This window comes from Choloepus didactylus, chromosome 5, assembly GCF_015220235.1.
Source record: "Choloepus didactylus isolate mChoDid1 chromosome 5, mChoDid1.pri, whole genome shotgun sequence".
NCBI classification, from domain to species: domain Eukaryota; kingdom Metazoa; phylum Chordata; class Mammalia; order Pilosa; family Megalonychidae; genus Choloepus; species Choloepus didactylus.
The window spans coordinates 145477173-145621351 of NC_051311.1; the positions used below are offsets into that span (position 1 = coordinate 145477173).

A 144179-nucleotide genomic window follows, 5' to 3' on the forward strand; every position below is an offset into this window, starting at 1 on the left:
GCCCACCTTACGTAACTTCCTGTACCAGCTGACTAGCCCTGTGGAGGTTCTCAGCTGAACCAGCATATCCCCCAAGTACTATTATCCCTATCTGGGTTATGAATGAATTTTTGACACTAAATTGGTCTCAAGCTCTTGACATTAAAGAAGAAAGGGCACAAAAGCACTTTTTTTTTCTTTTTTAAAAAAATGAAAGGTTGAGTTATCTTATCTTTGTCACATAGCATAATGGGAATTTGGAGCCAAACAGACCCAGATTCAAACAATGGCTTTGCTGCTTACTGGCTTTATAATGTTGAGTAACTTTCCACTTTCAGCTTCAATTTTCTCATGCGATTGTTGTAAGGATTCAATGAAAAAAAACTTTGGTAGACATATGAACTTTACATATGTAAAAGCCGTGACGTATAAATGGTAGAGGATAAGATTATTGTAAGAGAGAGAGTTCTTTTAAAATTAAATCCTGAGCCTGGAGTAGGTACTCTATAAATGTAAGTCTTCTTAAAAAATCAATAAGCATGAAGTATTCTGAAGTCGATGCCTTGGATGTATGTGTATAGACTGTTAGTTTTTTACCTTTATCAGGCTGGCATTATCTTCCCATTCCACAGTATATGGTGAGGTTATTAGGAGAGTTGTCTGAAATAAAAAGTAATCCAAATGATGCCTAATGTTCAGGCAGAGCAAAATCATCTCACCCTGCACTTGGCCTTTTACAAAGGAGGAATCTGAGACCTAAAGGGGTGAAGTGAGAATACAACTGAATGCCCTCGGGCTTATCCCCAGAAGCAGGGGATTGGGGGTGGGGCAGGAGTGGGCATGTGCCTGCTCCCAACTTTTGCAGCAGTGTGAGATCAGGCTCCCATCCTGTCTCAGCTTCTAGAACAGTCATCATGGGCCTCTGGAGGCTTCAGAAAAATCTCCCCGTATTTCCCCAGTTTCCTTTCTCACCGAGGTTAGGCCTCCACTGAAGTGCTCAGCCTAAGAGTTTTGCTGGAAACATGGGGTGGGTCTGGAAACGAAGCCCCACAGCCTCTGACTTGCCTAGGGTGGGCGGACACTGGCTGCCTGTGACCCTGGTAGTGGACCTCGAGCTCTGGCTGGTGAACTGGGCAACAGTCATGCTGCCATGTTTGCCCCATGAGTGTGCCTAGGGAAAGTTTCCTTGGAGCCCGGTTGCTGGAGGTTCAGAAGGTGAGGGGTCAGGGTCACCTCCATTACTAATGGTGGCCAAAGGAGGCTGTGCAGGTCTCTGACCCCACAGTGCAGGGGAGAGGAGCAGAACAGGCCCTGAGCTAGTCTACCTCACTTTGTCTCTCCATCCAGCCTGGTCTCTTAACCCTGGGTAGCCATGGGTAATCACGGCCCTCCCTCTGGATCTCTGTTTCCCCTCTGGGTGAGAAGGAATGACTACGAGAGCCTCTTTCAGCTTCAGTATCGTGGGATTCCCCAAAGGCTGGCAGATTCACCAACCTCCTGTTTCTCAGGCCTCTGCACCAGACCTCTCTGAGCAGCAGCACTTCAACTAGAGCAGAAAACACAGGGCCCCCCTCTCCCTGCTCCACCCACCGCACCTCCTGCTGCTCAGTTAAGAATGTCTTTCCGAAGAGAGGAGGACACCCTGCAGAGCTTCATTTTCAGTCACCTGACCACAGGCTGCACGACTCTGCTGTCACAGGAACTCATCAGAGAATGAACTAAGTGAACTTCTATTTCCATATCTCATTCCCTTGAAGAGCACACAGCCATAACTCCACAGAGAATAAACATACACAGTCTAATCTTTCTCCTCGCTGGGACAGTTTGTTGAAATTGGTGAAATGATGCAGACCCTGCAGAAATGGTTTGATAAGAGTTATAAGCCCAGCTTTGTTATTATTAAACAGAGGGAGTTATAACTGCTGATTCTGATAATTTTTAAAGAACCCTCTCTCTTACACTAATCTTACTCCCACCCATACATACCTTGCGGCTCATACATATGCAGAGCTCATATGTCTAGGAAGGTATGTGCATACATGTGCATTCTATTTCTTGTTTCTTATGGGAGGTGTCTGTGTGCCTCTAGAGAGAAAACCCTACCCCAATTTTATGATCGCTCACTGGGTTCTTAGTGATATCATGAAAGAAAAACCAAAGTTTGAGTGAGTCATACTTCACAAGAGTTGGGCTGAAAAAAAAAAAAAAAGTTCATACATTCTTGGACCACGTAAAGGCATTTTTCCTTAGAGTGAGGTCGGCAAACTATAGACCACAGCCCAAATCCTGCCTGTGGTCTGGTTTTACACAGACTGTGAGCTATATGTTTACGCTTACATTTTTAAAAGGTTGGGGAAAATCAAAAGAAGAAAATTTCATGGCATAGGAATTATATGAAGTTCAAATTTCAGTGCCCACAAATAAAGTTTTATTGGAACACAGCTGCACCTATTCATTTACATATTATTATCTATGGCTGCTTTTACGACGGCAGAGTAGTTTGGCCCACAAAGCCGAAAATATTTACTAACTTTGCTGACCCTTGTACTAGAGGATTTTTAGAAGCCTCTCTCATATATGTTTTCAAACCTTTTCACAGATGAATGAATTGGGGATCTGACAGAGAAAAGGACTTTAAAGAATGTTTTCAAAGTTTTGGAGCCCAAAGAGTAGCAGATTTCTCACCATCACAAGGTACAGTTCCCTTCTAATCCCTCTAACACGCATCGTCCTTCAAAAGATATTCCCCCCACAGAAGAGCTGTTGAAATGCCCATTAAGAAAAATTGATTCTGAAGAGTGACATCATGTCCTTGAAGCTACATGATATCATGACAGGACATGATATAATGTCCTATGCAAAAATAAATTGCATTGACAGAGACCCCGTTGCTTCAGGATGAAAGATCTGGCTGTGAAAATGAAATCATAATTTACAGAACTGATGCTTGCAGTAGGAATGCTGGGTGTTGAAAACTCTTCTCTCTAGGCAAACACCAAATTCCGAGTTAGAACCTCCATGATCAGTTGCTCACTTCCTTTGTTCTTTTATTGGCAACATCTTACAAGAACTGAGTTTTGCACGGTTATTTTATTCTTGGGCTTTTGCCTTCACGCAACAGTATTTCTCAAGAACATCACTTTCAAATACAACTTCTTTCCTATCATTGAAGCAATGCTGGTTGAGAATTCTTAGAACTTCTGTTCAAAAAATATTCCATTTATAATGAAAACACTGTAGAATTATGAAATGATCTAATTCATTTGAGGGCTGCAGCAAGTTTCAGAGTAAAAAATGTGCAGCTGAAACCGACATGTCAGAGTACAGGTGACCTAAGAAAAGGCAGGGACAGAAATTGTTTGCCCCTTCCTGAGGTGAAATGTAGAAATTTCATTATGGTTCATAAATGGCATTTGTCCCATACCTAAAATATGTGTGCTGTTTCCACAGCAACAGCACCCTGACATCGACCTCAAGTGTCTTTTCCCAGCTCAGAGAAAATGGAAGAAAATGGAAGGAAGAAATCCAGGGGACCGGCAGAGGCACGGGGTTGCATTCTCTCCTGATGACTTTGGGCAGCAACACCAGAGGCTGATGACAGGGTGTCTTCGTTTGCTGGGGCTGCTGTACCGCAAATGAGGTGGCTCAAAACAACAGACGTGTATTGTCCCCCAGTTCTGTAGGGTAAATGCCCAAAATCAAGGCGTTAAGCCATGCTCCCTCCTTCCTTGCCCCTTCTGGCTTCTGCTGTTTGCCGGCCATCCTCGGTGTTCCTTGGCTGGTAGAGGCACTGACCTCGGCCTTCACATGGCCTTCTCTCCTGTGTCTGTCTTCTCTGTGTCCAAACTTTTCTTCTTACACGGACACCAGTGATATCGGGCGAGGCCCCACCCCACTCCAGTTTGACCTCGTATTAACTAATCACGTCCTCAAAGATTCTATTTCCAAATAAGGTCGCATCTATGGGACTGGGAATTAGGACTTGAATGTCTTCTTTTTGGGGGACACAATTCAACCCATAACACAGGGAAACTCATAAAGGTGGGGACCCGGGATCCAAGTAGTTCTGGATCTCTTTGAGTTGTGAGTGGGCTATGGAGGGCGGATTGGCCAGGCACCAAGAGTTGTGCTCTGAGTCTCTTACCCCAAACCCAAGAAAAAGCCCTTCCAACCTCCTACCATCCAGCATATCTCATATTTAATTTCATATGTATTCATGTTGAAGATTCAAAAAAAGTTTCCAATTTTAATTGCTATGTATTGAGTGCTTTCTCTGTGGTCAGGCCCATAGCAATTCCCTTGGATTTTATCTTATTTAATTTTCATAATAATTCTGCATGACAGTTATTGTTATCCACATTTTTACAGATGAGAAAACTAAGGCTCAGAGAGGTAAACTGTTTTGTCCCCAATTGCACTGCTGCAATTCTGAGGAATTCATATCTGTCCAACTCCACTGCTCCTTCTCACCACCTCTCACTATGTCTCTAATAAAATGAATCAGAGTGAAACTGCCATTTGGGTCATTCAGGTTTCAGATAAGGAAGAAATTCTCAAGAGCCAATGACGCTAAACATTGGAACATAAGGAGCGGCCTTGAGGAATGGCCTCAGGCAGACTCCAAAATGATCTTTCCTGCTTTTCCAAGGTGGACAACAATTTTTGAACTTTTCTCCAACCCCTTCTTGAACTTAATATTTTAAAACTCCTTAAAATTCTGAAACTATTCACCAAGTTATGCCCAAATTAAGTCAGTTTATTTTCTGGGCTTCTCTATCTCATTAGCCATTATATGAAAGCAACTTAATGTCCCCCAAAGCTCAGAGGGCAGCCCCAGTGGATCTCACTTGTGTGGGCCCCAAGGCTATGTAAGAGAACTGTCAGCGAGGGCTGAACCACTAAACCCTGCTTAGCTGTAACACTTCACACTTGCTCTCTCTCCCCACCTCTCTGATGTTAATGGCTAATTTCCCCAAGGTTCTCTTTTCACCTTTTCACCAAGTGTCAGTCACCTCGGCTTGGTAATGGCTTTGGGACATCCCGTGGCCTAGCACATCGCTAGGCCTTTCCGCAGAGACTCTTTTCTCCTTGGTTAGGTGTTTCTCACAACTTGTAAATCAGAATATTAGTCTCAACTAAATGTTTACTGAAGAACTTTCCAACAGCCTGAGTGCATGGGTCAGGATGCTTCCAGGACAGAAGAAGGAACCAGCTTGGGGTCAGAGAGTTGGCTCCAATCCCACTGGTAGCGTGGCAGGATGCTATCCAGCATGGCCAGGCCACTTAGTACTCAGAGCACTAGAAGTGGGCACATTTATCCAGAAGAAAACAGAGGGAAAACAGAGACATTGCTTCTGCCAGAACTTTCCCTCAGAATCCTGGTTGAACATGAACTCTATATATGGGAGCCTCAAATACCAGTTTAGTTGGAAACTTTCTATTCTAGCTTTGGATTTATCCCCAGTGCTTTTTTGTTGTTGTTGAGAACACGGGAGACTGTACCATCAGACCTTCCCTCTTCACAGAAGAGAAGATCCCTGTACCCACTTGGTCAGTGTGGGCCTGACCTGGGGCTGGGGGTGCATTCTGAGCTCCTCAGGCCATCCTGGGGAACTGCAGGCTGGTTTCTGCAGTTTTTTGCAAGGTAACTTTCCCAGACTTTGGCCCTAACCCCGAGCATTATTGAGCCCAATAATTAGAGATGCTCAAGAATGGACTGAGCTGCCTCATGAGGTAGTGAGCTTCTTGTCACTGGGAGGGGGTGAAGGTGACAGACAGGGTAACTTCCTGCCAGAGAGTCTAAAGAGGGAATTTCTGCACTGGGTGAGCAATCCAATTCCACAAATGTTTACTGAGGGTCCACTGAGGGGAGCAGGAGGGTGACACGGTTGTCACAGCCCTCTTGCTCCCAGTCATTTGGCTGGCCTGTGCTAACACATAAACACCATCCCCTGGGATTGGACTAGATGTAATTTCCACATACTGTGCTCCTACGATTGGGCTACAATTACATTACTGCCTCACTCCACACACTACGGACTTAGTAATTTGGGAAACAATAAAAATATCGGGGGACTGCTAAAAAGAACTTTCAGTAAGACAGGAAAGGTGTGTTCAAAAATGTGCTGGGAAGAGAACAATCAGACAACACTGAGTGGCCTCCTCATCAACTCCTTGGGAACTAAGGAAACTTCTATCCAGTTGGTTTTTAATAAAACAAATTCCCTGTTTCATCCTGTCAACTTCTATTTGTAAACAGCCCCCAGGCCAAGGAGATTGAGTTATATTTTCACTTTGGATGGCAAAAATCAAGAGCTAATCCATAAAACTCCCGCTGACCAGTAGCAGGGAATTTCTACTGAGATATACATCAACACGGGTCAGTGCTTAATAGATGTTCAGTAAACATTGTCGAGTGAATGACACAGATTTCTCTGTCAGCTGTAGAGCAGACACACCAGATTCCAGAGCTCTGAAGTAGGAGTAAATCAGAGGGTTTTTAATTTACCAGAAGAGTGAGGCCCAGAAACATGCTGCTATGGAAAGTTCACTGCCCTAGATGGCAGCTTCAGCAGTTCTGCCAATACTCTAGGAAGAAATTTGAGTCCCTCTGCTAAATATTGGTTTACTTATAATGACAGTCCAAACTGGGGTACATGTGCAAGTGAAATGGAATGCTATTAATAATGACACTAGGATGACAGGAGTAAACCAGCACTGTCCCAGATCAACTAAAACAAAAGGCATTCTCATAGCCTCTTAACCTATGACAATCATACTTTTATCTTAGGGAAGCTGAAAGCCACCTGAAAGGTCATTGTTTTCAACGCTCTACCTCTACAGAAGAAGACATTTGGGCCAGAGTGCTTAAAAGACTTTGCCCAAAGTCTTGGTAGTGCCAAAGTCAGGTTAGACTCTGGGACTGTTCATTTGCAGTCCAGGGCTCACAAGCTGTTAGCCATTCATTCCTCTGTGCATAAATCAACATACTTGCTTGGAGCAACATGGCAAAAGGAGGATCGATTAACACAAGTTCTTATTTTGTGTCACACCAAGCATAAAACGAGTGCTCTTAGCCTGAGCCTTAACTTTCCCCACGTGACTTTAGATAAAGTACATAATCTCTTTGCAGGCTGTACCCTGAGTCGGAAAACCAGGAGAAATAACTGCCCACACACACCACCTCGGGGTACCGTCGGGGGGAATGAAACTTAAATATAAACAAGGGAAGCATGTTGACTCCTTGGGGTCAGGAACCCACATACAAAGTATCACTGCACTGTTCAATACACCCAATATACTGATGGACCAACTCGTTAACAGCACTCTTGTGTCCTGAAAGAGTAAAGTGATCCAAAATACCTAACTTGTGAAGCAATAGTAATTTATTGGAGGAAAGGGAGTGAGGGACGTTGGACGAGGGCAAAAGACGGAGTAGGGAGAAGACAAGTATTCAATGTAGCTGTGATTTCCCTAACTGAACAGTAGAAAATTGATGAAGAAATAAGACAAGATTGCCCATTTCTAAAAATTCACAGTGAAATCTAACATATTCTTACTATTCATTCAAATGGCAGTAAGTCTCTTTCACCCTAATGGGAAAAAGTCAATGAACTAAAATCCCTAAGATGCTGTTGGTATTGTAGGTACTAATGAAAATTGTTGCACAATCACTTCAGCTTAATTCCCTTGCCATCCGCATGCCAATCTGGCAGTCAGCCACTAGCAGCGTAAAAGAGATGGGACATTATGCAAATGCAGATGGAATTTGCTTCCCAAGGTGGGGCTTTGCTAAGTGCTTTACAAATTCATTGCTTCCCATGAAGACAAGTTCCCTGTAAACTTTCCAGGTATTACTGCATGTGAAATCTGCACAGCTTTCAGAATAAAACTTTAATTTGGATAGTCTCCTGGTTCCTGGTATTCCAAAGGCAGGGTGTTTAAACAAAGTGACCACATCCCAAGGAAGCCAAGTGTTGGACGCATGCATATCAGATTGGTGTGTGGGCTTCAGTTGCCCAGTGTCTGTATCATTTTATAGGCATCTCATGTGACCATATGGTGGTGAGGAGCGGTGAGTGAGAAGGTAACAGTGAGAGGGAGGGAGATCATGGGCAAGCAGCTCATTTTAGTATCAAGGACAGAAACTGATGATGAATTATGAAATTGCAAGTTTGCACCTAGCTGGAACTGTTTCAGTTGGTGCTTGCCTTGCTTTTCTCTGTCAAAGAAGAAGGGTATCTGTTTAAAACAAGTCTTCCTTATCAAAATATGAAAGTCTAACATGCAGGAGCATTATCTCTTGTGACTTTAAGGAATAAAATTTTAAAATTTGGGAAATGATGCTGTGTATTTCCTAAAATCCAAATGTCTGGCCCCCATATGTGAGAGGTTTGATCCAAACAGAAAGCAAGCAGCTTTCCATTCCTAGTTCCTTAAAAGGAAGCAAAGGTGAGGCTGTTGCTCAAGCCTGTGAACAAGGAAAGGTGAAGGCTTTTGTTTCTTCTTTTCTGGGACTTTTATGCAGGGAGGAGGGGCTTGGGCAGCAAGACTATAAAAGGCAGTTATGGTGCCTTGGAACCAGCACAGCCAACTGGTCAGGGTCAGAGCTGTAGGAAAAAAGGGGAAGGTGGTCAAAATAAGAAAATTGATTTTAAGAAAGAGGATTTCAATAGGCTTAAGGGATTCATTGAAAAACCTCCACAGAAAGGAGATCAAGGGTCAAACACCAGGTGTTCCTGCAGGGAAAAAAAGTTTCCATGAAGCTATTGCATTGTTGCCACTGACAAAAAAAAAAAGGATGAAAGGAGGTCTAGTGAGCAAACCCTGAGTTTTACAGGAACAGAAACACAAGCCAAAGTTGCAGAAAAACTCTAAAATTGACTCATTCCCAGGGAAGAGGACAAAAAAAAAAAAAAAATCAGAAAAATATGCTCCAAGGAAGTCAAGAAATCTGAAGCAGGAGATGAGAGCTAAACTGTCAAGGGACCCATGAGGAGAGTACAAGGGGAATGCTGTCCCTTTATCGGATGGGAAGAGAAAAGGAAGAGGAGATGGCCACCACCCTTGCCAAGGTGCCAGAATTATGGGATGCTGTGAACATAAACAGAAAATGGGAAACAAGACAATACTTTTCAAAGTATTTACATGTCATCTTATTTGTGCCACCCTGCAAGTCAACAGAAAGATTTGGAAGGTGGGTAAACCAGTAGAAGGTATTAATAGGCTGGATTTGCCTGATACCTGCTTAAGTTCATGAATGCAGAGTTTGCCTTGCAAAGTCTGAGGACTTGTGTTCTAAGCCACCAAGATTGGTGCCCAGGAACCTGCCAGGAAGGAAACATAGCAAACCTCAGCAGACTGGGGAGTGATTTGAGGTAAACTTCTTTAAACTTAGATCCTATGCCAGAAAACTCCTGGCAAGGCAAAAACTGTGTTAAGTTGATTTGCAAGCACTTAGAGGTGAACAGGGAACTGACTGATATTTATTCACTTACTTACCATTCATTTGACAAATATTTATTGAGGGCCCTACTATGTGCAAGACACACTCCTAAACGCAATGAAAACCAACATAGTGTCATAAAAACAAGCTTCCTATCCTACCAAACTAGGCTTCTTAAGGCAGGATTGGTAGTTTGATTAGACTTCATCTCTGCAATATGCCTTGGCTTTGGAAGTTTTCCAGTTGGGCCTCACATACCACTGCTCCCAATAAATGGAGAAATATCATGCGTGCTCATGCCTGGAGGACACCCATGTACAATCAGTGCATAACATGGAGGACATCTGGGGCACCGTGCACAGTCATCTCACCTGCTCCTCAAACAACTGTGTTCAATAGACAGGTAGGGCAGGTGTTCACAGATGAAGAGACGGAGATTCAGGGAGGTTAGGTGCCCTGCCGAAGGTCCCACAGCTGGGGAAGGAGTGAAGAAGACAGATTTGGCGCCACAAGATGCCACGTTATGAAATTCTCCCAGAATGGATTTTTATTGGTGTCATGTAGGATGGAGCAGAAGTCAAACATGCCAAGGTGCAGACCACGGAAGGCCAAACAAATATGGGCATATAAGAGCACCTGGGATTAGGGGCACCAGATTAAATCCAAGATGCTGAGTTAAATTTGAATTTCAGAAAAACAATGAGTAACTTTACAGTGTAAGTATGCCCCAAGTATTGTCCTGTATGTTTTATTTGCTAAATTTGGCATCTTGTCCTGGCATCTACTGGGAAATTATAAACAGATTGCCTGGGGCCCTTGTCACACTCTCCTTTGGAGCTCAAGCATCACTCTCTCCTGAGAAGGAAGATGACATTAGGAGCTGCCTTTTTGTATATAACCTTGGATTTGTTGCCTTTTTTAAAGGGGTGCTTTGATCTGATAAAACAGACAGAAAACCCAATATGCAGAGGACCAGGGAAATCAATAAGACTGAGAGTTGCCATGCGCAAAACCCCTTAGGGTCATCTATGATTCTCTCCATTTTACAGTCCAGGAAACTGAGGCCCAAATGGATGAAGTGTGTGAAGAGCTAGGATTTAAACCCCCACTCCATCTGCGCTCATTCCATGATGCGCCATAATGAAATAATGTTCATTTTCCAGCAATTACACCTGAGCTGCTTCTACAATATTTAACAACTTCCAGCAATGAGCCTTCCACCAGAGGCGACGGAACCTTGAAGTGGGAGGAAATGTGAAGAGGCCCAAGGGGGCCATTAGGATGTCACAAGCAATGAGGAGGTGTCAAGATGACAAATGCTATCTTGCCCTAGGAATGAACATTTCCCTTTGGGGACCAATCTAATGAAATAAAACTTCCACCTCCTGGGCTGGGTCGTGGCTGTTAACCCAACATCTGCCCATGGAGATCCGTCCTCCCACACTTCCAGAGGGCCTGTCACCCCGTGGGCTACTCAACTCAGGGACTTGACTCATCTGCCCAACTGCTTCTTCTCCAGTTTCCACCAGAGCCCCCAGCAGACACAAGGAAATGAAGACAGACTTGCCTAAACCATGGACAGTTGGTGAGGGAGCAATGTATGGAAGCAAAGTGAAATGATTTTCTTGAGTATGTGTGTTGGGGGGTGGGGAGAAGGGAGAGGTATAGAGGCTCCTGGTTCCATTATCTGTTCTATAAATAACCAAAAGTGAGAGGTTCTGTCCTTTAGATTCTTTGACTTAATTTAAGTCCTTGGTTATCCATCTTGCTTCTTGAAATCTCTATTACAGAGAGAATCCACTTTCATTTTACCTCCAGCATACATGGAATGGGGCGAACAGAAGGGAAAAAGAGTTAAGAGAATGAGGGAGTATATGCGAAGCAGACTCATCATAGGCAAAACCTCCCATCCACCCCCACGAGTCTGCCCAGCACTCTCTCTGAAAGGCTTTTTGCATGCGCAATCCATACAAATTCAATTTGGAACTCTCAAAAGAATGGCCATGTAGAAACAATGGAGAGGCCGGATTAAAAAACTACATATATGGATCATCATCAGGAAGGGAACTTTGGTTGATGACATTACTCTCGGAGCTAAGGGTAGAAGGTGGCCCCATGTGTTTCAAAGGAGTTCTGGCCACACCTGAAAACAGTAGGTACTTTCTGGAAGAACTAGGTAGGCAAAGTCATCAGCAGCCCAGAGATGAGAAGGATATCGTGACAGTGTACCAACTATACAGATATTGAAACATGTCATCAGAGGAAGAAGTAATAATTAGAAAAATTAGTCTGTGTTTCATTCCACTTTAATGGACACAGCAGATAAGTTTTTATTCAAAACTATACCATCATTACATATTAGTATAGACTTCCAGTTTAGTCACTCTCTTGTGCATAGAGCTTATTACATGTTGAGCTTTGTGGATGCAATCTTGTTTAATCTTCACAGCAATTAGAACTTGCTCTGTGCTTTGCCTGGCCACTCTCCCCCAGATAAGCACATGGCTGACTCCTTCACGTTCAAGGCTCTGCTCAAAGGCACCTCTTCACAAGGGCCCTTCCTGATCACCCTACCTGAGCAAGTATCCCCATCACCCTCTGTCCCCTTATCCTGCTTTCTTTTCCTTCATGGCACTAATTTTATGTATGTTTTTCCTTCCCCCAGCATTCCATGGGAGCAAGATCAGACTTAAATAAGCATCAAGGTTGATTTCGAAAGAAAGACAAGTTCAACTCAAAAGCAAAACATTCAGCTCGGTGTGTTTGTGTGTGCATGTGCAAAGAGAAAGGTCAATCCTTTCCAGTTTTCCTTGGTGCAAGAGCTGGTTCATGGAAGAATGTTCGTTTTTCTTGAGCACACATAGAGGCTCAAGAGCACACAAAGTACAGAGCAATTCTGTGTATCTCATCTCCTTTTGAGTTTGGATAGATTGGGGGGAGCTTGTAAAAAGTTCCTGAGGCATGTAATAGGAGAAAAGGTGCTCAAGGATTCACCCCGGGGCAGGAGACCCTAGGAACAGCTCAACCATAGGAAGTCATATTCACAAGCTGGTAGTGAAATTAATGAGGACCAAAATGAAAACTGATCCAGACCATCTTCTTCTCAGCACACCCCAAGCCAGGAGAAGTGTGGGCTCCAGACACAGGGGCTGGAGGATGGGATTGGAGTGGGGAGGTGGGGAGGTGGGGAGAGCTTGACTCCCAAATCCACAGCTAAACTGCCATGGGGTCCTGGGCTTCTCGCTTTGTCCCTATGAGCCTCAGTCTACTGACCTGCAAATGGGGGTAGTAATAGCTCTATTTTAGGGGTTGCTGCAAATATTAGAAATGATATATATGGAGCACCTAGCACAATGCCTGACCCTTGGTGCTCAAGAAAAACATCACAAATCCAGAGTCCATTGCTTGCCAACATACCTAAGGCAAGATATAATCTTGCGTGAGTTTTCAGGTAAGTATTTCAAATTTCTAGTTACAGTATTCTTAGTTTCTAAGACTTAAAGGAAATTCCATTACTAGTGAGCATCTCCCGCAGGGTCCCCACCTCATGAGTCTTTGTATCATGTAGTTCAGCACCAAGTGAGGTTGTACTTTTCATCTGGTCCAGTGCAATTGCTTCCTCCTGGCTGGTGGTCCCGTCCATCCTTGCTGCCCATCAGTGCTCAGCCTATCTTCCTAAAGCACTGCCCCTCCCACCTGGGTCCATTCCTCCCCCTTTATCAGAATCCTTCTCTCTCAATTAATCCCATATCTCCTGGGCTTTAAGCGCTGCTTCTAATGGACAGCTTCCCTCAGAGATAAGGAAAGATCTCTCCCCCAAACCCTCTGCTCCACCTTACTTCTTTTCCATGCCATTGTCTGAGTTTGTCCTGTCCTTTCAAACTCCATGGGCCTCTGCCATTACAGCTCTGGCAGGGGCAGCCCCACTGTACATTTCAGCCTCCCTCCTGCTGTTTACCTTAGTGTCCCCCAACTGCCACAACAGTCTCTTTCAGTCCTCTGTGACTTTGCATAGTCAAGTACTTCTTCCTGGAATTCCACCCTACCCTCATTTTGCATTTGGTGAACTCCTACTCATACGCTGAGGCCCAATTCAAATACTGTCTCCTCTCTGACTCACCCAGGAGGAGTCAGCCCTCTTGGGTGTACCTCTTATAGATTTTTGTGCAGATATCCTTCTCACTGTCCTGGTGGGAACTGCCTTGAGGACTCCATTTCCTCCTGCCCTCAGGTGGAGGCTGGGCTGGCTTTCTGGTCAGATTCTCCCCAATTCCACAGGCTGATGTCCGGGTGATACGCCCTGGCCCCTCCCTGCGGCCACCCCCACCTTCTGTAACATTCTGTAGCATGGGTAATAACAGGCACTCAATTAATATGTATTAAGTTAGGGAAGGAAGAAAGGAAGAGGGGGAGGGAGGAAGGAAACATGTTTTCTCATTTCTTCTCTCCCCAGGGTTCTCCCTTTAGGAAAAAAATGCAATCCAAAAAAGCATCCCAAGCACGCCCATCCTTCTCTGTTAATAACTTCCCTCTTCTCTGATGCTGACTTCTTGTCCCTGGACCAAGTGAGTGTTTCCTATACTTTGATAGCTTCTTTCCCACAAGGCTCTCAGTTCCTCAGGCAAACAGTCCCCTCATGTTTCTCCAGCCCTCGATAAATTCCTGGGCCTGTCCAAGCTGCAAGGCGAGCACATCCAGGCCTCTGCTGGAACCCCTCCCACAACGAGAACAAGGCAGGCTTTCCTCACTGCGAAGTCCAGCACTTCCTGTATCCACTTTCCCCAAAAAGCAAGAATGTATCCATGTCCAAGGTGATGCTGGGATGGAATTGTACATGCTTTCTATAACTTGGGGTGGGAACTCCTTTATTTATGTATTTCTAATGCCGTTTGTAAACATTTAAAGTGTCATCATGGGATTTAACAATTCGGTGTACAGTCGGTTCTTCTGTAATGTATTACTAAAATTCACCACACTAGGCAGCACTGCACAATAAAAACAGGGCTGATGGGATAAACAAGGTTAGGGGCACAGCACTCCAAAAATACCCTGGGGACGCATGGAAAAAAAAAAAAAAGAGATAGGAACCTCCTAAAAATGGTAGCACAGTTTTACAAGTTAAGTGCTCAAAAACATAGAGAAGCACCACAGTAAATATGCACGTCACTTTGAAAGGGACTTGCAGTTTTCTTGTAGAAGTGGGCATCAGAAGGGTGCAGTTTGCAAATGAATGGGAAATGGTTGAAGGAGAGTGGTCTAGACCTGGGTGGAAGTTGTAATACCACCCATGGATGTGTGTGTCTCATCACACCCAGGATGAGACATGTGTGCATGTGTGCATTTTGTGTATTCCCACACAGCTTGTTTCAGCTGCATGCAGCTTTGTGCATTCACTTAGTGTTTCTCAGGGACAAAATTGTACATAAGCAAGCATTCATACTGTTCCCTAATACATCCATAGCTTTGGAAAATTTTTGGTTTTTCAAAACAAGGGTTGTAACAGGATTGACCACACCATGAAAAACAGGCCATGACCAAGGAGCTTGCTATATCCTTTTATATGGTGACATTTTCCTTCCTACTACATTTGCACTGTTGGGTATAAGTGGGGTAAGATTTATAATGGGATAAGATTTTGAAAAATCATGTAAAAACTGGAAGAATCTGGTTTTAAAAAGGTTTTCCTTATTTTAGTGGAACTTCTATATTGCTGTTGACATCATTTCAAATGGGACAATAAAGGACAGCTGGCTCACAGTCCATCTCTTTGAGGTCCATTACTTCTTCCCCTATTATACTCTCTACTTGATTTTCTCTAGAGCAGCTCTCCTTTTGTTCAGGTCCAGGGTTTGTCTTGCCATGTGCACTCACCTTCTGCCAAAAAGAACATGCTATGAACTTGAAAAAATAAGACAAATTCTATATAATCTGGAAGCTGGCAGTTTCTTTGCAACAGGGTATCCTCTGCCTCCTTAATTAGAACAGGTGCCCCCTCTTGGTGGACACAACATCCTAGCAGGGTGCACTGTGGCCACATTTCTGCCCCCACACTGTGGCCCTGGGCTCTGTACCCTAGTACCCTCTATACCCTCAACCTTATAGGGCCACCCTGGTAATAGATGCTTTGTTTCCACAGTGTAGTGTTGGACCTCAGGACTCCAGTGTTATGAGAGAGGAGAGGAAGAGGAGGAGGAGTGTGAGCCTGGCTGGAGCTCTGGAAGTATGTGAGCAGGTGAGTCCTCTGCACCGACTGCTCCAGGGTCACCCCAGATGGAGGGTCCTCCTGGTGTCACAGGCTGAGTCACGGTCCAGAAAGGGAGGTGAGGACTGGTGCCAGGGCCGGCTGCCAGGCTGAAGGAGAAGAGCTGGCAAAAGCCAAGTTTGAAGCAACACCAGTGCCTGGGGTCAGGGCAGGACGGCTACATCAACAGGCAGTATGGTACCAGGTAACTGCAGTGTCCTCCAGCCTTTGGCTCCTGGGCCTGGGAGGGTGACTATTCTAAGCCCCCCGGTCAGGGGCCTGAGGCTGGGATGGGCTTTCAGGCTTTGCCAGAACTTATCAGGCCCGGGAAGGGGACCAAGGGGCTCCACCCTACACCTACTCAATCAGAATCTCTGGGGAAGAGGCCTCGGAATCTGTATGTTTACCAAGAAGCCCCTCCACCGTCCCCCAAGAAGATTTTTATTTCTAGGCAAGTTTGACAAATCTTGATCTAGGCCAGTGTTTTCAGAATTCTTTTTAGCAGCAGAACATTTTTGCAAAGGAATCATTTGCGCAACCTGGGGCTGCACCAGGTGAAGCAGGGGCGGGGCCTACTGCCCCCCCCCCCCCCAGGCTCTTCCTCCTCTCCTGGAGGTTGGGACCCTTGAGGCCACAGAAGAGAATGTGAAAACCAGTGATGGAGTCCAATGTCCCTGTTTTACAGATGGGAAAGCAGCGGCTCAGAGGGGTTAGAGCACCTTGCTACTGAGCACATAGCTAGAGAGGCAGAGCCAGTTTGTGAATGGGGGACACTCGGCACTTGCTTTGTCGTCTAAAGCCTGGAACCCTTTTATAAAGCTAGAGAACCAGGTGCGGGCTTGGAGCCAGGCACCCAGATTTGAAGCTCAAGGTTTTAAGAGCAATATCTACCCTCTCTAAACCTCACTAGTTTTATAGCACAACAGCCATATAAAAGCAGAGAGCAGCATCAGTATTAGAACAAAGCCTACAAGAGGCTTAAAACACCGGGAACTTCCCTCACTGAGAAAAGCATCAATTCCCTGTTAAAGCAATCAGTGGATGTGATGAATGTGGAGAGGGCACAGCTGCAGGTGTCTAACTTTGAACTGAAAGTGGCCTGTTGAGATGTGGAATAAGTGTATGGGGTGGGGGGAAGAGGCAGACTATGACTGGGATTCGATTCTGTTTGCCTACCCACAACACTCCCAGGGAAAAGCCACTCAGAGCTTGGTTTACTTGTGCACACTTGCTAACCCAGGGATGCCCTATCTGTGTTAAAATCTCTCAGGCCTCTTCAAAAGTCGTGGGCCCACTGATGCAGGTGGATCAAGGTTAAGTACTTGAGGATTACGCTCAGTTTTCTCCCAAACATGGAGGCCGGATCAAGGCTCTGGGAGTGTGGGTGGTTGACGCTCAGGGAGGGGCCACATTCTTTTCCCAGCCCCCAAAGTTAATTTGGTTTTCTTTAAGAGGAGAGAAATAAGATGAGAAAATCAATCTCTTAAACAGGAGAGGAGTTAGAGAAAGAGAGGGAGAGAAAGAAAAAGCAAGCAAGCAAGAAAGAAAAGAAGTTATTTCTTTTTCCATGCCAAAAAGGAAGACAGAAGATCATGAACTGGATGAGAGATAATTGGTGTTTAACTAAAGAGTGTTTGTCACTGCAATCTCAGGGATAACAAATATATATTCTGAATGGAAAACCCCAACAGCCCTGAGCTCCCAAACCCATCCTCTGCGTCCTGCCCTCCCCTCCCCTTCTGTGATTATTCCTCACACGATCAGACCAAGAGCATCTGGAGGCTCTGGATGGCCACGCACAAATCAAGATCTCCTGGGAACTGCTGAGCCCCCCAGGTCTGGGCCCATTCTTCGGGGCAAATCTTTGAGCTTCCCAAGGAGGAGGGGACAGGATCCCAACCAGTAAGTGACTCTGCAAGCTCCGCCTTGAGTTTTTAAGCTAGGTGGTCATCTCTGGGTGGATTCTGCGGCTCACAGTTCCTTCCAGCAACACCTACCCTGGCAATCACTCTCAATGAAGAGATCTAAAATGGGTAAAGGGCGCTAGAAAGAGTTTGAGGGGTACAATGGCATCTGGCTAGTGCAATCTGATACAATCTCTCCCAGCCTCCCAGGAAAACACACCAGAAACCAAAGAGGACTGAAAATGCTTTTCAACATCAACAACCAAGAGAGTCAAGTAGGACCAGTTTCAGAAAATTTGCACAGATTCAACAAAAACTCACCCAGGTTTAACCTAATGAAAATGAGATTAAAAAAAAAAGAGAGAGAAAGAAATAGCATGCCATCTCCACTGTCTATTCCTAAACTCAGTAAAGCCAGATATAGAAACCTAAAAATCCCACAACATCCTTTACCCGCCTCCCACAAATCTGGCAGGCAACCAGAGTCTGACATCTCTCTCAGCCCTGCCTTCCCCTACTCATCATATTTCTACAAATCCGGCAGCACCAGCCCTCAAATGAGGGAGGAAAGAACCGGAAGTGATATTCCACCATGCAAATATGACCACAGTACCCTTGTGTGAAGCTTTGCAAGTCATCCCCTATCTTATTTCCTAAACAGTCCCCTTCATTAGAGGTGGGAACCTTCTCATTTGAAATCACTAAGCAAACCTGCATGAATATCAAGATCAAATGCATGATTTCCATTTGTGGTTTTGAAGAGCACGGGCCCCCATGATTACTTTCAGGGATTTTTAAAGGAACAGGATCCACAAACCTGGGACCCAGTCCTACAGGACCCAGGGAATCCCAGAGGAGGCTCTCCGCATGTGACCCTGAGGCTTGCTGCCTGCCACACCTGCAGGGTAACAACAGCTGTCATTTTTTTCCCTATATTTATTAGATGCCAGGGCCTTCACAGACATTACCACTCATCCTCATTTCAAAACAACCGAGTAAATGCAAGCAGTTTACAGACACACAGACTGGAGAGGCTCAAGGCCCCCATATCTCAACCCCGTGCCCCCATCCATTTGGCCTCTACCCCCTCAAAGCTGGTGCACAGGCTGGACAAACTGCTCATAGTTTCAAAAACTCCACGTTCTTTCAAGTCTGTTTCTTATTCCTGGAGTGGGTTCCCCATGTTAGCCAAACGCCTACACTTTCTACAATATTCCATTCTGTGTTTCTAGGTGATGCTTCCAGGCCCCTTCTGCCTAGCTCCTCCCTACCATTTCCCACCATCTACTTCTCCACTGCCTCTGAACACCTTGGCAGGAAGGAATCAGATGCTTTAACTCCTCCTCTGGGGCATGTTCATATCTGTACTCAAGATTTTTTTCAGTTGAGGGTCAGTGAAAACCCATTTCAAATGGCCTTAAGCAAGGCAAACAAAAAGTGAGAGGAGGTGTGGGGAGAGTTTTCTTTCAAGCTGCTGAGTTTGGGGGCAGTTTGTTACACAGTAATAGATAACAAGAACAAAGCATAATGCAGAGGGCTGTAGTGAGGATCAAATGAAGTCTATGTGTAAAGTGCTTGGTGATGAGCTGGACATAGTAACAGCTCAAATAATGGTAGCTGTAAGAATTCACGTCTTCCAAACATGGCTGTTTCCTTAGTAACCTCTAACCAGAGAAGGTGTCATTTTCCAAGTGTTTGAAGGTATGCCATTTAGCATGTAGATCATGAAGCCATCAAATTAAATCAGATGAGCTTCCTGCCATCTCCAGTCTCTTTTTGGAAGGATGACAACAAGTCTCTTAATGTATGCTATTCAGAATCAGAGGGAAGTGCTCACAATGCAATCTACATGTGTAATGCCAGTAAAATCTGAGTTTTTGATGAAGAGTAATCATCACTTGGCCACTTCTGTCTTAAAAAAAAAAAAAAAAAAGTATAAAGGGAAGACACAGGGCCAGAACTTAACAGAAAGGACTATCAACACCATCACATTTTAAAAATGTGTTTGAGGTCAAACATTTCATATTCTTCCCATCAGTTCTGTCCACACCACCCAATCCTCCAGTCTGCACAAGTCATGAAATCATAGGCTTTTCTAGGATAATAGAACACAGGCAATTTGATCAAAGTCACAATCTACTGATACACCAAAGACAAGCCTTGTTAGGCAAACTGCTCCCCAACCCCATAATATTAATTGGAAATTAAACATGGTTTTTTAAAAACATTTACTCGAAGTTCAGAAATGATTAATGCATGCTGTTTTCAGGCCTGTGCATAAAAATGTATACCCACTGTAAGTGATGGATACATAGGATGCACTAAAAAAGTACAACTATGGAGATTTCTTATTATTCAATAAGACAATTTAACACATTTATTGAATACCTAATATGTGCTAGATGTCAGTAATGTAACAGTAACAAAACATTACCCATGAGAACAACCAGCAAAAACTGGCAGAAACATCTTTCTCAAAGCTCCAGAAAACAATGAAAAGACTGCAGTAACAGGACAAGCAGTTGAATCTTGCCTGGCAACTTAAAAACAGTAGGATCCTTTGGTGCCCTACTCCACCCCATCTGGCTTGGCACAGAGCCAGCCCATGTTCCAGAGTGGACCCCTAGTCCCTGTTGCAGAGGGAGAAGGGTAACCCTTGTGCACATACTGGGAGCATGTATGTCTGGTCCAATCTGTCTGGTAGTGACTGAGGGACTGAACTGGGCACTCATCACAAGCTTGTAATCCCAGAACTTGCCCTGCATGTAGAAGACAACTCATAGAGCTCTCCTACAGAACGCTTGGGAGAGCAGTCAAGTTATGACTGCCTGGGGCTATGGATTACTGGCTGTGGGACATATAGTGCAGTGCCCAGGACTGTGAGGACACAGTTTCCTAGGGAAGAAACTGTATCTGTGTAAACAGGGGAATTCCTAGGGCAATATATGCATGACCAAAGCAAGAAGCAGGTGCAGAAAGGATCGGGGAGACCCCTATGTTTTGGCTTCAAGCCATTTTCTTAACTTAATGTTTGATAAGCTCTGAAGAAGAGCCCTAAGACCGGGAAAGGTTTTTTGTGTTTTTTTGTTTGTTTGTTTGTTTGTTTGTTTGTTTTTGTTAGCTCCTGGCATTTAAAGAAAGCTCTGTCATAACACAAGCTGGATACAAGTTTAAGGAACAGACATCTCAGAGTTTAAATTCCAGCAATAGCATATTAAATTTCAACAAAAGATTACGAAACATGCAAAGAAACAGGAAGTGATAGCCCAAGCAAAAGAGAAGATTAAAGTATTATAAACCATCAATGAGGAGGGCCAGACCTAGGACATACCAGACAAAGACTTTTAAAATATGACCCTAAATATGCTCAAAGAGCTAAAGGAAAACATGGACAAAGAACTAAAGGAAATCAGGAAAATGACAGATGAACACAAAGAGAACATCAGTAGAGAGAATGAAATTCTGAAAAAGAACCAAACAGAGCTGAAGACCACAGTAACAGAAATTTTTAATTCCTAGAGGAGCAGAAAGAGGAAAGAATGAAGGAAAGGGAACATAACCTGAGGAGCCTGTGAGATACCATCAAACATACCAATATATGCATTGTGGATCTCAGAATGAGAAAAAAAAGAGAAAGGGACAGAGAGACTGTTCAAAGAAATAATGGCTGAAAGCATCCCAAATTTAACAAAAGACATGAACATAAACATCCAAGATGCTCAATGAACTCCAAACAGGATAAACCCAAGTAGATCCACACCATGACATAATATAAAACAACTGTCAAATACCAAAGATAAAGAGGGACTTCTGAAAGCTCCAAGAGAGAAGCAATGTGTCAATTAGAAGGGAGCCTAAATAAGATTAAATGTCAACTTCTCATTGGAAACCGTGAAGCAAGAAGGCAGTGAAACGACATATTTAAAGTGTGGAAAGCAAAAAATTGCCAAGAATTCTATATCTGGCAAAACTCTTTCAAAATGAGGGAGAGATTAAGACATTCCAAGATAAAGAAAAGGTGAGGGAGTCTGTCACCACTAAACTGGCCCTACAAGAGATGCCAAAGAAAGTACTGCTGGGTGAAAGAAAAGGACAGTAGGCAACAGATCAAAGTTGCATGAAGAAATAAAGATCTCTGGTAAGGGTAACAATATGGTATATATAAATGCCAGGACTACTGTATTTTTGGTTTGTAACCTCATTTTTTTTTTTTTTTTACCTCCTACAGGATCTAAAAGGCAAATGTATAAAAAATAATGATAGATCACTGGTTATGGATTCAATGTATAAACATGTAAATTTGTGACAAGAACTATATAAAGATAGGGGGCAGGGGCTTCGGAACATAGTTTTTATATACTCTCACCTTTTCTTTATCTTGGAAGTTAAGTTGGTATTAAAGCAAATGAGATTATTATATATTTAGGATGTTAAATTGAAGCCCCATAGTAACTACAAAGAAAATATCGGAGAATATGCAAGCTTACAGAGAAATTAGAGAACAGGTTTCCAGGGGGAATGGGGGAGGAAGGGGAATAGGGAGTTAATCCATAACAGGCATAGAGTTTCTGTTTGGGGCTATGGGAAAGTTTTAGTAATAGAAGGTGGTGAGGGTACTGCAACAATATGAATGTGATTAACCCCACTGAATGGTGTGCTTGGGAGTGGTTGAGATGGGAAAGTTTATGTTGTATATATATTCCCAGAATTTAAAAAAAGAAGAAAGAAAGAAAGAAAGAAAGAAAGAGCAACTAAAGGGACAATGACAACTAAATGCAATATGTGATCCTAGATGGGATCTAATAAGGGAGAAGAAAAGACTCAAAAGAACACTATTGGGAAATTTGAAAAAGCTGGAATACAGACTTTATAGACTATATATCAATGTTAAATTTCTTAAACTTGATAACTGCACTTAACGTGGTTATATAAGGGAATATCCTTGTTCTTAGGAAATGTACATGGCAGTATTAAGTGTTCAAGAAGCATGATGTATACAGCTTATACTCAAGAGTTCAGAAAGTGGATTGATAAATAGGCAGACAGAGAGATAGACGTATGGATAGACAGATGGATTGATAGATCCATGGATAGATAGAATGACATGGCAAATGTGGAAAATACTATGTTGGTGGATCAGAGTATCAGGAGGGGGGAGAAGGGTGTGTTGGAGTTTTATGTATGGGGTTTGTATTATTTTTGTAACTGTCCTGTAAATTTGAAAGTATTTCAAAATAAAAAGTTAAAAAAAGAAACATTACTCATGAACTTATTCCAATTTTTGAACAAATTGAAATCTATTTAAAATTCAAAACAATGTGTGCTAGTTCTCAATGCTTATATCATTTGAGAATTTTTCATTTTTTATTTTTAAAATATTATATAGATACATGTTCAATGAATGTTGCAGCTAATATTCATTGGTTAACTAAAGTTGTTTGTGTTTTTATTGATAACCTTTGTTGAGTTTACTTTTGATGTGGATAGTACTTCAAAATTACATTTGCTGATAAAACTTTTTCCTGGGACTCACTGATGGATTCTTCTTAACACTATTTTATTTTGCTAAGAACCCTGAATAAACCAGCTCAGTAACTCAATCATTATTTTGAGAGCAAAAGTATCAACACTTCTCTAAGCCATTAGCTTCTTGGTCATGATGGACACACAATGCCACTGGTCATTTCAATCATTCTATAAATAGACTCCAGTGAAAAATACACATAATTCAAAATGTAAAACAGAGATTGCCATGTGAAAAAGAGATCATCTAAACCTAACTAGTTGCTAAAACTGATGTAATAGGCTTTTTAAAATATGAGAGTGAGAAATTTGCCTGGAAATTCTGGACTTTGAGATGTTCTGTTCTGTGCTGCCAACTGATGGGTAGCTTGGAGCTCCCCTTGTCCCAGAAGCTGCTCTGGGCCCTGTGCTGCATGGCTCCATTTGCAGCTCAAGCAGGGGGCTGTTTGCCTACATCCTTTTCCATGTCACCACACAGCCACATGCTCCTTGACTGAGCAGCTCAGACCCTAAGGAATGACTGTAGCCTGTCCTCTGTCCCCTGGTTTCTTCCTTTCGCTATTTGTGAGTAAAGAATAATGAAAACCTAGTGGAGAAGAATGTCCTTTCTCCTTTTTGCAGAGCCATGATATTCCAAGCAACATCTTGAGGGCCTCTGACTTTAAATGAATGGAATTGAAGAATGAACAAATACACCCCTCTGGCAGGTATTGGTACAGCCTGAGGCTTCCTAAATCTGAGCCTATCTGTCCCAGCCTCTCCTTTTACCTGTCAGGAATCCTCCTAGTTTCCCCAGGCTTCTCAGCTCCTTGGTGGTCTGCTTTGACATCTGCTTACCCTTATCTCTAATCATTTTAGCTGACAGACATTTCCCTTGGAAAAATTGTCTAACAGATTTTTTTTTTTTTTACTTCTCTAACAACTACCAAGTACTCAGGAAATTATCTTGTTGGCCTGTGAGAGTGAGAGAGACAGCCCCAAGACTTCCAGAAAGTGGACAGCCATGTACGTTCCCATGCTTGACTGTCTTCTGCATTGAACAGCACATAATTTTTAAATCTTTTCTTTCAGCTACAATGAGTCCATGATATAAGAATACAGAGCCTGTAGTCCCAAAGAGCTATGTTTGAACCCATTTCTGCCCCTTATTAATAGTATAATTTTGAAAAGTCACAACTTGGCCATCTGTGAAACTGGTATAGCATCGTTGACCTCACAGGATTGAAGAGGACGACCGAGTTGAGGAACATGCCCACCCAGCCCCTGGCACACAGCTGACTCTCAATCCCTTCCCCAGCCCCTTTCTCCTGGGAATGAGAGGTGAGTGGAGGGAGTCGGGAAAGGCCAGGAACACTCAGTCACACACCTATTAGTGCTGATCAATGGCTCTACCTTTAAGAGACTCTCCTGATTGTTTTCTTTCATCTTCCTCCATTCATCCTCTGGCAACACAGCACAGTGTCTCTGTGTCTTTACTCCACACCTCACCTCGACACACAAATGTCCACAACCGTGACTTTGTCCCATTGATGTCTCTATAAGGCACCCTACAGGAAAAATCCAAATCTGCCAATCAGACCTTCTTAACTGTCCAGTGAAGAGCCAAATTCAAACAAATGTCAAAGCTCCTACAATGTGTGGAAGAATTCAGTCTATGTTTGAAGATACCGTTTTAGTTTCCTGGGCAGCTCAAACAAATACAATGCAGTGGGTCAGTTTAAACAATAGGAATTTATTTGCTCTTGGTTTTGAGGCTAAAAGAAAGCCCAACTCAAGGCATCATCAAGGTGATTCTTTTTTCCCAAATACTGGCATCCTGGGGATGGATGCTGGCGATCCTTGGCTCCTCTGTCACATGGAGAGGCACAAGGCAGCCTCTCCTGGTCTCTTCCTTCTCTTTGGGTCCCCTCGATGTTCAGTTTCTTGTTTCCTGTGACTTCCTCTGTCTGAATGTCATTCCACTTATAAAGGACTCCAGTAAGAGGATTAAGATGCATCCTGATTGGGTTGGGCCACAACTTAACTGAAGTAACCTCATCAGAAGGTCCTACTTAGAGTGGGTTCCCACCCACAGGAACGGATTAAATTTAAGAACATGTTTTGTGTGTGTGTGTGTGTGTGTTTTGGGGGGGGGGGGGGCTACATACAGCTTCAAAACACCACAGATTCAAACTTAAGTCAAGAAATAATCTAGCATAGGAAAGGTAAGGGAAGATCTTGAAATTCAGATAAGCCTGTAGAAATCTGGGAAAGTGACTTTTTAAAACAGAAATATCTGAAGCAGGAGATACTACCCACAAAATTAGATAAGAAAAATGAAAGAGTAGATAAAGTGTCCTCTGTAAAATATTGAATTAAGTCAACTGATTTTTTTTCATCTTGATAACTTTTCTGAAAATGCACATCTTAAATCTGAGCAGGATCAAGTGCAGAATGATAATCCTAGCTGATGTCCTTTCAAAAAAGTAAAAATTATATTCTGGGATAGCAATAATAGCCGATGTTTGGCAAATGTGTATGTTAGAATGTGAATGACTCTGTTCTAAGTACTTTATATGCATCATCTTATTTTATTCTCACAACAACCCTATGAGGACGCTTATATGATTAGTCCTATTTTACATTTTATATATGAAGACTCTGAGGGACAGAGAGTCTGAGTAACTTACTCAGTGTCACATGAGTTGTAAATAATAGAGCTAAAACTTGACATGAGGCAGTCAGGCTCCAGAACCCACACTCTGAACCAGGCTGCCATGAACAGCAATTCAAGGGGTGCACTCTTCCACTCTCCCGGGGACTCCCCTTCCCACTATGCCACCTGGCCTCCCACACCACCATGCTGCTGCAAAGAAGCAAGAGTTGGTGACATTACAGGAGAGCAAAGGAGCCAAAAATCTTTCTGCAGGGACCCAGTTATTTAGAGAAGGGAAAGAAAATATCAGGCCATGGAGATCTTGCTCTTTGGGTTGAATGCTTGACTGAAAAGAGGGGTTTTTATTGTGGAATGCTCTCTGAGGTTACAGGATTGAGATAACACTTTGAAAGAAAACAATAAAAGCTCCTGACTGAAAAACATGTAGCTTATGTCTTCATTCCTGTTGAGATCTACGGAGGAGAACTGATAATAGTTGAAAACCAGCTGAATAAAGACTGGGGAAGAGAGGTTAACAACTGCATTAAATAGATGACTAAATCCAAAAATTCTGAAGGTAAGTAGGAGACTGAAATCAGATTTAAAACAGTCACTATATTACACAGAATTTGACAGATTTCCCAAAGCTGGCCAAATAATTTTGAAAATACCAGTTCAGTTCAACAACATTTCTGGATTGCTGTGCATCAGCTTGCTGGATGATGCTATGAAGACAAAGACAAAGAAGTTATTCTTTGTTTCCTCAACCACAGTAGGGAAGAAAGACCAGTAACCAAGCCAAAAATACAAGGCACAGTGTATTTAGTTACATTATGAAAAAACAAAACAAAACAACAACAACAACAACAACAACAAAACCCACAGAAGTAAATCAAAAGATGAAATCAGGAGAGGAAATTGTTCTGTCTATAGTCAGGAAAGGCCTTCTAGGATCCTGGCTAGATTTCTAAGGATGACCAGGTGTTTGCTAGATGGGCAAAACGGTAGGGATTGCGGTGGGAGAAGAGCATGATGGGGAAATAAAGCAGGGTGTGCAACACCTCAGGGGCATGAAATAGCATGATGCAGAAGTAAACAATTAATGGTTTGGATTCTCTGGAGGGAAGAGTGTGAAAAGGAAATGGTTGTGGGAGAGATGGGACATGAGAATGGATTTGAAGGGTTGAAACTGAAAGCAGAGAAGTTGGTTGGGGGGCCACTAAAATAGTTCAAATAAAAGATAAGTTTGCCAGTTTGAATGTATTATGTCCACCGAAATGCCATTATCTTTGATGTAATCTTGTGTGGGCAGATCTATCAGTGTTAATTGGATTGTAATTCTTTGAGTGTTTCCATGGAGATGCACCCCACCCAACTGTGGCTGATGACTCTGATTGGATAATTTCCATGAAGGTGTTGGCCCGCCCATTCAGGGTGGGTCTGAATTAAATTACTGGGGCACTATATAAGATCAGACAGAAGGAGCAAGCTGCTACAGCCAAGAGGGACACTTTGAAGAAAGCACAGGAGCTGCAGATGAGAGACATTTTGAAGACGGCCATTGAAAGCAGACTCTTGCTCCAGAGAAGCTAAGAGAGGACAAGTACCCCAAGTGCAACTAAGAGTAACGTTTTTGAGGAACTGCAGCCTAGAGAGGAACATCCTGGGAGAAAGCCATTTTGAAACCAGAACTGTGGAGCAGACGCCAGCCACGTGCCTTCCCAGCTAACAGAGGTTTTCTGGACACCATTGGCCATCCTTCCAGCGAAGGTACCTGACTGCTGATGTGTTACCTTAGACACTATATGGCCTTAAGACTGTAACTGTGTAACCAAATAAACCCCCTTTTATAAAAGCCAATCCATCTCTGGTGTTTTGCATTCTGGCAGCATTCGCAAACTACAACAATAAGGAAAGATTAGACTAGGCTAGTCTCAGTGAGGATGAAGAGTAGAGAAAACAAGTAGGAGCTAAAATCGATAGGACTTGGAAGTGAATTGCAAGAGTGAGGGAGAAAGGGAAAGACTTAAGGTGATGGCCTGATGTCCTGTCTGCATGGTGAGCAGATAGAGGACGGTGCCGGAAGGGTGGCTGAGACCGACCACGGAGGACGCAACATGAGAGGTGAGGCTGGGACCAGTTTCCGCAGAAGGGAGGTTGGAAGAGATGAGGAGTCTTTCTACAAGAGTCTTGGTTTAAGGCAGAGGTTCTGAGGGGGGAGCTTACAACTGTTCTTTGCCACTAGAATACCTGTAAAAAAGTGAAAAATATGGAAGTCACTCTACTGAACAGACTTTAAGGTGTCCCCATGCCACCCCTGGTGTTCACACCTGCATAAGCCCCTCCCTTTGAGTGTGAGAGGGACCTGTGACTAGTTTTTAACCAATAGAATATGGCAAAGGTGATGGATAGTTACTCCCATGATTACATTACTCTATTAAAGACTCCGTCTTACTAGCAGACTCACACTAGAAATTCTGTTTCCTGGCTTGATGAAATAAGTGGCCATGCTGAAGCAGCCCACCTGGCAGGGAGCTGTGGGCAGCCGCTAGGAGCTCCAGATGAAACCAGCAAGGAACCGAGTCATTCAGCCATACAGCCACAAGAAAATGAATTCATCAACAACCTAAGTGAGCTTGGAAGCAGATTCTTCCCCAGTCGAGCCTCCAGATGAGAACATCGCCTGGCTTAACCTTGATCACAGCTTGTGAGACCCTGAGCAGACAGTCCAGCTAAACCATGCCCAGACTCTTGACCCATGCAAACTATGAGATAATAAATGTGTGTTGTTTTATGCCACTTAGTTTGTGGTAATTTGTTACAGTAGCAATAGGAGACTAATACAGTCCCATGTGGGGAGAACCCAGAGTAAAACTACAACTGCCAGAGGCTTTGAGGGCTGTGAGGAAAGGAAGAAAGAAAAGAAGTCAATCTGGGAGCTGCTTCTGGGTGCTAGAGGAGGGCTGGATCTGATGCCCCTGATGGCTGCAGTTCTGGACCAGAAGGGAGCCACATGCAGACTCCTTTTCTGGCCCCCTTATCTCTGGGGGATTGGGGCTTCTCACAGAATGACAGACCAACTCACATTCTCCCTAGAAATTGTCCAGGTGGGGAGTGTGCTACAGTGCTGACACCTGCCATGTGGGGTTGAGGGTCTGCCCCTCAGAGAAAAGCTGCCCCCTGCTCAATGAACTAGGGCCCTGGGGTGGCAAAAACAGCTCCGCCCACGGGAGCCCACACTTGAGCCTTTTCTGCTTAGTGGGCCCCTGTCATTTGATCTCTGACCCCAGCAACCCCTCTTCCAAAGCTGTGCACTTCTTTCAGAAAGAAAACCCTTCTCTGCTTCCCTCTTTCCCTCCCTTGTACTCAGAAATGCCACTACTTTCAACTATTCAGGTAAAATTCAGTGGTATTTTTGGTAAAATTTTTGGGATAACCTAGCCATATTTATGTTTCAGGAACACACATCCACCCACACATACACAAGCACAAAGATACACACATGCACACACATTCACAGAAACACACACACACGCACACACGCAGACAAGGACAGAATGCTAATGTCCATTACAGAGTAACTGGGGTCCTGTCAGTTATTACATGAAGGATAACCATTACTTTGCTTAAGACCATGCCTTGATTGTTTGTTATTATGTGAAAGCATTGTGAAGAACTCAAAACTTGCTAAGAAATATATAATGCATGACATCCCAATCTTAGTTACGACAGCCACTAACAACCCTCATGGAAGCAGGAGAGCTCTGATCTCACCCACTTTTATGTTTAATAAGAATAAGGGTTCCTGTTTCCTGAGGATTTGTGATATGGCAGGTCCTGTGCTAAGTACTCGGCACACTTTCTCGCATTCATTCCTCACAACAATAACACAGAAGAGTGAATATTATTATACACAACTTTGAGAAAGAGAAACTAAGATTTGGGGAAGTCAGAGTAAGTGCAACTGAATGGTTACAAACCAGTGCCTTTACTTACACAATGAAAATCAGAAGGGTCAATGAGACTCCAACCACATTAATTATTCTTTTAGCTTTTCCTCCCAACTTAGATATAAAAGCCCTAATGATAGAGCCTAAAGTTCCATGGCTGCAAGAAAATTTTCCTCAATTTTTAAAAGGTCAGAAACTTTAAGGAGCTCCCGATGCATGCCCATGCCGTATCAGCCTGTCTACAGTTCCCTGGGTTCCTAAACCAAGAAAATCAGTTGTGCCTGCAACTTAGCACCCTCAAGAGGGCCTCCACCAATACAGATCCTCCAAAACATCTGCCCCCTCCAGCTGTGAGCTTGCAAAAGTGGAGATCAGGTCTGTCTTACTCACTATGCGAACCTCAGTACAGGCACTGAAGCAGCACTCAAGATGTATCTATTAAATAGTTGTATTAGTGAATACATGGATGGAGAGATGGAGGGATGGGCAAACAGATGGCAGAATGATGGGTGGATGGATGGAAGGATGAATGCTACAAGACCTAACTCAAGAGAGGGATGAAGACAACTTGAGCTGTTAATCCTATTCCTCATTTCTGGTCAAGGACTCTTCAGCATCTTAGGACTAATGAGATGCAAAAACATCAGTAAAGAATACTGAACTCTTCCCTTTATTCATTCTGGTCAAATGCTTCCAAGATGTATTTTAAAGTGACAGTGACCCAACGTTGTTTATTATGTTTACAGTTCAGTCAAGGAGCTTTCAAAAAAGCAGCAAATCAAATGCCATACATCTTTCCTGCCATGTTGTATCTCCAGGTGGGGGCCTTGCATGAACGGGCACATGGGTGCTTGAGGCAAGGCACATTTAAAGAGGTAAGGAAAGAGTCCTATCAACTCCCTGCCTGAACAAAATAAGTTAGTAAATTAAGCCAAGCCAGGCCTGCAAATGCCTAACTAGACACTCAAATGTCATGGTTCCAAGCCTCTCAGCCTTATCTGCATTCTTGAAGTTCAACCAGAGCCACTGGCAAGCTGGCTTCCAAGAACTGATCTCTTGATATCGAGACAGCATATGTGGAAATAACCTCAGTTCTGCTCTGTGGACAAAGGGTGTGTTGCCCCATGTGCTGAAGGCATAGTTTTCTCACCCGCTTGCATGGAGCCATGACCTCATCTTCCTTAGCCTCATGTCTCCAAAATGCATCCCTCAGAGGCCAAAGAAGCAGGCAGGCAGGGAGGCAGAGGAGGTCATTGGCGAGAAAGGTTGCTTTGTTGTGAAGTCCCTTTGGGTGGGGACATCTGCCAAACTGGCCGTATGGATCTGAGGACATGGCCTTGATGATCCTGAGGGAGGCAAACAAAGATACCCAAACTTCTTTTCACTAGACTTAATCATCAGAAAAAGCTGTTTCTTGATGAGAACTTTCATCAACCCTCTTTGGAGAGACCTCAAGGCGCCTAAATTGCTTGGGATTCTGTACCATATGGATCATCTAACACAATCAGTTTCTAAGGCCAGGAGCTATTAACTTAGGGTGCGGGTTTGCCAGAACCTCAGCCCTCCACACCTGGCTGAGTTGGTACCACCCTCCAGCTCCTCCACCACAGGAGGCCTGTGCAAGTCTCTCAGTCTAGCTGCCTTACTGTTGGCATTTGTAGGATTCTAGAAAGTTGGCATCTGGCAGACCTTACCTATTGTCCATTTCAATCTTTTCATTTTTCAGATGAGAAAATCAAATTACAAACGAGAGAAGGTCCAAAATGGACCGTGAATATTATATAAATCTTAGGATTCCCAGTGTCTGTTCAAAAATGCTTAGTTCCAGCTTAAGACAAGATTTGGATTAAGAAAGGTCAAATCAGTAACTGGGAAGTTTAGGATTCCTACCTTCTTCATTCATCTACTCTTCTCTCAGTATCTCCCCATTTCCTATATATCAACTCTAAAGTTGTTGGCCTGGGATGGGAATAGAAAATAGATTTCATCTCAAAGCCAAATCACATGCATTGGCCGAAGGTGCCTGGAGAAGCATGACTGATCAGCAATGTTCTTCCTGGACAAAGGAATGGAGAACTGCCCACTGCCACTCCTGGCCTGGACTTGAAGATCCACCCTTATCTAGCCTTGCCCTACCCATCTCGCCTCACTTTTTCTTTCTCCCAAATAAAGACACTCTGCTGGAGTCAGAGTCTGACTCTGGCTTCCCACAGAACCATAACTGTGCTTTTTTAATTTCTGCTTCTGGACTTTCTTCTTTTAAGTAGTTTCCAGCTCCCTGTGACTCTCCCCATCCATCAAATCAAATCACAAGGCCTATTTCTCTGACTACAACAGCCCACACAAATACCACTGAGTTGTGACTGGACCATACAACTTAGCATTTAATTTCAGTCTTGCCTGGTGCATGGAGTGGTTCCTTTGTGCCAGTCTCTTCTCCCCACCTAGGGAGGTGTTCGTGGTGTCCTCAAGAATAGAATGGACACAATAAGTCAACGTGAACAGTGAATATTAGTTTTAATTTTTAAATAAGAGATGTATATTGCATCATAGAGGAGAATGGGGACCCACAGATTCCCTCCCCTTTGCCTCTTCCCTTCTCATTCATTCAACCAAGACTTCCTTCTAAGTTCATTCATCGCTAGCTTCAGAGGAAAGCAGCATTTTCTAAAAACCAAACCCAAGTGTATGCCTAAGAAAATTAATTTAATATAAATGTTTGGCGCCTAAGTCAGTCAAAGAGATTGTTAAAGCCTTCCAAGTACAGCCTTAACTTCTCCCAGCTTAAGCTAAGCAGATGTTAACTGTCATTTATTCCAGGATTTGGTCCTCAGAATTCAGGAAGGAAGTCAGATATAGATAATATCCCTGAAGATTTTTGCTTTAGCTCTCTATTTAGAAAAACCTTCATCCAACAATGTGCATAATTTATTCCACTTAGCAAAAACCCACACACAATTTTTCTCATGAAAAATCCACACACAATTATCACAAATATTATTATAAGTATAAATACTAAATATTGTACTATTTATACAGTGGCCCTCTTTAAGAAAGTCAGAAATTTGGGTTGTGGGGTAAGGGAAAGGGGAATCAAAATTCAAGGTCTTTTACTATTATTAAAGCCTACTCATATTTTTTCGTTTCGTTTTTGTCAGGATTCTCGGTGCCTGTTGGCCAATGGAACTGGCTGGTAGACTTTTTCAGCTCTCTTCTCTCCTTCATCCGCCTCCCTCTCTCCAACAGCATCCTTTGTTTTCCACCGTGAGTGCCAGTAATACCAATAACAGCAGAACCTTCGAGCAGCTTCCCAGGGTGTCGCCTCATGCTCCCTTAGACACTTAGGTTGGCCCCCTCCAGTCATCTCCACAGTCTGGAAGGTTCGCTTCATGTACCCTCTGCTTTCCGTCATTCGAAAACTTTTTTTTAAATGATTGGCCAATCCAGCCTCGCACATCAAGAAGAACCAGAAGAGGAAAGGAGTTACTCTCCCCTAGGCCAGAGCTGATGGAGGCTGACAGAAGCTCTGTTGTCAGGAAACAGAAGGCTGTCCCGGGCCAGTTGTGTTCAGACTGTGTGTTTCTAAGAACCCAGCCAAGCTCCCTAGGAGGTGAGGGGGCAGGTATTTGAGGCAGCGGCCTGGTAGGCAGGCAGGCTCTGAGTGTCCCTCAATACCCTCACCCCAAATGAGAGCTCCTCTGCTATCACCCACTGTGGTACAGACTGAGGTTCTGAGTCAAATGATTGCATCAAAAGGCCCTTTTGCTTTTAAGAAGAAAAAAGGAAACTGATCTAATGAATACCTCATCACCTTAGAATTCCATGGCACTCAAAATGGTTTTTAAAAAAGCATTTGCTCAAAATATCTTTGGAATGGAAAGATGTGGAGGATATATATAGAAACTAGGTACAAAATTTGGGTCAACTGTTCTATAAGAAAAGGGAACCTGTGACGGTAAAACTAAAAAACATTTGCTGAAAAGTCTGTTTGACAATACTGTCTCATAGATTTTTGTTTTTCAAAGTCTGACAATTTCAAAAATAAATAATTTTGGAATCAATGAAAGCTTCTTACTGCACCAGGTAAGAGCATCACAAACAAAGCAAAGGAAGAGAACCCAAATTAAAAAACCCTCCTAGCTACTATCACCATCATCTAACTTTTATAATGAGGATATTTACCACCCAAAACATGAGAAGGACATGAACTCAGAAGAGAGGATAGTCCTTTAAATGAAAGAAGTTTAGTTTCATGAAAAATTCATCATCTGGCCTGATTTTTCTCACTTTTCTGCAGACAAGTGAAAAATTCCATCAGGGCCCGGTCACTGGGACCTAACATCCCAGCGGATGGTGGGAATACACAGAGGGGGAAGGGATGTGGGTCAGACAGGCCCACTTGTGTGCTTCCCAGGGCCTCCTTTTTCTCCAGTAACTGGCTGGAGGGCCTCTGAGGGTCTGGAGTCTTGCTCCCTCCGTCAAGTCTGGTCAGAGTCTGGGAGCCTACACGGCAGTGTTTGTGGAGCCAAAGTGGAGATTAAGTCATGTTTTAGAGGTGACCTCTGTCCACCCCTTTCTGCAGACATCCCCTCCCCACCTAGAAGCTTTTTTTGTTCTAGATGAGCCTCTCCCTGCCAACACAGCCCCCCACCCACCCCTGCACATCCACCATCACCTCCTGACCCCCCCCACACCCGCCACTGGTGCATTCTCCTCAAATGGACCTGGTCTTTGTTGTTCTAATTAGATTATCTCGGCCTTAGGGACCTAAAGGACAGCCCCCAGTAGCCCTGGCTGGAAAGGCAGGTCGCATAATCCCTGTTATCAAGAGCCTTGTCATTTAGCATGTAGATCAACTAATTCTTTCAATACCAGGGGAGCAATTGTGCATCTTAATATTGATTTTTTGGAGATATAATCTCCTACATTCCTGAGTCAGACTCACTTACTGAAGCTAAAAGGTTCCACTTACTATATTATGAAACCACTCTCCCACCCCCGTCAGACGCTGCATCCCAATTTAATGTTACAAAGCCGGACAAATCTGAAGGACTTTGTGTTTTTCCACTTGGTCAGATTTCAAAGTGCATATCCAGTTGAGGAGAAACAGGAAAAAACAAACAAACAAACAACAACAACAAAAACAAATCCTGGCTATTTTAAGATAGGGGGCTTGTTTTGGGAGTGAAGTGGCATATTGCTGCCTTCCGCCATCCCCCCCCTCCGCCCCCGCCCACACTTCCTCCACTCCCTCAGTTTTAGGGTACAGTGAACCTGGGCTGGTAATTCAATAAAGCCAGCTTATCAGGGCTCTACATTTCATAATGAATTAGGAAGCTGGGCTTTCAAATGAAGCTGGGGGTGTTCTCTTAATCCATGCCAAAGAAGACAGGGATATGAGGCAAAGAAAGAAAATTTTGGACTACAGCAGTAAGAAAGAATGCTACCTTCTCAAAGGGTCAAAACGCACTGTGATTTGGGGCAGGTGTTGGTGTTGATTCTATATTTATGAAAGGGTGTGAGGCAAAGGCAAAGAGCAGCTAAGGGCTGAATGTACAATTTGCTGTACCCAGAAAGCTCAGTGCCCCTATAAAATGATAGGGTGCCTGCTGTCTGAGTGTGCAATAAAGTACATCATCATTCACTGTAATAACAATCATCATAACTCTTTCCACTCTTCATTGAGAACTTGCCATGAGCTTGGCACTGTGCAGCACAGTGTGTACTGAGTACCTTACACTATCCCACTTAATCCTCACAACAAGCTTGGGAGGCATGTTCTATTAATTATTCACACATTACAGATAAGACTACTGAGGCCCAGAGAGATTAGATGATTTGCTCAAGGTTCCAAGGCCAATAAATGGCACAGCTCGATTCCAACCCCAGGTTGTCTGTCTAACTCCTAAAGTTGTAGTCCTAACTAGAAACCTGCTCTTCATGCTTCTGCTGGCTGATAGGGGCTCCATTCATTTATTCTGCTATTTGTTCTTTCATTCTAAGGTGATTGCTCATCTTCCAGACCCTCAGTGCCAGGGACAACAAGCAAAGCACAGTGAAGGTGCAGGGTGGGAAAGAGACAGCAAAATAAATACTAATAAATACAAATAAGGTGACTCCTACTCCCATAGAGAGATGGAGTAAATGCAGCAGGAATGCTGGGCAGGGTCTTTCTTTCCATGGGATTCAGGCAGATTTCACAGGTTTGGGGGTATAAGTTGTTTTGTTTTGAAGAAATCCTGGTAATTAGATGCCTAAGCAAGAATGGGGAAAGGACAGAGCTAAAAGAAATTCTCTTTAGAAATGTGTTCTGTATAAAACTAACAAAATTGTGCCGCTTCCCTTTTTAGGTGCCCTTTGTATTCATGTGGAATCTTCTACCAGTGAATATCCAAGAACATGTATATATATTCTTCTACATGTGAACACCGTTTGCACATTTTACTGCCTGCAAACTCTTCAACCGAAGTATTCAAGCAGATGAGCAGATGCAGGGGGCTTCAAATCACTCTTAATGGAGATCTGCCATGCACTGGGGACCAGATACTAAGATAATAACTTTTTTTTTTTTTTGGGTAATTACTCTCCATGTGTTTAAGAAGGGAAGAGTTATAGTCCCCTTTGTCGTGCAAGTATAATGCAGTTTGTGGTCAAAAAGACTTCTATACCAGGACCTATAACTTTTACCGCATGGTTTCTTTGACATGTCTGTCTTGTGATGCTGGACTGCACAGTCTTTGCAGGAGATAACGTAAGGGCTTAATGCAGTGAGTTCAGTAGCTTGGCACATAGTAAGTGCTCGAGAAATATTTGTTAAAAATTTTAAAAAGAATGCACAAATGAATGAATTAATCTCTTTGAAGCAAATGATACACCTATTGTGCCATGGCCACATATTTTTCTAGAATAGCCCTGACTTTAAATATTCTGTTCTCCTGTCCCCACCAATCATCAAAACAGACTGGCCATTTTAATATTTGAGCCTCCCTATATCAGTCCGTTTTCATGCTCCAAAAGCGATTGCAAACACGCTTTGTCAGAACCATGGGTCCCACTTTTCCTGCTGGGAAGTATGGTCACCCCTTCAACAACAGAGAAGCAGGTTCTTGGATGTGAAGGCAGACACCATCAATGGCCCAGCAACAAGGGGCAAGAAGTACAACCTAACAATTTGGTTTTTAGTAGTCTTTTGTACTTTCCTTAAGGAAAAAGAACACTTTAAATACATGACAGCATTTATTCACTCATCAGCAAACACTTATTGAATGGTCTGAATATTACGAACAGGATCCACCATAGAAAATCATAAATAAAACATATGAGGGAATTTCACTGAAAATATCTGACTTGTTAGCCTTGCTCACCATCCAGTTCATATTTGGCCAACATCATTTTTAGCAATTCGGAGACTTAGACATTGAAGAAGTCACAACAGAGTAGCGGTCATGGAGAATTCCAGGCCTTTAGTGGACATCTGTCATATTCTTGCCTGCCCATCAACTTTTAAATAACGTTCCTATATTAATTGACATATCCGAGTCACCTCAGAGTAGAAGTTTGAAATGAAATTTGTCCCTTCCTTGCAGCTAAGATTCAGCATGTGACCTAGGCGTCCACCAGTTAGGTGCTCCTGGGCAAGACTTCCACATGGAAGAGAACCACAGAAGGAACCAGGCTGCATTTGGATGTTCCATCTTTGCCAGCTCAAGTGGTGGCAGAGGCAATTTTCACTGGGTGAAAGATCAAGATCTTGTTGCAGAAATGGCATCAACATGGGCAGTAGGAGCAGTGCAGTAAAGTTGGATCTTGGATACTTTGCACCCGGCAGCGGCAAAGATGGTGGTTTCCTCATCAGGCCACGTTCTCCACAGGGCTTGGGGCACTGCTCCCAGGATCTGAGCTTCAAGTCCCTTTCCCCAGCCCTTCTCGCAGTTCTGCAAATTCCCTCATATCCTTTAATAAATCCCTCGCCTGTTTAAACTAGTCAGAGGGGATCCTGGTTATTCTGTAAAAAGGAACATGAACTGTTACAAAGGGTAACATCCAAAAGTAAAAATAATCTTAACTTGGCACCCATATAGAGCACATTATCAGAAAGCCCAGTGTGATCTTTGTGTCTTCATGTGCTGAAACAATGGGGTGAGAAGTCAAAATGGTTCAATCATACAAAAGTCCTAACACATGTTTGTTGTAACATAGGTAGGGTTTTTTGGTTGGCCATATGACTGGATTTAAGCACTGTTTTGAAGATAATCTTGAGCTTCCTGTTATTTAAGTAAACACTGATTTGAAATAAGCAAACGGTTGTTTCCCGGGACTGAACTATGGTTCCCCAGCTTTAATGCAGGGTTAAGTTACAGTGTTTTATAAATTGTTAATACCTGGGTTTATCTAAATTGTTTAAATCTAAGGCTGATTTGGAGAAGCTAATTTTAAAGGCAACCAGTATTTCTGTTTAGCTTGACATAAATCTTTATAGTGAAAGAATCAATTGGTTATTACATGAAAACTCTATTTATGAAAGCAAGATCAGGCCTCTGCTCCCCCCACACTCCATCCTGCAAAATTTTCTTTATAAGGAATTGAAGTTAAAATGTCCAAACAGCTTTCAAAGTCTGATCTTACCCCTACACAGTCCTCTGTGTTCTTTGAGCCCCCACTAAAACTCCTCCTGATCCCCAGCTGGAAGAGCTTTCTCCTCTTCTGGGCTCTGAAAGTACCTTATCCACGGCTCCCTGACAACACCTCCTTCTACCCTGGATTAGAGTTATCTATCCACACGTCTGATTTCCCTTTCTAGATGGGAAGTTCCTGAAGGACACTTCTGATCTATCATCGGTGCCCACGGGACCCAGCAACAAAATAGAAAAGTGTTCCTGTGGCTTAATAAGAAGACCCCCTTTCCAAAACTATTTTCCAACTATCCTTTCTCCAGTGCTGATGGCCAGGCCTCTGGACTTGTGCTCTCCTTCATGTTAGCCTCAAATATCTGCAGCAAGACCTTCACCAAATTTCCTTCATACTACCCCTCATCAACAATAATCAAAATGTGAAAACACAGGGAACTAGAGAACCACTTTGCCGGAAAGCCTTGGAAGAAATGGACTTCAGATGCCAGCTGGCTCACTCATAAGGGCCACGCAGTACAGACCCCAGCCATGGCTTCTGGTGGCCGTAGCTGAGGCCTGGACTGATCTCTGCCATGTTCTGAGCAAAGGCACAAGCTCTTCTGCAGGCTGGAGGGAGAAAAAGGTAATCATTGTTTGCTTTTGTTCAGTTCCAGTTTGTTTCATTTAAAAACTCTGCTTTTGCTGAAGTGCAATTTTTTCTTAAATACCAACACCAGCCATTAAAACTACTTGCTTCTCCTTCCAACTTTGCTAAAAATGGGGGGAAGTTAAAGTTCATTTGGATATGGTACAGATTCTAATAACCGACATCAACACACTAAACTAATGTGCTCTATTGCCTTTCTTTAAAAAGTCTTCAGTATTTATGCTTTTAGGAGCAAAAAGGAAAAGGGAGCACTCAAATTTATCTGCATCTTGTCCTTTGAGAAGAAAACCCATAAATACTACCCAAGAGACACGTATTATTCCCTTTAAAATAAAGAAATGGAGCAAAATAATTTGTAGGCATCCAAGAAATTCTAACATATTCCATAGGTTAGAATATCTACTCTACCTCCAGCTGCATCAGTTGGTCAAGAAGTAAATGAGATGCCTTCAAAAGCCCTCAGAATTACTTAATTAGTTTACAAATGTGCCTAGCACTGTAGTGGTAAATTCCTTATAAGTGGATTCAATTGAAATAAATCAAAAACTGTTAGAGAAGAAATAAGGAAGTCTTCTTGCCATAAAAAAAAGATATGCCTCTTAGCCCTGGCTGCTAACAACTTTTATCCAGAGAAATCATTTAGGCATGATAATGGAAATTCAGTAGATTACCCAGGAAGTGCTGAGGTTTGCAAAAGCTAACTTGGTTGCAAGAGGACAAGGTGGGGTTGATCTTCTAAGGCTGACATGTAACTTTGTCCTGGATAGTGATGATGGATGAACCCCAAGGACCAACGTGAATAAACAGTGCTGGTGTCGCACGGTGGTCTGAGGACAGAGCAGGGTATGGGCAGTGACTGAGAAGATATTTCCAAGGTATTCCTAACTCTCACAGCAAGGCTCTGAAAGTGACCCTTAAATGAAGCCACAGAAGAGTTTAGGGCTTTGACCTGAGACAAATATAGATGGCCAAGCATCTGAAATCTAGGACTCCAAATCCTTTAGTCAGATTTGGAAATCTTCCTGGAGCAGGGAACTTTAACAGCATAATATTAAGAGCTAGGATGTTGGAATCAGACATCCCCATTTCAGATCCCAATTTGGTTCTGTCACTAAATAGCTGTGCAGCTTTATAAAAGAAGTTTAACTTCTCTGAGTCTCAGTTTCCTCACCTACCAAGTGGACATAATAATAATACCTATCTGAATTAATTAGGATTAGGTTTCTATGCAAGTGACAGAATATGTATGTTAGAAGTTTTAACAAGACAGAAGTTTATGTCTCTTTCCATGTAAACATAGCAGTCCATAGCTGGTATGGAGATACCACATCATAAAAATCTCAGTCTTCTCCAATTCATGACTTTCACCTCCTGGCCCAAAATGGCTGCTCCAGCTCCAGTCCTCACATCTGTATTCTGCACAGATGAAGGAGGAAAAGGGATAAGAAGGGAATGACCTTTCCCTTTATGGAAATTTTCTGCAAACTGCATACCACTCCAACTTACTTTCCTTTGGTCTGAACTTTGTCACATGGCCATATATCACTGCATGAGAGGATGGTAAATACAATATGGTCTTTATTCTGGAGGGCCATGTGCACAGCTGAAATCTGGAAAGCCTGTTACTCAGAAGAAGGCTATGTGAAGATGAAGAACAATCATGCTGGTAAAGAGCTTTGTACAGCACCTTGGCCACAGGAAGTGCTCATGGTGGACCACGGCTGCTTGCTTCACCCAACGCAACAGCAATGTTTGGCTCTACGCTGCCAGAAGGCAGATACAGGATGGGTAGAGAAGTTATCTGTGGAGTGTGGATGCTCCACAGGGCTGCTAGGGAGCAGGGATGAGACCAGGGTGAAGTGAGTGAGGCAAATGCCTCAAAGGTAAAATGTAAGGGGAGGGGGACCAAAAAATTCAGTATTCAAGAAGAGTGATATTATAAAAAATCAAAATTAATGCAAAAAATCCACAACGAAAAAAATATATCAAAAATTTAAATAAAAGACTGGATCCAGCTCTGCACTTAAACAACTCCCTTCAGTTGCTTCCCACTAATTCTGGCCCTGTCAGATCCTGTTGTTCCTGGCAGCCTTTCCTCAGACCTGGGAGAATTAATGCAGTATTTAAAGAGGATTAATTTAAAATCTGGGAAATATATCTGCAATAATTAAATAGGGCCCAACAAAATGTAAAATCTCCAGGGCATATGGATAGCTTTAATCTAAAATTTGCTTTAAAGAAAAACACTACTCTTTTTGAAATTACAAAATCCATACTACCTAAATCACAAGAAAGAAAATCTAAAACGGTATCACTAAGATATAACCCTAATTAATATTGTAGAATCTATCTTTGCAGCTTTTAAAAGCAGTCTATATATTTTCATTTTAAATTGAGTCATTCAGTATATATTGTAACCTGCATTTTCATTTTACCACTATTTCTGTACCATTAAATATTTTTCTAGAATAAATTTCTCATCTATTACTCCACTGTGTGTATATAACAAATTCAGATTGTTCTAATTTATTTGTTCTGCAATAAATATCCTTATAATTAAATAGTTTTTGCAATTATTTGCTTATTTACTTGGTATAAATTCCAAGAAGGGGAATTGCTAGTCAACTTTCTTAAGGTTGCCAAATCACCTTTTTGAAGTTTCTACCAATTTTTACATTCTACCCAGAAGCATGTAAGACTACCTGTTTCCCATATCCCTGATAACGTCAAGTACAATCAATTGCTAAGAGAAATCAAAGGACACCTAAATAAATGGAAGGACATTCTGTGTTAACAGATGGGAAGACCAAATACTGTTAAGATGTCAATTTTACCCAAATCAATTTAAAGATTCAACACAATCCGAATCAAAATTACAATAGTCTTCTTTGCAGAAATGGAAAAGCCAATCATCAAATTTATACAGAAGGGTAAGAGGCCCTGAATAGCTAAAGCCATCTTGAAAAAGAAGAATGAAGTTGGAGGACTCACTTGCCAATCTTACAACATATTACAAAGCCACAGTAATCAAAACAGCATGGTACTGGTTCAAGGAGAGACATAGAGACCAACAGAGTTGAAAGAAGAGCTCAGAAATCAACCCTCTTTGTACAGGTTGGCATGAAACCCTGATACACCCAGAGTAATTTGGGGAGAGAATAAAAAGTATTTGCAAAGCCCCCTTGAGGGACTGGGGGGAAATGTGGAAATATTAAACTTCCCCAGCTGGGGAATTACTGATATTCTCACAAGCACTGGGGACTACAATTGTAGTAGGCCAAGCCCTCAATCTTGGGGCTTCCCCTTATGAAGCTTGTTACTGCAAAGGAGAGGCTAAGCCTATTTATTATTGTGCCTAAGAGTCTCCCCCAGAGAACCTTTTTTGTTGTTCAGACATGGCCTCTCTCACTAGGCCAACTTGGCAAGTAAACTCACTGCCGTCCCCCCTACATGGGACATGACTCCTGGGGTCATGTAAATCTCCCTGGCAATGTGGGACATGACTCCTGGGGATGAGCCTGGACCTGGTATCGAGGGATTGAGAAAATTTTCTTGACCAAAAGGGGGAAGAGAAATGAAACAAAATAAAGTTTCAGTGGCTGAGATATCTCAAATGCACTCAACTGCCTTTCTTTAAAAAGTCTCCATATGCAAAAGAATGAAGGTGGACCCCTGCCTCACACCATATATAAAAATCAACTCAAAATGATCAAAGGCCTAAATATAAGAACTGGAAGTATAAAACTCCTAAAAGAAAAAAAAAGGGAGGCACCTTCAGGACCTTGTGTTAGGCAATGGATTCTGAGACTTTATACTCAAAGCACAAGCAACAAAAGAAAAAATAGTTAACTAGAACCTCATGAAAATTTAAAAACTTTTTCAAGAAAGTAAAACAACAACCTACACAATGGGAGAAAATATTTGGAAACCATATATCTGAAAAGGTTTAATATCCAGAACATATAAAGAAATCTTACAACTCAACAATATAAAGGCAAACAACCCATTTTAAAAATGCAAAAAAGATTTAAACAGGCATTTCTTCAAAGAAGATATACAAATGGCAAAAAGCACATGAAAAGATGCTCAACATCATTAGCTATTAGGAACGGCATAACAAAACCACAATGAGATACTATTATATACTGGAATGGCTACTTAAAAAGAACCGGAAAATTATAAATGTTGGAGAAGATATGGAGAAATAGGAACATTCCTTCATTGTTGTTAGGAATATAAAATGGTGCAGCCACTGTGGAAGACAGTTTGGCATTTCCTCAGAAAATTAAGTGTAGAATTACCATATGATCTGGCAATCTCACATCCAGGTATAAACCCAAAAGAAGTAAAAGCAGGAACTCGAACACGTATTTGCATACCACTGTTCATAGCAGCATTACTCACAACTGATAAAGACGGAAGCAATCCAAGTGCTTATCAACCCATGAATGGACAAATAAAATAGAATATACATTCAATGGAATATTATTCAGTCATAAAAAAGCATAAAGTTCTGATACATGCAACAACATGAATGAAAGTTGAGGGCATTATGTTGACTGAAATAAGCCAGACACAAAAGGACAAATATTGTATGATCTCACTGATATAAAATACTTATAGTAAGCAAATTCATAGAGTTAGAAATTAGAATATAGGTTACTATGGCCTGGGATACGGACAGCAAATGGCGAGTTAATGCTTAAATTGTACAGAGTTTCTATTTTCTAAATAAAATAAATATAAAATAATAATATATAAAATAATAAATCATAAAGTTTTGGTAACGTGTGGTGGTGAACATCATTAACAGCACTGAATTATGTATTTTAATATAGTTAAAAAGGGGAAATTTTAAGTTTATATATGTTGCTAGAATAATACTTAAAAGACTATACAACACCGTGAATCCTATCGTAAACAATAGACTATCGTACATTATAAAAATGTTCTTTCATGAATTGAAACAAATGTACCACACTAAAGCAGGGTGTTAATAATATGGTGATATCTGGGAACTCTGCATTTTATGTTTGATTTTTCTGTAAAACTACAGGTTCTCCAATTAAAAAAAAGATATTTGCCACAAAAAAGAATCAATTTGTAAAGAAAACTGGATGAATTTGTTTTAAACACTATATATAAAATCACTTTGGGGTTGAAATAACTATATTTTTTTATGACACAAGAGAGGGGTACTTTAGGATAAGCTTTGAACTATGCTAATGGTCTAGAGCAGTATTTCTCATATTTGAATAATACTGAATTCTTAAAGAATTCTCAATACTGAATTATTATTATACTGTTATATAAATATGTACAAACCAAAAACCAGAGAAAAATTATTTGTGCTTATAGTTGTTTTATTAAAGCAAAATTGTAAATTAAATACAATTAAAACTGTAAAGCCAGGAAATTTCAAATTGTAAACATTAAAGAAACATGACAAATGGTGGCTGAAATTAGATCACAGGTGTGTTAGATTTAATAGTAAAAAGTTGTAGCCACACATTGGCATCTATATTTATTTTGCTACCCTATTTTTACTTTTAAAAAACTAATACAAAGAAAATACTTCAATTATACTTATGCCTACTCATAAAATTATCTCAATTATAAGAGTAAAAACTATCAAGGTTAGTCGACTAGTTCAGGAAAATCGTTAACTCACCCAATAACAAACTCTGCCAATGAGCAAATCTTCAATACCAATTTTAATAAAGTTAGGAAGGGAAAAAAGTGCTCAGTAAATATGTGTTGAATGAATGATGGTGTCCAATAATTTGTAAAAGTTCCTTACATATCAAAGGAATTAATTTTTAGGATGGTTTCAAATATATTTCTCAGTTTATCATGTGTCTTTTAGTCTTGTTTATTGTGTTTTCTGCTTGTAGTAGTTTTTTTTTAAATCAAATTAGTCAATGTTTTCCTTTGTTTTTTCTCCTTCTGTTAGGATTAGAGATTTGCATTTGTCAAGACTGTGTGTGTGTACATCAATTGTTTTCTTCTAACTTTCCTACATACCTACTTTTTGTACACTCATGTTTTTGAATCATGTGGATCTTACTTTGCTCTATAGTGTGAACTAGAGAACCAATATCATTTTTTCCATATGGTTAGTAATTCATCTCAAAAGTATTAAAAAAGAACACACCATGATCAAGTAAGTTTATTGCAGAAGTACAAGAATGATACAACTTTAGAAAATCAGTTAACATAATTAATCATATTACCAGGACAAGGAAAAATATTACTGCTGGATTTATTTGTCCTTTCCCAACTGACTTGAAGTACCACTTTCTTTGACTTGAAATCCCACATCCTAACCAAGTTTGGATCTGATTCTGCACTTGTGGTTCTCTTCCTCAGGTCCACCTCTCTCCGCACAGCGCCACATTCCTTTTTTGAGCTATCAGAATAGACAATTCCCTCACCATTATACGTTCAGAAAAATTTATCAGTTTTTCTCCAGGGTTCATTATTTCAGGAACACTTAAGAATTATATATTTACATTTTCTCCAAAACCCCCATTCAGGTTTGATTATATTGTATAACATTTACCAGATTAATTTGGTAATAAAATAAATCCTTATAAAAATTTTCATATACAGGGATGTGGTATGTCCCACATTAAGGAGAGTTTTATAGATTCCTCATATATGTCCTGCATATTTCCTATTAAATTTATTCCTAGATATTTTATATTGTTAATTACCAATGAGAAACGGGATGTTCTCCCTCCATTTATATTTATTTTCTCCCTGTTTTTTGCTCTAATATAGGCAAGCTGTTCTGCTTATGTTTATTTTTTAATAAGCCACTTTACTTGTAATATTCATTGTAGTTGATTTTCTCAGTTTTTCAAGATACACAAATGTCTTCTGCAAAAAATGTCATTCTTTCCTCTTTTATCAATATTTATACATCTAATTTTGTTTTCTTGTCTTATTGCCACTCTCTAAACTTCTAAAACAATGTTCATTAGTCATGGTTACAGTATGCATCTTTGTCTTGTTCTTGACTTGAGGGGAAATACTTTTATTTTTGCATTATTAATTTTACTGTATTAATTTCCAGATTCTTAATGGGAAAATCTTTCTACTACTCTTTAACTAAGATGATTGTTTTTAAAATCAGGAATAGATGTTGGATTTTATTGAATGGTTTTCTGACATCAATAAAAGTACTAATATTTTTCCTTGTCCTGGTAATATGATTAATTATATTAACTTAAAGTCTTAGTATAATCAAATCTTAATCAAGTCTCCCTTGCATCTCTCACAGTTTCTACTTACATGTTTTGATGTTATGTTGCTCTGCATTTTTAAAGGGTCATAAAATGAATTTTTATGTGTGGACTTGTAAAGTAAAACCTTACATCATAATGAGAGCATCTGCCCATTACATGTGTCTGAGGCACTGTGTGCCAGTTTGAATGTATTATGTCCCCCCAAATGCCATTATCTTTGATGTAATCTTGTGTGGGCAGACCTATCAGTGTTAATTAGATTGTAATTCTTTGAGTGTTTCCATGGAGATGTGCCCCTCCCAACTGTGGGTGATGACTCTGATGGGATAATTCCCATGGAGGTGTTGGTCCACCCATTCAGGGTGGGTCTGAATTAAATTACTGGAGCACTACATAAGATCAGACAGAAGGAGCAAGCTAGTACAACCAAGAGGGACACTTTGAAGAATGCACAGGAGCTGAGAGAGTAGCTGCAGCTGAGAGACAGTTTGAAGATGACCATTGAAAGCAGACTTTTGCTCCAGAGACGACAAGAGAGGAAAACACCCCAAGAGCAACTAAGAGTGACATTTTTGAGGAACTGCAGCCTAGAGAGGAATGTCCTGGGAGAAAGCCATTTTGAAACCATAACTCTGGAGCAGATGCCAGCCACATGCCTTCCTAGCTAACAGAGGTTTTCCAAATGCCGTTGGCCACCCTCCAGTGAAGGTACCTGATTGTTGATGACTTACTATGGACACTTTATGGCCTTAAGACTATAACTTCGTAACCAAATAAACCCCTTTAATAAAAGCCAATCCATTTCTGGTGTTTTACATTCTGGCAGCATTAGCAAACCAGAACACACTGTTTTGTTCCAAATCATTTTTTTAAATGTAGCACAAAACAAGCATTTGTTCCACTTAATGTTTCTTCCCTTGAATTCATTGTCTGATATTCATATTACCAACCTTGCGTTCTTTTTGCCTGTATTACCAAGTATATTTCTGCATATTCCCTTTAAAAACTTATTTTCAAACTTTGTGTTACTTTAAGTGTGACTCTTGTAAGCATATTATATTTAACTCAATCTAAACATATTATATTTATATATATTTATATAAATATATTTAACTGAATCTAAACATTATATTTATATATTTTATACTTATATATTTATATATGTAAATATTATATTTAACTGAATCTAAATATCTTTGTCTTTTGTGATGACAGTTTAAAAATCAATAATAGTTATTATGAATTTAATAGTTTTGTTCTTGTCCTGGTATTAGTTTTTCTGTTATACATGAGTGTGTATGCATGTGCTTTTCTTTTCCTTTATTTTTCTGTTCCCTTTAAATAATAACACAGGATATTATAAATACTGAAATTTTCTCATCTGCAGGTAGTTATGGCTAGACAGATAATGAACAAATTATCTACCCTCACCTACTCTGAAGAAATATTTACACTAACAAAATACAACTGAAGTGTCAATATTTCACAAAAGTGCCAGAGTCATTGCTAATAATAAGCTACAACTGACACAAAAAAAAGAAAAAGGAAATTATAAACGCATTTTAAAATGCATGAAAGACACTCTCCTTCTGAAAGAAAAAAGGGAAGGGCCACAGAGCTGGTTCCCATGGAAGAATTAGAATGAGTTTAGAATAACTGAGATATTTTTTAATTAGTTTAACAAGTTTTCTCTGTTGACCCAGAACTAGTAACCCTGGCTGTTTGGCCATATTTCCACTATTAATTCGATGTAAAAATTTACCACCACTGGTGTCCGTGCTCCCCGGACTATCTATGGGCAAGTGCACTAAGCCACAAATCTTTGATTGGGTGGTGTGACTGCAGGACAAAACAGCCTGCCCAGAAAAGTTGCAAAATCAGTGGTGGGGTCACAGTTGGTGCCCTGCTCATGATTTCTCACCTGTACCTTGAGTTTGCCTCATATCCAAACAAGACAGAGTCCCTAACTCCTTCCTGGTCCTGATCCGTGGTCCGAACTAGTCCTGCTCTGCCCACGGCCTCCTCAGAAATGACACACTTAGAACTGCTCTGCTGACCGGTTTGGATTTTTACCATCTTCTGGTGGGTGGACTATGTATGGCGTGTATTCTGAGAGAAGCAAGTACAGAGAGTATTGTCAGAGCACAGAATGAAGACATCAAGCCCAGCCTGGAAGGAGAGCTCCCTGAGAGAGAAAATCCCTGCTGAACAGGCAGAACAACAACAGGGGCTTGCCGGACCTGGAGTGGAGGTGGAGAAGCAGAACTGTCACTCCTGGATGACTAGACCAGATGCTGGACTATTTTAGAAAATGTGGCCACCGTAACCATGAGCCTGAACTGTGTATATGCACACTGCTCAAGTATATTATTCAAAGAGTTAAAAACAGGACTCTCTTGCAAATATACAATGAATGAACATCTGTCAAAAAGATTTTATTCAACTCGTTAATTAATGAGAGAATGTTAAGACCGATTGAAAGGAGAATTTGAAGAAAAAAATTTCAAGGCTAAAGGGAATTTGCTAACAGATGCAAAACTGGTTAATATCTGAAAAGGCATTGAAATGTAATGGTTGGGGTTATCTTTTCTATATCTACTGGATGACATTTATTTGCTTTGCTGTGGACAAGAACCATTTGCATAACTGTCATGTTTTCTACAAGTAAATAGCCTAATCAATAGCAAGTCAAATCAGAAGCTCACACTTCATGCCAGACAATGCCTGGTACTCACTAAAAGGACACACAATAGTCTCTTTGGCCCATTCAAGTTTGGGGCATTTTTTCTTCCTGAAAACATCTTTTTAAATTGTGGGAAAAAAAATACTTTTAATTTTAATTTCCAACAAAGTCATTAACTCTATTGAGTGGCCAAATGAGTGTGACCCCCTCCAAAGCCGCTAACTGTGGATCCCCTCTCCATGCCTGGATTCAGGTCTGGCCTACGTTCCAATCATCTCCACCATGTGTCCCAGGAAGGTCATTTGGGTTTACTCTTGCTATCGAGGGTAACACATTCAATAAATTCTTAAGCTCTTGTCATCTCCCCAGCAGCCTTTTGTGGTCCTTTTAACAGTCTGCTGGGCAGAGCAGAAAGAGACAGGCTGCTCTGGGCAGTGTTGGACAGCACAGCTCTTTGTCTCTTGTTGTCAGCCAGCCCTGTCACTACACGGCCCTCCAGGCGGCATGCCTTTGATGGGCTATCTCCCCCTCAAGTCTCAGCAACCCGGCAGTGTTTGGAGAAACACCAGCCCTGCGCTGCTCCTTCTCGTACAATCATCCCACTATAATAAGATGTGCCACCAACCTAGTCCCATGTGTTTGTTGAGGACACCATGGAGGAGTCCGTCGATGTAAGGAGATGCTTCCTGTTCTCAAAGAGCTCTCCTTCTGTTAAGGGGATGAACCATACACAAGAACAGGGGGCCGAGCCCAGAAAGATCACTGAAGGGAGACCTAAGTCAAAAACTTCTACTCGGCTACTTGTGTGCTCTTGGGCAGGTTATTTATTTATTCCTAACATCATTATTGAAGTGTAATTTCCATACCAGAAAATCTACATAATGTTAAGTCCTGCAAGTTTATTTTTAGTGAACTTAGAGAGTTGTGCAAATATCACCTCAATCTACTTTTAGAACATTGTCCATTATCCTAAAAAGTACCCTCATGACCACTTGCAGTCAGTCAGTCCTCATCCCACCTCAGCTCCAGGCAACCACTGATCTGCTTTCTGTCTTTATAGATTAGCCTTTTCTAGAAACTTCACATAAATGGAATCATAAAACAGGCAGTCTTTTGTGTCTGGCTTCTTTCATTTAACATGAGGTTTTTGAGGTTCACCCATGTTGTAGCATATATTAGGAGGCATTAATTCCTTTCTCTTGCAGAATTACATTCCAATGTATGGATATACCATATTATGTTTATCCATTCACCAGCTGATGAATATTTGGATTTTTCAGTTTGGGGCTATCATGAATAATGCTTCCGTGAATATTCATGGATAAGTCTTTATGTAAACATGTTTTCTTTTCTTTTGGGTTGATACCAAGCAATGAAATTGTTGAGCTGTATGGCTTAATGTTTTATAACTGCCAAACTGCCAAATGGTCCAAAGTGGTTGTACCATTTTACATTCCCATCATAGAGGTTCTAGTTTCTCCAAATCCTCATCAATACTTATTATCTGCCTTTTTGATAATAGCCATTCCACTGGGTGTGAATGGTATCTCATTGTGGTTTTGAATTACATTTCCCTAATAGTGAACGGTGCTGAGCACCTTTTCATGTGCTGACTAGCCATTCACTTATCTTCATTGGCAAAGTGTCTATTCGAATCTAGCCCACTTTAAATAGGGCTGATTGTCTTCTCACTGTTGAGTTATAAGAGTTGTTTATATATTCTGAGATATCATATCCATATATCAGATACATGACTTGCAAATATTCTCCCAATCTGTGGACTGTCTTTCATTTTCTTAATGGACAAGTTATGTAAGCTACTCAAACCTAATTTTAACTATTGCATATACATGGTGGTAAAATTAATATCTACCTCTTGGGTTTGGTGTAAGGATTAACAGAGGTAATGTTTGTGAAAAATATTTAGCACATATAGCTTGACATATATGTGGATAGCTCATAGGATTTGCACAAAATTAGCAGGTGGAGCGTATTTTTATTGAATCTGAATATAAGAGGGTGCATGAAAAAGTGCCAAATTATGGGCAGACGACGAGAGAGCCACTCATTCAGAGACAAAAGAAATTAAGCATGGACTGAAAGCCCAAGAAGCTCTAGGGTAGGAGTAAAACCAAAAAAAAAACCAAAACCTGGACTTAGGAGCATAGCCCAGGCTGGGGAAAACAGCCACCAAAGGCAGAGAGGCAAGAGTAAGCATGGCTTTTGAAGACAGCAGAAAGGAGACCAATATAATATAGATTCATAGTGTCACTGCCACACTGTGTTCTTCACACAGAACCAAATATTGTTAAAGCCTAGTGTGACAGAGTTAGTATGTAAAATAGTCATTTATCCAGTACTCTAACACACAGGTTATAAAAAGTGGCCCTTCTATTTTGAAAGTGGAAATAAGATAGCAAAAAGATTCTGGTCAATGTAAAATCACGTCACCAATGCTGACAACAACTGCAATAGATTATTGCAGGTGGGGACACTGTGGCACCTGACAAGGCTGGGCAGGGGATGGAGCTAAAAGCAAGCAGAATCTGGATATGGGAGTGTCCAGGTAGGCCACCCCAAGTTGTGGACTCTGTGTGTGTTGTGCTACTGCAAAGCCTTGTCACCCTGGCCAGTTCAAAACTGAGACCACGTTGTCAGGGGAGCAGAGACCAAACAGATTCAAAAGCCAGGAACACTAAACTAGGAAACTCTGGCTGTCATTGAAAGAATGAGTTCGGCCCAGAATGCCAGAAAATACTAATAGCTGATATCCATTGTGTGCTTACTCTGCACCAGGGGCTAGGTCAAGTTTTTACATGAATTATCCCTTTAAACCTTGTTATGTCCAGTGACATAGGTCCTGTTATTTTCCCCACTTTCCAGATGAGAAGACAAAGACTCAAAGAGGTTAAGAAATTTGGCAGAGCTAGGGGTTGGACCTGGATGACCTGACCTGGGCCCTTGCTCTTAGGCACTGCCCTGGTCCAACCTGAAGCTCACGTCAGTGGTATGAACCATTGTCTGTTCCTTTCATCAGCGAGCCCAGGGCTTGACAGGTATGTGGATAGTTCATAGGTACATGTGGAAGAAAGGATGGCAGGGACCAAAGCCAAAGCAATTTCTAACATCACCAAAGGAAGCTAAGCACAGTATACACGAGGCAGGAGCTAGAAAATCCACAGGTACTTCGGGAGCAACCCTGAGACGTAATGCCGTAATATTCGGCTAACAGGAATTAAACATGCTGAACTTTGAAAACGTCTACTTTCTTAAACATAAGTTAGAGGAGATCTACACTTTTCCCTTCCTACTAATAACTTCATTCCACCCTACTTTATTTCATTGGACTTTGTTGAGTGAGTCCCACAACTAGCCCTCCAGGGTTTGTGCATGATCCTGTACAGCCTTGCAGCCTCCCATTACACACTGGAAACTGCTCCTCTAAACTGCATAATCCCATACAGAGTTGTGGTTTGGGGTGAGCCTCTTGCTAGCTGGGTGACAGCCAAGTGGCTTAACCTCTCTGGCCTTAGTTTCCTCATCTGTAAACTGTAAATAATAATAGTTTCTACCACATTGGGTTGTAGGGAGGTTTAAATAAAATAATGCTTGTAAAGTCATGAGAGCACATGGAAAAATGGTGGCTATTATCATTTTATTTTCCCAGGTGCTAGTTCCAATGCCCATTATCAGACTGGCATGTTGCCTCCTTCCCCAAAGGTGTTGCATCCTTCCTGCATGGTGCAATCTCAGGCTGGATATGCAGGATAGCAATGGGGCTGGATCTCGCCACTCTTATCCTATGCAGACAAGAAATGGATTAACTCTCTGGAGATAAGGCATCCCTAATTCCCATCCTTCCTCGATCATTCTCCACCCCCTCTCTTCTTTTCTTTCAGCCAAGTAGACAAAGAATGAGTGTCCTGGCTTCTCTCCAAATGTAGCAGGAAATTATGAATGAGGATTGCACAGGAGGGTTGACTCTCTAAAGAGATAGGCCCCAAATTAATCGAGCAGGCTGGGCAGTAACCACAGGAAACCTGGAGCCATGAGGCCACCACTTAACACTTACATATCTCTCTCTGTCCTGGAGTGTTGGGCAAACAATGGCCTAATCCAAAGAGGCCTCGGGGAGGTACTATTAGTCATGGAATAACTGAGACAGACCTTTGGTAACATACACTCAGGGCCAGAATCTGGCATCTGAGGCCTTACACGGGACTCGGATCCCTGCATGAGTCTTTGAGGAATGTCACAGCAAACTTCCACCAACTGGTTAATGTCCACCAGTGCTGAAGCGTCAGTGCCCATGGGACTGATTTATTGAACTGTCCTATTAGGACCCTACAACACATCAAAGGGGCATTAAAGAAAAAAAAGTGCTGGTTTCCAAGAGTAAGGAGTACATGTAGACATGGTTTGTCTCTTTGCCAAGTTCAACAAATGCTATTCCGATGCCAGAGTGGGCTCTAATGGGACCGCACCCATCAATTAAAATACTGACCCACCTGCTAGAGCAAGCCTGGTCTGACCTCCTCTCCCATTCCCCATTTTCTCTTTTCCTAGACTTTTCCCTCTTGGAGGTCTGAAACTAGCTCGGAGTCAAGGTTGGGAATTAAGTAGGTAGGACAACCTGCCATTGAGGATTTAGAGAAAAGCTGTGACAGTTAATCAGCTTCTGGAATTATAGTGCCCACCACCACTCCTGTCTTCACCATGTCTTAAACACACATCTTCCTTTTGAAATCCCCTCAACCACAAACAAAAACAGCCTTTCAATAGTTATACTTTGCCAGGCAAACCCAATTTTGCTGCTGGGAGTATACTGCCATAATTATTGCACCCAAGTTCAAACCCAGCACCCAGACTCACTCTCTGTCATCTTGGGCAAGATACTTAATATCTCTGCCTTTGTTTCTTCAGCTATATAGAAAGGGAACTAATGATAATGCCTACCTCCTAGGAGGACAAAAAAAATGCATGTCAAGTTCCTGGTACCTAGTTAGAATGTGATGAATGTAATTATCATTATTACTAATATTACAATAAAAAGGAGACCAAATGGCAGTGGGCACCTAAGAAACACTGACAAACAAGAGTCTTTAGAGAAACCCCTTCTCATCGCCAAGACAGGGAATACCTCTCAGAACCAAGGTGCCCGGTCAACATGTCCTGGGTTGCCCCAGATGCAAACACCTCACACCTCCAATAAAATTCTATGTTAAGCTAATTATCTAGGCCCCAGATGCAAACACCTCACACCTCCAATAAAATTCTATGTTAAGCTAATTATCTAGGCTTACATTTTGTTGAAGAAAGTAATGCAAAAAGCAGGAGTCACCCACTGCAGGTAACCAGGGCTCCTTGGAGCAATGGCTGATTCCAAGTCCAGGGCAGAAAATGTACATGAAAAGCCTAGAACTTCTTGTCATACCAGATAGCAAGGAAGCTATCGGAGTCTACTGAAGTCAAATCAGAAAGACTCAGGAGACAAACTGAAGAGGGTCTCTGGCCAAATATGGGCAATTTCAGCATCAATTAGGATGACCACGGTTGCAATGGAAGAAAACGTATCAAATGTGATCTAAGGAAATAATTCATTATTTTTAAAAATGGTAAATAAAAGGAAAGAATCAAACATTTATTTCACCTTTCCTATGTGAATTCCACCTTAGGGGTAGACTAGGTTACTCTTTATAGAACTTTCCAGCTAATAAATGCAGAAGAAAAGAGAGAATATCACCATTTTGCAACCTCTAATAAATAAATGTTTCTAGAAAATGATGATCAATGGCTACTAATGTCATAAAAAAGAGACCATCAAACATTTTGTACCTCCTGATGGAAGTACACTGCACCATTTATGAAGTAATCTTGCCAAACACATCACGTTCTAATCTGATCAAGCTCTAGATCTAAATACTAATTTATAGCCAAATCAGAAAATATGTTAATGACACCATGAGGATGCCGTCAGCAAAATCTAGGCTGTGGGAAACTCTACAGGAAAAATGATGTTTCTTCAAATAAGTGCAAGGTGAAATGAGAGAGAGATAAAGAAGCAACCTACAAATTAAAAAGCAACCTATGTGAAAAATCAACCAATTGCAATGTTTGAACCTTATTCAGATTCTGATTTGAACAAACTGTTGAGGGGGGCAAGAGGAGAACTATTGAATATTAACTGACATTAAGGAATTAATTGCAATAATTTTTAGAGGTGATAATGTACTGTGGCTATGTTTGAAAAATAGTTCTCTTTTAGAGCTACACTCTGGAATATTTGTATGATAATATGAAATCTGAGATTTGCTTTAAAATATTCTGATGAGAGGCCACATGGGTAAGGATATGGATGAAACAAGATTGGATAAATGACAGTTACAAGGGGATTAATTATATTATTCTCTCTACTAATGTTTATGCTGGAAAATCTCCATAATAAAAAGTTATGGAAAAAATTAAAAAGCAGGAGCCAATAGGGATATCAAGTGCAGCCCTGTGATGACACATCTGCTGTGGTATTACTTAGCTGTATAGACAAAGCTATGGAGCCTGCAGAACCAGGGAGGAGGCTCAACATTTGGCACATTCACCCCATTAAGCCACTGCAATCTGGCAACCTTTAAAAAGTTAAAGTAAATCTACCTTAGTATTTCATAACGACTGACTCAGTACTCATGAGGGCTTCTATGGATCTCATGTTTGCTAGGAATGAAGATGTTTATATTGCTGTATTTCTCTGCAATGGCTACTTAAAAATTAAGTATCATGGAGACCATCTCTTGATAATGGTCTAACAAAAGGATGGAAACAAACATTTACTAAGTCCCTTCTACATACCAGGCACTAACTAGGCTTGCTTCATCTCATTTAATACTCAGGAGAGCCCAGTGTCTTAGTTTCCCCTTGCTGGCTTATAACACCAGAGATTTATTGTCTCCCAGTTCTGGAGGCTAGAAATCCCAAATCAAGGTGTTGGCAGGACCATGCTCCATCTTTCCTTGCCTCTTCTGAGCTTCTGGTGGTTTGCTGGCAAACCTTGCCATTCCTTGGCTTGCAGTGGCAGCATGGCATTCTCTCACCTGCCTGTCTTTGTGTCCAAATTTCCCTCTTCTTATAAGGTCATCCAATATATCAGATTAGGGCCCACCATAATACAGTTTGACCTTATCCTAACTAATCACATCTTCAAAGACTTTATTTCCAAATAGTGTCACATTCATGGGACTGAGGAGTAGGATTTGATAATAATCTTTGGGGCACACAATTCAATTCATAACACTCAAGAAGACAGGATGAGTATTTCCCATTTTAGACATGGAGCAATCGAAGCTCAGAAAGGTGAGAGCTGCAGAGCCAGGAACTGAACTTAGAACAGCCAAGTCCAGAGCACACAATTTTAATCTTCACTCTACATTGTCTTGGTCTGGAGTCGACCAAGATTGAGTTTTAGCTGTCATTTAAGAATGTGATAAAACCCTATACTTTTAGGTGTTGAATCCAATCTTTCTCTTTTCTTTTCTTTTTAAAAATTCTGTCCACGGTCCCACGGCAGAGTTGGGGTTGCTCAGAAGGGAGGCAGGGGTAGAGGGGGGTGGGACTGGCCTGAGGATCAGATACAGAAAAATACAGAGAGCTGAGAGTCAGTGGCCAGGGATCAAATGGAAGTCACACATCAAACATTCCATCTTCCAAGGGACTTCTCTGAAGGGCTGGGCAAGACCAGTGTGAGGCCACAAGATGTAACAGGGCCATCACACAAAGACCTCTGGGAAGGAGAGTTGAAGGTGGAATCTAAGCTGAAACCCTGAGCCACCAGGTGGAATAGAATCGCAGGTGCCCCTAAGGTATTGGCCTGTTTTCAATGTTGTTACCCACCCAAACTTCTCCCTTTGTACAATGCCCACAGCACCACAATTCTCCTGAAATAAAGACCTCTACAGGTCATTTGGAGTCTCATTTCCGTAGAGTTAGATATATCTTATGCTGGCAGGATCCTTGGACACTGGCTTGGCCAGAGGTATTTAAACCATGTTCTGAGGCGCCTGGCCTCAAATCACACCACGGGGTTGCATGCCCAAAGAGTGGTCTTCTCTTTCTTTGCTCCATCTATGTAAGCATTACTTAGAAGGCCTTCTCCCTGCAAGTGTCAGTACATTTTAGATTCCACTCAAGTCAACATTATTAAATGTCTACCTACGATTTACACACTGTGCCCCAAGCTTGATTAGAACTTCAGACTGATGGCCAGAGGACGTGGCCAAAAGTGAGTAAGAGACAGTTTTCTCTGAGAGGGACAGATGCTTTTCAAAATGTGCACATAAAGTGTCTCTAATAAGGTGTCTTATGAACCCTCCCAAGAAGGTATTTATTGAGCTCCTACTGTGTGCCTGGAACTGGACTCACTGCCTGGGTTCTGATTAATGGCAAAGACTCATTTTTAACCTTGCAAGGTCATTTCTCCCCACTTTTAAAAACCTAATCTCAAGGATACTTAAATGGGCTGCTTTGCCTTTTTACCTAATAAACTCTGTGCCTATGGTTTTTCTTTTTTGTTTTTGTTGTTGTTTTTGTTTTTCAATTTTTTAATTAATTCCTACTCATTCTTCAATATCTACTCAGGCTTCTGCCCACCCATCCCTCCCTGCGACCAGTAGACTAGATGTGCTCCCTCTGTATTCCCACAGTGCCCTGTGTTTTCCTTTCTTGTAGCTCTGTCTGATGGGCCTTTTTCTGAGAGGAAAGCCTGTGTTTCTCACATCTTTAGCCCCAACAATTTGTACAATACCTGCCATATAGTAGGTGCTTAGTAAATGTTAATTTCTCTCCTCTATTTTCTTAGAAGTCATCTCTTCCTTGACCAAATTTTATTTTTCAGATGATAACTCTGATTACTGTGATGCAGACTATTACTCATTCCCTCAGCAAATATTTCTTGAGAACCTACTATGTGTCCGTGAGTACATAGGCACATTTCACCTCTGACTGCTTCACCAACAGTAGCGCTGCTGAAATGGAAATTTAGAAGTCATACTGCCAGCCTTAAATTCCTATGTGGCCAAAATGCTTCTCAAGCACAGATCTATCTGACTCCCAAACCCAGGCCCTTAATTTATACCATGCTCTACTCCCTGGGATGAAGCATGATTTTCTGTACGTGTTCTATAACAACAACAAAAAAGAAATACTACAGTCAAAATTCTTCCATAATAAACTCCTAAGACTTCTAAATTCACTTGTCATTTGACAGTAATAAGCATATAATTAGAAATCCCTTTTTCAGTGAAAATCTGAACTTAAGAAAACGGGCACTTAAGTTCTTCCTGGTTTTCTATTTAAGTAATTTGTTGTTCTAATTGCCAATTAATTAATACTTTTCTCATTGTTCACTGAATTATCAGATGGAAAACAAAATAATATCTTTAGTACCCAGTAGAGGAAGGAGAAAAGTTCAAAGAAAACTACACTATTACCCCTTCACCATGCTTTTGAATGTAATCTACCAGTACTGTTTTGTTTAGGGAGTTGTTTCAAGTTTCTATCTTTAATTACTCCTCTAATGGAGGACCTCTGAGGAATAATTTTTTTTTTTCTGTTTCCTCTCCTTGTTGTAATATTTTTATATAAATTCAGTGACTTATTTGGCTCTGTATATATTATAGACATAAGGATGGATGAGTGGGGATTGAGGTAAGTAAAAACAAAGACAAACTATGCTGATTTTTAACCAGTGTTTGTGTGGCAGATTAAAGATGGCTGCAAATTCTTTGACGTTCCTTCCACTGAGAAGTGAGGCTATTTTTCCTTCCCTTGATTTTGGGCTGACTCTGTGATTGTTCTGACTGATATCACACAGGACAAGTGACACAGTGATAGCTTGCAGGCCCAAGCTTAACAGATTGACAGCTGCTCTCTTCTGTTTCTTGGAACACTCACCTTCGGAGCCCAGAGCTTCCATGTCAGAAGCCCAACATGGCAACCACATAGTGAGGCCGCGAGACTACGTGGAGGGGTGAGAGCTGAGCCACGTGTTTCAGCTCTCCTTGTCAAGGAGTCAGGCTTGGACCCCTCAGACCACACCACCCACCAGCTGAAAACCAGTGTGTGAACCCATTTGATGCTACTTGAAGCAGAAGAATCTCCCAGATGAGCTCTTCCTGAATTCTTAACCTTTTCTAAGCCACTAAAGTTTGGGGCAGTTTGTTAGCAGTAACATATTTGGAACGGTTTGTATCCTTTTGCCAAAGATCAATTACCTTAAGTTCTTCCACATCTACTGCAGGAGTCTCAGAGGCCAACTGGATAGATTATGCCATCCTTCTTTCTCGATGGTCGTGTCACCAGAATATAAATTCTAGCTAAAGAGGAAGAAATAGGCACTTGAGTGTTTAACAAAACAACTCTCAAACTGATGGTAATCATCACTATTATTTACAACATGAAACTTTCCCAAACACGTTTGCATCTATTTTCTCTAAATACTGTTACCATATCCCTGGTGAGGTTATTTGTCAAGTCTGGCTTATTCCACTTTGCAGTTGAATTTTACCATTTTTCAGGTGAAATTGAGGCACAGAGGTTAGGTAATTTCTCTAAAGTCACAGAGCCAAGTTTCTAAGAGCACATTATATTTTTTCTTTTGTATCATTCTCAATTTTAATTAATTTTAAGATTATCTGTTTAATATCTGTTTTACTAACTAGACTTTAAGCACCAAGAGGTCAGCAAACTTGTCTGTCTTATTCACCACTTTATACTTAGAACCTAGCCCAGTGCCTGGCACAGAAAACACTCAGTAAGTATTTGTTCAATGAATGAAATAATGAAGAATGGCAAAGCTCTGACAAAATCCTAGTCTTCTGGATTCAGACCTTCCATCTCTTTCCATCACACCAATGATTCTCAGTAATGAATTGGGTGGGACAGGATGATGAAAGGACATGAATCTCTTGGGGAAGTTCAGTCAAAAAGCACAGCCACCAATCACACCCTCTCTCTCCCCTACTCTCTTTTCCACAGAGCATATCTTTGTGTAGAAAATGTGTTTTGAAAAATCTTCCTGGTAATTCTGATGTACCTCCTGCTGAAAAACTAAGACACAATACTAGTATTCTTACTTTTAATCACATGTATTCCATATAAAGGAAATGCTCTGAGAGAATACAATCATATATACTCATAAATTATGAGAACATTGAAGTTTAAAAAAAAAGAAAAACTAACCAAAAGACAGAGGAAACAAGGCCAAAAAAATGTTCAAAAATAATTTATGAAAACTGTCAAAAACAACAATATACACAATTATTTGTGGAGCATATCATTTTCCAGGTTGGATGACCCAGATCTTTGAATTCTACTAGGATGAAATATTAAAATTCCAAAGTTGCTATATGATATGTATTGTTTGTAATTTATTGTATACATTTGCTGTTTTGTAAGGCTTGTTACTCAATGGGAACCCCGTTAGAGCAAGTACCTTCAGGCTGCACTGTTTGGCAAAGGATGAAAATAGTATACAGATTTGGATTATTTTTCCCAAAGTAATGAACATATTTTTTCCCAAAGTAATGAGCATCATCTTCCAGGTCATGATTATTTTTAGACTTGATTTTCCTAGAGGCTCTGAAACCAGCCTGCTGAGAGCCCTGCCTAAGCTAGTCACTAAGAGGGAACTGGTTTGATCTCCATTCTCTGCGAGTTGAGCTGCTGCTTGCAGGCGACGAAAAGACTGGAAGTCTCCATGGCCAGGTTAGAAGCAGAACCTCTGAGGACCATTAGGTCTTTGTCAGACTCAGGCTTAAGTTCATTTCCCATTTATGCTTAAAGCTTCACCTTCTTGCATGCGAATCATAGCTTGTCCCTTCCTGATGAGGAAACAGACTCAAAAGACCAGGTGACTTGCCCAAGATCACAGAGTTTGGTAATGGCAAGACTACAAACAAGGTCAGGATGCTGGCTAAAACTTTAGTTCCAACCCCAACTTCCCCATTTTTGATTTGTTCACTTTGGTTTTATTTTTCCAGTCCATTTTCTTCCCCTAGGTGCCTTGCTGTACATTTACAGCCACCCCCAAATCTCTGAGGCTGCATTCACTGGGACGAGGCTACCTCCTCAACCCCCTCATTGATGGCCTGGAGGTGGATCCCCCGCTGACAGCTGCCAGGGTGCAGTGCTCCTGGGACCTGCACATCACTTTGGGTTCCCTGATGAATCCCTGGGCCCCAGGGCCTCAGGTTAGAAAGCAGTATGCTACTCTTACTGAGTGATGGTCATTTCCCTTGAGTGTTTACAAGACAGACATCTGTTCAAATGACTGTTCCAGAGAAAGGCATGGCAGGGGAGAGAGGGAGAGGACCCTATTTTATCCACATTCCTTATGACAGAAGCTGCTATCAAGAATTCAGACGAAAACCCTGGGCCTTGCCACCTACAAACCCGGCTCTAAGGTCACAGCAGCCTTGAGCGATTATTAGAAATCCAGACCCCTCCCTACCACCAATATCAGAGAGATACTATTTTGCCCTTCCTTTTAGCTTCCCTTCTGCCTGCCTGCCTGCCTGCCACAAATATTTGTTGTGATACACTAGAAAGAGCAAAGACTTGGGAAAAGAATATATGGATTTGCTTCTTATCTCTGTTGCCTACCAGCTGTAGGACTAGAGACATGACTTAACCTCCCTGAACCACATCTACAGAGAGTTAATATCACCAGTCTAATAGAGGCAGCAAAAATAACACAAGCCAGCAAAAAGTGACCCACACAATACCGAAAATGTAGCAGATACTGCTTAACGTTCCCTTCCTCCCTTCCTGAGTTCTTTTGCCTCTATTCTGTGTAGGTGTTAGGGTTAGGAAAAAGAAAACATCCTGCCTTTAAAGAGCTCAAAGATGGAAACACAAAACAACAGCCACTTTCGTGATACAAATCCTCACCACAGCCTTTTAGGAGCGTCATCACACACACCCACATTCAGAGGTGCTAGGTAATTCATCCAAGGTCACATAACCAGTAAGTGGCAGAACAAGGATTTGAGGCCAAATTTTGAAGCCAGAACCTAAGTACTTAAAGACTAAGAGAAGGTACCAGAAACTTCCTATTGCCTTTTGCCTCCCCACCCCCACCTCACGTAGATGGGAACTTCATGAGGAACTTACCTTCAGTTGTTGATCTCTAGTAAGCAGAACATCCAGAAAATGTTTAGCAGGTGCAGTGGTTGGCTGTCCATGCCTTATCCTAAGAAATCTTCACCGCCACCCTAAGCCACCCTTGAAGGCGGCCTTCCTGGAGTCAGCAGGCCCTTTATGGAAAAGAGGAAGTCCACGCTCAGGGTTTGCTCAGGTAGTAGGAGCAAAGTGACTGCAGATTTAACACCAATACTGAAATCCTATTTCGCCAATACCGACGTCCTTTTTCACAGCTTCAGAACATAGTCATGGACAAGGAGCAACTGATTAATTTATTAACATTTCATGACCCCAAACTAAAATTCCAGGGACTTCCTATCCACTGTCCAGACTCCACAGCCCAGAATCACCTTCTCCGTGGGCTCAGAGGCTGGAGCAGGGGCTACACAGGCAGCAGAAGCAGAGGATGCACCCTGCCCAGCAATGGTAAGCAGTGCTTCCACACACCAACACATAACCTCCTTTGTCCCTCATAGTAACCCTGGGAAGGAAGCAGAAAGGTGGCATTTTTCCCATTTTATAGACAAGGAAACTGAGGCACAGAGAGCTGAGCTAATATTATTTGTGCAAGGCCTTAGAGCTAGTAAATAATACAGCTGAGACCATCCCTTAAGTCTTCTGACACCTGATCCTTTGTTCTTTCATTGCCCCTTAAAGGAATATAGATGCAAGTTCTTCTTATTGCAGCATGCTATTATTCTTTAGTGTTCTAAAAGGGATCCTAAGAAAACACTGCCAAGCAGCGGCAGGGACAGAGTCATTTTCCCATAATAAGGTCATATGCTAATAATTCCCCTTCTTTCCTCTCCCAGCCCTGCCAGTTGCCACACTTCCCTCCCATCACCACCTTGGGCTCCCTTTCCCTGGGAGACGTCTAATGCCCCCAGGCCTGCCTTCCAGGCAGGACCCCCACCGAAGAATCCTTGGAGATCCCCATCGCTGATACAGCTGTCAAAAAAAAATGGGAAAACAGGGAGAACAGGGAAAATGTGGAAACAGCAGCTATCTAATCTCTCAAAACCCTGGGATGAGAGGGAGGGAGAGTTCCTGCTTCTACCAACAACCAAACCCCTGAAAGGAGGCTTCTTTTACATACACTTTGCAGGGATGTCTTAAGTAAGTCTTGACGACTCTCTTTCCCTGGAGACTAGACTAAAAGTATTGTTTAGAAATCTAATATATGGTTTATTTACTCAATTTGTGCTGAGCTCCACAGTTCCTTCAGGCCAGCCTCACTCGCCCATTACTCTATTAATGCTCCATTACTGAAATTAGTGCTGTAATTGGAGGGGGAAGGGCCGAGGAAGGGGGCACTCCTTAAAGGCCCAGGTCTCCATTAATCATATCATGTGCAGAGGCACGGAGGGGAACTGGTTTTGGGGCCACATGCACTTTTTTGGCCAAAGCGAAGCTTTAACAGCAAGGCGGAGGGGCAGGTGCCCACAGAGCGCACCAACCAGGGGCGGCACCCGGGGCTGGGGGCTTAGGGACTCCACCTCACGGTCCCTCGCTGCCCCACCCGACCTCTCACCCCCTGTAAGCTCCTAAGTCCACCTCTGACCCCTCATTCTTAGCAGGTGAGGTCAAGGCCATTTCTTCTAAGCTTCCTGTTCTCCCCTCCTCTTTACCTCAGTATGCCTGTGTACTCTCGCTCCTTCTTTCACGTTCCTCGTTGTCCAAACTGCGCCCCCTCCCGACGCCCCCATCCACACGCCCTTCGTGACTTCCGTCTTGGCCACGCCCACTTCCTGTAGGCACGTCCCATCAGGCCTCCTCTCTTGCTTTCCCTCTCTATGGTTTCTTCTTCTCCACGTGGTGCCCTGTTTGTCTTCCATGAGATAAAATAAGCGTTGGCTACTCCTTGGGTTTCTGTTCCGTTACTCCCTCTCATAAAGTAAATTTCTTGAGAGAGCCGCCCACACTCATTGCTTCCCAGGCCTCACTTCCCACTCATTTCTCAACATTTTGAGATCTGGGTTTTACCATCTCCTCTTCTGAAACTGCTCTGTTGAAGGTCACCATTCTCCAACCCAATGGCCGTTTCTCAATTCTTATCCTCCTGAGGGACATCGGTGTAGCATCTGAAATTGCCAGCCATCCTCCTTCTGGAGTGAATTTTCCCCTTGCCTATGATAATAATGGTTCCTCCTAATTCTTCTCTTGTTTCTAATAGTACATTTTCTTTCTACAGCTGTGATTCCTAACATTTTTAAATTAAGAGTCAGAGGTCCTTTTGAGAATCTGATGAAATCTATGGGCTTTACCTCTAGAGAAATATATCCATATACACATACACACACAAAAATATCCATTTACACCAAATATTTTGTATCATATGCAGACCCATTCATGGACCCTATCGGAATATATAAATCCAGGTTAACCATCCCTGCTTCTTATTTTCTTTCCTGTTGGGTTTTGTGAGCTCCTATTTTAAATCATATATATGTGGACAATTCCCAAATCTAAACCTCCAGCCTTGATCTCTTTACCAATTACTGAAATTCCACCTGCCTGATGAGCATCACATGGGCACCTCAAACATATCTTGACCTCATATCCTGCTTTACCTCCTGTCTTGTCCATCTCTGTTAGTAGCTTGGTGACATTTTGTAGTTATGAAGACTGGAGAACTTGGGATCATCAACTTCTCTGATTTCCTAAACTTGCCCCCAAACCCATTAGGCACCAATCCTAGTGATTTTTCCTCTACATTGTCTCTTTCACAACCATTCCTTCCTCTTTGTTCCCACTGGCACCACACCAATTTCGCTCATCCTCTTAACAGGTTTCCTTGCCTTGCCTTCCTTGCGTCATTCTCTTAGCTGGTCTCCCAGTCTGCCTAATCCACCCTGTGAGAAAGAACAGATCCAGGAGTCTTAATCATGGTGTGTCCGCAGACCTCCTCTACTCCAGCCCACAGCCTCATCGTCAGTCCCCTTACGATGCCTCTGGACAGTGGCAGTCCAGCGTGTGCTTGAAAATTTCTGATGAAGAGAAAATAACTTCTTCATTAAAGAACTCCTTTAACCTTTGGTCAATTCTAATTATTGAAGGCTTCAACCTCATGTTAAACTAAAATCTACCTTAGTTATGTCATTCCTCAGCTCATTAGTGCCTCTATTTGCCTATAGAAGATGTTCTAAATTCCTTGTCTGAGCACATAAGGCCCTTCACAATTAAGCGCAAGTCACCCCAGCAACAAACATTAGCTTCATAGATGATTGCACAGCTAGTGACTACATTTCCTGTCCTTCCCTTCAGCAAAGTGTGGCCAGGTGACTAAATCTTGCCAGTGGAATATAAGCAAAAGTGAGGTGTGTTGGTGCCTCTTCCAGGTATGGGCCTTCAAACTTGGAGCACCAATTTCCTCTCCCCTTGAGTAGGAATACAAACATTTCATGGGCCCTGCAGACAAGAGCCACACCCTAGGGGATGGCAGAACGATAAAATGCAGATAGGCTGGGTCCTTGAACAACCACCCAGAGTTGTATTGCCCTGACAACCTGGTCCTCTCACCTCAGGACTGCTACACGAGAGACATAAGCTTTTATGTTCTTTAAGCCATGGTATCTTGTTAAAGCACCTTTGGTTTTACTCCGAATAAACCATCTCTCATCACTCTCCCCTCAAAGTCATTATTCAAATCACACTGAACTTCCCACCATTGTTCACATGTAACATGCCTTTCCATATCTCTCTTCTGTTGTTTCAACCCTATAACTGTGGAATGCTTTGCCCCATGTCCTCCACCTGGGGAACTCCACTCTTCCTTCAAGAGCCAGCTCAAATGCCACCTCTTCTGTTCATTCTTCTATGACTCTCCCAGGAATTTAGTAACATATCTCCCTTTCCTTATTTTTAATAGTTAAGAATGTTTTTGGCTACAAGAAACAAAATATTCAACTAACATTGATGTAAGTCAAAGAAAGTTTATTATTTCCTTAATAAGAATTTAGGAGGTTCCAGGTTTGCCTTGCTGCTAACTGATGCCATAAAGGACCCAGGTACCAATATCTCTACTTTGTCATCCACAGTTGTTGTCTATGGCTCTCCTCTGAGTCACAAAATGGCTTCTCCAATTTTAAGCATCACTCACACAACAATATCCCAAGCAGAAATAATGGATGCTAAAACAAAAAGTTTTCTCCTTACGGTAACTTTTATCAGAGAAAGAACCTTTTCAGATGTTGTCCAGAAGACTTCTCCTAAAGACTTCTCCAGAAGCCATGATTGTGTCACGTGCCCAACCCTAGACTGGTCACTGGCAAAGGGGGTCAGACTTGCAGTGACTAATTTAGTAGACCATAATTGCTGCAGAGCAGATCAAATTAGAATAAAATTGAACTTCAGTTAGCAAGAAAGAAGAGAGAGCGGCTGTTCATGTAGGCACATGGGCAACCAACTTTGTCTGCCATGACACATTTTGGAATTTATCAGTTTATTTGTTCAAACTGGGAGTTTCTTAAAGGAACAGGGACTATGTCTTATTTCACCTTGGGGCCATCTGTGTCTAGCACAACAGGAAGAGGTGTTTAAGAGATGTTTTCAAAGGCTAAATGAGGAATCCCACATCTCCTGATTCTTTTCCTTATTTGCCAGGTGCTGAGAACTCTTGCTAGAACAAAAAGTTTACTTGATGGCCTCTGTGCAAAAAGGGGGAAAACTAAAGACACTCATTGCCACTTCACCTTCATGTGAAACTCAGAGAGAACTAACACCCACCATTCCCAAGAAGCCTAGGTTATTTTAAGGGTGTGTGGGTGACATATAATTAGTGTCTCACATCTTTTTACCCTTTAGTGCTATGGTGAAGTCAGGGGCAGAAGTGCTAAAATACAGCTGAAAAGTCTGGTCTCAGGACATTTCTGGCCAAGTCAAAGTTGGAAGGATAAAAAATCCCATGAGGTTGTTCTTGTGAGGGTTAAGGCCACGTCTTGGGCAGACTCGGGGATTATGGAGAAGTGGCTGTCCTTCAGGGTGCTCTCTGGGTTGGGGGAGATCCTTAGAATCACACCTCCTTTAGGCAGAAAGAAGGTCCTGCTAATGATTTACCAAACGCAGCACTTCTAAGTGGCCTGTTGTTTTCTGCTAGGACCACAGCTCCTAGGAAGGTGGAAGGGGTTGTGAGGACAGAAAGAGATCAAGTGTATTGAAAGAGCTATATAAGAAAAGATTTGCAAAGTGAGTTCCTTGCACAGTGCTGGCCCTATGGTAGATGTCAATAGATGCCAATTGACTGATTGCTACATGATCAAACTTTGCTATCCTTAATATTCCAACTCTAGGAATCAAGATAGTGAATAGGCAGACTTCCGGCGCCTCGCTGGTTGGATTGGGATGGGTTGGACGGCAGTAGGGGGACGTGCCATGCAGCCTTGGAGGCCTTGGCTGCCAACCATGGGCGATCTCTCTGCATGTGGGCAGCCTGGTGCAGTGCTCCGACTGTCGCTGTGTCAACTTGTTATGATGCCATCTCGTACCAGCCTGGCTACTGGAATCCCCAGTAGTAAAGTGAAATACTCAAGGCTCTCCAGCACAGACAATGGCTACGTTGAACTTCAGTTTAAGAAAAGCCCTCCTAAGATTCCTTATAAGGCCATTGCACTTGCCATCGTGCTGTTTTTGATTGGCATCTTTCTCATTATCATAGGCTCCCTCCTGCTGGCTGGCTACATCATCAAAGGGGGGCAGACCAGGCCATTCCCGTCCTGATCATTGGCATCCTGGTGTTCCTGCCGGGTTTTACCACCTGTGCATCGCCTACTGTGCCTCCAAAGGCTACCAGGGTTACTCCTATGATGACATTCCAGACTTTGATAACTAGCACCCATCTCAGCCCAGAGAAGAGTCACAGACGGGACTGAGCCCAGCTTTGAGACAATGGGCAGAAATCGGCTATGGGCTAAGGAATTCTGCAGTGTGCAGATTTTTAACAAAACTCTGGCCAGATTTTATGGGTCTATCCCAAAGATGTTAACTGAGCTTTACAATTAGCTAACTAAGGCATGCTTTATTTTTCATCTCCTGGCACTGGCAAAAGCTCCTGATGAGTTTTTCCACTTGAATTGTATCATGGAAGAATAGCAGTGTTAATTGTATAGGGAAGCAGGAAGTTATTCTGTAGTGGAAAGTGTTACCACCACCACCCTTTTTAGAATTGAGTGTTTCTTTTAAATATTCCTCTTTCTCAAATTGTTCTTGTGACAAATGGAATAATGCAGTATGTATAATTTCTTATTATTAAGTAATTTATTTTGAAAATATCTAAGTATCTTATCTCCTACACTTATCTCTAACTTTGTATTGCGAGAAAGACCTTGGTAAAATCAAATATTAATGTGGGTGCATCTGCAGTATATTTACTTAATTTCTTATTGACAGCAGCCAGGAAATTTTAAACCTCAGGGAAGGTTTTCAAAATGTAAACACTTTCTCTCTCCACCAGTCCTTGACCAGTTTTGATATGGTTTACCGAAAGGGTGGCCAGCATATGATTTGGGTCATTCTGTGCTTTTGTAAATCAAGATATTTATATCATGCCTTTAAGGACTGGAATTTTGATTGTTTCCTAATGAAAAATGTAGAAAAGTGGTTACTTCAAGTTTTTCAACCCCGTTGTTAGCCCCTTTATTATTATGGCCTTCTGTTGAAGACGGAAAGACTGGGTCTAGATCACTAGAGGACTAAACTGGCTTAGCGTGATTCTGTTTCCTAGCTTGCAAAAAGTGACTTGTATTCAAAAGGAATTAAAATGGCAAAATCCAAAAAAAAAAAAAAAGAAAGAAAAAAAAGATAGTGAATATGCAGTCCATTACAAATAGACTTGAAATATTGGATTCTAATTTATGTATTCACCAAGATGCAAGTTTTAGAACTTTTTTATCTCTCTATGAAGGGAATTACTATCCTACTGATATTCCTGGAAAGTACAAGAGGATGAACTTGAATTTTATTTTTCTCTGCAGTCAAGAAGTCAATTAATCAAGAAAGTGTGAAGACAGAGAGTAAAATATTCTATTCCATTCCTTGATCAGTGATTGGCTCAAGCATTTGAAGAGAGGATATCTGATTGAAATAATGCAGAATTTTAGATCTAAAATGTTAGATCTCTCATTTAATACATGAGGAAACTGGACCCCAAGAAATTAAAAGACACCAAATCTCGTAGAGTGAAGGACCCAGTTTCCTGACTCCAGGTCTGTGATCTTTCCTGGCTCCACCACCAGGGCATGGTGGGCATTCCAGGTAGCAAGGAACAGCATGACCAAATGCACAGAAGCATGCAAGAATGATGAGTCTGTTGGATTTAGGCAAGACATAGTTAGGCCATGCCAGTTTCTCAGCTATTCAGTCCATGTCTCATAAACCTTGGGATTCACTGGCAGATGTGCAGGCTGACATCACACTCCACAGTGAGATCCAGGGGTCCCAGGTTCATATATTGGCCAACACTTCAGTGCTTCACTGAGATCCCTGCTCTCCATCCCACCACTGGGTTGAGGACAAACAACAGTGACCGAGTGAAGCCTGTCCAGACATGAAATGGGTAATGATTACTTTTGCTTCTTTGATCTGCCTTTTCTGTTCCTGTTCCCTACCCCAGATGTTCTGTAACCTCCCTTTGCTCTCCTACCTTCCCCTCCTCTGATGTCAGCTATTGACAATTCACTGTGGATTTCACCCCTCGTGCCCCCTCCACTCAAGGCTATTGCTCTGCGGAATGACACTCTGCATCTCCTTCTAAAGGAGTCTCAGGGATCGAGGCATGAGTGTGAGGTAGTACCTCCCTGGTGCCCAACCTGCAACCCTGGGGATGTTGCAGACTCACTGACCCTGGAGGCAATGTGGATGGAAAACCTGAAGTGTGGAGGTGCTGGAAGGGACCTGAAAGGAGGACAGAGGAACTCAGGGAAATTCAGGGGACCCTCCTGAATATTTTTTATTCTCTGCCCCAGTTACTCTGAGATGTATCGGGGCTTCATGCTAACCTTTACAAACCAACCAGATCTCACTCTCTATTCAAGTTTGCATGTAATTATATTGTTTCAATAAACTGATCATACAAGTTAAATTATATAGTGCTACAGAAAATATAGATTTTGCACCAAATAAACATCTCTTCCTTTGGTCTCACACAGAAGTTGAAGTTTTAAAACACAGTCAATATCATCCATTACCCTTTAGTCTTATTTACTTTAGTCCTAACCAAGTCCATTTTGTTCATATCTCAATGTGAATTTTAATTCTGCTGCTGCATTTAAGATTTATTTGCATTCTTTTCTTATTTCAGCCAACTGCTTTTCCATATTGCATCCATCTCAGCCCATTCTGTCTGTGTGGTTTCCTGTTCTTGTTTCACAGAAGCCATGTCCCCCTCCTATTATTGCAGACAGCAAGAAGGTGTATTTCACAATTCTCTTCTTTTAGAGCCAGGTTCTTCCCCCGAGCCCTCAGGTCAAATCTCCCTTTCCTATAATTTGCAGTATCTTTTTGTAGTCCCCTATTGATCTTCTCTATTCACTTATCCTTGAAAGAAGAGATTGCTCTGTAAGCCCAAAGCTTCCAGCAGCCCCCATCACTGCACAATCAGGTGCTGGGAGCTGCCTCTCTAACGCACAAAGCTAAGAACCTACCAGTAGTCCAATGTGTATATAATACTTGAGGACCTTTTTCCCATGTAATGCTGCTGGACTGAAGTTAGACTTCCCTTGCTCCAACTACCAGGTTCTCTGGATCAGGTGTAGGTTTCATTTCTCTTGTATCTAGTTGAGAACATGAAAGATACTCTCCTAATCCAGAGACTCTTCCTGCCTCTACCCTGCTTCTTTTGGTGTCTAAGTAATGCAGGATGCAATAAGCTCCCTCCAGTTCCCCCTCTGCTTTGTGGAAAAAGTGGTTTCTGAATCAAGATGATCTGAAGGCAGTAGTGTGGACACAGTGGGTGATGAGAAGCACATGACTCCAGCAACTCTGGATAGCTCAGGAGATAGTCAAGGACAGACTGCGTGTTTTTCTAGTCGTTGTTTTTGTGACTTGAAGATAGCGGCAACAGTAGGAAGTGTTTAGGTTATTTCACATCTTCTTTCTTTGTGTTTGGAATGCTTGAATTGGAGAATGTATGCTCCAAAATTATTTCTCAACCCTTTCCAACTGGTGAAGCAATTAGTAACAATTCTCCCCGGAATTTAACATATGGTCTTCTCTTATATTTTGTTAAAGTATTATTGTCTGATTTTTTATTTGTATTTTTCTGGGTTTAATACTACTATTTCGGAGTGGGAAGGAGTGGGAGAACATACCAGACACCATAACACCATGTTAAATCAGAAGTCTTTTTTTCTGCATTTTAAATTACATTGGGTTGGATTTAACTTTTCTTCCTGAGTTGCTGACCGTTACAAATATACAAAATTGTACAGTATTCTAATATAACGATCATTTTTAGGCTACTAAAGTATATGAGACCATTTCTCTATATTAAATTGCTCCAATATATTATACTTTTTTTCTTAAGTGGAAATGATATTGTGCTTTTAAAATCCCCTTTTGTTGTTTGTTTTCTCTCCTCCCTAATTTTTGGATGAGGCTATCATTTCTCATGGGTCCCCTCTAGAATCAGTCTCTCCTTCCTACTTTGAAGTCTCTTAATACACTGGGGCTGAAAAGAACTTTGCTTAATTTTGCAAAGGGAGTCATAAAATCTCAAATTGGAAGCATATTCAAATGAGTTCTAATCCAGGCATGTATTCTATTCTGGAGGCCCCTCTAACCTTCTCCCCACCTCCTGCCACCCTCACAAACTCACCAACCAGTCATTTGTCCTCTCAACACAGGGAGCAGACACGTAGAACTCACTACATCTTGGTGCAGGCAGTTCCATCTCTGGGCAACTCTGATTGTTAGAAAGTCCTTTCTTATACTGAGCTGAAATGTGTTTCTCCTTTGCTCCCCTCCTTGATCCTGGTCCTACCACACATGGGCTTAGAGGACACATCTGTTCTCACTTCCCCACAAGGCCTGTCAGGTATCCAAATGCAGTTTTTATGAGCCCCCTGGCCCCTGAGTTCTCTCTTCTCTGGGATAAACATTCCTTCAACCACTTCTGCAATTCTTTGGTAATGACTTTGTGGTATCATTTGACCCGTGGGAGTTCTCAGTCCATTTAATGAGAAGCAGGAACAAGGTTGTATCATAAGCACCTGAAGGTGAAAGTGCAGTGCAGAGAGTGCCCACCTGTAGCTCTGGGCTATCATCAGAGGGAAGGACAGGGTGAGCCAAACAAGGCTGGTGAGCTCTAGCCAGTCTCATCTTAATGCGATGAGATGGCTGTTCCCATTGGGTATCAGAGAAGACTTTAATAAAGAAGCTAATTCCAATGGTGTGGACAGGGTGGAGGAAATCCACAAGATGGGGGCTATACCCAAGGGTTGGTGACAGTGGGACACACCTGGTGTGACAGTGGGATGGGGTCACCACCATCCTTAGGCCTGAAGGAGAGAGGGGAGGGAGTGGATTATGGTAGAACACAGTGCAGAGTCTATTACTGGTGAAATTTCCCATCACCTTCATTAAGGAATATAAGGATTGATTAAAAATTTTATAGCTTATATATTTAAATTCCTTGATCATGTTTTAGCTATTAAGCAGGCACCTTTTAATTGCTAAGAATTCATAAGTTTTAGTTCAGCATCTTACCAAGAATGAGCTTAGTGATCAAGTGTGGGACCTCAAGGGGAGGTGCCTTCTGAGACTTTTGTACAGGGTCCTGTGAACAAAGGGCCAAGTCCTGTCACGCACAAGATTTCGCTGCCCTCCCCCTGCTCTGAGAGGTGGTGATTACATGTCCCTGTTTGGTTCAGGCCTGAAGCACAGCCTGGCTGGGAGGCAGCTGGCACTGACCCAGGCACGACTGTGTGCCTCTCCCCCCACACAGCCCCGCAGCCCCATTCTAGTCCCATTCTAGGTCATCCAGGTCTGTGTTGTCACCTTGAAACGTTCAAGAGAGCTGTGAGCTTCAGAAGGTGAGGCGTTCGGGGCTGGGGGAGGGAAGGCCCAGGAGGAGGGTGGCTGGAGAGGCGCTTTTGACAGCCTCCACCAGAACCCAGGATCCCCGTCCTGACGACGTGAGCCCCCCCCCAGTCAGGCGCCGAGTGGATAAGAGCGTAGACAGTAAGGCCCGGCTGTGATGCTTGCCAGCACCTGCAGATAGCAGGCAAATAATTGGCACATGTTTAAAAAAAAAATTAAAAAGCTATTGGATGTGAGTATTTTCTAACAGTGTCTGGCGGGAGTGCCTGGGAGGAATTTAATCAGCAAGTTGTTTGAACGGGGCTCGCAGTGAGTCTCCTAATGAACTCCGTATCATGTGCCACTCCTGTCTGCTGAGGACATTCAATTTGTTAATTCTGTAGCTGGTGAGAGAGGTCAGATAGGAAAGTGACGATTGTTTTCTGACGTCCCAACCCCTGCTCACATCTTTCTAATTAATCCTTTTAGGAGCCACGGGTAGATTAAGAAGGAGAAAAGGTGCGGGAAGCGAGCACAAGAGAAACTGATGGAAAGACAGCGCTGCCTTTTGCTTCTCAAATGGGATAGGATGTGGGGAGCGGGGAGAGAGACAGAAAAGCTAGGCCTGCTGCCTGCTGCTCTCTCACTCAAAGGGAAATCGGAGGAGACAGCACCCACAACCGGTTTTAAACAAGGTTCGGAGAGAGGAAGGACTGTGGTCTCCACCGCTCTGTCTTGGGCAGACTCCAAGCCATGGGGAGCTGTGCTGGGGGGAGGCCTTCCCAGCAGAGTGGACTGCGTGCAGGGTTGGAGCGTGACCCCACTTAGAGCCCATGGTCACTGGGGTTTAGTAAGAGCGTCCCCTGGGAGCCAGTGGGCAGTTAGCTGTCTCCACCTCTGCATGGGGTGCATGGTCTTTTGTTGGCCCCCCTAGATCCACTTTCCCTCCTGCTCCGCCCTGCTCTCTGCCCTGGACTCCTGTGGACTCCATCCAGGGGCTCCCCTGCCCTCTGGGTCAGGTCGATGGGGAACCCCGGGAGGTCGGAGGGAGGAGCTGCGTGAGGGGGCCCTAGACTGGCTTTGTCCCTGACCATCTCTCCGTCCAGTTTCCTGCCCCTCTCTCGCCCCCTGCTGGCAGCTTTGCTGCCGCCAGCCCCAGGTTCCTGCACTATCTCATATGGTTCCCTGGTGTCCTACCCACTGCTTTGTGATGAGTGTGTTTGTAAGTAAATCTTCCTCAAATCACCCTAATTGAATAAACATTTCCTTTGGGACCCTGATTCACTAGTACCTGAAGGATAAGGCAAACCCAAGTTTTAGGTTTGTTCTGAAGACTTAAAAACATGGGAAAGTGACTTACCCTCTCTGAGCCTGGGTTGACTCATCTGTAAAATGCTGATATTGATACTAACCTGCAGATTTGTGACATAACATCATCCAGACATGCTTAGTTAATGCCCATGTCCTTGCTTATTTAAGATTTGTAGTTAGGAGATCCACAAAAACCATTAAAGGGTATAAAACAAAAGGATACCGTGAACACCCGAGTCTTTTATCAAACACAAGATATTCACATGCTTTTCCTGTCCCTATGGCCCCAGTCAACCAGAGCTGGTGAGTGCAGGATCCCTCTGTCCTGGTGAAAGGACACCCCTGCTCAGAGCTGTCCATCAAGTGGCAGACAATGGACGGAGCACGGATGCCCACTCTTCACCCCGGCAGCTCCTCGCCTCCCTCAGTGCTTGCACTTAGGCTTGGATGTGTTCATTCTGCAAACATTTGCTGGATCATCTTCTACGTGCCAGGTGCTGCGCCAGGCCCTGGGGAATCAGAGATGAATCAGACACAGTGCAGACCTCCAGGAGCTCACAACCAACTGGGGAGACAGCCTTAAATCCCTAACCTTGATCTTGTGATAAAACGCGACCAGGCACAAAGCTGGAAATGATTAGTTCTGCTATTGGCTTATGCATGAGGGGAGGGGTTGATGGGGCAGCAGGAGGAGGCTTCTGAAAAGGCTCCTCCAGGACCTTGAAGGGCGAATATCCCAGAGTATAGAGAAGAGCTCTGCAGGCAGAGGGAACGGCATGTGCAAAGGCTTGGAGGCATGAGAGCACACAGGGAAATCTGCATCAGTCCACAGTGCCTGAAACACAGGGTCCAAAGTACAGGAGGCAGGGGATTTGGTTGGAAGTGAAGACTGACTTGGTGGCAGAAACGGATCCGAAAACCATCCTGAGAAATTTGGCTTTGATTCAGGAGGCAAAGGAGAAGTAGCAGAAATTCTTCATTCTAAGCGTTTTCAGAACGAAAACTCTGACACAAATTCAATGTGCATTTTTTATAATCAATTTCATTCTGACAGAAAGACCCTATTCCACCATGCTGGCAGGAAATTAATTCACAGCCACCCTGAGATTTCCCTTCTCCCTGGCTCCCACCCAGGATTGTGCCATGTTCCCAGAGTCTTACACAGAAGCAAACCTCCAGGGGGCTCCACAAAGCCATCCCTGAAGTCTGGCCACCCCCACTCCCCGGGGTTGCCATGGGTGAGAACAGAACTTATACCATCTGTGTAACTCACTGACCAGATACCTCTCTCTAGGCTGGGGTGAACTTTCTTGTCCTTCTTGGACCTTCAGAATCACTCTCCTCTGCCCTTTCCCCTCCTGGACACATAGACTATTCTGACAAAGCTGTTACAAAATTACAAAAGGAATCTTAGCCTTCAAGCAGTTTCTCTACTTCCTGTCCTGCAAAAATTCCCCAAGGCAAGGAAACACTAAGGGTCTGACAACTTGCATGAAATGTGGGGGAGGGAAAATCTAGGATGATCCTATAGAACACATTTAAGACTTTGATGCTTATCACTAAGCAGGACAATCCACATGGTACAGATGTGTTTATTAAAGTAATTACCCAGATAATTTGGTCCCCCAAGTGCTTTTGGCAAAAGCGTCCAGATAACTGAGGTGACAGTTGGAATTTTAAACTGAAATTAAGAACAAATTAATAATAAGCCCACCTAAAACAGCTTCTACTAGAAAGCAACGTCTTCAGAATAGAACTTTTAGGTGCAATGGTCTTGGACTTTAGAGTCTGAATATCATCTCTGAGGTCTATAACCTTGGGCAAATTGTTTTATCCCCTGAGCCTCAGTTTTCTCATCATTAAAATGGGGCTAACCTTTTAGCATCCTGAGGTTTACATTACATAAAAGAGCTGGCACAGAGCAGCCTTTAAGTAAATGCTGACAGAAGGGGTGGATGGGTGGAAGGACAGATGGATGTACAGACAGATAGATGGACATCTCAGCCCTTTCATTCTCTCTGCTCGTGCAGTACAAGCGTCAAATTCCTCAAAAGTTTTATATAAACATGTTTTCAATCATGACCCCACATGGGAACTTTGCACCTTGGGGTGACATCTATGCATTCTGTAAGCTCTCAGCCAAGTCAAACTTCTACATTACAGTCTAAACCAGGGTCTCTGTCTTGCCCAAGAAGATTCATTGCACATAAAAAGAAATAATGGAGCGGGGGAGGTGAGGGTCAATTACCTGGTTATCAAGTGTAAGGACAGCACATTCTTCCATTCATTAGCACCCACTTGTGCCTGCCAGCAGAAGGCCAACAGGCTGCTTGCTTGCCTGGGGCTCAAATAGAAGGGGTGACCCAGGAGACACAAGATTTGGTGAGGGCAGAAGAGAGAAGAGGAAGAAAGTGGAACTAGCTCTGCTGGCCCTGGAGCCTCTGGCTTCTCCAGAGATGCTTTGCAGGGTAGACTGAAGAAACTAGAAGACCACTGAGGGTATTGCCAATCATATTAAACTTGCTTTTGAGGGCAACGAGATATCTCTCAGCAGCAGGAAAGGACATCTACCCAAGTGGAAATCTACCCAAGTGGGCAAGTGGTGAAAAAGGAGTAGCCGTCTCCAGCAAATGGGTGAAGTAGCAAAGGAGTAAGACAGTGGTGGAACCACTGTGATTGACGGTACAGCCTAAACACAGCAGGTTGGTTACAGGTTATTGGATTTTCCATTTTTCAAGAAAAGTCTGAAGTCATATATATATATATATATATATATATATAATGTGAAATATCCCAATTTTAAATGTTGGCTAAGAATTCAGAATTTTTCAAAACACTGTGTAGGTCCCTCAAAACATGCCTGAGGGCCAATGGTGGCCCTCAGATGACCTATGTCTCAATCAAAAGCCACATTCAGGCCTTGAGAGGCAAGAGTGGTGATGAGGGTCAAAGCCAGAGTCAATAACCAGAGTCAGAGTAGAAGATGCCGTGTGCCCAGGAAAAAGAGCACCAGGTCAGGAGCCATATTTAAATAGGGGATGTGCTCATAAGGGGAGGTTTAATGAGGAACAACTTAATTCCAGCAGATTCTATCTTGTTGGCATAAAGCTGTGTCCAAAGTGTACCTTTCTAGTCACCCTACAGACTGAGTTAAAGTCACTGCCCTATATCTAAGGGTAATAAACCCATTTTGCAGATGGTAATAATTAGGTTACTCTTACATTATTACAAACAATGCAGTAATGATTATTTTTAGGCACAGTTGGTTCTCATTATTTGCAGTAGTTTTGTTACGTAATAAATCACCATAAACACTGAATTAACAAATATTGAACCATTGCTCCAAGGGGAAATACAGGATTAGGGTCCTGTGAGCTTCATGAGCTTCTAGTCACAACATTTTTGTCAACTGATCAATATATAATCTTGCTTTATGTGTGTTTCTGTTTAAAGACACCTTATTTAATAGGTGTTGTTGATTTATTTACATTGAACTCACAGCCACCAGCATCGTAACTCCTGCCCGAACAAAGCTTATCTAGCACATATATTTTCTTCATGAAGGCCCATTACAGCCTTCTTGTGCATAGGAACACTAGACAGCACCTCAGCACTACTTCTTAAACAGCAAAGTCACCAACAAGAGGCACAAAAATGCAAAAAAACCTGGCACTAAATATACCACAAAAAGGACACTTGTTAACTGAATGCTGAAACAAGAAGACGGAACATCACCTTGTTTGATCAACTGGGAATGTGCATTTTGGGCAATTCAAATTTTTCATCATTCTGCTCATGTCCAGGAATGACTGCAAAAGTGTTTATTTAGGGGTTGCAAATAGCTTTTAGGAAGTAGATAAGTTGACAAGTACAGAATCCACAAATAATGACGATCAACTACGTTTAGATTTTTCCATTTCCTTTTATTTCCTGAGAATACTTATTCAGAAATGAAATTACTGTTGCACTTGATTTATACTATAAATTGGTTTCCAAAAAGGCTATACCATGCACAAAAGGCAATATTGTTCATTAAATATTTCGCACGCTCCCATACATTTTCCTGCCCTTTTGTAATTAGTTTGGGGTCATATGACAGTTCTGGCCAATGGGCAATGAGCAAAAGTGGTACACATTCAAAAATACTGGAGAAGATGTTTTTTCCATACCTCTCTTCCACCTGCTGAAAGCCACATATTGAAACCCACTCACTTGAGTCACTAAAAGGAGGAGAGCCCCAGCAAACACCCATTGGACTTTGCATGAGTGAGAAATAAGCTTTTATGTCAAGTCACTAAGATTTTTGAGTTACTTGTTATAGCAGCATAGCCTAACACATCCTGATTAATACATACCACTCTCTAATGCCATCAGTAATATGTGTGAATGTCATTTACACACATCTCTAGCATTTGGTACCATTTTTAAAAGCACTTATTTTCACTTATTTAATAAATGAAGTATTATTTCTCAGTTTTTGCATTTTTAAGATGATTTGTAAGTTTGGATATATTTCATGTTTATTAATTAGCTATAATTCCTATTTTGTAAATTATCAATTACATTTAATGCCACTTGATTCTATAGGGTTTTGATATTTTCTTATTTTTAAAACTTTAGATGAGCCCTTCATATGATAAAGATATTAAACCTTTGTCAATAAAATTGACTGAAAATATTCTCCAGTGAGTTTTTTGTCTATTTTGTTTATTTTAATGGCAGTTGAAATTGTTTGAGAAAAATCAGTTGCACTTTTCACCCCTACAAGTTCTATTATTTTTAAGCTTAAAAAGTTCTCTTCCACTAAAGTCTGATTAATTCAAATTTTCTACTTTTTCTAACATTTGAAAATAAATTCATGTGGGATTTATTTTGGTTTAAAAAAGAAATGAACATCTAAATAGCACTTTATCACAAAATGCTAGTCAATTATCCCACATGTTTATATGTAATTGTCAGTCCTTTTTCCAAATTAATTTAAAATGCCTATTTCATCAAATATTTAATTTAAATATAAAGACTCCGTATTATCTATTCTATTCTATTGATGTATAGGTTGTTGAATCAGTGTAAATCATTGTAACTTTACAGTGTGATTTAATACCAGGAAGAGCTAATAGGCATTGCTCCTTACTTCCATACTCTCCTTTTTCAGAACTGTCTCTCATTTTCTTGGTGTCATATGAACTTCTGAATTGTTTTATCAAGTTCCCTGCAAAACATCCTGAATTTATTTTATTGGAATTTCATCTTGCTAATCTATTAATGACAGCGAGGATGAAACACATACTTCACCTCTCATTTAAGAATATGGTATTTATTCAGGTCATCTTTTATATCTCTTTATAACATTTTGTAATTGTATTTATATAAGCCAAAGTCTAAACAAATATACATTTATATCTTGGTGTAAATTAAACTGTAAGTATTTGGGAGGAGAGAATGTAAACAGTATGTCAAGGCTCCACTCACTGAGCATGCCCTGGAGAGAAATGGGGGTTCAGCCTCAGCTCTTGCAACTTTTGTGGTGTCAGTATCTCAGGGTGCTGGGCATGACACTAGGTTTATGTTGACTCTACAGGTATCAGCTAAAAGCTCAGTTTGCAGTCTAACTTCTAAGTGAAATATAGTTCACTATAATTTACAAGCACCTGTTATTGGGTTTATTCCCATGTAATTTATATTTCTTTTGTTGCTATAGTAAGTAGGATCTCTTCTTATAATGATCTCTTTCTTAGCAAATTTTACCTTTCATTACTATAAGAGAAACAGATGATCTTCATGTAAAATTTGTAAACAAGTAATCAAAAAGGAGAAAGTTGAAAGCATACACATCATTACTCTGATGACTACATAAGCAGATGAATGAGTGGCTAGCTAGGAACAGAAACAGGATCTCTCATACTGAATTGCTTTCCACCCTACCTCTTCAATTAGCAACATATTTAGAGCATCTAGTGGTTGTCAGTTACTATCTAGAACTGCATGTCCAACATGGTAGCATGAGACAAATGAGACTGCTTCCATTTCAATTTAAATTGACCCAAGTTAAATAAAATAAAGGATTCAGTTCCTCAATGCATTCACCTGATTGCTGCTGTAAAAATGGCTTAAAACACAAATTCATTATCTTATTCTGGAGTCAGAAGTCTGAAATGAGTCCTACTGGGCTAAAATCAAGGTGTCAGCAGGGCTGCACTCCTTTCTGGAGGCCTTTGGGAAGAATCCATTTCTTTGCCTTTTCCAGCTTCTAGAGTCTGCCTGCATGACTTGGCTCATGGCCCCTTCCTTCATCTTCAAAGCCAGAAGCTTAACATCTTCAGCTCTCTTCTCCTACTTTGACACTCCTGCCATTTATTCATGGGTCTTATAAGGACCCTTGTGAATACACTGGATAATATAAGGATAAGGACAAGATCCTTAACTTAACCATACCTGAAAAGTCCCTTTTGCCATGCAATTAATGTATTCATATGTTCTGGGGATTTGGACATCAACCTCTTTCAGGAGCCATGATTCTGCCTACCACACTCAGTCACACTAGTCACATTTAAAGTACTCAACAGCCACATGTAGCTAGTGCCCACCATATTGGATAGTGCAGTGTATAGAATATTTCCGTCATCACAGAAAAGTCTATTGGACAGTGCTGATTTGGAGGTTAAGAATCTTGAACAAGTTACTGAGCTTCTCTTTGCCTCAGTTTATTCCTCAGTAAAATGTATACAATAATGATACCTATCATAGGGTTGTCATAAACAGTAAGAGGAGTTAATAATATTGCTAACCCTTATACAGTTCTTACAATGTGTCAGACACTGTTCTTAGCAGTTGACATATTTAGACTTATTTAATCTTCACAACAACCTTACGAAGCAGAAGAATGCACAAGAGGTTAAGTACCTTGCAAGAGATTATCCGGCGGTCATGAGGCAGAGCATGGCATGGTGCCGTGTGCTTCATGTTACGTAGTATTGCATCCAGTCCACCCAGCCACTGTACCAGGTTAAAGCCTATTACACACGGGGAAACGGGGACTTGGTTGAATGACTGAATTCAAGGCTAAATAACTCGCTCAGGGTCAAACGCAGAGTGTGCCTGGTGGCAACACCAAACCCAAGCTCCCTCCACCTCTAGACAGGCAGAGATGTTGGGACTGAGGGCAGTGGAAGTCATATCTCACAGGAGAAAATTAAAAATGTGCCACTGCAAGATCTAAAAGCCATCCTGGCTCCCAATCTGGGCTGCCTTCCCACAAAGGCATTTCTGAGTCCAGACTGGTGAGCGCAGACCAGCCTCCTCACCAGACAAGAAAGGACGATGGGAAGAAACCAAAATTGGAGGGCGAAAACAACCTCAGAGGCTTTAATAAAAACCCAGGCTTTGTAGTTAGGGAAGAGAAGAGCTCCATAATAGCCAAATCAAGACCCACAAATTGAATACATGGCAAGAGTGATGAATGGAGCCCCAATTAAAGAGGGGGCAGCTGTCTGCTGAGGCTGCGTGGGCAGCCCGCTCTCCCACTCCCCTCCAGCATTCACGGACATACTCTCCACATGATGGATGGCTCACGTAGGCTCTGGAAAGAAAGCTCTGCACGAAACAGAGCTTGGTCAGAACCCACACAGAAATCTCTGCTTGCCTTGCAAAAGAATACCAATCATAACTGAATCTTTTCATGCAGAAGGCATTTCCCAACATCTACTCTGTGCCAAGTGCCTGCTGAGCCCCTCCTGGCCTGCTCCTTCCTAACGTGCCCCCTACCTCCTCTCTCCTTGCTTTTACTACCCATCTGGAACCCTGACCATCCCAAATTCCTCCAGACACAGGCTTTTCTTTCTGCTTGCAGTGTCCTCCCCACCCCCACCCCCCCTCATCTGTCTGGCAAACTCTTACCCACACTTCAAAACCTCAGCTCTTGGAAGCCATTCTTCAGCCACAAGGCTTCCTTGGCGCCCAGCCTCTGCCCCAGCTCCTTCTGCAACTTTCAGTTTTTATACTTAAGTTGTATTATACATCTTCTGTCTCCCCTCACCAGACCATGAGCTCCTTGACTTTGAGGACCATGTCAGCTACATCTCTGGGTTCTCAGAGATGAGCACAATGCGTGGCGCAATATGGGTGTTCATTAAATGTGCACTGATAACTGAGTGGGGAATACAACAATAAGACACAGTTCCTGTCTGGTAGAAGAGGTAGGATAAACACACAAGTGAACGTAAAGCGGAATTTGATAAAGCCATGAATGAGCTACCTCAAGAGATATGGGATTTCATAGGGTGGACTATCCCCACCTGGAGGGGGTGGGAAGGATTTGTGGAGGGGTGTCCTAGTGAGTGAAGCCATAAGAGATAGCATAGAATTTCTGCAAGCGTTTTGGTTTTCAAGAACTTTGTAGGAGAGCAGAATCCCTGTTCGCCTTCTTGTAGCACTAGAGAGGGAACAGAAGGGCCTGAATTTGAAGGCCAGGGTGTATCCATGCTTTCAGGAGGTCTGGTCATGCTGGAGTTTGGGGAGGGAAGGAAGATACAACATTGCAGGGCTTCTCTCTTGTCCTGTCCTGACACTGCATTTTCCTCTTCTATCCCTTCTGTGCAGGTGAGCTGAGGTAGTGCAATGGTTAAGAGTTGAGACTGTGGAAACCGAGTTCAAAGCCTGATTCTGTCACATATGGCCCAGGTATAGATACCTACTGGAGACTCTGTTCCTCATCTTGGAGCAGGGTATAAATGCCCACCTCAAAGGCATTGTAGGAATAGAGTGAAAGAGACATACCAACTCAGCCAGGGGTCAGAGAGGGAGACAGAAGCCACTCTAGGCAGAAGGAGATTGGCAGAGAACTGTGTGCTCACAAAAGCACTGTAGGGCTGGAGTGGGCTAAAGGCCAGGCTTGAGGAGTCACTCCCAGAACACAAAAAACTGGACCCCAATGCCAGAGTCAGGAATGGGGGCGATCAGGAGCTCCACAGCCAGAACATTCAACTTCAAAGGCACTGTCTAGGTGAGAGACAGGGACCTGGCAGTGCTGCCGTCACCACCAACAGCCTCTTGCCACCCATGAAGCTGGAGACTGGGCGCTGGAAACCCTGCTGCAGGGAAATCTCACATGCCACACCTAATTGGGCACAGCACAGAGACTCTGAGAACAAATTGGCCGAGACTGAGTAGTTCCGGAGGACCTACAAAAAAGCAAGTGAGAGAAGGTGCCAAGGAAATGTAGGTTTGTAACAATTACTAAAAACCCATAAAACCCCACAAAGTGGAAGAGCCTGGGAAACCCTAGGATTATATGAAATTTTAAATTTTATGTGTGATGGTCCAGAGTTTTCTGGAAGCATTATCTTTCTACTCCATGAATCAAAGGAATGGAAACCAAGACCCTGACTGGAATTATCTCCTATAATGTGAATCTCCCCAGTTGCCCCTTCAGATCTCTCACCATTAAAGTAAGGAAATTAGTCTTTGGTGTAAGATGTTCACGACACAGTGAATGGCAGGAAACACTCACAGGGATGATGCCAACCCACTCACTCCCAGCCCTCGCAGCACCACGGTGCACATTCCATTAGGGGCTGGAATCTGGGAAAACCTTCAGGAAGGAGCCACACGGAACAAGGTCATATACCTAAAATCATCACACAATTCTCCAGCAGCAAATCAATCCTTCCTTCCTTTCTCCTTCCTCTTTTCCTCTTTCCTCCCCCCATTCATTTATTCAACCAATGTTTTCTATGCCCCTGCCATGTTCCAGACACCTTTTAGGCCCTGGACATATGACAGTGAATAAGACAAAACCCATGCCCACATTAACCTTACGTTCTAGTCACGGAGAGGTACCATAAACACACACATGTATGAGACCAGGCTGGGAAGTGATGTATGATGTAAAAGAAAAATGAGGCAAGGTAAAGCGTATAGAGAAGAGTGCAGGGGTTTTCTCTAAGGATGGTGAGTACAAAGGCCCTGAGAGGGGGGGAAATGCTTACCAGTTTGGAAAGCAGCAAAGTGGGCATTGGGACTGGAGTCACATGAGCAAGGAGAAGGCCCTGGGAGTTGAAGAGGGATGGGGCCCTGCAGGACAGTGGACACTAGGGCGAGGGCTGGGCCTTTAGTCCAAACGTAAGGAATGGCTGGCTTATGAGCAGGGGAGTGAGAGGAACGGATTTTCACTTTTTAAAATCTATATGAAAATGTTTGCATGCCAAAATATTTAAGAGGAAGAGTACTAATGTTCACAACTTACTCTAAAATGCATCAAAAATAAGATGGATAGAAGGATGGATAGAAAGATGATTGGATGGATAAATCCGTGATCAATCAAGTATAGTAAAATGTCCATGGTAGAATCTAGGGTTCACTGTAATATTCATTCTTTTCTGTATGTGTAAAATGTTTCATAATAAAATGTTGAAAACACCTCTGTCTGGTGGCTGCTTGAGGAAGACACTGAAGGGAGGCAAAGGTGGATCTGGGAGATGGGAATGGAGCCTATTGTTGGAACCCAGGCTAGGTGTGATGGGGCCTTTGGCCAAGATGGTGGCAGGGCATTAGGGAGAACATTTGAAATTAATTAGTAGCAGAAAGTTTGTTTGACAGCACAGTCGGAGGATAGTTAGACATTAAGGAGTGGGTGGAATACATTGTGTGCTATAAGATGGCTCGTCTAGGTTGGAATCCCTCCCTTCCACTTGCCGTGTGACCTTGAGCAAATTACCTAACCTCTCTGAACCTGTTTCCTTGCTAGTCAAATGAAGGCAACAGAATTTACCATGTTTCTGTTGAATATTCAATAATATGTATGACTCACATAAATTGCCTGCCAGAAAGTTGGGAACAATAGTAAATGCTCAATAAATATTAGTTCTCCTAAATGGAAACACCAAGAGTGCATGAAAATAATTAGTATCATTACTAAGGAACCACTTGAAAATCAAACTCTGCTTCTTTAAAACTCTGGAAGATGAGCAATGTCCCCTAATATTGTACTAAAATATGGAATTAGATCTAAAACTGCCACAGAAAAGGTTTTTATACTAAATAATAATAATAATAATAATAATAATAATAATAATAATAATAAAACCACCTCAGAACAATGGCACTGGAGACCAAAGTCCAGGAAGGAATAAAAGAAAATAAATGAAGTTCCCCTTTAACCTACAGGAGCAGCACTGGACATTTTCAAGCAGGAAGGGCCAGTCTGTAACCTGTAAGCCTGGCTCCCAGTCACTGTGAACAAACCTTCCCTCCATGAGTTTTTCAGGATATCTGACAATGATGTGAATAAAAAATAGAAACCGAGCTTGCAGTCACAGCCTCAGTACTTTATGATCTCCATAATGACTTTCTTATATCTTGGAACTTTCAAATTTTGGCTAAAACCAGCAGTAGAAATGCCAAAATGCTACGGACATGGCATCCTTTTTTAAAGGTACTGGAAAGTCCATAAGATATGTCAGTAAATTGAAATTTCCGTGCCAGCACTGCTGAATCAATGGATTCCTCCCAGTGAAAACGCTCCCTCCGATTCTCTTTCTCTCTCCTCTCGCTCCCTCCACTCTCTCCCTTCCCCCAAAGCCCCCCTGGAATTGCCTCAGTCTCCTGGAACTTCTGACTCAGCTGTATAAATAACAGGAAAAATAATTAGAAGTCAAGGGGTCAAATGCTCCAAATGCCCGTTTGACAATTTGCTCTTTTCCCACCAGTACTTGGCGTCTTGGTTTCCTTGTGGGAGCAGTTCTTTTGAGTCTGTGTCGTTTCAGGTAATGAAAAAGTGGCCCAAGAGAGGTGCGTTGGGCCTGGAGGAATGCCGTGAAGCAGTTCTGCCTTTCTGCTGTACGATGTAGGTCGACAAATAGCCAGAATGTCCTGGAGGCCTCTGCAGGATACTAGCTGGATGTCTGCTCCACCCAGCCTGGGCAACTTCATGTTCAGTGAGTTGTGATGTTTTTAGTGACTTCAAAACTCAACAATAATAGCAAGAATGCATAGAATATGCCAGGCATTGTGTTTTCCACACAGAAACTAATTTAATCCTCACAATAACACTGTGAAATAAATACTCTTTTTATTCCCCTTTTGTAGATGAAGAAATGAGGCACAGAGAGGCAAAGCAACTTGCCCAAGTTCATACAGGATCAACTCAATAGTAGATGAAGAACAGTAGATGAAGAACAGTAGATGAAGAAATGAGGCACAGAGAGGCAAACAGTAGATGAAGAAATGAGGCACAGAAAGGCAAAGCAACTTGCCCAAGTTCATACAAGATCAACTCAACAGTAGGGCCACGATGTGGGCACGGGCAGTCCAGGCCCTTAACTGCTGTATCATAATTCTTCTCAAACCCAATCCACTTGCCTTTCCAGGGCTGGTTACCCCAGGTCAGCTCCTTCAAGGTACTCATGGCCTCATGGCTGGGCCAGAGCAGGGACCTGATACTCCAGTTGGATGTGGGCAGGGGACAAATTGCTTACCCCAGGGATCATTTACATCCACTGACTTACACAAGAGCCAAACACCTCCTGGAGGAAAAATAAGAAGAAAATAATAATAATAAATTTGAATCCTGCCAGAATTATGGCTTAAATGTCCACAGACATGTCTGACAGGCTGAGGCAACCCTAGTGGGAGCCAGACAATGGGAAAATCAACAGAATTCCCTGAGCAGAAGTTCATGATGAGGACAAGAAATCTGACACTGTGGGTCAGCCCAAGCCATGGAAACCCCACATGAGGAGCAGTGAGATTCTGGGTACACAATGACACCAGAACCCACACTGACCCAGTCACCTATGTGACTGGCAGGTATGTGTCCTGGGAGAAAAGAGCTGCCTCACGTAGGGGTCAAGGAAATTCGCTCTGCCCCCAACTGATGGAAATACCCATATTGGGGTGGCAGGTGGTGTTTTCACTTCAAGGAGAGCAACTTGGGTTCTAAGTGCATCGGCATGAGGCAGAGTGGGGTTCGGGCCTCCCAGCGCTGTGGCATGGGGGGCCCTCTGGCTGCAGCAGCCCTGAGGAGGGGCACGTTTCCTTGTCACTGAGCCCTGCTGAGGCCCGGCTCCTCAGCATCAAGGGCAGCTTGCGCGGCCAGGCAGAGTCCAGCTCAGAGTGTCACCTCTGTGATATCTACCAGGCTGTCCTGTTTACCAGCCATGGTAGCAAGCAATGACCAGAGCTGACTTTCATATACACATAAGCACCCCTGAGACTTCCCAGGAATAATTGGGGTCAGGGAGGAAAATTCTTCCAAAGATGATTCTTGCAGACAAGTTGGATGGGCTTGTGGCTTCCAGGATCAACTCAATGCACCCATCTCCAAACTCACTGGCTTGTGAAGCCTGAGTGGTCAGGACAAGCGTCCATGTCTCTGGATATACAACTGGTCAGTTTCAACTCCCATGATTGTCCACATGATACAACATAGAGAATGGCGTTTAAAATTGCTGCACCTTTCCGGTGCCCTGGGGACCCCTCCAGACATCCATCCATGCCAGTGTTCCTCACCTATGTGATACTTTCAGCTCCATGATATTTTCAGCCCCATTTAATTCTGTCCTTGGCTCTTGCCCCTGACCCTCCCTCCCAGATGAATTTTCTGGTGGTACTCTGCACCCAGAGCATGCATCACCAGTTCCAGAATCAGAGCTGGGAGTGAGACCCTCCCCAGGCCTCAGCCCCCACCTTGGAGGGAAAGAGTTGGAATACAGAGGGCCTAGGTCTACTGCATTTTAGGACTAATCTTGTGCATTGACCTTGAAAATGCCAAAGCCCGCCCACCCCCATTTCCCATCCCACCCCCTGCAATTGGCCAAACTGCCGACTCTGGGGCAGTCTGTTTTGGCTCTAGCTTAATAACAGGGATTGGGATGAGGGAGCTCACCTGTTTTTGTGTGCTGCTTTCCACTTGCCCAGACATTAGCTTACACGAGGTCTCCTTCAAGGATTTGATTTAATGCCTCTGCTTTGCAACAGAACAAACTGTGGTTTATAAAGTCCACTAGAACTCATGTCTCCTAGCAGATATTAATGGCCAGGTTTATTCCTCTGCTTGTTTCCTTCAGGATTTGGTTAATGGGCTTGAGCCAGGTCCAGGGAGATCACTAGCTGAAAGGGATGTTCTCTACAACATTACTTGTGTAAGAAAGGAGGGACCTATAAACGGACATGGAATCTTTAGACCTGGCAAACTGAAAACCTTGTGTTATGCAGAAACCCTGGGGCTGGAGTCAAACCACCGTGGTTCCTTGGCGCTTTGGTTTAGTTTTGGAATCAGTCACTGTCTGTTTTGTTTAAGCATTTGTGTCTCATATTTAATGCACTCATTTTCAATAATAGGGTATCCTTGAATGTAGTGATGAGTTACAAATATGTCATTGATTTTTTTCTCTTTATTAAAAGTATCACAAATGTATTGATTCATTTACCAGATGAAGTAATTACCAGATGAAGAAACTAATATCAGCTTTTATCACATTATGATTAATTTAAAATAGTTTATAGTCAAATAAAATCTGTCACACCCCAAGCTTCAATAGCTATGTAGTAAAATTGACTGTCAGATCCCAATATCTGCAAATATTGAATAATCCAGTGCCACAACACTGTTGCATGAAGTAAACCCAAAGCTCTACATACTTTGATGAGGGGGTTAGGAAGATGGCAAGGTCAGATGGGATCTGAATAGATAAACTTCCTTGCTCTGCAGACCTGTCTGCATGCTTTTCTTCCTAGAGGAAATAAGAAAGCATCTGCAAAATGAACATAAAATCTTGATAATTTTGTAAATGGTTGCTTCTGTTGTCTAAATCTAATGTTCTTCCTGTCCTCCCGCATCGAATAAGCCCTTCCTTATCTTGACCTCATACTTTTCCCTGCAGGGCAGTGAGCAGCTTTCAGGGTGTAACCCTCAGATGAAAGGGGCATGTCCATGGGTATGTCGGGTCCTTCCCTTGTGGAGAAGCATCCTCACAGGCTGCATTAGCACTTCACTTTAGGGAGCCGCAGGGCTAGTGTGAAAACCATCCACCCCCCGGCCCCTCAGCATCTCTGTTCAGAGTCTGCACTGTGTACACAGGGAGGCCTTCAGGGGATGAAGTGCAGAACTGCTGAGGGCTGCAAGCGGTCTGAGCCTTCAAAGAAGATCCGCCATAGGAAAGAGGTGCTGGGACTAGGCATTTATTTCACCCTCACCAAGTCTTCTCATGTTCTGGCTGTCCCTGGATCTGACACTCAGGTTTCATGCCTTCTGTTGTGCTAACTCAGTCTGGACACTATTTTTCTCTGGCAGACCAGGTTATAAGACCCAACTCCGGATCTCCCAGCATTTGAACCATAGCCCATCCCTTGCTGCAGAGAGCATAACCTTGGGCTATTGCTAAGTGGCTGAGTGAAACATACTGAGAGTGTCTACCAAAAATTATGTACATATCCTTCACGTCTCTGTCTCTGAACTCTGATGATGATCATCGTCATCGTAATCCTTAAAAAGGATTCCTCACATGACGGTGCATCAGAAAGGCCAGGCATCTCCACAAGAGATCTGACTTTGAGCTCTATTTTTTGCAATTACCCCAATTTAATTTTTTTTAAGCACTAAAAGGCTCAGTTAAATCACCATCTGTAATGTTGTGTTTCTTAGCCTACGATAATCTCCTACTTTTTTCTGTGTTACTAGACACTTAGTTCATGAAAAATATCTTCTTATTTCCCTATGAAAAACTACATAGTCATTGAAAGATGGGTTTGTATTTTTTTCTGACAGGTATCTTTCAGGTTATGAGACATTCCATTTGTAATTTTGTTGTAGGTCAAAAAGTTTACTACTACTTCCTGATACCTCATCTTTGATGCTAAATATATGTCTTTATATGCAGAAGAGGGATAAGAAGACTGAGCTCAAATGGAACTTGAAAGAACTCAATGAGATGATGTATCTACACCACCTAGCACAGACACTGGCATGTAATAGTTACTCCTGCCTTGAATTCTCTCTATATTAAGAGCATATTGCGGAGGAACCTAAGATGGCGACTAGGTGAGACAGAGAAAAAAACACCTCCGTGGAAAACACTAGATAAAAAACCAGAAAGTGACCCAGAACACCACTTCCAGAGTAGCACCAGCCAGACAAGTTCTGCTAAAGCCACAGGGAACGTGCGTTTGGTGAAACCAGGAGTCTGCATTCTGAAACGAGTGAGTGAGTCGGCTGAGCCCCCCGGCCACACTGCAGTGTGGGGAAACAGTGGGTTGGTGTTTTTTTTTTTTAAAAAAAAAGAAGCCCGGGAACAGCTGCAGATAAGACGGGAGCGGTCTGGACTAACGCCTCAGTGTCTGGGGTGGAGGATACCCCTTCCCACACCCACTGCTGATTGTCTCGGGTCTAGGGGAGCAAAGGGGAGCCAAAAGGAGAAAAAAAAAAAAAAACGCACGACTTGCAGCCGTCTCCCCAGCGGGCCGGGCTACTCCTGCCCGGGGCCCAACACACAGCACAGAGCTGAGCCAAGAAACCCAGCCTGACAGGGAGTCTTTCCCGCAGCACCACTCACATGACACAATATCGGCTGTGGACAGTGGCCTTGAATACACCCACAGCTGATTGTCCCGTAGCTGGGAGAGTGGAGCTGTGCGGAAAGGGGGAACTTAACACGTCCCATTCAACCATCTTTGAAGTGGGCTGGGAACGCCCCTACACAGCCCGGCAGCCCAGGGCTTCCCTGAAGGCCGTCGCTCACTTGTGACGTGGCATGGCCCTCCCCCCCTCAACAGAGGTCCTGGAAAAGCACAGCAGGGAGGGGGGAACCGCTCAGAAATCCCAGGGAACCTACGCCAATACCAAGGACTTTTGTGTCAGTGGCAGAGAACAGCCTTAAATCTCTGGGAACACCTGGGAGGTTTGATTGTTAAACCTGCCCTTCCTCCCTAACCACTCAGGCACACTCATTGAGGGCAGACAGCACCACAACACACCCAAATTAAGTGCACCAATTGGACCCCAAAAGAATAAGATCCCCACATAACACAAAGTTGGGAAGAACTGACTTGAGGGGAATAAGTGACTCACAGATGCCAACTCTAACTGGTTAGTTAGAGAAAGTGTATGTCACCAAACTGCAATTCTAACAAATTAAAGATCAAGTAAAGCAAATGCCAAGAGGCCAAAAACAACAGAAAATCTTAAAGCATATGATAAAACCAGACGATATGGAGAACCCAATCCCAAACACCCAAATCAAACAATCGGAGGAGACACAGCACTTGGTACAATTAATCAAAGGACTACAATCAAAGAATGAGAGCATGGCACAGGATATAAAGGACATGAAGAAGAACATGGCACAGGATATTAAGGACATAAAGACCCTAGAAGAGCATAAAGAAGAAATTGCAAGAGTAAATAAAAAAAATAGAAGATCTTATGGAAATAAAAGAAACTGTTGGCCAAATTAAAAAGACTCTGGATACTCATAATACAAGATTAGAGGAAGGTGAACAACAACTCAGCCTCCTTGAGGAGCACAGAACAGAAAATGAAAGAACAAAAGAAAGAATGGGGAAAAAAATTGAAAAAATTCAAATGGATCTCAGGGATACGATAGATAAAATAAAACGTCCAAATTTAAGACTCATTGGTGTCCCAGAAGGGGAAGAGAAGGGTAAAGGTCTAGAAAGAGTATTCAAAGAAATTGTTGGGGAAAACTTCGCAAACCTTCTACACAATATAAATACACAAAGCATAAATGCCCAGTGAACTCCAAATAGAATAAATTCAAATAAACCCACTCCAAGACATATTCTTATCAGACTCTCAAATACTGAAGACAAGGAGCAAGTTCTGAAAGCAGCAAGAGGAAAGCAATTCACCACATACAAAGGAAACAACATAAGACTAAGTAATGACTACTCAGCGGCCACCATGGAGGCAAGAAGGCAGTGGCATGACATATTTAAAATTCTGAGAGAGAAAAATTTCCAACCAAGAATACTTTATCCGGCAAAACTCTCCTTCAAATTTGAGGGAGAGCTTAAATTTTTCACAAACAAATGCTGAGAGAGTTTGCTAATAAAAGACCTGCCCTACTTCAGATACTAAAGCGAGCCCTACTGACAGAGAAACAAAGAAATGAGAGAGAGATATAGAGAATTTTAACAGACATATATAGAATATTACATCCCAGGTCACTGGGACACACATTCTTCACTAGTGATCACGGATCTTTCTCCAGAATGGACTGTATGCGGGGACATAAAAACAATCCTCAATAAAATAAAAAATAAAAAAATGAATTTGTTCAAAGCACATTCTCTGACCACAATGGAATACAAATAGAAGTCAATAACCATCAGAGACTTGGAGAATTCACAAACACCTGAAGGATAAAAATGAGGGGGAGATGAAAACATTCCCGGATAATCAAAAGCTGAGGGACTTCATCACCAGTAGATCAGTCCTAAGCAGGCTGAAAGGAAGGGACACTAAACAATTGACTGAAATCACATGAAGAAATAAAGATTTCCAATAAAGATCACATGGTAAATATAAAGACCAATATTACTGTACTGTTGATTTATAACTCCACTATTTACTTCCTACAGGATCTAAAATACATAAACTGTAATGATAAATTGGTGGTTTTGAACTCAATGTAAAATATGTAATTTTTGACAAGAACTACATAAAAGTGGGGGAATGGAGGAGTATAGGAACACAGTTTACGTGTCCTATTGAAGTTAAGTTGGTATCAAAGAAAAACAAGATTGTTATAGATTTAAGATATTAAATTTAAGCCCCATGGTAAACACAAAGAAAGTATCAGAGAATATGACCAAAGAGATGAAAAGTAGAGTATGGGTTCCAAGAAGTGGGGGAAGGGGCAATGGGGAGTTAAGAAATGAGAGTAGGGTTTTTGTTTGGGGTGAAGGGAAACTTCTAGAAATGGATGGTTGGAAGGTGATAGCATTGCAACATTCTAAATGTGATTAATCCCACTAATGAAATGCTAGGGAGGGGTGGAATAGGAAGATTTAGGCTATATATTGTGGGGAACTGAGTCTTCCATGTTGCCTGAGGCATATCTGGGGTGGTGGCTTAGAACGCTGAGCCGCAGGCCTGCATAGAATGCCATGCAGGCCCGCCCTGTAAAGATGTGTGTCTTGTGACTACCATTGTCTTAAACCTAGATTGTATGCACCTGAAGTAAATACACGTGATCTAAACATAAGTATCTGGTGAGCTCTCCCCCACCTGAGCACCTTTAGCATATACACCTGATCTTCTGAAATAAATAGCTGGAGCAAGGCTGCATTGTCGTCCACTTAGCACGAGATGCAAGTGGGCCCCCTGCTCCCTTAATTCTTAGCTTTGTGTCCGTGTCTTATTCCTGCACCGCCCTGTCAGGAATAATATATATCTTTCCACAATTGAAAAAAAAAAAAAAAAAAGACAGTCTAAATAGATGACAATTAAATGCCAAGGATGATCCTGGATGGGACCTGAGGTCGGAGGAGAGGAGGCTCAAAGGGACACAGATGGGACACAAGAAAAAAAAAAAAAGGAAATATAGAATGTAAGCTTTATATCAATGTTGAATTTCTTGAACTTCTTAGCTGCATTTAATGAGATTGCATAAAACAATGTTCTTGTCCATGGGAAAAGTATATGTGAATTACATTGTTTGTGCAAAGATATGTGCAGCTTGCTCTCATATGTTCAGAGGACAGAGCAATAGACAATGGGTGTTAGGGAGGGAGGGAGGGAGGGAGAGAGGGAGGGAAAGAAAGAGACAGTGATGTGACAGGATCTTAAAGGTGATGGATTGGGGTGTTGGGGGAGGGGGGTCGGGGTATGATGGAGTTCTATGTAGGGGGTTTGTACTGTTTTTGCAACTGTCCCTGTAAGACTGAACTTATTTCAAAATAAAATTTATTATAAAAAATAAAAGCATATTGCACAGCCTCTCTCAACTTCTACTGCGATGTCTGAGGACAGAGGAGTAGGTGAAAATTAACAGTCTTGCCCCAAACCAAGACTGACAGTGGCCAATCCCCTACATGTAGATACTGAAATTCAGACTGATAACTGTGCACATCGACTACCCACTGGATGTAGATGAGATGAGGGGATTCCACCATCACCCAGAAAGGTAGGAATCCATGGAAAATGTATTCTATGTGTTTGATGCAAAACACCAACTCTGGCAAATCTCCCTTTGTTAAGGATGAGTAAATTGAAAAATAAATCAATAGAGAGGTGGGGAATAAGGAGTATGGGAGGATTAGGGTTTTCTTTTTTTAATTTTTATTTCTTTTCTGGAGTAATGAGAATGTTCTAAGTCTGATAATAGGGATGTATGCACAACTATGTGATGATACTGTGAGTCAGTGATTGTATACTTAAGATGGTTTCTATGGTGTGTGAACATATCTCAATAGAATTGCATTTAAAAAATAAATCATGACGGGAAACCTCAAAAAACATTTGAGACCAAGGGAAAGGAAAGATCTTATTGAACACCATGAGGAAGAGCATACCTCTGAAAAGAATCTACTGTGTGAACAAGAGGCGACTTTACAGTGACTCCTCAACCTCCTCAATTGGCTGTAAGAAACCAGGGTCCATCTGTAATGAAATAGAAAAATAATTAAGGAAAGGATTGGCTGAGATAAGAAGAGAACAAGTTGAGAAATAAACAAGGAGCAACTCTGAAGCACCCACAAACACCAAGAACCTTCCTCTGAGGCTCCCCTAGAAAGAGCCCACTTAGCTTCAAGTGGTTCCCTCTCCCATCCAGGGAGGTCAGCAGGAGTTTGCCAGGGGCAAGGAGACTGGTGCTTGAGAAAGTGGCTGCAGTGTGTTTTCCTAAGCTGGGAAAAGCAACCGCACTGACAGTAAAGGTGAAATGTGAACTAAAATTAGAGTGGCGCTGGTCCCCGCTGCTGGGGAACAAGGCAGCAAGCAAAGGTAGACACGACAGAGGGCTGTGCGAGCTGAGGAGAGACAGCCCTGCATGGCCTTTCACCATCTGCTTTGAATCAGACTCTTCTGGGACTTCCATAACTGCTCAGGGCTGACCTCCAGGGCCCAGCATCTCTTTCCCCTCTTTTTGCAATGCTACTGACAGCCCAGGACTCTTACAATGGGTTCTCTCCCTTCCTTGGCTTTTGATGGCCCTTAGGAAAATTCATTCTTACCTGAAGAATTTAAGAAGCCTTTTCCATAGCCAGATGCTCAGTGGAGTTCAAGAAAAATGCATTACACACCTAAAGCCCCAAATCTGCTTTTGCTGGCTCACCTGGCCTTTCACTGTGAAGAAGTCCTTCTATCTAGTATTCTTTCAACTCACAAACCACAAGCAGCAGATGGGGTGCAGCCAGCACTGGGCCAGACAGGCAGCTTTTTAAAGCTTCATTTTTCTCATCTGTTAAAAGGGCATGTTGCTACCTCAGAATTGTTGTGCTGTGCACACTGCAGACCCCCAATAAATGTTTATTCTTTTATCTTCTTCCCCTGTGAATAGCAAAACACAATTCACTAAAATTTTAAGGTAATCCAGGACTCAATTTATCCTTCAGGTTTTTGCTTTCTCTTTTTAAAAGCTTACTCCAAACTGTTTTGAATAAGCTAATGGTATATGTTGACGGTCCTAAAAGAACTACTTTCCTACATGTCAGTCAGGACCCCTGCAGGAAAGAGAATTCTACCTAGGTAGTTTCAATTGAAGACGTGTGGGCAAAGCTAAGGAAACCCAAATGGATTTTGAGAGCACCGGGGACTGGCAAAGGCAGGAAGCCATTGTTGGCCCCAGGCCTGAAGGAACAAGGACGGAAATGTTGTCACTGATACCGGGTGAGAGAAGCCTCCCTTCAGGCAGGAACTGAAATCCATGACCACCACCATAACCACAACAAAACAAGAAGGGAACAGGGAAGAAATACCCCAATCTCATTTTCCTCTGTCCTCCTGGCTTCCCGCTGATGCCTCCCATTGGCCAAACCAAACCAGAAGCCACAGAAAGAGAGAGGAGACCTGGGGGGTAGGTGGGATGGAGACTAAACAGCCCGATGCACTTTGGAAGTACACTGTGCCAGTTTGGATGTATTATGTCCCCCAAAACGCCATGTTCTTTGATGCAAGCTTGTGGGGGCAAACGTATTAGTGTTGATTAGATTGGAATCCTTTGGCTTAGGTTGTTTCCATGGAGATGTGACCCACCCAACTGTAGGTGATAATTCTGATTAGATAATTTCCATAGAGGCGTGGCCCCGCCCATTCAGCATGGGCTTTGATTAGGTTACTAGAGCACTATGTAAGTGGTCAGACAGGAGCTTAGAGCCTCAGCCAAGAGAGAGCAACTGAGAGTGACATTTTGAAGAGGAGCTGCAGCTATGAGAGGACAAAACACCCCATGAGCAACACTTTGGAGAATGCCATTTTGAAATGCAACCTGGGGGCAAGCAGATGTCAGCCACATGCCTCCCCAGCTAACAGAGATTTCCCAGATGCCAACGGCTATCCTCCAGTGAAGGCACCCCATTGTTGATGCATTACCTTGGACACTTTATGGCCTTAAGACTGTAACTTTGTAACCAAATAAACCCCCTTTATAAAAGCCAATCTATTTCTGGTGTTTTGTGTAATGGCAGCATTAGCAAACTAGAACATACACTTTTATAAGCAGTTGCTTTGTAAATTATGAATCCTCCTTATCCATTCATTTGCACCTTAAAAAAATATTTACTGAACACCCTCTATGTTCTAGGGTCAGGAGAGGAACTCAGGGTACAAAGATACATGGGATACCACCCTGTCCTCCAGGTGCTCACACTCCAATGGAGAGACTGTACAGTAATGATGGCTGCAGTTCATTCAGTGTCCAGCTGCACCAACGTAGCTCAGTCTTCTGAGGCAGCACTGAGTGTGAGAAAACTCTCCCAGGATCACAAAGCCAGGAAGCAGCAAGTAGGGATTCAAATTATTCAAGTTCCTCCAAAGCACATGATCATAAGTATCCATCACACCATAACATAGTTAAGGACAATCTTAGCAGTTGACCCCAACTACACTGGGAGGCCGCCCAGCCCAAATCCCAGCCATCCGAGGTCAACACTTCAGCCATCTAGTTCTGTATGAATGCATTTGAAAGGAGCAAACCTTTACGCTTTGGTCAATTCCACACAGACCCAATATAAATTAAACTTCCCCTGATCTGAACCATCCTGATTTTCAACTTTGGCCAGAGTTTGAACCCACTTTCTAATCTAATAACCAAAGAAAAATTCTGAATTCTCCAATGCTTCCGGCCCCGCGGATTTGGGATAAGAGACTGTGACCTTAGATTACGGTCAGAAAACCCAGGAATCATTGGATCCTGCCCTGCTGCTCAACCCTCTTCCCCACAGAGATTCTAATCCAATGGAAAACAAAAGAAATGCTTTATGAATAGCTGGGCAAGAATTTTAGATCCCCTAATGGAGGGCTCTTTGGCCAAAGTTGAACGAGAACTTTTGCTCAGGTTTACGGCCCTTCATTAGGTTTCCTATTCTCTGTCCTCTGATTCTGTGGGAAACGGGCTGCAGAGCAGACCCCAGGCTACCTCACCCACCAAGTCATACAGTCTGCAGAGAAGGAAGAACAGAAAAAGAATTGGCCAGGCCTGCCCCAGGGAATGCGGTGGGCTGACTGCCCAGAAACAGGGTCTAGAACGCGGGAAACTTTCTAGCACGGAAGGTGATCTTCAAACTTCACCAACTCCCCTCCCACACACACAGGCTAATAAACCAGGACCTAGCAGCAACTCAGTTCTCAGACAAATAGATCAGCACTCTTCCAGGAGAAGATGCAGTTAGCATCTTAGTATCAGGGGTGGGCACAGTGGTGAAATCTTGGCGAGTTGGAGAAGTTCCAAGAAGCTTCTGCTTGGCAGATGATGGCCTGCTTCTCCACTTAGTAATATAAACACCTCACTTCCAAATGGCCCTTTATAATTTAAAAGCACATCCCAGGAGATAATTCACACCTTACCTCTCACCACCCTTCTGTGAAGCGGGTGCAGGATACCATGTTTTGGCACCAGTGAGGACTAATGGAAAGGAGAAAGGATCTGATTTCCAGGCCCTTGGTTCTGCTAACCAGATGGCTGACCTCTGACCGGCCATTTATAGTCTCTGAGCATCAGTTTCTTCTGTAAAATTAAGCGATTGTATCAAATGCCAGTAAGGTCTCTTCTGCCTTTGAGTGGTTACGATTCTGTGTGGATTAGATAATGCATCAAACATGTGTCTGGGTGGGTGTGTATCTATAGATACCTACGCATGAATGCTTAAATAAATATATTTCCTCCCCAAGGTCTTTGCCATTTGGGAAAAGAAGTTCGTTTAATGGTAGTTCTGACACTGAATTCCATAACAGTAAAAAGCATTATTTTCAGTATCTTTTTCTAGTTTGCCTTTTTGTTTCCTTTTTTTTTTTTCCTTAGAAAAATGCCATAATATAAATGTTAAGATCATTATAGAAAAGGAATCCTTCCTGATGAGCTTGGGATCCAATAGTAATTAAATTAAACCAGGCCTTTTATTGCTGGTTAATGAAATTCTTTTAAAATTGAACCAGCTTTAAGAAAACCAATTTGCATTGATTTGGTGATGTATAGAGCTCAAGCCACTCTATGTATAAGCAAATTAAAAGCCTTAAGCCTGTACAGCCAAGCTGCATAGTCTCTGGCTGAAAAATTGATCCCATGATTCCCTCCAGGGCACCTTGCTTTGGAGCTGGTGCTGTTTAAAGGGACACATCCAATTTCTTTGGCAGAAAATAAATTAATTAGGAGAAAAGAAAATCCATGTTCGGTGCTGGACTAAACCTTTTTCCAAGTCATCAAAGACAATTTTTATAATAGAAAAATTATCTTGGATGCCTTCTAAGTCTACCTCACAGAGCCTGAGATGACACAACCAAGGGGACACGTCACCTTTCTCCCAAGCGGTTAGTAACCGAGCTTTGGTTGTTGGGTGCTCTGAGGAAAATGGGTCTTGTCATCTTGAAAAGGCTGGGCTGGCCCTCCCCATCATCCTAAGTGCCTGACACTTTCCACTGGCCCCTTCAATTCCCTCAGTGTCTCTCCCGCTGAAGTTAATGGAGGGAGAGCAAAGCAGAGAGCTTCCTAGAAGCCAGACCCAAGAACAGAGGGGTAGTGTTTTTAGGAGTTAAGAGTATCACCTCTGCTACTTACCAGCTTTGTGAACTTGGACAAGTTACTTAAGCTCCCTGTGCCTCAATTACTTTGCCTGCAAAATATGGGCAGTTATAGGACCTCCCTGATAGAGTTATAGAGAGGATAGTGCATGAAAGCTCTTAGCATGGACCTAAGCATTCAGAAAAAGTTGGCTGTTATTGTTGATGAAGTTCCTGTTATTTTTATGAAATGCAAAGGGGTTCGCCCTTAATACTGAAAGAGGAGACAGGGAAGTGGGGCAAAAAATTGGTGGATGAAAACAATAAAATAAATGCACACAAAAAGAACAGTGAGGAACTTGGAATATACTAAGTTTGAGATTGCCCAAGTCATTTGGCCTGGATGGCCCGTGGGAAGCTGTGGCTGAGGAGGCACCTGACTTTTGGGGAGTTATCAGCTTAGCCGTGGCAGTGGAAGTCATGAATCAGTTTATCCAGGGAGATCTACTAGAGAAAGAAAAGAGGAGGCCAGAGATGTCACTTGGTGAATTGTTGACAGTTAGTGAGAGAAGAAGATGGAGAAAAGGAAACCACAGAACCGGAGGACAGAAGCATAGGAGAAGAATCAAGAGGAAGGATCGATCATCATGAAAACCAAGTATGGAGTTTCAAGGAGGCAAGAAGGTTGGACTACAGAGACCAAGGAGGATAAAGACAAAAAAACGGGCCTTTGTGGTCACCATTGACCATGGAAAGAGTCGTTTAAATGAAGCGGGGGATCAGAAGGTGGATTGAATGGAAAGGTGAGTGGGAAAAAAAGGGGTTGCAAGCAGCAGAGCTGGGTGAGGAAGGGGACAAGAGAGATGCAGAGACAGTAGCTTGGTGGAGGGTGGGGAGGGAGAGAGGGTGTCCAGTCAAGGCGGCTCTGCCACGTATGAGCTAAGTGACCTTGGGAAAGTCACTATCCTGTCTAAGCCTAAGATCCTGCATCTATAGAATGGGGATATCACAGTACCTGCTTCATTCAGATGATGTGAGGGGTGCATGAGCCAACACATGAGCATGCCCCTCACTCAGTAGGTGATGGATAAATGCTAGCCCTTGTCACTATCACCAAGGAGGGGTCCATTTGAGTACAGTTTGCCAGTGGGCAGAAAGAATCTCAGATTCCACCCAGTGAGAGGGTAAAATTGATGGAATGAGCCATCAAAGAAGACTGGAAAGACTGAGGTTTGCAGTTTGGTTTAGGAGAAGCCTTAAAACAGAGGGTGTGGCAGCTTTTCTATGGATAAAGAGGCAAATCTGCAGTGAAAAGAAGAGCAATGGAGAGTGCATGCCCGAGGATTTCTAATCTCTTTGGTCAGGTCATACACAGGCACATTTTGGATTTCTAATCTCTTTGGTCAAGTCATACACAGGCACATTTTGGACTTGGCAGCAAACTCAGCACCAGAGGAGCTGTGAGGCTGACTGTGCCCTGGGATGAGCTGGGCTCCCTCCGCCTGCAAAAGGGGTTATGCTGCACTCAGCTGGAGGGGAACCAACATGAAGTCACAGCCTGACCTTCCTGTCCACAGATGGTTTAAAAACCCTTAAGATCTTTTCATTCATTCATTCATTCACTCATTCACTCATTCATCAGAGACTTAATGAGCACCTGTTGTGTACCAGATACTCATGGGGGCAAAGAGCTTTTAAGACACTCTCATATTAGTGGGAAGGCTGATGTGTGACATATCTAAAAACCTGCTTCTAACTTAACAACCATAAGTATTAGGTGGTGGAGCAGAGAAGTGATGAAAGGCAAGGAGAAGAAAAGAAGTAAGGAATAAGGAATAAGTTCAGTTTTTCTTTTTTCTTGGTTCTAGCTGCATGCAGCTAGTGAGTCAACATTTCTATCTATGGCTAGAAAGAGTAACGATAAACACTAATCCATACATCAGACAGGCTAGGCTAAGTTATGTTTTGGTGATAACCAACCCCAAATCTTAGAGACTTTCTACAGTAGCTTATCTCACAGCCCATGGGTCTGGCATCTCCTTTTAAACAAGGACTCATGGATCCTGGTCCTTCTCATACTGAGCTCCACCATCTCAAAATACAAGTTCCATTATCTTTAAGGCAGGGAAGAAGAGAGCTAGAAGATTTCTCCAAAGCTTTTTCCTATCTCAGCTTGGGCATGACACGTCACTTTCGCTCTCAGTCAATTGGCCAGACCTGGCCACATGGCCGTGCCCAACTGCAAGGGGTGGTGGGAAGCACAGAGGATCACATGGATGTTTGACAAGCGTTAGAGGCCTCTGTCTTAGCCCTCTTCTTCCCTTCTAGCTCTGCCAGTAATGCAAAGCATTACATGAGCCTTCCATGGTTAATGGAACCTTCATTTTCTCCCTGTAAATGCCAAAGAGATGCCCCACTTGGGTTTAGGCCTATCTAGCTTCCTTTTGGCTTTAAACATATTATCATATAACCATATGATTAGTATTCAATTAAATATTAATACTACTCAATTGCTAACATTAAAATCTAGATATACCATACTTATAGCAAATTTCTATCCCATTCATAAATTAGTACATTTTGTGTTGCTAAGTCTCAGAGTAGAATCATAGAACTGGACATAAAAATAGAGTTAAATTTGTTAACCCCTATAACTAATAAATTAATCCATCCAGTCCCCTTTTGAACACTTCCCCTAACAAGGAGCTCATTAATTCACATGGCAAAGATGAGACGGTAGAACTGGTAGAAATTTAGAAAAATTTTTTGGACAAATAAACTCATTTTCTGGGTGAGAAAAATGAACAAGGAAGGTTAAATGTCAGGCCAAGGCCTCACACGGATTTCCAGAGGCCAGCTAGAACCACCATCTCCTGCCCTCGGACCGGCGCTGGTCCTCCTCAGTGCTGCACAAACCCTGCCATCACGGCACACTCCTCAGAAAAGGACATCGCCCATTCTAGGAGCAAGGAATTCCTGTGACATCTTGTATTTTATCTTAAAGTCATATGACTTTTAAATTCTGCTCCATAATATATACATTTTCTTTAAAATAAAAAGATTAATTAATTCAAGTGATGTTCTAGGAAAGAGGTGCCATGTTCATTTATTCTGCAGTTGCTGGCACCCCCAGCCCACCACTCTGCACTTCCAATAGTACCCATGGCCCACTTTGAGAAGCAAATGTTCATCTAAGAATGAAAATATTCCTTAGATTAATTCAACAAATAGTTCTTTGTTTACTCAACAAATACTTCTTAAGTGCTCCTGTGCACCAGCCACTGAACTGAGCACTTAATATTTATTATCTCTTTTAATCTTGATAGCAATCCTGTTCGGTAGATACTGTATTCTCCATTCACAGATATGAAAACAGGTTCAAAGAAGTTGAGCCTGTTGCCCAAATTCACACCAATAACAATTGGGTGACAGCCTGGAATTTGAAGCCAGGTCTGGATTTATCTCCACCTGAGTCAAAACTCAACTGTTTGCAAGTGACATAAACCCAACAAACTCAACTCATGTAGCTGGAACATTCAGTGGTAGAGCTAGACTCAGGGACAACATTCCCATATTTTGGTTCAGTTTCTTCCCAAGGATTGATCTCCTTGACCGTAGATGGGCATCCTCCACCTGGTGGGGATCATGTGGAAGGGAGCATGGCTACAGGTGACTCAAGCTTAGATCAGATCAGATCAGCAACCCAGTGGAAAGTGAGAGCCCCAGAAGCCCACTGATGGACTCTGATTTGTCTGGGCTGGGTCAGTGCCCACCTGGGGATCATTCACAGGGCTAACTACAGCTGGCCGACTTGGGTTCAGTGCCCACCTTCATGGGTAGGAAAGATAGGGTGAAATTGGCTATCTGGTAGGTAGAAGTCCCACCAGGACCATGTAGTACAAGTGAGGAGATTCTTGGCAGACCAAAAAACAACCAAAAAAACCCACAACAAACCATTCGATGTCTTCTCCAATGACAGGGAGATAACCAATGATGTTGTCTAAAACAAAACACTTAGAATAAAAATCACTTTTTTGGTCTTTGTTGGGGATTGAATAACGTCTCTCACAAAAGGCATGTTTAGTCCTAAACCCTGGTCTCACGAGTGTGAACCATTTGTAAACAGGACCTTTGAGGATGTTGTTATTAGTTAAGGTGTGGACTCATCTTCAAAGATCCTATTTAGACGAGACCAAACTGAATCAAAGTGGACCTTAATGCATGTGACTGGAATCCTTATAAGCAGAGGAAATTCAGATGCAGAAGTTAGTAGAAGTCAGCAGAATCCAGAGAATGAGGCAAACCTCCATGTGATGGAGGCTGAGATGCATGGCAAAGAACCCCGAGGATTGCAGCAAGCCGGCACCAGGACACTACAGACTCCGGGAGAAGGCAGGGCTGTCAAAACCTTGATTTTGGAATTCTTGCCTCCAAAACAGTGAGAAAATACATTTCTGTTGTTTACACAAACCAGTATGTACTATTTGTCATAGCAGCCGTGGCATACTAAGACATTCTTCAATACTCTTTCACCTTCCTGTGATAGAAGCACAAGCATATTTTGCATTTGCCCATGCCCTCAATTTTACAGCGACAGCTTGAAAGGATTCTCTACTTAGCCTGAGCAAAAGGGCAGGGAGGGATGATGGTAGGTCTTCCACGGTTAGCAAAATCAGCTGAGACCAGTCACTTACCTATTGAGCTAAAGCTGAGTTGCTGGAACTCCTGAGCTAGTTCTCTTTGCAGGGAAGCTGAAAGACTGCTTAATCCCCATAATCTCTCTCAATGAGTGTTGTCACTCAGGGTGACTGCTCCACCCCTCAGCACCCCATGCTCCAGTTGTCCCTTTTTAAGAGTGCTCTACCCATATCCTGAATGTTCAGACAAAAGGCAGGTAGAAGTTTGGCACCACTGAAGTTTCCAGGCCAAACTCCACACTTGCCAATGACTATTTACATTATGAAGTAAGAGCACAAAGCTCAGGCCCTTGGCAGTGCTGAGCAGCTGAGAAAGGGCTCTAATGGGCCCTGGAAATCCCGCCTTGGGAGCTGAGCAAGTGATGCAAGGTCAATATCATCAGAATTCAGGGAGAATACCTTGTTTTGACTGACAGATCAAAGCAAAGGGCATTTTTGATCAGGAATGTCCAGACAAATATTTTAGTCTCTAATTTATTCTGATTATGCAAAACAGGACTGAGGGGGTCACAGCCAGTTAGTGAGACAGACATTCAGACCTGCCAGTCTGCTGGGTTAGTAACACTTCTTTGAGAGTCCTATGCTTGTAGAATGTTCTACAGGCCCAGGCTGTGGGAAGGTACAGAGGCAAGTGCAAACCTTCTCCCCGCTGCTTGCTGAGCTGGTTTGCACTCTGGCAAGGAGGGGAGGTTGAAGAGGCTTCAGAGACCTGCCCTTTTGTTCACAGCTGAGCTGAGCCCCAGCGACTTGCCACAGAGCCAGTTAATAGCCGAGCTGGGAGGGGAGGCAGGCCTCCCTGTCCTGACCGGCCACCTGCACTTCTCCGAGCTCCTGCCTGAAAATGCTCACAGTGAACCGCAAGCTGCAAGCTATAGGGAGATGTCGCAAGGAGCCTTGGGGCTCTGTGGAGAAGCTGGGGCAGGCCTAGCCATTGTTGTGGCTGCAGTTCTGAGGAGCCTGGAGAGGAAGGGAGCAGAAGAAGCAGAAGGTCTTTGGAGGCAAATGCACAAAGAGCAAGGAGGAGGCTGGGTAGTGTTCCAGAGGCAGGTGCAGACAGCAAACTGAACCACACGCCCCAGGGATCCCGGTGGGCCTCTGAGCCTGGGGCCACCCCAGGAGGCTTTTAATGTAATTGGACACATTTGATGAGCCCCAGCTCTGAAGTGGGCACTGTGGTTTGACACAAGTTCATTTGTTGAGTTCTCAGCACAACCCTGCAAGGTTGTCTCCATTTTATAAGATCCTGAGGGTCAAAGGTGTGTAACAGTTTACTCAAGGCAAGTTAGCCACTACATAGCAGACATAGGATACGACCCAAACCTGTCTGTCTCCAAAGGCTTGTCAGAATCAAGTAGCAATACTGACATGCCCGTATGAACTGTGCCTTTGGGTTCCCAAACAGTTGGTGCATTTTAGAAGATTCCAACTAATAACGAAATGGAATGGTAGATTTAGAATATCATCACTTTGCAACCCCTAATGAAAAAATTAGTTCTAGGCAATAGTCAATGACTGAAAAAAATTATTAGGTAAGAAAAAAACATATATTAGATGGATCAATTCTAATATCACAAAGGAAGAGACAACCAGATTAAAGGTGTCTCCCACGGTGATAAAGTAGGAAGGAGCACACAACCAACCTATTGTCAAAAACTCAAACCTGAATCGGAGCAAGCCTCTAAATCTGACCACCAGCTTACAGGGAAATACAGGGGCAGAGGAACGTGTTAAACTACACCATGAGTTTGAAGCAGTGAAATCCAAAACATGAGCAATTCTTCAGTTCAAAACAACCTGGTTTGTTCCACAAATAAATTTCGGGGTGGGGGAGGGCATGGGGGAGAGGGAAGGGGTCCTTATGAAATAAAAAAAACCCAAGAAATATATTAACCAAATATAAATGTAAAGACCTTGCTTGGATCTTGATTCAATTAAGTCTACTGTATAAATGCATTTTTTAGATATTAAGAGGAATTTGAACACTGACTGGGTATTTGATAATACCAAGTATATTTGTTTTCTATTGTGACCATAGCAAAGTACCCCAAATTTAGCGGCTTAAACAGCACCCATTTATTATCGCAGTTATGTAGGTCCAAAGCCTGAATACTGTACGTTTCATCTGGGTCCTCTGCTCCAAGTCTCACCAGGTCAAAACCAAGGTGTCAGCAGGGTTTTGTTCCTTTCTGGAGACTCTGGGAAATAATCTGCTTCCAAGTTCATTCACATTGTTCACTGAATTCACTTCCTTGCTGTTGTAGGACTGAGGTCCCAGTTTCCTTATTGGCTGTCAGCAGGGGCACCCTCAGCCCTTAGAGGCCTCTCTCTGGTCCTTATATACGCCCCCTCCATCTCAGAGCCAGCAACTACGTGCCAAACCCTTCTCACACGTGGAATCTCTCTGGCTTCCCCTTCTCCTGCATCTCTCTTCCTCCTCCCTCTTCTTTGTCCAGCTGGAGCCAGCCCTCTGCTTTTAAGGGCTCCTGTAATTCAACAGGGTCCACCCAAATTATCCAGGATATTCTCCCTATCTTTAGGTCCCTAACCCTAATTACATCTCCAATGTCCAATTTTTCCATGTAATGCAACATATTCACGGTTTCTGGGGATAAGGGCCTGGGCAACTTTGGGGGACCATATTCCATCTCCCACACCAAGAGATTAGGATATTTTTAGGAACTGCAGTGCTGGTGTGGTTAAGATTTAAAATAACAGAGTCCTTATCTTTTAGAGTGTGTCCAGGAACATCTCTAGATGGAATGATATAATGTCTGAGATTTGCTTTAAGTAATCCACGGGGGTGAGGGAAAGTGAATGGGATTTAGGTGCAGTGCCGTCGGCCCTGTTCTGATCATTGCTAAAACTTAGTGAAGCTCCCCAGAGCTAGATTATTCTGCTCCCTCTGCTTTTGGATATGTATGAAAACTTCTATAATTTACAAAAAAAAAAGAGGTGGGGGTGCTTGGTCCTCAAACTACAGTGGGCAGGCAAAAGACGGAAATAATCCAGGTGTCCATCAATTGAGGAACGGAGAAACAAAATGTGGTATACACACATGATGGAAGGAAATGAAGTCATGACACATGTGACCACATGGAAGAACCTTGAGGACATTATATGGTGAAATCAGTCAAACACAAAAGGACAAATATTGTATGATTTCACTAATATGAACTAAATACAACTAGCAAACTCATGGTGTTAATATCCAGAACGTGCGTCACCAGAAGATGGAACAAAGGCTGAGAATGAGGAGCTGATGCTTAATTTGTGCAGAATATGTAATAAGGTTAATTGCAACTATTTGGAAATGGATGGAGGTGACGGGAGCACATTACAGTGAGTGTAATGGACAGTGATGATATGTGGGTGCCATTGTGGTAGAAAGGGAAAGTTTAGGGTTCTATATGTGACTGGAAGGAAAGCCAGGCGATGAAACATGGGGCTGTATAGCATAGTGAACCCTCTTCAGGGTGAAGATGTTCTAGAATTGATTGTGGAGATGAATGCACAACTCTGAATATACTAGAAGACAGTGATTGTATACTTTAGATGGATTGTATGTTCTGTGAATTTATCTCAATAAAACTGCTTTTGTAAAAAATGTGTGATTCAGTGGTTTTTAGTATATTCACAGGGTCAGGCAACCAAAAGAAAACAAAAGCAAGTCAGTGGACAGGACTCACTGGAAAGCTCATTAAACCTACAGATTTCTGAGCTCCACCCTGAAGCTCCTGGGTCAGGAATTCTGATATAGGTGGTACTGGCCACACTGTCAGAGCACTGTACTGTTACAAGAAATTCCATAAGAAAGTGATGAAATATAAATACTAGGCAAGAAAAATATGTCAGAGAGGATCCAAGGTAGACAGATCAGATCCGTTGGAGAAAACAGGGAAGGCTTAATGAGAAAAGTAATACCTGAGATAAGGGCTTTGAAGGATGGATAAAATTTTAGTAGCAGGAGATTTGAAATTTCCTGGAAAGCACAAAGGAGGAAAAGGTAGGGCATAGCTATGAAATATCAACTTGTCCATCTTGGCTGCAAAATGAGGTCAGTGCAAGGAGGTGTAAAATAATGAAACAGAAAGTCAGCCGGGGAAGGATCCCGAACCGTAGGGTTGGTGTGTAAATTGGCAGGCAAGGGGAGCTATTGATGGTGTTTGCAAAGGGGAGTGACATGTTTGGAGCTGTACGATTCAATCCAAATCCTCAGCTCAAAATAAACCTCACTTACCATCTTTTCTAAGCTTGTTCAGAAAGTGCTAGAGGATTTGGACATGCTATGGTTAATGGCATGTTTGCTAAAACCAAGACAGCCACTCTGAAAGCCTGCTGGGCAGTGGGAGTAGCTGAGCTTCACATGGGCCCTTTCTCCGATCTGCTTTTGCAAATATGCTATGTGGAATACAGTACTTGCTTCGAAAGAGAAATAACCAAAGTGGCAAATGTATAACAGATCGTCAGAGCTGCTATTTCAGATGCTAGCCAAACCAACTTATTTTTCTAAGTATTGACTGAGCATGGTAAGTTTCAGACCCCACTGTTTGGAATGGTGAAACCGACTTCACATTTTTCCTTGTATATTTTGAAATTCCTGAGGGGTAGACAATGGAGTTGAGACGGTTGGATCCATGTTAATCCTTTGGGAGATGGAGAATGTAAATTATTACTCTTTTGCCTCTTCTAGAAGTGTCTTTTTTATGTCCTAAGAGAATCTTAAAGGCTCAAAATATTTCACAAATTTTTGCCCCTATGAACCCAGAGTTCACTGTTAAACAGCTATGTTTGTTATAAGTCAATACAAGAGAGCAGTGAATACACACACACATGTACACAGAGCTTATCCACATGGAAAAGACCACACATTTTCTACTGAATTTCTTTGCATCTAAGTCACTATTGATTAAAAGATATGTGGTTAAGCTATGACATGCTACTGATTATAAATGCATCCTAATGCCAAAGCTATTAAAGTGTCGGTAGGTGAAAGACAAAATTTTGTTTAAAATCTCCTGTAGAACAGAGCTCAAATTACACCTTCCATAGATACTGCTATTAGTCATCAACTTTTGCAGGAAAATGGAAGTCCTCACCATGTGGCCAAATTACCCAACAAGAATTTATTAAATAAAGATCCCTGAACTTGGAGTTAGAATACCTTGTTCAAATACCAGCCCTTCCACTTCCCACTTGTGCAAGCATGAGCCAGGCTTGTAACCTCCCTGATTTTGTTTCCTAATTTCTTAAATGTGGGTGATGAAATTGTTGTAAGAATAAAATTATAAACCTACTCCTAGCTCCAAGTTGGTCACATACTAAGTGATTATTAAATGTTTGTCGAATCCAAATCCAAGCACCATGCTACACAAAATCCTCGTCATGCACCATGGAAGATCAAAACCAGAAGGAACAATCGTCAAGACAAGTCTTTATTAAGATCCAACCACAAAGACCTCCACTCAGTCTCTCCGCACTATATAAAGTGGCAGTTCTCAAACTTGAAAGTGGATCACTATCACTTGGAGGGCTTATTAAAACACAGATTGAGGGGTCCCACCCAGAGAGATACAGATTCAGTAGGTCTGGGTGGGGGCCTGGGAACTTGAATTTCTAACAAGCTCCCGGTTGATTCTGGTGCCGCTGCTCCCAGGACCACACGTGGAGCCCTGCTGATGTAAAGCATGGTCTCTTGCTCCCAAGGAGCTGGTAATCTACTTGAGGAAATAAGAAGAAACTCACATGAAGCTCTGGTGAACAGCACAGGACTGTCTTTATATGTTGATTGGTGTGACTCTGACAGTGGCTGCAAGAATTCAGGGCACACAAGAACAGGGAAGGCTGGAGCAGCCAGCATGTTCCTTGAAGGCTGAGTGGATTTTCTCTCGGTGGCACGGGACTGGCACTGAGCAGCACCCAGTGTTTTTGGCTGACAACGGTTCTGATTGGCCTATGCCAGGTCCTGACTAGTTGGTGCCCCATTATAATTGGCCAGTGCCCATGCCATACCAGTACTTACATAGTTTAATTTGTCCCTTGCTGGAGAGATGGAACCAGGGTGTCCAGGTCAAATAAAAAAACAAAACAAAACAAGAGTCTGGAGTGGCAGGAGAACCAGCCTGAATAGGTGGCTGCACCAGAGAGAAGAGAAAAAGAGGTTGAGAAGGAAGTTGGGGTGTGATGTGGCTGGAAATGGGGTCCACAAAAGAAGCCTGGAGATGGGGGTTCAGGTACGGGGTCACATTTCAGGCACAAGGGACAAATGCCTGCAGTAGAGTCACAGCAATAGGACCTGAGAAGCAGGGACAGACAAGAGCAAGATCTAAAAGTGGGGGATTAACAGAACTTAGTGAGCGGTTCAGAATAGGTTAAAATAAGGGCATTGCTAAAGATGAGGTCAAATGACTTCAAAAATGGTAGGACTATTTAAAAAAAAAAGCAAAGACATTGGGAGAATGGAGAGGTTTGGGGGGGTGAGGATGTGTGTGGTTTGATTTAGGTGCTCACTGTCGAGCGGGATTGTCTGTTGGAGCTTCTGGGCTGTGATGCAGAGTTGAGGAGAGAGCACAGGATTCAAGGCACAGATAGAAGAAGTCATCATTCCAAGGCATGAGCAGAAGCCAGCAAGGTATGAGGCATCTGAGGGAGGAGAAAACTGAGGGCATGACTGAACTTTGACAAGTGCCCAAAGTTAGACAAAGGGAATAACAGGAGATGCCTGTTCCATTGGGTTCAGCTACATTTACGGAGTGCCTGCTGCATGCTGGCTGAAGAGCAGAACAAGGAAAACCAAGATATGGTCCCTTCCCTGAAGGCGCATCCACAAGAGAGTGGAGAGATGGCACCATAATGTGATGGATCCAAGAGGATGGACAGCCTAAGGAGCCAGAGAGGACACAGGAGGGCCTCTCTACAGTGCGCATGGTGACGTTGGGAAGGGGGTGTCATGGCAGCTTCCTGGAGGAGGTGATGCCTTCACTGAGAATTAAAGGACAAGCAGGAGTTAACAGCTGAAGATCAGTGCCAGGGATGGTATCTCACTCAGAGGGACCCAATTTTCAAAGGAAATAGAAACAGCTTGGCCTGGTTTTAAATGATAACATTTGTTATTTTCATTATTACCTTCCATATTTTCCCCTAAAATAGAAAAGTTTAAAAAGAAAACCAAGAGAATGTAATACCAAGTGAGTGTGGAATTTCATAAAGCAGGAATGGGCAGGGCCAGATGCTGCCGATCGCAAAGGAGAAGAGGCATCTGGGAAAGTTGTGCTTGGCAAAGAAGTCAGTGGTTCCTTAAAGCAAAAAGCAGTTCTACCAAGAATACATAACAGTCCTGAAGCACGCAGTTGTAAAAACATTGTCAGATCATGCAAAGCAAAAATGGCCAGAATTACAGAAAGAAAATGTCAAATCCACTACCATCGTAAAAGATTTTAACACACTTGTCTCAGAAGCATATCAAGCAGGAAAAAAAATAAGGAAGTACATAGAAGATTTGAGCATCTTCTTGGACAATCTGGATGTATACAGACAATGACCAATAATATATATATTGTATATATAACAAATATATATATGTGGTTTTCACGCACGCATGGAAAAATCACAAGGGTTACCAGGTGCCAAGTCACAAGGCAAGTGTCTCAAAGAATTTACAGTCTAGGAGAAATACAGAAAATCTGTGGTCCACCTGCCCTTAGGATCTGTTCCCTGAGGAAATTTCAGGAACAAGAAACTAAAATAAATGTGGTTGATTCACTTATTTGTACAGGGTTCTTGAAAGTCCTTCCTGAGCCAAGGACTACTGGCCAATCTGCGTCTTCTTCTGGGTCATCCCGGCTTAGGACTGGGTAGCAACCCCAAGGTGAGTCCTAAACAGAGAGCCCCTGTGGGATGCCACATGCTGGGCAGGCGTAGAAAGCAAAATTGACTGGAGGAGTTGAACAGACAACCATCCAAGGAAAAAGAACCAAAGGCTCCCGTCCCCGCTTTAGGGAGGAGAGATAATTAAAGAACACTTTTAGGCACCATTGTATAGTTTGGGCTTCCTGGTTTTATACATATATGATTTCTTTTTATTTTATTTTATTATTTTTTTTAAGGTTCTGGAAATTTTTCTTTTTCCTGATTTGACCTTTGTGCAACAAGGGTTTGCTGACCACAGGTGTGGTGGGTGTAGAGAGCCATGTTTCCCAAAACTTTTAGAGCATTCTTGTCTGGTGCTTCTATTAACATCCTGCAGAGCTAAGTTCCTGCAAAAAGTAGTTTGGGAAACAGCAGGTAGGAGAAAAGTGTTTCCAAAGCACTTCCTTTCCGCTTTCTGCAAACACACAATGCAGCGCTGACGCCCACCACACAGCACAAATACTGAAACCAGAAAGTTCCCCCAGGAGACCCCTGCATGGGCGCCCTCAGCACTGTTTCCCTGAGGACCAGTTCCCCGAGATTCCCTGGTGCAAACAGGGAATTCCAAAAGGAAGCATCTGGGGCTTGTGTCCCACCTGACGGTGGAGCTACTTATTTTCCCTCCTTCCAGTTAACCTTACCTTGACTTCATCGTTTCGCATTCTAAGTGGTTGGATTCTGTTTTATTATTGTTGGTCTCACCATCTACAATTTTTCTTTTTAGAGAAAATGCTAAATAATAATTTTTTAAAAAGGGTCTTGATTGAATGACCAGGATCTAATATCTGTGAACGTTTCCTCTCTTTGAGAAGTTGTTGGTGACGTGAGCATGGCCATGTCACTCATCAGCATTGCCCATATCTGCCAATGCATCCCCTCACCACCATGAAGGGGGAGCGGAGTAGGGCACTGTCAACCAGATGGCTCCCAAATCCCACCCAGAAGCCCGTGTGTCACTCGAATGAAAGTGCATTTCACCAGGCCCTGTGTTAACATGAGCCTGGGTTTGGTGTTTGGTTTTCCTTTGGAACCCAGACCAGGGAAGGAGCATTGGGTTTGCCCCTGGATGTGTCCATACCAGCCGAGATGTGCTAATTCTACATGACAGTGACACTGCCCAGGGTGAGTGAGGAGAGAGTGGCTGGGTGATGATGGGGGTGCGGCGTGGCGTGCTGTAACACGGCCCCATCATGTTCAATCAGCCATGAGCGCCTTGGGTCGGAGAGGCTGGACCTCTGGGGCCTTTAGGAAAGTCTCAGGATTTCAGCACCCTCGTGAATGACTCATGGCGTGCTCTGGCCAGCTGAAGCGTTAAAGATGATTTAGAGCAAGTCGGACTCATTTGTGGTTAGATGGACTTCTTTGAGTCCAGTTGGCAGATTTTCTGGGGCTTCCAAGCCTGTTGGGTTTGGAACAAAGCCAGCCCATGTAAAACTGTGGATTTGGTTGTTTGCTCCCATTTCCCCAGCCCCTTCCAAGGTTTCCCTTATCCTTCTGGGTCCTCAGACTCTCAGTATGTTCATGGTGTCCCCACAGCTCCCCACCAGGGTTATATAATACATGATAGACAACTTTAACTGAGTACCAATAAGTGAGCCTGGTGCGGGAGTCACACACATACACCACACAAAGTTTCTAATCTTCACAAAATTTCTGTGTTTTAAAACTGAGGGAATTGTCACAGAAATGGTGAGAGAAAGGACATTGGAATCCAGTTTGAGTTGATTTCATCTTATCCACTGACAGGGCACCATGCCTTTCTACCATCCTCCCTAGTGGTTTTGCCCTCACCACCTACGCCTCATTCCTTCTCAATGGTGAACCAATCTGTCTAAAGCAGGCATTCTCCAAGTGTGGCCTCCAAATCAATACCCACATCACCTGGGAAATTGCTGGAAATACAAATTCTTGGGCCCTGCCCTTGATCTATTGAATCAGAAACTCTGGGGGTGGGCCCAGCAATGTGTGTTTAAAGAGCCCTCCAGGTAAGTCTGAAGCACACTGAAGCAAACTTAAAAGAACCACTGGGATAAAGCATTCAAACGGCTGTGTGGCTGAGATTACCAAGCTGTGAGCAATTCTCTCTGCTCTGTATGAGAAAGTACCTGAGGCTCTGGGAGAATCTAATTGTTTGGATCTTGTGGGAGTGTTTATGATTATTTTCTTTGGCATTTCATCTTCCATGTCATATTCACCCTTCCCTCCTTCCTCTAGTTCAGCACCAACTCAGGCAGTAACACAGACCTCTTCCGATAGATCCAAATGATCCGCAATTCTCAGCCACTACCCGGGGTATTTTGTCACATCCACCCAGTGATTGAGTTTATTTCACTTGCATTGACTTTGCCAGTGGTAAATTATTTTTTAAAAAACTCCAATAAAAGGCTTGGCTGGAGGCAGAGCGAAATGTGGAGGCAGTGAAGGGGGTAAGGCAAAAGGAGACTGGTTTTGGTAGGCAAATTGTAGGACGGGTTTTTAAAGATGCTTCTCTCTTTCATCACACACACACAAAAATGTTTGCTAGTGTCCCATTTTGTTTCTTTGCATTTTAGACCCGAAGGTACATAAGAGATTGTCTAGTCTAGCAGTGCTCAAACTGTTTTGACAACAGAGCCCTTTGTTTTTTATTCCCAAATTCAATCTTGGTTGAAACTCCAAAGCAAAAAAGAGACAAATGCAGAGGTACTTTGGAGAACCCAAGGTGGGGCCAGAGCCCCAACCCCTTAGCCTCTTCATCCCCAACCCCAGCAGAACCTGAGACTCTTCCTCAGAGCGCTGGGTTTCCGCAGAACTCAGCTTGTAAACCCACTGATACTGTTCAAAATCAATCCAGAAACAGCCACAGGTGACAAAACGAAAAGTGTGAAATGGTAGTATTTGGTACAAGTTGGGAGCCCAAAGGCTAAAACCTCAGCACAAACATGACCAGGGAGTGTAGAATTCATCTACAGGGATGTGTGTGTGTATCACTAACAATCGACATGGAAATCTGTGGTAAATCTCAAAGACATATACCAATTCAGGTTTTCATTTCAGGATCAGAGAGAGGACCAGGTCTGGGTCCCATTTGTGCCATGCAGTCTGAGACAGGGATGACAAACTCTGTGGCAGAACAGAAATGAGAGAAGCCAGGAGGCATGAATGCAGGGACGTTACAGTGGGTGTGGTGGGGCTGGGGAAAACTGGGCCACCCTGAGAAGGGGCAGCAGCTACTGAGTCCAGGGCCTGGGGAAAATCAGGTTTTGTATGGCTAGATCTACCTATTTTTCCAAAAGGAGGCAGAAATCTAAATCCTCATGTGAAATTTCCAAATTTGCAAATGATAGCTCAATGTTTTTCAACCTATGCATTCCAAGGACTGAATCACTACTTTGCAATCTTTAGTTTAAGGGAAAGGATGGGCCAAAGCAACTATTTAATAATTCCCGCAAAAGAAAACTCCGTGTATCCAAGGACAAAAGACACATAAAGGATTCCAAGGGTGAGGACCGGGGTGGTTTGGGAAAGAAAAGATATTGGGGGAAAGAGGGGCTGTTTGAGAACTGAGCAAATTACCAGCATGGCTGTCTACATTAAACATATTTGCCTGATAATTAATTGTTCTGCTCCCAATTTCACAGAGCCTCAAGAGTATTCACCTTTTCAGTTGCATCCTAAATTTGGCTCTGAATTCTGATAGTAGGGACCTTGCCTTGGGGCTATGCTCCGACCCGGTGCTGATTCACACCCAGGGCCCTGACACCCTAGGGAGAGAGGAGATGAGACCACCCCAGTTCTGCAATCTTGGGTCTTTAGGCATAATGCTTCAGAGCCCTGGACAAAATGTGGGCAGCCGCCACTTGGTAGAGACAGCAAGAACTGGCTCATGGTATTAAACAGACATTTTGGAGCATCTGTTGTATACTTGGTCTGTACCCTTAGTTCTTATTTTCTGGAAGGGGTATTTGGAGCCCAGACTGGTTAATAACCAGTGGAAGTGGAAAGGCTAGAATTTCTACCTGAATCTCCTGAAGCCAAGTTTACTGTTTTCTCTACATCTTAGCAGGCTGTTGAAGTTAAATCAATCCGAATTACCTCCTTCCCTGTGGTATTTTGGTTCTTTTATTTTCTTAAAAAAAAAAAAAAAAATGCACAAAGAATAGAAGCTAAAAAGTTCTCAATCAGCCCCTAATAGAATGTATTAAAAATAAAACAGAAAGCAAAGAATGGCATTAGAGGCTGGCAGATTTAAGTTTTGACTATTTGCTGACATGCAAACTCTAGCAAGTTATACTGCCTTTCTGTTTATCAGGTTTCTGGCTTGTAAAATTGAGATTACACCTACTCAGGAGATGCCATGCAGACTAAATTAGATATGCATAAAAAATAATCTAGCCCAGTGCCTGACACAGAGAAAGCATCCAGTAAATGAGATTTTCACCTTTCCCATTTTATAGCAGGATTGGGCAGTGTCCATAAAAGGTGCTGAGCAATCTGGTCCTGGCCATCCATGGAACCAGGCGAATTGGCAGAGTTGCCAAAGAAGCAGACTTTGCTGAACCCTCCTCTCGCCACAGCTTCTTGCCCCACCCTCAAAAACATTGCAGATGTCACCTCAGGAGTTTATTCCACAGATCACAGTTCCATGGGATATTAGTAAATCAGGAATTCATAAAATCCTGGGTGAAGCAAAGTTAAACAATTTTTTTTTCCGGCAGCGCCTTTCAGAGTCTTTAAAATACTAAGATGCTTTGTGAACCTCCAAAGAGAACAGAGTATACAACTTTACCCAAATTTATTTAACCAGAGTGCCTTATTTTTTCACAGAGTATCTTGCAAAATTGGTGTCATGAAGAACACATGCTGAGAAACACTGGTCTGGCTCCCGGAACCTGAGTCCAGCCCACTCCCATCGCCAGACCGGAGTGGTGGGCGCAGCTCTGCTGAAACCAGGCTCCCGCTGCCCACCAGGGCCTCCTACACCCGCCATCCCACCGAGTGGACCTTTCTAGCGCCTCCTCATTTAAATGCCCCACTGCCTTCTCTTCTGCAGAAGTAGCATCCATTAACATCAAGGCCAGTGAGGTGTGGATCGACATTTCGGAGCCCCTGGCTCCAGCTCCAACAGAGAACCAGGAGAAGGGTTGAGTCTGAAGACCCGCGGCCGCTCCCTGATATAGGGAGAAAGGGGAGGCAGAGCCACCTACAGGACACTCACGTTACTGCGCAGCGAGAGCCGCGGTGGGACACGGGCGCGTGGGGACTGACGCTGCAACCCAGCACCGAATCGAAATTCCTCTACCCATCCTTTATTTAAAATGGAGATTTAAGAAGGAGAACGGCGTTTTCACCTTTTGTTTTTGCTTGATGGCAGTGGGTGGAGACATGATCTTGACCACAATTCATGTTATGACAAAATGTGGGTGCTGGGGAGGGAGAGAATTTAAAGTAGATTTTTACTCTGCAGCATTCAAACAATTTATTAGGGTCCAGTTATGTACCAGGCACTCTGCTAGGCGCAGGGGATACCTGGTGAGGACGATGGCTTGTCTCCCCGCTTTCGTGATGCCGCCTCTGCCAACCAACCAGAGGCGAGCAGCATGTCCCAGCATGAAAAATCCCCAAGTTCACCTTAGGAGAAATTCTTTTTAAGAGGTTTCCAGATTTAAAGTATAATTTGCATTTTGTTAGGCATGATAGTTGTGCCCAAAGTAGATACTGATTTGTCTTTTCCATCAATTCATAAGGGATTGATGCCCTTATGAACACTTTCCATCTGGAATCTTTACTGAGAAATTCTGGTCTATTTCTGTAAGAACATTTTATCCAAGCAATTTACTTAAGACAAGCTTCAATTATCCTGATAACTGACAGTTCATAATTAAATAAGCTAATAAAAGCAACTGAAGCTAATAACCTAAAGAATTCAAATGTTTAAGACCCCCAAAATGTTGTTTATCATTTTGAATGCTCTTGGCCCATTCTCTGCCTGTTTTGCTTCTTTTACATCTATTTTATTTGTTTTTTTTTTCCTGCTATTTATTTTATTTTTACTTATAAGTCATCTTAAATCCTTTATGGATTGAATAAATGAAATGAATAATTTTAGTATTAAAATCTATTGTGGAAAAGAGAGGTTTATTTGTATTATTTTTAACTTGGATTATCTAACCGAATAACATGCAGGGGGAAAAAAAAAACTTAAATTCCAGCATTCTTATGTGGCCAGATCAACAGTAACCCAGATATAATCAAATAAAAGCTGGGAAGAACACTCAAATCCCAAAACCTCAAAGCAATACTTATTCCTATAGTTGTAGAAAATCATAATGATTCTTAATGACAAAAGCAATAAAATCCCTAAGACATGACTTTTGCTATAAAACAAGACAATTGCAGAAGACATTTTCTGCAGAAAAACATATTCAAGACATTTTCTGCAGAAAAACATATTTACATCTAAATAGCCCATATCGTCTATAATGGAAGTCAGAGCAGTGGTTACCTTGGGGCTGGGCTAGAGACAGGAAGAAATTTCTGGAGTGCTGGAATGTCTTATAATCTTGATCTAAATGGTAGCTACAAAAGTGATGCTTACGTTAAAATTCATCAAGCTGCACACTTAAGATTGGAGCGCTTAACATACTTCACTATGTTATACCTTAATTAAATTTATAGTGATTAAATTTATTCTTATACCTTAGCTTAATTAAGCATACTTTACAATGTTATACCTTAATTAAGGTAAACTATGTAATACGTTTATAGGTATTAAGTGAATAAATATAAATGCAGATTTTTATTTCTGATTGAGTCATAAGCTAAACCAAAGTGAATTTTTTAAGGAGTTAAATTTCATTCACCATTCTCTACCTATACCCTATTTACCAAGGCAAGGAAATGGTATCTATTTTTAGAAAATGGTCTGTTCAGGCTAAGGATTGAAACCAATCGGTTTCCTTCTTGGAAAGGGTTGGGACATCTTGCCCTAAGGGAGGGGCCCCAGGTCTTTCCCGGCCTCCTGCTGGCCCAGCAGCCTCTGCTCTCAGTGGGCCCCCACAGCTGGAGCGAGGCAGGTTGTCTCAGGAAGCAGGGGAGCGTCGCTGGAGCCTCAGGAGAAACAGGTGTCCTGGCAGCTGTGGGTTCAAGCTTTATGGCTAGGCCCTTTACTCAGCTGGTTCCACTTAGGAATCCCCCCAGAGGGCCAGAGAGCCAAGAGGGAGAGAGGAGCCGGCTGCAAAGGCCCATCAAGAGGCACAGCTGGTTGTATATCAGCTTACTGTTGTCATGCCTTTCCTGAAGTCATTTCAGCAATGAACGATTTTCTGTGGATTTATGGAAGAAAGTGTATCTCTTGACAATGTGTATTTCCTAAGATGTTCAAATTTTAAAGGTAAGAATACTGAAGGTTGAAGATAGCAGTGTCCAGGTGATCATTAAGGCCAGAAAGCCTTTGATTCAAGTCAAATTAACAAGCATTACAGAGCACCCACTCCATGCCAGAGACTGGGGAAACAGACACACACAAAAACACGGTTTCTGGGTACTGTCCAGCGTGGAAGGCAGGCAGGGCAACTGAGTGATCACCTACCGAGCCAGCGAGGTGTCAGTAGGTACCAAGTGCTAACAGAGGTATAAGGTAGGGATGGCTTATTTTATATGGGATGTTATGATGCTCTAGAGAGATCATTTTCAACTCTTTCTTGATAACACCTGCATGTTGTAGGAAAGCCTGATATATTCTAACATAAGATCGGATGAAGAAAGCAGAGAAGTCCCTCAAGGCCCCACCACCCCAATCAACCACCATTAGCCTCTTGATCACCTCCGCTGCAGTTCACTCTGATCTGCTGGGTCTAGTTACTAGCCAATATTAATTCCTTATTGGCCATGTGCCTGGCACTCAGCTAAGATTTTTTTCACAATTTCATTTTATCCTCATGATAACCCTGTGCAATAGGTCGTATTAGAAATAGTGTTATTGATATGGGTATTGGTGCATCACTCCCATTTTACAGGTGAAGAGACATTAAGGCTTCAGGAAGATAATTAACTTCCCAGGCTGCCCCTGCTGGTGAGTGGCAGGACTGGTGCCGGCTCTTAACCTCTTCACAGATGAGTCTTTTTTTTTTTTTTTTTTTTTTTTTTTTTTTTTTTTTTTTTATTTTATTTTTTTTGACAGATGAGTCTTAAACCCATGTTCCAGCTGGGTGTCCAAGTGACCCAAAAGGGGGAGGGTGGGGAGAAGCTGGGCGGTGAGTAGGAGGACGTGAGGCTGGGTGGGGAACACATTGAATGATTTGCTGAAGTTCAGCCTTCAGTCTGAAGACAATGACGTGCCTTCTAGGATTTTTAAGAGTGAAAGGAGCCAAGTCAGCTTTGTGTTCTAGAAAGATCCCTCTGGCAGCCATGTGGGAGGTGGTGGGGAGAGGGGCGCACGACCTGCAGGAGAGTGAGTGGTTTTGAGGCAGTCCAGGTAGAGTGAGGAGACCCTAAACCAGAGCAGCAGACTTGGGGAAGGAGCATCAAGAAATTGGTCTTAGGTGGAATCACTAGACCTCACGGCTGAGCGAATGGATGTAGGAGATGACGGAAAAAAGGGCAATCGAGGACAACTCTGAGCCAGGGTCCTCATTTTAGAGACAGAGGGGATTCTATTAATTATCTACATTTTCTGAGCACTAGAGTGTGAATTATGACTGGGTTCTTACCTTTTTTTACTATGACTTACTAGCACTCTTAAGTGGGCCATGATAGAATTACCTTACACCGAATTCCAGTTGATGGGGGTGGGTGTGTAAGTAGCAAGGGCCCATGTGTACATTTCACCTTGACATTAACATCATTTTGAAATGAACATGCTACAGATTTTCAAGAGCAAGCTTTCTCAGTGTTCTGAGCCATAGGGTTGGACTACAATTGGTTTTTAATTATTTACAAAAATATCTAAATGCTGTGATGAATTGCAGGGGACAGGAAGAAATCTATGCCATTTACTTCTATTTCTTTATTGCTATCAACATGAGCTTTGAGTTTGCACATCCCAGATATTGATGCCATGCAGAGACATGTTCAATCACATTCTCTTAAAGGGTTATTATTTTAAATTCATCCAGACTTGAATTCTTTGTGTTATTAGGAAAAAAAAAATCATAGACATACCTTTGGCAGAATTGAATACTAGCATTTATGCACTTGAATCTAACTGAATAAGATTTAATAGACCCTGATATTTTATACATAGTGACTTAGCCACTTGGAATGGAGATTCCCATAATTGGAGCAGCTTTCAGCTTTTGGATAGGTTTAGGCATCAACAATTTATTAGTGGGAATCTGGAATCACAAACTCAGGTGAGTGAGGATTCTACTTTATTTGTTTTCTACCATTTGTCTTTAATTTCTGACTCACGGCCCCATTCTCCTGGATCAATGTTCCATCCCACTTTCGTGGGGGTTGTCTCACCCCCTCCTCTGGGCATGGGGAGTCCTTGAGCACTGTCCAAAGGGTTTGCTACTGCCCCATTCATCAGCCTTGTCTGGGCAGCCCCGTTAGGTCTGGGCTCTTCTGTGGCATTCAGGCATGAAATTTCCTCTGAGAATGCCTTTGGCCCTGTCTGCCTGGACCAGAGATTACAAACCTAAAGCCCACAGACCAGATGTGGCCTGCAGAAGCTGTGCATTTGGCCCACACACTGATTTTTTTAAAATCAGGAGATTTCACATAAAAAAAATATATAGATTTCCAGCTTCTTTTTAAATCTGTAAGCTGTAGCAATGCTGGACTCATGTGCCCTCAGGCAATGATCTGCTGGAGCTAAGTAGTAGCTGCCCCTAGAGAGACGGTTGAGGGCCCCAGCCTGTCACAGCCTTGTGGATGTCAGTTGTCATCCATCACCCCAGTCTCATCACCCTCATAGGAAAGAAGTATTTTTCTGTACCTGTCACATTGGGTTTCCCTGAAGCAGACTCTGAGAAAGAGATTAACATACAGAAAGCTCATTAGGACATTCTATTGGGGTCAACACCTGTGAAAGGAAAGAGAAAGGTGCAGAAGTGGGCAGAAAGAGAAGCTGAGCTACAGCACAGTCCCAACAGCTGCCACAGCCAACCCCATAGGGAGCTCTGAAGCTGTTATGGCCATTTTGTTGTGGCAAATACTCCTGCATCAACCAGTCATTGGATGTGGCTGTCCCTGGTAAGAAGCTTGAACTTGGGCCAGGCAGATCTCTGCAGCTTCTGGCAGCTTCCGGCAGCTCTCCCAGAAGCTGGGGAATTGGCCTTTCAGTCTCAAAGGTGATCTGGTTACTGTGTCACAGCATCAACTACAGCACCCGTGGTGGTGGTGGGAATCCACAAAAGTGGGGGGAGATCAACAGTCCAGGAGTGGTGCAGCAGGCATTGGGTTAGGGACCTTGGCAGGCAAGCCTTCCTCTTTGGGGTTCTGCTAGAGCTCAGGAGAGATGCCTCGGAAGCAGGAAACAGTCCCTCCAGCTCTGCAGCCACACGCCCCTCCTCTCTGCTGGTCTGCCCGTCCCTCACTGCCACCAAAGCTGCAGGAATTTTCTTTCCAGTCTAGGGAAATCCTACTACCTTTATATTTGCTCCAAGACTCTGTCCACAAGTCCCCTAACAGCCACTTTTATGCCCCTCTGCAAAACCCTCTAAATTCCCTGAAAGACAGAGGCTTCTAGAACACTTAAATCAAAAAGAATCTTTGTTTATTTCTGCTTCCTCCTCCTCCACCTCCCAGTACTACAAATCTTTCCAAGACAATGAACTCAGCCAGCTCTCACTAGGCTACAGAGAAGAGAAATGAAAAAATACAGGGATATGAGAAAAACATAACAGCCACAAGTTGGCTCTCCACTTACCCAAACTGTGGTCAGGAATCAGAAACCAAGAGGCATGCCACTAAAGGCCCAGAATCACCAGCACCTCACCCAACCCTACCCAAAGGACTGTTTCCAGTGCCCTCTCCCTAGCCAGAGTCCCTGCAGCAGGAGCTATTTCCACCTTCTTCCCTCTGAGTGCCCTGACTACAGGGTGCCTGAAACTAGTGGCCAAGAGGAGACTCCTGGCAATGAAGAGGTACTGCCCCTCCTTTTCTCTACCCCTGCCCTCCTCTTCCCACCTCCCCTCTGCAGCAACTGTCCTCTCCACCCACCTGCTCCACCTCATGCTGTTTTCTCCACTAGGTCTTGTGAGCATCTCTTTATCATTAGGGGGTAGGGTCATCCAGAGGCTTCATCTGCCAGGAGAGGGGGTACCAAATATGCCAAGACTTAGGAATTCTGGCCAGTTCCCCAGCTTGCAGCCCTGCACTGCACCCTCTTGCTACCATTATTCTGTTGCACCCACAGTAATCAGGGGTGCTGATCATTTCTTCCTGTTCTTAGTGTATCCCTACTTGCGTTGACCTATTTGGCTGCTTCTCAAGTCTCTTCCTCTACCCTAGAAAGGGAGAGAAAATACGTGCCTCCATGCCTATAATTTACAGAAAGACACATATGTATTATAACAAACAGAGCAGGCTGACACTTACTTCAGGAACTCTGCCAATGTTACCCAGCTATCTGTAGACTGTCATGGGGAGGTGGGCTCAGTGGTCAGCCCTGTTATTTCCTGTGGTGAAAGGTGAGTGCCCTTCCTTAAGCTGGATCCCACATGCTTTTGACTGCCAGAAACTCTTTGAAATGAGCTCCAACCCAGAGCTCTTAACATTTCTATGAACTAGCTTGTGTGAAACAAACAAAACCTGAAGGAAATGAGAAGCAAGGATAATAGGCTTGAGGAAGGGAAAGATCCGCAGGCAAGTCCAGCCTGGGGTCAAGGGTCCTCCCCCTGTCTGAGGTTCCAAGACACCTGGGGATCAGACGGTGAGGAGCGGGGCAGATCGGACATTGAAGAAGGGTGGACAGATGGTAGCCTCACATTTGCCCTTTTCCAAAGTCCTAAAGAGAAAAGATGCCCTCCCTGCCTTTAAGAAGCTTCAGTTCTAGGAGAAGGAATGCAATGGGCACTGGTCCCATGCAGCCTGGGAAGGTGTGGGGAGAAAGGTGGAAAGTACCAAGGTAGCCCAAGGGAGGGAGTGACAAATGGGGTTTGGGAGTGTTGGAGGGAGACTTCCAGGGAAGGCAGCATGTGTTGTCTTCAGCAGGCTTTGGAGGATGGAAAAGATCCCCTCGGGCAGAGGGCATTTCAGGGCAGAGGGCATTTCTGCACAGCTGGGTGGGATGGAGGGGACCTGCACCCGCCACTCTCCCCCAGGATGGGCAGAAGGATGAACAGAAAAGAGCTGGACTATGCGGGAGCTGCCTTCACAGAGCTGTTAACTCTCCAAGCATCCCTAATCTGACTGCAATAAAATACAAAAAGGAAACCAGCTCAGGGAAAGGAGGCATTTTCTTCATCTGCAAACCCAATTTCAAAGCCCTTGTCTTTGATGTTCCGATGGAGATTGTACATGCCAGGAATGGAGATACCTGCCAGTTTCGCTTAGAAAATGAAGACACAGACAGCTCATTAGGATGACAAAATTGTATTAACTTGGTCCATTTTCGTTTCTCTCCAGCTCACCAAATTGATATTAACTGCTATCAGGTGGCCTAATTAACTTCCCTGCTCCCCGGATCAATTGCTAATGCCACATTGTTCATGATGAGTCAATTCAAGTCCATTTCAAGAAATACAGGTTTGATGACCTACTACGTGCCAGGCATTGTCAGAGTGCTGGGGAATTACAGATGAAAAATATACTCATTAGAGTACTGGAGGTGCAAGGAAGAGACCTGCATGGGCCACCTTCAGTGATGGACATTTGTTGCAAGAATAATAAAAATGTGGATAGGTATCTTGGAGAAGCAGCACCTGCCTCCAAGAGGTGCCTTCTGGAATTCTGCTCACTACAGTGGTTGGGGCTATGCTTAAAAGAATTGTTTTGGGGTGTCCACTGTAAAGTTTGAAATTTTTCATTAAAAAAAAATGAGAGAGAAGAATGCTCTGTCTTTTAAATCGGTGCTTCTCAGATTTTCACATGCCCAAGAATGACCTGGGGGTCTCGGTAAAATGCAGATTCTGACTCAGCGGGCCTGGGCTGAGAGTACACATTTTAAACACACGCCCAGGTGCTGTCTTGCTGCTGCTGCAGGGAACTCTCTTTGAGAACCCCTGGCCTATAAGAAACATTTCAGTTACCAGAGCCGATTATGTGTACAACCTGTTTTATTTTTATCTCAAAATTTAATACGGTCTCCTCAAACTGTAATTAGTTGCTCCAAATAGAAGGTTATCCTCTTTCAGTAGCAAAGTTTTAAATGACGGAAAAGTTTACATCACAAAAAGGTGGTGCTCCAAAATGTCAGAGCAGTTCAATAACACGACTCCCTTAGTTATATATTAGTTAGGTTTCTCTAGGGAAACAGAATCAACAAGAGATATCAAAATAAAAGATTTTATAAAAGTGTCTCACACAGCTGTGGGGATTCATGAGTCCAAATTCCGTAGGGCAGGCAGCAAACTGGAAACTCCAGTGAAGGTGTTCAATGAACGCCTCAGGCAGCGAACCAGCAACTCCGATGAGCTCCTCAGGAAACGCTTTGCTGGTTAGCCGAAGAAGTGAAGGTCCCCTATTTGTCTCACTTAAAAGTCTTCAACTGATTGTATTAAATCCAGCTGACTGTATTCTCTCATTGTGGAAGATATGTCCTTCGTTGACGTCATCAGTCACAGCTGCAGCCAATTGACTAATGACTTTATAACCCAGCCTTCTGTTTATTAACCAGCCACAAATGACCTTGCAGTAATGGTTAGGCCAGTGCTTGCTTGACCAGACACCTGGGCACCATCACCTGGCCAAGCTGACACATGAACCTAACCATCACAGGGTGGCACAGCCCAGCCTGGGGAAGAAGGGTGAAGAGCACTTTCCAGGGGAGGTGGAGATGAGGGGGACCTGTGACATTAAATACAGGCAACTAGCAAGCAGGGAGGGGATGCCATGAGGGTTCTCTGGCTGCTCATTAGAATCATCTGAGGCTGCTAAACTATAAGCGCTGCCTGTATATCAGCATCCACAGCAGCATTATTCCCACAGTGGAAGCAACCCCAGTGTCCATCCACGGATGAATGGATAAGCAAAATGTGCTCTACATAGACAACGGAATATTATTCAGCTGTAAAAGACAATTAAGTTCTGATACATACAACCTGGATGAACCTTGAAAACGTTACGCTAAGCGAAGTAAGCCAGACACAGAAGGACAATTATTGTATGATTCCACTTTTGTGAAATATCTAAAATAAGCAAATTAACTGAAACGGAAAGTAGATTAGAGGTTACCAGGGGCAGGAGGGAAGAGAGAATGGAGAGAGATTATTTAGAGTTTCTGTTTAGGAGTTGTAAAAAGTCTTAGTAATGGATGATGAGGATTGTAGCACAACATTGTGAATGCAATTAATGCAATGGAAGAGTACGCTTAAAAATGGTGAAATGGGAAACTTCATTATATATATATATCCATACATGCACAATGTATACATATGCACATATATATGATGCCTGGGCCCCACCCAGAGATTGTGAACTGACAGGTCTGAGATGCAGCCCAGGCACTGATTTTTTTTAACACTTTCCAGGGGATTCCGATGAGCATCCAGGTTGGCAATCACTGCTCCTCATCGATGTAATCGCCCATGATTTTCTTATTCTGCAGGCTCTCCCTGCCCGTGGAGACGAAGGCAGGAGTTATTTCATTTTCCCAACAGGGAGGTTGCGCTGTGCCGAGTGACCCATGATCATTCCCATGGGGTGGGGCAGTGGCGGCCGTCATCATCACTCTTAGGGCTGGAAAGGAACTTGGGGACCATGAAGCACCGGCGACTAAGCCAAGGCTCTGAGTGGCCCTGTGACTTTGCCAGAGAACAAATGTTCCAGGAATGGGGAGAAGGCCCCATGACTCCTGTTCCGGTTTGCTATTGCTGCCATTATGCAAAATAAGGGGGTTTATTTGGTTACAAGTTAAGTTTGACGGCCATGAAAATGTCCAAATGAAGGCAACAACACAAGCATACCTTCACTGGAGAAAGGCCAACGGCATCTGGAAAATCTCTGTTAGCTGGGAAGGCATGTGGCTGGCGTCTGCTGATCCCAGGTTGTGTTCCAGCTCCATTTGCAGCTCCTATGCATTCTTCAAAGTGTCTCTCTTGGCTGTAGTACCTCCTTCTGTCTGTGAACCTTTTTATAGTATTCCAATGATTCAATTAAGACCCACCCTGAACGGGTGGGGTAACACCTCCATGGAATTATCCAATCAAAGGTCTCGCCCACAGTTGATTGAGTCACATCTCCATGGAGACACTCAATCAAAGGATTCCAACCTAATCAACACTAATACATCTGCCCCCACAAGATTGCATCAAAGAACATGGTGTTTTGGGAATGTAATTCATCCAAACTGGCACAACTCCTGACCGAGGGCTTTCTCCATTCAACCCATGAGGACTCCATTTTGACCATCACATATGGATCTTCCCAGAAGAAAAAAATTTTCTGCAGTGGCCTTTCTCATTGGACCCACACTTCAGGGAGAAGGGGAAGGAAAGCCCTTGTACATTGTGCGCACACACATCCTCCTCTCTTCTGATCTTCCCAACAGGGAGACGTGTAGGCCTCGAAGGAGGGGTCTGGATTGCCCATGGTTCTCCCCTGCTGGGTCCTCCCTGGGGATGCCCCAACATAGAAATAAAGAGCCCCAAGTAAGGAGCTGGGGTTTCCCTCTCTGCTAGGAAGGACCCCTGGGAACCCCCACCCTGGAGCAGCCAAACCCTGGGCCTACCAGCACTGACAACCCTCCCAGTCAGGGCCTTTCCTCCAGCCTCTGCCCCAAGAGGTGGAGCAGCCTGATGCCATTCTCCTCTGGCCCAAATCCCTGTTCTGGTTACAGACAGCAGAGGCTGCTGGAGAGGCAGCACGGATTACTGGTATTATTCGTAGCTCTGAAACCACATGAGCCAAAAAGTCAGCCATCTCGCACTGAACAAACTCTTGTAGCTAGGTCTTGGTGGCTCCAGAACTCTGGCTCTGTCCCTTGGCCCTGCCCTTGATAGTGGCTGTGTGCTAATAGGAGACAGAAACAGTGCAACCTTCCAGCAAATAAGGTCACCACATGGCCCAAATGCACGATTGAAATCCAAGGAAAAGCAATATCCAGGGAAGAAACACCCAGGTCGCCAAGCCAAACACGACTCTTAGCAACAGCAGCATTTTATGTTGAGACCCAAACCGTGGAGAAATAAGCAGAGACCCCCCCTCATGTGAGGCCTCAGAACCTCACAGCGCACCAAAGGGATTTCAAGCAGGGTGGCACCTTCTCTCTGCACCTGGAACGGAGTGGGAATGGCACATACTCTGGCATGAATGAATGAGTGCTCTTCATTGATAGTTCTTCTGGGCCAGGCACTGGGAAGGCCCCTTTCACGTATGTTACCAGTAAATCCTCATAATAGGTGAATTATTAAAATCGGTGAATTATTGCCCCAAACAAGGTCCCAGGAGGCTAACCAGCCTGCCCAAGTCCACACAGATAGATGGCACATGACAGCTGGGGAACTGCAGAATTTCTTAAGGGCACCAGGTCAAATGGACACACGGAGGCCAGGGTCATGCCCCCAGACCACCCACCTGCTGAACTGCAGAGCTGAGACACACTTGGGAAACTGAGGCAAAGCCAACACACACAACCTCAAACCCTAAGGAATTCAGGATTGCCCGGGCTGACTCTGGGCCGTTGACAGGGTGGCAGGACATGGCCCCACCCCCGCCCCCCGGGACAGACTCATGGCCATGAGCAACACCATACAGGAGTCCATGGGGCAGACAGAAGACAGACCACTGCAGCAGACTGTCACCAGTAACATTTCCCTGTAAGGGCTACATTTTCCCTGCAGATTCAGCCCCAGGCACTTGTGGGCTGCTTGACGGCACAGCCCAAATGCAGATCACTTAGGCACTGGCTCCATCTAGTGTCGGCAGCATTTTGATGACCATTTCACCAAAACCTGTAACTGTGGTCTCAGAGTTTCACTCAGCCGCTGAAGATTCCTTCAGCCCCAAAGAGCAGAAGTGATTTGTCCAAGGGAAGGACAGAGATGGACCAGGAACTCAGGCCTCCTGATCACCGGTCCCAGGGCCCTTCTGGAGCAACTTGTTTCTCAATGGTGTGTCTGCTGCAAAATTCCCAACCTTCCCAGGTAAGATGCACACTCTCCTGCAGACGCTCTGCTCCCTCCGTCAACAGGCTAAAAACTTATCCATGGGTTACATTATACAAGAAAAGAAAACTTAAAAGAAAATAGAACATCCTGTAAAGTTGTGACTTACTCTTATTGCAGCTGGCGCAATGTAATGTTTCTGCAGTAAGGTTGCTCCCTGTGAGCTCAGCAAACCTAAAAGTCTGGGAATTATGCACAGCCCCCAAGCAGTCCTAATTTTAACCGACTTGATCTCTTATTCTAGAAAGATGGAGGAGAAGCAAGTGTGTAAGGATGCAATTATTATGCAGATATATTTGCATATATGACTTCAAGTAAATCAGCCACAAACTTTGGCCCTTTAGCAATCACTAGTGACCACTGTTAATGGCCCGTGTCATGGCTAATGGTGCTGGTGGTCGTGAGGTGGAAGCTGCCAGCTCTAGCCCATGGGGTCTCCCACCCTACTGAGGACCCCCAGGGAGCCACCGAGCTAAATGTGGGCTCTGAGGGCCTGTCTTAGAAATGGAATTCTGACAGAAATTCTTTCTTTGGGAAAGTGACCTTTGATTTCCAGTCTGCTGTCACATTGCTCTCTGTGGGCACAGGCCACTTGAACCCAGGCCAGAGAAACAAAGCTTTGCCACTGCGGTTCGCTATTAGGGCTGGAGAGACTGGCACACTCAGCCCCTGGTCCTCGCCTCCTCAGGTTCTCGCCTCTGTGTCCTCTACCTGGAATTCTCTTCCTTCTTCTCCACTTGGTCAAGTCTCGCTCCTTAGAGAAGCCCTTCCTCACCCTGTGACTGGCAAAATCTCCTCGCCAGAGGTTCTTTGAGCACCTTAAATGTACATGTTCATGTTCTCATTGGACCAATATCTGTCTCTCTGACAGGGCTGAAAACTCCAGGTTGGATTTTGCTCATCCTTACATCCCACAGTTGCTACAGCAATGATGATGTTGACAAGAACCACCAGGAGCCATCCTACTCTGACCTGGGCCCTCTGGAAACACTTACACATCATCTCATTCATTCTCAGATTCATTCTCATCTCCATGAGGGAAGTTACCCTCATTTCACGGATGAAGTGAGGCTCAGAGAGGCTAAATTTGTTACCTCGTAACTGTTAAACACAGGAGCCGGGATTTGAACCCAAGAATTGCTGCTAACCCATGCTCTTAACCACTACTCAATGCCCCTGCCCACCCATTAAAGCATCTGCCCCCAGCCATGACCATCACAATGTATTTCTGATGTCTCCTCTTCTTTTTTCATCCTTACCCACTCTGTGCATAACTCAATGACTGACACATAGTAGGGATTCAGTAAATGTGTGTTTGTTGAAACCAGGTTTGATAATATGATTCCAATGTTCCATCTACACAGGCAGAATCAAGTCCAACATTCTCAATGAAAATCACTTAAGAGACACATGCAATTTGCATCAATCCGATCCCCCAACCCAGGCATTTCTCACAAGTAGGTGTTAGTAGATGAAGGCACTGAATTACCAAAAATATCATTTCCAAAGGCATTCTAGGGAATTCTCTCCTTTCAGGTGTTAATAAATGTGCACCAAAAATGGGGTTTTATTGTCAAGTAAGTTTAGGAAGGCAGTTCTAAGGGGTCCCTTAAGGAGGACTGTTGAAGATTTTCATAAAAAAATGTGCTGCCAGTCTCCCCCAGGCAGGTGGGGTAGGCATCTTGTCCAATGGCTCTGGCGCCAGAACTTTCTTTTCATGGAGCCCCACACCAGACTAGTGTTGCGTGGAATCCCTTTGCAAGGCTGCTTAACCACGGACACAACTCTCCTATCCACTTTGGCATGAAGTCAGGGCAGCTCTGACACCTTCAGGACAGTGCTGGACCCTCTGGGGTATGCACATGTCAGGGGTCCCTGGTCTCACAGCGGTAAATCCAACATATAATTGAATATGCAGGGACCCTGAATATTGAACCAATTCTTCAGCAACCCAGACACTGACAGCATTTTCCAGCTTTAAAGTCTGGTTTACTTTAGCCAGACACTCGCATGGCAATTGTTTCCACTGCCACCCTTTCTGGCAGTGGCTCTCAACTCCCTGGGTTTGTAGCCCTTGTTGCTGGTGCAAAAGTCCCTACAGGCCTCCTTCCCCATGTATCCTGGCCACAAATGCCTCAGGGGAGAGAGGAAAACTGGAAGCTGCTTAAATGAGGTGCCAGGGAGGAGACATGGAGATGACAGTGGTTTTCATGAAATAGCAAACAACCAGATTTGCTAAATGGCCATGTAGAAAAAGCATGTCCACTGGTCAACTGGAGAGCTCACGGGCTCTTCTGACCTTGAACCCACTGAGGGAAGAATCCCAGACCCATCTCTGACTGCATCCATTCAATCCCTCAGCACACCTTTAGTTGTGGGGTGATGGTTTTATGTGGCTTAGCCTTTGCATCCTACTATTTTGTCTTTAAACAGATATTTTTAGATATTTCTGTGTGCATGGTGCTGGAGTATTTGCTGATTACTTTCCATGCCCTTGGTTTTTAGAGTCTGTGAGCATTCAATACAATTTTGGAAATACAAAGAACGTCCAACCAACAAACGGATTGTGTCGCTAAAGAGAGCTGTGCGTTAAAGGTTTAGAGCTCAAAATGTACTTCCTGGAGGAAATCTCAGGCTGATAACAATAGATAACAGAAATAACAATTGAAGGTTTACTTAGTACCTTCATTTTCTCATTTAATTCCTGCAATGATGCTATGAGGCAACTACAATGGTCGTCTCCATTCTACAGAAGAAACAGCGGCAACTTATCTCGGGTCACACTGTTCTTAAGTGACAGAACTGGGATTCCCACCCAGGTCTTCCTTCCAGAGCCCAGCTTCTAGCCCTGACCCACATAGCAAATTTAAAAAAGCCTGCGGGCTGCCCGGAAGTGCACTGATAGCTTGAGTGTGACTTCCTGAGATTGCCCAGAAGTAGCCAGGTAGCTGCTATGAGCCTGGTACTGTGCTGGGCACTTACGTGGACCCATTTAATCCTAACAACCACCTCAAGATACGGGTGTGGTAAGCTCCACTATAGAAGAGGAAACTGAAGCTTCAAGAAGTCACACAACCAGGAAGTGGCAGAGCCAGAGTTCACATCTAGATGTTTCTGGCCAAGATGCTAGTTGATCTCTAAATTCATGGTTCTGCTTTCTCTCTCCTGCTATATTAGTTAAGTGTATTTTTTCAGTGCTCTTCTGCCTTCCTTGCCCCTCCACCTACCTGGCTTCCCTGGGGCTAATTTTGGCCAATGGAAGTAAAGGTGGTGCTACCTCGGGGCAGGTGCCCTTTCGGGGTGAGCTCCTGGATGTCAGGAGAGGACCCCAGGAACGCCGTCTGACCTGCATTTCTGCCTCTTGCCCTCATTGCCAAAGCAGGATCCCACAATAGCAAAAACGGCTCCTCACCTCCAAAGGATTTCTGGGAGTCCCTAAGAGACTCTGAAGAGGTCCACATCCACCAGGTGTTCTAAAAGTTAAAAAATCTCAACTTGAAAGAGACCCTTGAATTCATATTCCTCTTGGTCCCTCTAAAATGAATACTGCAACTTCCTCTTTTTCAAAGGTATAGCTGAGTCTCTTTTCAGATCTCTATTTTGCCATTTGAACTGTGGCTCATGATGTCCTTTAAAAAGTATTTTTGAGCTCCTTTGCAGATAGGATGGTTTGTAATATTTGTTTCCTTGTGACACAAGGACCTCCCTTTCCTGTGGATCCCAAAGCAGTTCCTGGTAGGAAGGAAGAAACCTGCCAAGTTGACATATGGAAAACGGAGAGATACTGGTGCCCAGCCCATGGCTGTGGCCCCCTCATTTCTTCCTCTCTGCCAATCTTGGGTAACTGACAAACCCCAAACTGCAAAAACCCAAGTCTGTGGTCTTGTTTCTGCACCAGCTCTCACCCATCCCTAGGAACGAGCCTTAGAGTTACTTCTTCTCACCTGAGCTTTAGCCACTTCCTGTTCTAGCCTCCTGTAGACACTGCTGAAACTTCTAAGTAATAAAAACATAAGTTGAGTTCTTCCTATTTACAGAGTCACTGAACTAACCACTTGGCATGCATTTGCTCATTTAACTCCCCCCAAAGTCCCATAAGGTAGGATTATCTTTCTCTGTACTTTACAGAGGAAGAAGCAAAGGCCTAAGAGAACTTTTCCAGGGCCACACACCTGATCAGTGGCAGCCAGGTTGCAATGATTCCACAGTATAAATCTATTTGTTAATGGTGTTTGCTGAAAAATGAAGGGAGGATATGTTTAGTACAATAAAGGCTCTGATAAGTCCCACAGAAAAGAAACATGTTGAATTTCTTCATCCAACATCCTCCAAAAGGAGTTGTCCTGAGGATGTAAGATCTATGTATTTTGTTGTCTTTTAGGCTTTCTGGGTGTCCATTTCCCTGGCATCCTAGCCTTGGCATCAGTGGGTCTCAAAGTGTGGTCCCAGGACTGGCAGAATCAGCCTGTGCTTAGAGCTTGTTAGAAATGCAAATTCTCAGGCCCCACTTGGGACCTGACTCAGAAACTCTGGAGATGAGGCCTAACAAGCCCCCAGGTGATTCTGATGCACAATAAAACTGCTTTAAATTATTTTGCTTAATACCCTAGAAAAAAAATTCACATTCTGGAGAAATACTTTGTGTCTTTAAGCACCTCCCTTAGATTTCTGGGCTTCAATTTAATCAGCCGTGCCAGGGAAGGCAACCAACACCTATTGAGCAACCATAATAAACGAGACTTTGAGACCTTACAGCAACCCTATAAGGCCTGACTTCAGTTCAAGATGGAAAACCAAAGCTCAGGGAGTCAAGTCACTTTGTCAAGGTCTCAGCTAATGAGAAATAGAGCTGGGTCTCCAATCATGCCCACCTGATGCCAAAGCCACACACTACCCCTTCTGTGCCCCTCACTATCTCCCAACCCCAGAACATCATGTTCTAAGATCCTAGATCCCACGGCAGGCCCGAGCACGTGCAGCAGGCAGAAAAGCCTGGCAGAGCCCCTGATTCTTTAAAAACAATTGATATTGGCTGAATGGAGGGCAGGGGTGGTCAGCAACAGAGAATTCAGTGAGGAAAGATTTGACAACCAACCCCCTTCCATTTCTTGACCAAACAGCACCCTTGCTTCCTAAAAGACTTCATGCATTCAACAAACATACACAGAGCACCAGGTGCCCTGCAGATTCTGAGAATAGCAGTGGTGAACAAGCCCAAGACCCCTGGCCCTGGAATGATCGCAATCTAGTGGATGATGATGATAAGAGCCTACATTTGTTGAGCAATTTCTATGCCCCAGGCACTGGGCAAAACAATCCCATCTAATCCTCACACTACTTCTATGAGTTAGGTAATGAGATTATCCCCTTTCAAAGGGTGAAAGAAACTGAGACTCAGAGAAGTCAAGTACCTGGCCCAGGGTTAAACAGCCAGTGAGTAGCCGCAACGGGATGAAGCTTGGGTTCCTCCGACTCTAGAGCCCGAGTGATGGTTTAACCGTGATGCTGTACCTCCTTGCAACATCTTTTTTCCTTTACTTTTTTTCTTTTTTTTTTTTAACAATAGTCATATGCTGTTGTAATATTCTTCTTAACTATTGCTCTCGGCAAGCCCTGACTGATGTTCTTAGTCTCTGGTGCCTTGGGAGGAGTTGCTGGGAGCAGGAGTCATGATTCTGACCGCCTGGGCCAGAGGGGTTGGGGAACTGAACAAGAGTAAAACCCAGAATTGGTGATCAGAGCTGAGTAAGGGGAGGAGTTGGGAAAGAGGATTCTCGGGTACCAGTGGGGTAGGAAGCTGGGAGAGCCGACCCTCTCAGCACATTTCTCCTCCTTGATGTTCCCGCTGGGACCCAGCGGAAGGAGCTGTCCAATATTCTGAAACTCTTCCTAGCAAGCCTTTCTTTTCATTCTCCTTCCTTCCTTTCCCAGACTTAACTGGCCAATTGTGTATGAAGTGCCAGCCCATTATGCACTGGGGATTGAAGGTTAAATAAAAGGCAGCACTGGCCTTCCAGGATCTTCCAACAGAGGAGGGCACAAGACAGAACCAGGTGGAGAAGAGCTGGAGAAGAGGGACCTAGCAGAGGAAGCCCATTAACAAGCAGAGGACAGGAGGTGGTTTTGGCATCTAGGCAGCCTTGTGTCTGTCTCTTTCTCTAGGATAGCCAACATTTCAACGTCAGAATCATGTCATCATCAATATACTTGTATCTACAGGGTCCCTCTACTTTGCATCCTTCTCATGGAACCTCATCCTCCATCATCTTCACCAGACTTCAAACATTGGGGAAGACCTTCTAGCCAATTCCTAGAAACTAAATGAGTTGTTTCCATTAGTTTGGTTTTCAAAGAAATCTAATTAGTATACCGGCTACTATGGATTATGTCCTGAGTAATCTGTTTCGCACAATAGAGGATAATATCTAAATAATAGTCATATAGAAAGCTTTTATTTTTGTATAGGGCTTCATAGATTTCAAAGCTCTTTTGCATACATTATCTCATTGGATCTTCACCCAAAACATGATCAGGTAGCTAGGGCAAATACTAACATCCCCATTTTAGAGCTGAAGGGCCTGAGGCCAGGTCTACCACCACAGAGGAGGCACTGGCTGGGTCCCAGGTCTCCACCCCTGAGTTCACAGTTTCTATTCTGTATAGGAGAGGTCCATCCCACAGGAGAGGAGTGCCTCTCAAACAGAGCTCAAATTTCTCTTCCTGAATTTTGAAAGCCCCAGGACTGGCCTCCACTTCCCTTGCTTTGACCTCCTATCCCTACTCGAACCCCCAGTCCACACGCTGCTTACCCAATATTTCTGACCCCACCCTTCATGCCCCACCTTTCTAGGCACATAACCTTGAAGTTAGATACGGCCATGTGGCTTGCTTTGGCCAATGAGTGTGAGCAGAAGTGGCGCATGTACTTCCGTGCAGACGCTTTAGGTGAGTGTGATAAGCCCCCCCCACCCCATTCCCACCTGGGCAATCCTGGAGCACATTTTGAGAGGGAGCCTCCACCATGACAGGCACAGCTCCCCTGCCAGCCTGCACCGGACACTGTGATTTGGGGGTGTTTGTCTCTGCTCTATAACCTAGCCTATTCTGACTGATACATTGTCTCTGGCAATTTGCCTTTCCTCACCTTCCAGAAACTAGCCCATTTGACATTCTCCAGTAACCATAGGGTTACAGCTGTGGTTCCTGGTGGGTTTCCGGTGAACTCAGAACAACCCCCAATCTGTGGTAACTTGAATGGGTCTCTGTTCCGGGCAGTCAAAAAAGCGAACTAAAAAGCAAACCAACCCTGCATTCCCACTGTCACCCTCAGTCCAGGCTGCTAAGATCTCCTGCCTGGGCCATTGCAGCAGCCTCCCAGTGATTGCCCTGCCTTCCACCCCTGACTGTCCTCCCCATAGATGCCAGAGTAGTTTTCCACCCCACTGCTTAACACTGTTCACCATTTCCTTCTAGAAGAAGACCAAGCTCCCAGCTGGACAGACAATGCAAACAACCTTGCTTCTAGTGCTGCCTTAAAAATAAAACACATAGAAAACTGGGACTGATGGAAGGAATATTCCACAGCATTTGTGTTCTATGAAACCCGGGCCATTCCTTCAACAGGACTCTGTGTGTCTGTAGTGACTAAAACCCAGCTGTGCACTCACTCTGCTTTAGAACTGATATATTTAGACCAACATATCCACCATGTCTTAGTAGCTACATAGTTCAGCGATGGTGATTAGCTATTGCTTGCTTCAAGAAATAAACACGCCTGGGAGTGATGGGTAATAGCTATGGGGTTTCTTTTTGGGGTGATGAAAATGTCCTAGAACTAGATAGTGGTGATGGTTGCACAACTCTGTGAATGTGCTAAAAACACAGAATTGTATGCTTTAAAATGGTAAATTTTATTGACATGAATTATATCTCAATAAAGCAATTAAAAATAATTATGACTTCTAAAAGACTAAATGAGATAATTGGCCCATGCTAAGGGTACAATGCTAGTTACTATTATTTACAAAAAAAAAATTATGAAAAAGAAATTGCCCCCACTGAGAGTGGGGCAAGCCACCCCCTCTGTCCACCCCTCATTTCCTTGGGAAACATGTCACGTACTCTACCCAATGCCTTTTCAGCTACACTCCTGCTTCTCAGCAGGGTTACTGACAAACGCTATTGTGGTAAGTATAGAATCACAGACCGTAATCCAAGTGGCCCCAGAAGTTTACCATTCTATATTTTTCTGTCACTAATTTCTAGTATGAGCCCATTCTATTAGAGGGCTGAAAATAAATCTCCTTCAATGCATGGCCTCCCTGATGCCATGTCTATAACCAAAAGGGGCCTGTACAGTGCCAAGGGGTTGGTGAAGGGGCTTCTGACCTCCACTGGCATCAACTAAGAGGCCCTTGCTCCCTCCAGGCCACAGTGATTGCTGCTCCATCACCCCACGCCAACCCTGCGGCCTCCTCAGGTCTGCCATCTGAGTGTGCCCCGTCTACACTGCTCCAAGTGGCACAGAGAAGCCTGGTGCCCACCCCCAAGCTGCACTGGGTGGCAGGGGGCAGTGAAGCTGTCCCAGTACCCTTTAGACTAGACTCTCTCTTATAAACAACCTTCCAGTGTTTATAAACCACATGCTGAACATGGACAGCTTTGGGGTGTTGCTCTTTCTAAGCCTCACCCTGAAAAGGAGGCACAGATCATCCTGCTCTTAGGCCCAAATATACTTTTACGTCCCCTGGCCCCTTCTCAGGAATGCCAGCAATGCTGAAGATTTCTGTTTTCCTTCTAATTCTCTTCTCTTCCGCCTCCCTTTCCCCAATCTGGACAACTGGATCTAATCTTGGGGGGGGGGGGGTGGCAAGGAAAACAAGCTCGTAATGATCACCCATCTCTGGTCTAAAACCTCAGTTGATGAAACTTAGAACATCACTGATTCTCTCCTGTTCCTTCCCTGAGTGGGGAAGATGGGGTGCCCTAGCCGCCTGGGGGGAGCAGGGCCTGGGAATAAAACAATAGAGATTTTCAGGAGGAATTCTTGGACCCAGAGAGATAAATGCAGGGGTGGGGGTGTTACCCTACTTCCACCTGGACCTTGGGAGTCCCCAGGTGGGATGGCAGAGGGAAGGCAGCACCGCGGAGGGAACAATGGGCAGAGCCTCCGGGCGGGGCCAGCATTGCCGGTGAGAAGGCGGGCTTAATTCCCTGCGGCTGCCGCAACAAAGTGCTGCTGACTGCATGGCTTAAAACAACAGACATTTCTCGTCTTGCCTTGCCATTTTGGAGGCCAGACGTTTGAAATGGAGGTGGCAGCCGGGCCGTGATCTCTCTAGACGCCCCAGGAGAGGCTCCTTCTTGGCCCCTTCCCAGCTCTGCCGGATACCAGCAGTCCTGGCCATTCCTGGGCTCACAGCAGCTGGCTCCAACCTCCGCCTCTGTCTTCACATGCTCTTCTCTGAATTTCCCTCTGCTTACACGGACACCAGTCATATTGGATTAGGGCCCACCCCAACCCAGTATGCACTCAACTAATTACATCTGCAAAGATCTTATTTCCAAATAAGGCCACATTCGTGGGACTGGGGTTAGGACTTGAACGTATCTTTTTGGGGGACGCAATTCCACCTGTAACAGAGGCTAAAGTGTAAAGGCATTAGGGGCTGTTGATGAGCACACATGGTTGAACCTGGGGGACTCCCAGAGAGACAAGCAGGGATTGGGCAGAGGAAGAGCCCAGGTGCTAGAGGACAGGACAAGTGAGGGCCTTCCTAGGAAGGCAGAGCAGAGAAGCCCCCCAGCAGGATGGAAGGGGGCACCTGGAGGGCTTCGCTGAGCCCCAAGCACAGGCACATATCTTTCAACCAAGAATTTGTGATCCCCTGCCAAAGGAACAGGGCCTGAGGGTACTCACCCTGCTCGGACACCTCCCAGATGGTGCCACCAACTGGAGAATCTTGAAGGACACCCCAGAATTTCTCCAACTTTGGGACAGAGTCTAAAATTCCTCCTCTTAGAACTACCAAGACAATGTGGTTCCAGAAAATATTCTTTAAAGCAAATATTGTACTTGGAGCGGGCAAGCCAGAGAGGGAGCTAACATGAATTGAGCACCTACTGCATACCAGGTTTTATGTTAAGCACTCTACACACATTGTTACATTTATTCCTCACAACAAACCACCCCCATATCCAATTTATCAGGAAACAGGTCCAGAAAGTTTGTGAAATTGGTTCCAGGTTACAAAGCAAGCAAATGGCACGGTGGGAGTTCAAGCCCAGGTGTTGTGCCTCTCCTAGACTGCCTCCTACTTTTATTTTGCCCACTCATGTTTGCCTATGAAATTCTGAAAGCCAAGTCCCCAGAAATAAGGCTGGGGTGGAAGAGGCACAGAAAAGAGAGAGATCTGATTTCAAATATAATTGTGTCTCTGTGGTGCATGAGGGCTAATGTGAAGATGCAACCATATCCTGCAAAGCAGGAGGGGTGTTCAGACAGGCAGGCCAAAAACTTTGCCTCCTCCAACCCTGACTCTCTCCCAGTGGTAGAACTTGGGTAACAGTAGACCTTCTGGGGGCTCTGGGAGTGAGGAAGATGCTCAGGCAATTCCTGCTTCCAAGAGAGAACTACCTTTCCTATCCCACTCCCCTCCTGGCACCAGGGCTTTGAAAAACAAGCACTGCCAACAGAGGTCACTTTTTGAGGGCCAGCAAGTGATGCACCTCTGACAGCTTTTGTACCCCTTCTGAGGTAGCAATCATGGGATTTAACTGCTGCCATGCAACCTTCTCTGCACTGCTCCACCCATAATAAAATTTTAGGGGTGCGGAAATGTTTACATTATAATCAGAATCGCAGCCTATCCTAGGGGGCTTGAATGGAGGCCTTGGAACCACCTGGGTGAAAGCTTTCAGTTTCGCTCTCAGGTTTTGTTACTGGGTAGATTTCCGATATAACTGCCTGCTGTTTGAGTTGTCTGGCCCCTCCCTGGTCTGCTCCCTGGGGTATTCCAATCTGGGCTGGAAAGCCTTGGGTCTGGCTGAGGCTAGAAGCCTGTTCAAAGACATTTTTGGAAAGGAAAGCTGGAGGAGCCTCGTGACTAGTCCTGAATGGTTCTCTGGATTCAAATCTCACGGCAGACTCATAATGAGTTGGGAGAGGAGGCTGCCAGTGCCACTACTACATCAGGGGGAGGGGATCTTGGGGAGCAGTGGGAGGCGGACTTCTGGGGTCTGGCAATTTCAGGTCTTGACCTGAGAGGAGGCTACATAGGCGTTCTTTTACACTACAAAAATTCATTAAGCGGTATATTTAGATTTTATACACTATTTGGCATGTTTGTTGTATCACATGATTAAAAAAAAAACAGCTTAAAAAAGGCATCCTGAAGCTTTCTAGTTCAATCATAATTGTCACCAAGACCTCCTGAAAGAGATGGAATGCACAAGTCAGGAAATGTCTGTGAATGGAAAATGTCAAACTCTCAGGACACCAGATGGGAGAGGAATTTGATTTCACCCTGGGGGAGGTGGCTGAACTGGGAGATTTGCCTCTTCCAGGGCCCTGGGACCCAGCCTCCCTGCCGGGTGGGATGCAGAGCTGAGCTGGAGATGGAGCCACAAGCCGTTCTGGGAGTTGGAGCCAGCCAGGGTCAGAACCAGCTGGAAGGCCGTGAAGAGGCAAAGAGGGAAGCGTCACGGTGGCAGATGCTGAAAGGGGAGCACCAGAGGACGTGGCAGAAGCTTGCCTCCCTGATCTCTGATCCCATCTGGGCAGGTTATGTGTTCTTTATAAAGCTGTTCCCAACTTTTCATTAACTTTTTTTTTTTTTTTTTAGAAGAAAACTAATCAGGAGAAACCACAAAAGATCCACCGGCTGGATTTTAGCCCTCTTTGGTGTGGCCAAATGTGACAGAACCCGAACCAAATAAAGATATTTACTGACAACCCAATAAACAAATGGGCCCCTTTGGATGGAACCTTGATGAATGGAGCATGCAGGTGTTTTCAATAATGGCAATAAGCACTACAACTCAAAGTATTTCTGATTCAAGTATAATGCATTATTAGGCCATTAGGGCTGGGCAGCATGGACCATTTGGATGTGGCCCTATCAATAATGTTGCTTCCCAGCCTGCATTTAGGCCTGGGGAATTAGTCATCCTGATATTCTATTTAATAAAAACCTCAAGAAGAAGCATCAAAAAATCACATTACATTTTAACAGGGTTACAGCAGCCCAGGAGAACCACAAGTTTAATTTTCATAAGAGCATTCATTCCTCAATTGTGTCAGACATGAAAATGTAAATGGCAAATTTAATGCTAACAATATCCCTCAAAGCACATTGGCAGGTAGGGCGCATTATGTTGAGTGGATGCTGGCTGCATATCAAGCAGCCCCCGAAGTGAGACTTGGGGGAGCAGGGCTGAGGGGGCATTTGGGCTGCTTGGCTGGGCCGGGCCTAGAGGAGCCACAGCCTCAGAGCTGGGGACAGAGAAGCTCCTTCTCCCAAGCAGTGGGGACACGTGAGTCTTAGCGACATGGGCTCCCTGGCATCCATCACCACATTTCCTGGAGGTGCCAAAAGCCCAATTAGTTTGCTCAATGTGACAGCAGCCGAAAGATGACAATGAAGGCTTTCTGGGACATAGGAGCCAACAGAACTTCCAAGAGATTGCCAGGAATTCTATGGGCTGTGAGATGTGGGATTGTCTTCTATTCTACATTGTATTCTATTACGATCTAATAGATTACAATAGATTACAATGTACAATCTAATACATTGTATTCTATTCTACATTGTATTCTAAAGACAATGTCAGGACAGGGGTTCCTCCTTGCTCAGAGGACTGAGCCAGCTTTCTGGTCAATGGGGGTGGCAGACAGAGAGGAGTATCACTTCTATTTTTAACTGAAGGTACTGACACAAGCCACCAAAGGATTTCACTACATTTTTTTCCATAAAGAAAATTCTCTGAAAAAGCAATCTATGTCCAAAAAAAAATCTGTATATTAATTGTGTATGTGTATGCATAGAAAAATATCTGGAATATTATACACCAAACTACTAAGGGTATTTAACAGCAAACACAACTTTCATAAGCAAAAGTAATAATGCTAAATATTTTTTTAAAGATAGAAAATCCATTAGAGAATGTCCATTCATGGACAGAACCACCTCTCTGATGACAAGCAGTTGTACCATTCATTCTCCTGCTTGATTTGCTCTGCGGGTATAATTAAATCATAGAATCATAAAATGTGGCAGCAGAAAGAAGGCTTGGATATAATCTTGTCTTATCCTCCCTTTTACTCTGGAGGAAGCTAAGGCCCAGAGAGGAGCCTACCCTGCCTGGGACAGCCAGCCAGTTCATTCATTCAACAAGGATTTGTTGAGAGCCTGGGGTAGATTGATTCACATACCCTACCAAATCATGTTCTTGATCTTAATCCACATCCCTGTGTGTATGAACCCATTGTAAATAGGATACTTTGAAGATGCGTTATCAGTTAAGGTGTGGAGTCATTTGTGAATAGGATCTTCTAAGATCTTATTTAGGTGTGACCAAACTGAATGAGGGAGGACTTATTAAAAGAGGAAACTCAGAGGCTGCTGGGGATGCCAGAAACTGGAAGTCATCAGAAAGTGGAGGAGAGCACCCAGGAGGAAACCAAGGACATCACCAGGTGATGGGAAACAGAGATGCAAGTTCAAGGAACCCCAAAGATTATAGCAAGTCAACACCAGAACATTACAGACTTCTGGGAGAAAGCATGGCCTTGACAATGCCTTGATTTTGAACTTGTAGCCCTTGAAGCCAGGAGACAACCAATTCCTGTTGTTAAGCCACCCAGTGGGTGCTATGTGTCATAGCAGCCCTGGGAAACTAAGACAGAGCCCAAAATGTGTCAGGTAGTGCTTGAGGCTCTGGGCTTCCCTCCATACTTGAGCCAAGTCTCAGACTGAAGACAACCAACCTCTTCTCCTCAAACTTGCAGATACATTGCTGATCATTACAATGCCATGTAACTCAACACATGGCAGCAAGTTTTACCACTCTTTCCTTTTGGTGACTACTATTGGAATTTACCTTTCAAAAGATCTACGCAATTGTTTTTACTTCAAATAATGTAATAAGTCATTATTATAAATATACTCTGCCCTTTTAATATGAGAATGCCTTTATAAAGGTGAAAAAAATGAAAATTTTTAAGCCATATTACTTTATATGCAAATGGTCCTACAGGGAAAACACAAAAAGACATGTACATTAAGTTGCTGTCAACAAACCTTGTTTGGGCATATACTTCTTATAAGACACAGTGATGGTTGCTGGGGAAGGAAAAGACAAGGAGCTCATGATCTTGAGAGGGAGAGAAATGTATAAACAAATAGAATAATACAATGACATATGTGCCACAATAAAAGTGTATATGACTTTTGGGAGAGAGTTCTGGGAAGGCTTTGTTGAGCTGACATCCAAGCTGGGTTTTGAATACTGAGCAGGTATTTTCCAGGTGAACACAAGAAGTAAAGGGCATTCCTGGCAAAAGGAGCATCTTGGGCAAAGGCTGTCATCACAAACCAAATCCCACATCATCTGGAGTGGGTGAGGAATCTGGTGAGAGGAGCAAGGAGACAGGGGCCATGACAAGGAGTGGGATCATATGTGACAGCTGTGTGGAGAGAAAAGTGTATCATGCTTGGGTTTTCCTTTTGCAGGGACATTCTGGCTGAGGAGGGAGAAGGGAAGGT

The 144179-nt window shown here is 43.3% G+C and overlaps 1 pseudogene; it reads left to right on the forward strand.

Annotated features, from left to right (window-relative positions):
- Positions 1–67444: 67444 nt before the first annotated feature.
- On the forward strand, positions 67445–67901 carry LOC119535019 (annotated as a pseudogene).
- Positions 67902–144179: the final 76278 nt, after the last annotated feature.